Source organism: Dipodomys merriami, unplaced genomic scaffold, assembly GCF_024711535.1.
Source record: "Dipodomys merriami isolate MVZ:Mamm:240054 unplaced genomic scaffold, mDipMer1.0.p SCAF_17, whole genome shotgun sequence".
NCBI lineage: Eukaryota > Metazoa > Chordata > Mammalia > Rodentia > Heteromyidae > Dipodomys > Dipodomys merriami.
Window position 1 is genome coordinate 32442963 of NW_027203048.1, and position 144179 is coordinate 32587141.

The window sequence follows — 144179 nt, forward strand, 5'->3', positions numbered from 1 at the left end:
GCCTACCCACCTCTGAACATTCTTACTGAATAATATGGCTATATTGATATAATTTTAGAGATTTGAAAATGGAATCTCCAAATTGGCACTCAGACCATTAAAAATGAACCAAAGGAACAACAAAGTGTCATTGGTATCTTTGAATAGATGTTTAAGTTCACCTTCTTCCATGGGCTGTTATGAGACTTCCTACTGCCATTTTGTGATAGTCACAACATCACTTACTTTGTTTCCTTTTTATAATTTTATCATGGTGCTTGAAAAATCTCGGGAAAATGATGACAGTTACTGCTTGGAAAAAAAAGATGATCCATTCATCTTCTGAGGGGCATCTGGGTTGGTTCCATATCTTAGCTATGGTAAATAATGCTGCAATCACCATTGTTGTGCTGATAGCTTTAGTATGGTCTTGTTTGTGATCATTCGGGTAAATGCCCAAAAGTGGTATTGCTGGGTCATAGGGGAGCTCTATGTGGAGTCTTTTGAGAAACCTCCATACTGCTTTCCAAAGTGGTTGAACAAGTTTATACTCTAGATGCAGTTAAGTTGCAACTGCTATTCAATAGCTATGCATTAATCAATGCATACAAAAAAGTATAGTATTAACAAAATAGTATACTGTTTCTATCCATTGTTTAGTCTTGTACACTTAAATATACATTCCAATCCATAGAAATACTTACTGCACTAAATAAATTTTTTGAGGCTGGCCTCAAACTTCAGCTTTTTCTACCTCTGCTTCCTAGGTATTGGAATTACAGGCATATTCTCCATGCCCTGTTTAGGATTTGATAATATTTACATTTTATATTTAATACATCTTTGGTTATTGGATTCAAAGAAATGCATTTTGGTAATCCCAAGAAACATCATACAAAGGTTATATTTCAGTTGTAATTAGAGATTTTCACTGCTTAATGTATTATTTTTAGGTCCTTCCTGAATTCACACTAATTTTCATGGCTGCCTTAGTCTTCTCTATTACAAAATTTTCACCTCTCCCCTATGTGTCTTGCTTAGGTATGGAGTCATCTTGTTTTGGTACTAGAGTCATCTCTAGTTCCCATTGTGTGATGTTAGGGGTACTAAGAAGAAATCTTTAAACATTAAGTTAACTGATTTAAATTTTTTTTTAACTCAAGGTCTTGCTATTTCAGGCAAGTACTTTACCACTGAGCTGTATCTGTAAAGCACATAAAGCATTTAACACAATGGGAGGCTACAATGTATAATATATAGCAGGTGCTTAGTAACTTTGCTATTATTATTGAATGAATGAATGAAATAGAGGGAAAAATCCTAAAATTCACATGGAACTACAAAAGACCCATAATAGTTAAAGTGATTCTGCATAAAAGAACAATGCTTGGAGGTATTACAATAGCTAACTTCAAATTGCTCTACAGAGCCATTATAATAAAACTGGCACAGTACTGTCACAAACCAGATATACATACCAATAAAACAGAACAGATGACCCAGACATAAGCCTACATGATTATAGCCATCTCATTCTTGACAACAATGCCAAAACATACACCACAGGCATGCATGTTAGAGACAGATTTTTGTCGGATGGTGCTGGGTAAGTTGGATACCCACATGTAGAAGACTTTCTATTCACAGTTTAGAATTTTTTTTTTCATGAAGTTAAATTTCCTTTTTTTTTTCTTTTTTGTTGGTTGTGGGGCCTGAACTCTGGGCCTGGGCACTGTCCCTCAGCCCTTCAGCTCAAGGCTAGTAGTCTACCACTTGAGCCACAGCACCACTTCCAGCTTTTTCTGCTTATGTGATGCTGAGGTATCAAACCCAGGGCCTCATGCATGCAAGGCAAGCACCCTACCTTCCCAGCCACCTTCCCAGCCCCAGGAAATTGAATTTTCAAAGGCTTCTTCATCTATCAAAGTAATCTTGTAAATTTTCTCCTTTATTCAATTTTCTGTGTATGTTTATTAATTTGCATATGTTGAATCATCTTTGCATTCCTGCACAGAAACAAAATTGAGTGAGTGTGTGTTTTAATGCACTGAAGAATTCAGTGCACAAATATTCTATTGATGATTATTGTGCCGGTATTTATCAAAGAAATTGGTCCATTGTTTCTATTGGTTGGGTCCTTATCTGGTTTGAGTATAAGGGTAATACTAACTTTATAAAATGAGTTTGGTATCATGATATCTCTTTCTAGACTATGAAGTAGTTTGAGAGACTTTGATATCAGTTTTTCTTTAAAGATCTATTGAAATTCAGCAATTAGTCCAGTCCTGGATTTGTGTGGTTTTTTTTTTTTTGTTATTGTTTTGGTTGGGGGACACTTTACTGCTGCTTCAATCTCATTCCTCTTAACCAAGTTATGGAAGAGCCTATGTGCTCATCAATAGAAAGTGGATAAAGAAAATACGGTATTTATAGGTGTAGATTTATCTATGTATCTATGTATCTATCACAGTAAACACACATACATACATATATAAAGATATATGTATATATATTTATGTAAACAGAATCTGATTCAGCCACAAAGAAGAGGAGAACTAGAGATCATTATGTTAAATTAAATAAGCCAGATTTCAAAAGACAAATACCACATTTTGCTGTCATATGCAGAATCTAGGTTTGTTTTTTTAAAGAAATGAAAGTAGAAGGGTGCTATAAGGGAAAAGGAATGGAAATAGAGAGTGAGAGTGAAGTAGAGGGAAATGGGGATGAATATGAAAAATTAAATACATGTATGAAAATGTCATAATGAAATCTATTATCTTTTTCTCTTCTGCCAGTTGTGGGGAGGAGCTTTGAAGTCAGGGCCTATGAACTGTACCTGAGCATTTTGCTCAGGGCTAGCACTCTGCCATACTGCTACTTCTGGCTTTTTGATGATGAATTGGAGATAAGAGTCTCATGGATTTTTCTTCCCTGGGAAGTTACTATGACTATAGGTTTTAGCCCATATATTCTTTTACAATTAATATAATAATACACACTTTAAAAGTAAGACAAAAACAGTGAAATATTGCTACCTTGAAATACACAATTGCTATTGACAAGACTAAATAATATCTGTATGTGGTGCTGGAAGTGTAAAGCAAAGGGCCTTCTCTTATACCTTTTTCTAACTATTCAAATATTTCAGGACCTAGCTTAGGCATTTGCTATATTTTGGAAGTTGTATTATAAAACTAATATTGACATTTGGTTCCCAAAGTGTTGAGAGATCTTCAAAGTAATAGCATGAAAAAGTAATGCTATTGGGCTGGGAATGTAGCTTAGTGGTAGAAGGCTTGCCTAGCATGCATGAGGCCCTGGGTTTGATTCCTCAGTACCACAGAAAAAGAAAAGCTGGAAGTGGCTCTGTGGCTCAAGTGGTAGAGTGCTAGCCTTGAGCAAAAGAAGCTCAGGGACAGTTCCCATGCCCTGAATTCAAGTCCCAGGATTGGCAAAGAAAAGCTATTAAACGGTATTGAAAGGTAGATTTAGGAGGTAGAGCCTACTGGAAGCAATTGGATGAAGGCCATCCTTACAAAGGGAGTGATATCATTCTCACAGAATGTTGCAGAAGCAGATTTGTTCCTAAGAGAATGACTGTGCTTATAAGAGTAAAGCCAGCCCTTCCTTAGTCCCTTACTTCATCTCTGGCCATATGGTCACTTTCACAAAACTCTTGTAGTCATTCCTGTCATGATGCCATATACCATGTTATGACTGGGTCAAAAGGTCCGTATCAGAGGACAAATAGAGGGAGATACCTCAGGTGTATTGTCATAGCAACAACAAATGGACTTAAGAAAGTATCATTTTCTCATTTTCACAAAAGCACCATTGTGTATCAGCACAATGGAATCTTTGGGTTCTTATTACCAGGGATATATCTAGGCTTTGGAGATTCTCTTCAAGAGAAGCAATGCAAAATTATAAGTACAAAATTATGCACAAAATAAATTTTTATATAGACTCGCAAAAGAAATCACCATAAAGTTGATAAATATGGAACAGATTACAATGTTTGGGAACATATCTTTTGGTACAAGGGTTTGAACTCAGGTTTTTTTGACAAGCTAGGAAGAGTGCTACCCCTTTAGCCACACTCTGAAACTTTCTTTTTTAAAAATTAATATAGGCTCTTGTAGTTTTTGACTGGGGCCAGCGTTGAACACTGATTCTTCTGCTTATGCCTCCTGCATAGCTGGATATGGGGTCTTATTGACTTAAAAAAATTTAAATCTGGGCTGGCCTTGAACTGTCTTCCTTCAAGAGAAGCTGGGATTACAGGTATGTACCACTATTCTAGCCTTCCTAACACTTCCTTATGATAATTTTTTTGTCTACATTTGGCTACATACTCTGCCTAATTATAATAATCTTAAATCATTATAGATATAATAAAAATTGAGTGATTTTCCTCATATGGTTATATATTTCCATTGATGGTTTATAAAGGTTTCTTTGATGTCATAAATACTTATTATCATGTCATAAAAAGTTTTAATGTCAAATCTATTAAATTTGTGTCATGTAAAGTCTGTATGAGTTTGGATCACTCTATATTTTCTTATACAGAGGCTATTTTAATACTCTTTAAAATGAACGCACTTGTGAGGCAGTAGTTCTTAGAGGAGAAGAAAATTTTAGTAAAAGAGAGAAAGAGAGCTGGGAGCTGGTGGCTAGCTACTCAGGAGGCTGAAATCTGATGATCTCAGTTCAAAGCCAGCTCAGGCAGGAAAGTCCATGAGACCCTTATCTTGAATAAACCATCAGAAAATCGGAATTGGCACTGTGGCTCAAGTGGTAGAGTGCTAACCTTGAGCTGAAGAGCTGAGGGACAGCACACAAGGCCCAGAGTTCAAGCCCCACAACTAACAGATAAAAATGAGAGAGGGAGAGGGAAAAAAAGAGGGAAAGAGAGGGGAAAAGATGGGAGAATGAGTAGTGAAAGGTAGAGGAAGAGTTTTAGAATATGTGATAAGAAGGCAATAAGCCAGTGAGTAAAACAAACTTGAGCGGTCAGTCACCAAGCGTTGCATTCACCTCTTCCACTTTCTCTCAGCCATGGTCTACTGGGGCTACAGCAAAAGTTTCTAGCTTGTTGTAGTGTATCTAGGCCTCATCCCCTTGTCTGCTTGAGGGCTCACCCATATATAGGCAATTCTTTCAGCATGGGCAACTCTTATCAGAGGGATGGGAGTTGCTAGGTAATTAGTTTCAGCCTCTTTGGCTTCTGGTAGAATATTTACTTCTGAGTTGAGTTCCAGAGGATATTTCAGAGGATCTCAGAAAAAATGAGCTCCAGTTGCCTGTAGAGATAGCTTGCTCATTAACGCATTTCCTACGATCTCTCCTTTCCTTGACTCACTTTCCCTACTTTCTCAAGAGTGTTCAAAGTATCCAAATTTAATTCTTGCATCAAAAATTGTTTTGGGGACCATGCAAACCAAGACACCTGATTTTAACCATGTGTGAGTAATTTGCCACTTAAAGAAACATGTAAATGTTAAAACACACTACCCCCCACCATAAAATATTGTTATTAAAAGGAAATAAGCAATTTAGAGATACATAAAGAACTCATTAAAACCCATCTATTTGTGTAATAGGCATCTGTTTAAAGATAATGCTGGTTTGTAGAAACTAATTTAGTTTCTATTAGAAGATAAAAAAGAACTGAATTACTGCATTTGGGTCTTAAAATTCTCCTGAATTTATATTCCAACTCTGGCTTATTAAAGAGGTCTGTGCTCTATTAACATACACATGTGCTTACAATATAAACAGCTTAACTAGACATCTGTGTTGACTACATATAAGAGGCAGTTAACTTTTTGCCTTGTTTCTGTTCAATGATCTTGATATTTTAGTCTGTTGGCCAGATGAAACAAGATTGTTTTTTTTGTTCCAGATGTGTCACAGTTTTGAGTTTGTATTTTGCAGGTGCTCCCCCCAGCTGGGAAGATGGAAACTTGCCATGTTTTAGGGATGATGATTCAGGATAGAAATATAAGTGTGTTAAAAATAATTCGACATATTAATGGAAAGTTTGTCCCTCATCTCCTGCTTATACATAACGTGTATGAGCAAACCAGCAGCTGGTCTATATTTTAAAGGGAGAGTTAGAAAGTTAGGAGCACATATAGCTATTCAAAATATAAGCAACTGTTTGAAGTCATGGAAACAAAGTTTGACAATAAGCTTTTATTTGTGAAGCTTCTCTCAAAATAATAATCCCACTGGGCTATGTTCAGGTGGTCTTTTGATATTGAACAATCTCTTTATTCCATGATTTGGTGGTGGAAATGATTGCATTTATTATTTGTAGAGTCTGTTTTTAGCTGTTTTCTAGTCTCCTATATCTATGTGTTTAAAAAATAGCTTTTTAGTTTTGACTTATTTAAACATGCTGCAAAAGATTTAAAGACTCAAATGTTGACTGAGTTATTAATTAAATAATATATTTTACTTCAGGCCTCTAACACAAGAAAAAAAGGTAAAAATGTTTATTGTATACATTTTCTTCTTGAGTTAAAAAAAACTCGAGGAATATTACCCATGTCCACGAATGACAGTGTTCTTTACATAAACTTCATACCTTCCAGTGATTCTTATGACAGGATCTAAATGTTTCATTCAGCATTAGACCTCTCTTTCTCTTTCTCTCTCAAAATTCTCCATGCAGAAACCTTTAGTAATAGGTTTTTATTTTTTCCTTTTGATAATTGCTGTCATGACAAGTTTAGTAAGATCTGTATTATTGGTTCTTGTATTTCATTGGTAGGGCTTAGGAATATAATGTATAAAACACTTCTGTCTCTCTGGAGTTAAAGAGAAATAATGAGCTTTAGATTGAAACAGTAAATCAATATCAGGTTGGTATCTATGTTGTTTTAGTTCCATTCAAAGTACAGTGACTTCCTATCATGGGCCTTGCAAGGCTAGCTCATGATGTAGAGTAGAAGTTTGGAAGGAAAAGTGTTGCTTGATGGTGTTGAAATTTAGAATATGGTCAACGAAAAAAATCTCTAACATAAATCTCATGTAAATCTTGTGACTTGCACTTTAGGCATACTAGTCGGGCTCAACATCCTGTGACATGAGCAAGTCTTCAAAGCAAGAAGGCTTGACAAGATGATATCTAAGTTCTAGAATCCCATTATTATCATTAAAAAATAAAGTTGTATAATAGGAGAGACTTTTATATTCAGAGGGAGTGGAGATTACAGGTTATGAAAGAAACTGTTTAAGGGACAAAATCTGACAGTTGAGGGAAGTTATCTTGTTTTGGGAGGAATTAAGCAGCAACAAGCCTTTCCTAACCATTGTCAGTTTACTCCATCCAATTAGAGAGCATGGAAGTCTGAGCTCAGACTACAAGCATTGAGATGGGGAAGAGGTGCTAATAACTTGATCAGTCCTTGTTACCAAGACTCCTTGAGGAAACAAACGGTGGGAAGCCATGACTGGCATTTTTTTCTACTTGGTAAAACAGGGAGAATGACTTTTAGTTTAACATGATGAACCATATTTCAATTAGTATCAGTGGAAAAAAGGAGAAATATATAATTTAATGAAGTGAACAATAAAAGAAATATTTTATGTTGAAAATTTAAAAATTTACAGTGGATTTGGATTATTGCTTTTATTCTCATGTTATGAGCCCACGTTGTGAAAAATCTGCCTTTGAGTGGGAGCTGTTAATTTTTTCTTCCTCCAATGTTCAGTGCTTCCTAACAGCTACTACATTTGAAGAGTACTCATTGTGTGAAAGATGCGTCTTCTCTTGATGCACTCCTAATGCAGGAACTAAAGCTATAAAAACACCTTACTTAAATATCCTCATTTTATACCTATGACACTGAGATTTGAAATGACTTGTTCAAAATCTCTCCGCTGGTAAACATTAGAATGGACACTAGATTCCTGGTTCTTTTATACTACATCACTGTTAAGAGGTGGAAAGAATCACCATAGAAATGTCTCAGTAAATTTTGTTAAGATAAAAAGGATAATGATGAGTGAGAATGAATCATTTCTATAATTCCTGACTATGGGAACTGGTTGAGGTCAATGACTTTCAAGGGGCACAGAAAGATGGAGTCATGAAACAAAGTAGGGCTTTCTCTTAATGCTTGGATATGATTTTGGATGGTGTCTTTAGCTTCCATTCCAAAGTACATTAAGCTTTTAATTAAGCATGAAATTTTTGTGTGTAGTGAGGATGGTTGTACCTGTTAAAGTTCTCATGTGACAGCTTCTCAAAGCTATAATGTTTTGTTCCTATGAATTAATTTTGTTTCTATGTTTGTATACTTGCTATTTAATAGATCAGTTAAGCTGTGAAATTAGTGGATGGATAGTAGATGGAATCAGTTTCTTTTTGACAACCAAGATAAAAAGAAGTTATAGGTGGAAGCTGTCTATCAACTGATGTCCATCGACTGATGAATAAAGTATTATTCAGGCACAGAAATGAGTGAAGTACTAAAACATCCTACAATCTTGTTGAACTTTGGAAAGATTATGCTGAGTAAAAGAAGCCAGACACAAAAGACCATATCCTGTATGATCCTGTTTATATGAAATGTCCAGAACAGACAGATTTGTAGAGACAGAATATAAATTAGTGACAGCTCCACTGGGGTTTGTGACAAAGGAAAGGGAGGAGTTACTGCTAAGGGATTTGACCTTATTTTCCAGTACAGAAAATGCTATGAAGCAAAGTAGTGTCAATACTCCTACCACATTCTGGGCTGCTATGTGCCAGTGAAACACTTAAAACCATATGCACTAAAATGGTGAATTTCATGTGACATGTATTTACCAGAGTTAGAAATAAAAAAGGAGCCAGGACACCTACATCAAATACAGTGAAAACAGAGGTTATACCGTGGGAGAGGAACATATAAAGAAACAAAAAAAAATCACATGGTACATTGTAAAAACAATAGCAAGCAAGAAAAAAAACACTTGTGTCCCTATCTTGGGGTTCATTTTGCTTAACACCATCTTATCTGGTCATATGTACATAGCTTTTGATCTTTTCTGTTTGTCCCAGACATATACTAGTTATTGCAAATAAGGGAAACCTTATTGCATATGGGATCTTGTATATACACTTCTCTAATTTGGGGAGGGGAAGGGAAAAAACAAAATGCTTAAATAGGGATACAGGTTGACCCATTGCAACAATGAGATGTACAAGACACTATGTTGAAAAACGAATTTTACAATTTAGGTGGTGGGGGGAGGAGGAGGGAGTGTAGTTGTGGAGGTGGGAAGGGAAGGGATGGTAGGGGAAAAACAAAGGAGGAGGTAACAATGCTTGATAGGAAATGTACTCATTACCTTGCTCATGTAACTGTAAACCCTCTGCACAGTATTTTTACAATAAAAACATATTTTTTAAAAAAAGGAGCCAGGAACTGGTGGCTCATGCCTGTAATCCTAGCTACTCAGGAGGCTGAGATGTGAAGATTATGTTTTGAAGCCAATTCTGGTTAATAAAGTCTGGCGCTGAGGCTCAAAGTGGTAGAGTGCTAACCTTGAAAAATGCTAAGGGAGAGTGCCCAGGCTGAGTTCAAGCCCTATGACCGACAAAAAAACAACAAAACAAAACAAACCCCAAAATACAAAATAAAATAAATAGATAAGTGAATAAATAAACAAAAGAAATTGCATAAGTGGGTGTCAGCATCTCAGAACTCTTTATGTGACTTGTGATTAGGAACAGGCTTTGGGATAAATGAAAACCATCATTTTGGGAGTCAATGGTTTTTGTAGGCTCATATTATATATTCAGTGTTGGAGATGGGGTGGAGGGCCAGGTTTATGCATAAATATTTAAAAGATTTTAGTTACTTATATAGTTCCCTGGAGACTTAAGAGTAAAATACCTTCTAAGAAATTCTTAGTCTATTTTTTTTAAATGTTACCATTCTCAGCTCTCATTTGAGAGTGATATCCAAATGTAGAAAAATCACTAGACTGATTAAACATGGAGAGGCTTCAATCAAGCCCTAATTTATGTGTACTGTAGGTAACTCTGTACACAGGCAAGAGTGGTCCTGCTGCACTGGGGGCTAATTTGTTCTGACCTATTCTCTCTTTACTATTTCTGTGCCTCTGTAGCCTTGCAAAGCCCATCCCTCCTACACACAAGGACTTTTTGTTTAAAGTCTGTCTCTTGGTGAGCTTTCTGACAATTCTTGCACATTTAGTAAACTCTCCGAGAAGCTTTAACAGTGAGGTTACCTGGTGACAGAGGTTATTCAATTGTATTTTGAAATTTGATGTAGAAAAGTAATTGGCTGTACATAGTTTTAGTGGCATAACCTGAATAATTTTAACAGCCTTTCTGTGTCTTCATCGCTAGTTACACACATACACACACACACACACACACACACACACACACACACACACACACACACACACACACACACACACACGCTTTTTCCCAAGACATAAAAATTATATTGGCTGTTATTTGCTACATTAAAAAAAAGCCTCCAAAGATTGAGTGATCTTCTAAATGAATATTTATTTTTATTAAAAAATATGACACATTAAAGTGAAGCAGTTACATTTTAAACAATGAAGAAGGCATAAACTTTATTCATAGGCTTGGGAGGAACGATGTGGCTTAAGTTCATGGTCACCCTGAATGCCAGGAAGAAGAACCCTCTCTGTTTCCTTCCTCTGTGAGCAACCAATATAAAGATGAAAAATTTACTCTTAAGCTTGAGAAGTGTTATGATTTGACTCTTATTTAGAAATTAAAACTTCTCCAGTAAAATACTTTTTCTTTAGTCTTCATTTTGTAACAGTCCCAAAGTTCATGAATGTATATTTGCTGAACTTGCTGCATCAAGCTAACTCAAAAATTGTTTATAAGTTTTTTTTACTTGTTTTCTCATGTGCTATTCCCCCAATGGAATATTTTTTAGGGGTTATATGATTTATTTTGGGAATGGGGGGCAAATTTTTGCTTATTTTTTCTACTGGTAAGATTTTTGATAAAATTTAAAATAGCCTAAAGAAACCAACATATAGTGCAATAGTGTTATTACTGTGTCATAACCACTTTTAAACTGATCATGCAAATAAAAACACAAATATAGTAGATCCCCATTTTTCTAAAGAAATATATTTTATTGACTTATTTTCCATTTTGTTACAAAGTGGTTCAAAAACTCATTCTTGCCTTGCTTGCTATTCAATGTTATGACAACTGCTTCCTCTGAGATGGTTAGTGGAGCTCTCCTAGGCACCAAAGACCATCATTGCGTGGTATCATTTTTTACAGGAAAATAACCTATGCTTAGACCTCTTGAAGAAGACCAGGTTAGTGGATTAATGTCTAATTTACACATAGTCATAAAGATAAACTTTGAATCTTTACAGATTAAACGCCCACTTTATACCATGGTGTAATTGTTTGAATTATAAGTGAGTGTACAGAATAGAGATATAGATATACTAGATATATCTATAAATAAAACAATGCTTTAAGGTAATGATACTCTTTGGCTTACGTAAATGCCTGTGGTGGATTCTTAGGAAAGGCTAAAATGCAAACGGTCCAACTATTATTGTCAGTCTTAACACTGAGCTTGTGCGGAATGTCCCTATGCTGCTGACTGTCAACATCTCCAGGTTCACGATATACTCCCTCGGTCCTGACAGCGACTTCACGAGCACAAGCATGGCACTCACAGGACTTGTTTGCTATAATGAAAGAAAGAAGAAAGACTGAGAGAATAATTCTTCTTGGATTAGTGTTTCTGTTATTTGTTATTGTACGTACTGTGAGAATTAGAGCAGTAGTGGGATAAAACAGCTTCTCCTTAGTGTACTTGGTTTGAATCCTTTTTTATCATTAACCTTTGTGTCCACCTATGTCATTAGCTCAAGTTATAAGAACTTGGCTCTTCAAAATGGTTTTCTGTCTTTTTTTATTTTTTTTAAAAAACCCCACACTTCCCATTAACACATGTTAGTGTTTAACATTTCAAATTGCTTTTGATTTGTTAACGTTTCTCTACCTTATGTTGACTACTTCAGCCTTTTTAGAGAATAGTGATCAGATGGGAATCTGATCCTCTTTAAACTGGCAAACAAAGTTGTCATTTTTCATGTTAACATTGTACATCTGTTTACATCCTAATGGATGAAGAGATAGTTAAATAGTTAATTTCAATAGAGTGTGGCAAATGAAATATAGGAATACACGGAATATAAGGATAAGGATGTAAAATAGAGGGTAACACTTTCATGAGGCTTTCAGATGCTTGAGGAACATTGAAATAGTCTGAAAGACAGGAAAAAGAAGAGAGTTATCTTTCTCCTCTAATTTTCCAATAGCAAGTGGGTTATTAGATAATGTAGTTCTTTCTATATTTTCATGTATGTGTGTGTCTGTGCGTTTTAATCATAGATGACTATTTTCTCCATTTCTGTTCCTTCTCTACTCCAATCCTGTATATACACTTTGGGCAGCTATTATTTTAACATGAAAATCCAAATAATTTTTTACTTGAAAGCCTTTAGATATTCTATGAGGCGCTGTGTCATCTAAACCCTATTCATCTCTAAAGGCTCTTCTCAGGCTATTCTGCCTCTATCACATGAGTTCTAGAAAAACTGGACTTCTTTATAGTCCTTTCGTTTGTTATTCTCTAATTTATCCTGGAGCTTAAAGGTACTTCTTCAGTGGCTCCAAGACGACTACTATCTTAGTTAGATCTACTTATTTATTACACATTTGTTAACAACTCTTCTAAGCACTTGTTCATTTTACCATAAGCTTCAGTAGTGCAGGAAATGGCTTGGTTGTATTCATTGTTATGCATCCAGAATCTTCCTTTGGTAGTTTCCTCTTGTAAGTAATAATTGTAAGTAATAGTAATACTTTGAAGGTACTGATTGGATTATTTAAAGAATATGTGAGGTGCTGGTGACACACACCTGTAATCCTAGCTACTCAAGAGGCTGAGATCTGAGGGATCAAAGTTTGAAGCCATACTAGGTAGGAAAATCCATGAGACTGTCTGCATTAATCACTAAAAAGTCAAAAAGAACTGTGGCTCAAGTGGTAGAGTGCTAGCCTTGAGCAAAAAACTTCAGGGTCAGTGCCAGGTCCTGAGTTCAAGCCCAAGGAATGGCACAAACATTTTTGGGGGCTGGAGACATGACTCGAGTGGTAGAGTGCCTGTGTGTAGCATCAAGCCTTGAGTTCCATTCCTAGTAATCCAAGTAAATATGTAAAGTATTTTTGAGCATTTGCTATATGCTAGGCACTATTATATGTGCCAAGAATAGAAAAGTGAACACATGGGTTTGTTTGGTTACCATTACAGTGACACAATTAAGTGAGTAATATGCAAGGTGATGATAGGGCTTTGTGTAAAACCATGGCTCAGTAAAGAAACCCATGTACTGGGGACAGATGAGACCCTAACTCAATTTCATGTATGACTCCTTTATAATATGTTCTCCTTTTAGGAAAGATCTCAGTATCCTCCTAAAAGAAATATAAGGAGGATTCCATATCCCAAATATCCTTTAATGGTTACATCAGCTCTCATGACTACCAAGTAACTTCTTTTCTGTTAATTTTTTGATATCTTGAGACCATAAATGAAACATACTTGGCCCCTTCTTTATTCATTGATGTTAACTTTTGCTTCACAGTAATACTGAAATTTGGTGAAATCAGTACATTGAATGTCTTAATTTCTAATAGCTGCTAGTATGGAGCTGGGAATATAGTAGGTGCTTAACTAAGGTCTGCTGATAGATTATTATTTCTTTGTGTGTGTGTGTGTGTGTGTGCGCGCGTGCGCGTGCACGCTGGTATTAGAGCTTGAAAACTCAGGGCCTCTTGCTCTCATTGGCTTCTTTTACTCATGGCTAGTACTCTCTCTCTTAAGCTCTGCATTCAGTTCTGGCTGCTGGTTCAGTACAGATAAGCGTCTATTGGTTTTGTCTCTTGGTTGGCTTAGAACTGCGATCCTCAGATCTCAAGCTCTGGAGTAGCCAGGAATATAGTAATGACCCACAGATACCTAACTGTTAGCCAATTTTTGTGCCTAAATTTGTACAATATAAGTAGAATTTCAATGTGGAAATGTGATAAGATTTTTTTCAATTATTTGATAAGTAGTCTTGAAATAGAATTTTATTATTGTGAGTAGTTTTTAACCTTCAAATAATTTAAAGTTTTTTAATGCTAGAATTATTAAAATTGACAATGCCTTATATAATTCATGAAAAAAGGATTTTACTGGAGAAAAATGTGATAGTGTAAGGTCGGCTCCTGGATGGCAAGCAGACTCCACCCTCCTCGCAGCAAAGTCTCTACCCAGTACCTGCATTACCTAGGCAACTGACAAACCTGGAAGAGGTCAGATCTGCATCCCCTGAGGTCACATCTGAATTTGATATGGCCACACCTTTCTCCACCCATACCCTAGATAAGGCCTAGCCCAGGCCCACATGCCCTCTTTCCTAGCTCTCTCTCTTCTCAGCTCTTTCCCAGCTCTCTTAGCTCTTTTCCCAGCTCTCTCTTTCCCAACTCTTTCCCAGCTCTTTTTCCCAGGTCTTTCCCAGGCCTTTCCCCTCCATGTGGAGGGCCAACATGACCTGGTGCCAGCCTGAATGATGAATAAACCTAGCCCTTACCTGAATACCACGTGCGTGATGCTGTTTTCACTTGGCTACCTCTTTTTAAAAACTTAACAATTAGTATTTATAATGGAAAACAATAGACCAATAAATGCAGATGTGAATACAAAGTAACCTTCCAAGTGCTGTGTTTGCTGCAGAGGAAGAACATGCTGGGGTTCCAACAGAGCCATGTTTGGGTTGTTTATTGATTCTGCTGCTCAATGATTCTGTCAGGAAATTTTATTTTCTTAAGTCATGGCTAACAGTTCAAAATAGAAAGTTATTTCTGAAGATGATTGTTAAGATAAATCTATTTTATTACCATGAATTTACCAATAATGTCTGGATTGGAATTATTTAGTTGAGCTATGTAAATCTCATTTAGAGGAGATTTCTTCAAATATCTAAAATACCTCAAGTTTAAAACATCAAGTCTTAGAGTAGTTTATATTTTTCATTCAATAGATTATACTTGCAGTTAAGTTTTTCTCTTCAGAAGTTGGTCATGAGAAATTAACAAAAAAATTTCTAACTTACTGACAAAGAAATGGAATCATGTTACTCTTGAGTTGGAAGGGAAGAAAATATATCAAAGAACAAGAAAAATGTGTAAGCATAAAAAATGTGTAAACCTTATCACAAGAATGAATGTCCCAATGTACTTTCATATTCTCAAAATGAAATATTTACTTGAGAATTTGATTGAAAATGAAGAATGCCCAAAGGAGTTTTGAGAAAATTGTAACTGGATGACTAACATCTTTAGCATGAAACAGTTTCCGTAATCCTGCCATCACGTTCATATGAAGCGGTGAGCTATATTTAAAACGTGTCAGAATTTTAACCTAAAATGAACTTGCTGAGATTTTTGCGCAGAAAACTGAAAGGCTGAAACATTGGAGTTAGGAAGATTAATTTGTAAAACTCTGGAGGAATTGGGGAGGTAATGGGAACAACTTCAAGGCCAGGCAGTGGGAGCAAAGATAATCCAGGAGACATTGTAAAAAAGAAATGACAGAATTCAGAAATGAGATTTCACATGGCCAGTTGAAGGCAAAGAAAAGACCTGAGAGAGCTCACAATGTCTGTCTGAAGTTTGCACAAAGGGTGCAACTACTGACATAGTGCTCTGTGCAGGGCAGTGGGTCACATCTCAGAGATTGCAGGGTCTAATATGTGTGCAAATCTAAACTTTCCTGCAAATATAGCAACAAAGAATTCATGATTTTTGAAAAACTCTCCAGAAACTTAAGCAAATGTTATTAAATTAAATGTTATTGATTTGTGATACTTACTTGGGTTTTGTGTGTGTGTGTGTGTGTGTGTGTGTGTGTGTGAGTGTGTGTGTGTATGTTGGCAGTCACACACAACCCTATTAGAGTGTGCAGCTTGGAATAAGTGTGTCTTTAGGGAAGCATTTAGTCTCTTTGAGTCTCACTTTTCTTTTCTGTGAAAGGTGATCAATATTAATACCTGGAGTATTAAATGAGATAATGCTTACAACATAAAGCTCTTTAAATACTAGCTTCCCTCCCATGGGTATACTATATGACAACAAACTGCTACCTTTTTCTCAACACCTAATGCCTCCTCCAAGATACTTACTCGTAGGTAGAACTCCCCATTTTCATTTCCAGATTTAATCCGAAAAGAATTGATGGTGTTGGCATAGATGGTTGTGGCCTGTATCTGGAAGATATCTGATGGCACAGACCTATCAGATCGGATGCTCATGTACTTGTAGACTATGGACTGGGGCAGCTCTCGGCACATAGCGTTTGAGACTGGGCAAACACATCGGCTGCAGAGACAAACAAAAAGTATTCACTGGTTTGGCTTGGGAAAACCAGAAAATTCCTACTTTCAAAATTTCTAATGATTCTTACTTCTCTGATGTTAGAACATAGGGATCTTGACAAGGGTTTCGTGGGTAACAACGGAAGCCACCATGATAATTCCAGCACATTTCATCCTCTCGGCATTCATTGGTAGTCTCACACTCATTTATATCTGTAGAGACAAAGGGTTAAAAAAAACAATGGATCGGGCTGGGAAGGTGGCTCGGTGGTAGAACGCTTGCCTTGAATGCCTGAGGCCCTGGGTTCGATTCCTCAGCACACATAAGCAAAAAGAAAAAAGCCGGAAGTGGTGCTATGGCTCAAGTGGTAGAGCGCTAGACTTGAGCTGAAGAGCTGAGGGACAGTGCCCAGGCCCAGAGTTCAGGCCCCACGACCGGAACCCCCCCAAAAAAACCCAAAAAACAAAAACAACAACAACAAAAAACAATGGATATATGAAAAATTTGAGTGGCAGGTTCTTGTTTGTAGTAAGGAGGTATGCTCAACTGGGTGGGATCTGAAGTTACTTTATGACATCAGGACAGATGTAGCTGAGGCATCTTGGTCAGATTAATGTGTCAAGTCATAATATATTATCAAGAATCAATTGTTTATTTCTTTTTAAGAAATATAGTGTACTGTTTGCAGTTATTTCTTTTGTCTTTCGTTCCCCACCCGCCCTGGTTTATTCTCTGTGGTCACTATTTCTGATTTTTGGAACCCTTTGCCTTGTATATAAGTTTATCTGATTTGGGGAAGGAAAATGGAATCACAGAAATGGTGGGACAAAAGGTGAACCAAAAGTTTCCACATAGAGCTCCCCTATGACCCAGCAATCCCACTTTTGGGCATTTACCCAAATGTTCACAACAAGACCATACTAAAGCTACCAGCACAACTATGTTTATTGCAGCATTATTTACCATAGCTAAGATATGGAACCAACCCAGATGCCTCTCAGTAGATGAATGGATCAAGAAAATGTGGTATATATACACAATGGAATTCTATGCCTCCATCAGAAAGAATGACATTGGCCCATTTGTTAGGAAATGGGAAGACTTGGAAAAATTATATTAAGTGAAGTAAGCCAGGCCCAAAGAAACCTAGGTCCCATGGTTTCCCTTATTTGCAGTAACTAGTGTATATGTCTGAGACAAGCAGAAAAAGTCAGATAAGTTGATGTTAGGTGAAAGGAATCCCAAGAGAAGTATTCAAATGTTTTTTCTTTCATGCGATTGTTTCTAACATATTTATAAGATTATTTCTTTGTTGCTTTGTATGTCCCTCCCCCATGGTATAACCCCTGCTTTCACTGTATTTGATGTTGGTATAATTTGTGCAGGGGAAGGGCAAAAACAAATCGTTTAAATAGGGATACAGGTGAACCCGTTGCAACAATGAGATGTACAAGTCGTTATGTCGAAAAACGAACTTTACAACTTTTGGGGGGGAAGGAGGAAGAGGGGAAGGATATGGGGGGCGGAGGGGGAGATGGGAAGGGGGGGAGATGGGAAGGGATAGGAAGGGGAAACAAAGGAGGAGGCAACAATGCTTGGTAAGAAATGTACTCATTATCTTGCCCATGTAATTGTAACTCCTCTGTACGGTATTTTCATAATAAAAAAAAAGAAATAAAAAAAGGTGAACCAATGCAACAACAATACTCACTAGACACTATGTTGGAAATGAACTTTACAACTTGTGGGGGGGAGTGTAATGGGGTAAAGGGAAAGCAGGAGAAAACAAGGGAGGGGGAAACACTGTTAGAAAAGAAATGTACTCATTACCTTATGTAACTGTAACCCCTCTGTTCATCACCTTTACAATAAAATAAAATAAAAGAAATCCCAATTGTTCACCTGTTGTATTCAAAGCCAAATGTGAAACAGTAGGTCTTACAGAAAAGTGAAACATAAACAAACAAAAAAAACCAACAGTTCTTGGCACCAGGGAGATGCTAATTTAGTTGCAAAAATAGATGTGGCAGCATTTACTTATAAAATAAAGCTGAATTTAAAAACAGGTAGGTAAATGCATTAGAGAATTTGAAGAATTGGTTAATTCTGCTTTGAAGATTAGGAAAATCCAGTGATGGAGTAGGCTTATCAACTTGCCTTGAAGGGTGATGGCTAGATGTAATTTTCATGCGTAAGGTGGGGAAGCCTTCCAGGATAAGAAAGCAGCTAGCGAAACCCACAGAAAGGACAGCTGAAAGAAAAAGGCTAGAAATGTTTTAGTAAGCAGCATGCAAGGACAGTTGATACTCTGCGAGAAGACTGCCAGATTCAGAGGAAGCACAGTGGAACAGGAGGTATAAAGTAGAGCATTTAAGGACTCTGTGGAAGAAGGGGTTGTTGATAGTAAGAGGTACACCAGGAAAAGGCAGTACCTAAGAAGCAGAAGGGGAATGCTCTGGGAAGGAGGGCTGTAGGTAGGCCTGGGTGGATAAGGACTGATTTTAGATTTGGCTATTAGGAAATACTAGATGACATTTGGAAAGACAGTTTACTAGCAAGTCATACTTTTTTGTGTGTGCCAGTACTGGAGCTCAGGGCCTGGGTGCAATTACTTCTTTTATATAGTTGCTGCCAGGCAATTGAACTCAGGCCAGGACCTGAGCTTTTTCACTCAAAGGCTATCACTCTATCACAGCTCTGCTTTCAGCTTTTTGGTGTTTATTTGGAGATAAGAGTCACACAAACTTTCCTGCCCAGGCTGACTTTGAACTGAGATCTTCAGATCTCAGTTTCTTGAGTAGATCTAGGATTACAGGTATGAGCCACTGCAAGTCATACTTTTATAACAACAGTAACAATTAATATCTACTTCTCTACCCAAGTATGTCTTCTTTTCCATTTTATATTTATCCAGTTCAAATTCATTAATTTTCCCGTTCCACAAGTAATTTACTGAGTCATTGTTATAGGCTATGTAAAGACCAGGCACTGAAATATGCTCTCATACATGGTCTTACCTTTTAGGGCCTTTATTACTTTCTGCTTGGCATTATTAAATTCTTTGCATTAAAAATCCTATTAGATTATTCATTCTTTTGGAGTAAGGGCTTCTATCACCTCTTAATCACCACCTAGTATTAATGCACAGGAGTTTTTAGCTTTGATAAACATAAGGTAATTAAGCTGCTCCTTACATTTTAGAGATGAGCAAGAAAGATACTAGCTCCATTTTAAATGAAGGAAAAACAAGTAAGTGACCAGTTCAGGTTTGCATAGTGATAGGCATCTTAACATTGTAAGGAAATAAATAGGAAAAAAATTCTGTCTTTGATGGGAAAAAATTATTTTAGCTTCTAATTAGCAAAACTTATCTGTTATCCAGGAAGAGAATGGAAAAGCTATACACTTTCCAAGTGTCAGTTATAAGAAGTCTTTTCTTGGACTGACTACAACTGAAGGCAGAAAACCTAGATTCCTCAGAAGTCGCAACTGACCCCTTTTATATTTTCTCCCTCCCCTCCCTCCTTTAAAAAATAAAGTATTTAGCTACAGGGAAAACTGAGACTGGTTTTTATAATATGTAGTCCAACAGTGGCATAAGGAAACAATGCTGAAACTTTATTACTAAATAATTACTTACAATAATTTAGAGCCTAGCATAATTAACAGCTTGATCATTCTCAAAAGTTTTTCAGAAATTAATAGTATTAAATATTAGATGAACATATGTCTGCATGTATATTTTATCTCCTCTTTTCTTTTCCCTCCCATGCTTCCTTGCTTCTTCCTTCCCTCCACCTCTCTCTCCCTCCCCCCCCCCACACATGCACACACAGTACTCATTTTTGCAAACCTATGGAAAATAGAACAGTTATTTCATATCCAAGACAAGCTTTTTGGAGGAAGGAAAATCAAAACCTTCAATTTTACTTTCAACACAATACTTATAACCCCCATATGTGATTTCAGTGTATTTTCTACTTTAATAAGATATAAATGATTTTGTATATCCAGACTAGAAAATTCAGATCCCATTGTACACTAATTTGTTTCCTTGTTGATTATTAAATTCATTTATGATCAGAAACATAGACCATTGCTTTAAGAACTCCAGAGAAATTGGTTAAAATATCTCACTAACATTTTCCTGAATTAGGTTTAACATGTAAACCCATTGGAATGCAATGCTTTGCCATAATTAACATTTATATAACATGTATATAAATATGTTTATTATACAAATAATGACATTTTGTCCTTGATGTTTTCCTTTATTTAAACAAAAGATTTTACTGTCCTTTTATGCAATCTTTCCAATTCTGATTGGACCCTCTAGAGAAAAGTTAGTATTACTCATTTACATTGCTAAGTAGATTTCATAAAAACACTAATTGTTCAAGGTTTGCAGATTATAAATTATTTATACATGTTACTTTTCATACTTCCCTTTTTCCAAACAGAGAAAACTGATGCTTAGAAAAGTTTGATGATTTGTTCAAGACTGCGCAGAATCCTATTACTTCTCCTATGTTTTTCCTGGCTAAAACAGAACACTTCACGTGTATGAAAGCAATGAACTTACCCTGACATGTTCTACTTCTCACCACTTGATATCCCTGGGGGCACATACATGAGAATTTTCCAGGTTCATTGACACATTGATATTGACACAGGTAGCTTGATGTTCTGCATTCATCAATGTCTGTGTCATTAGACAAAAGCAAGGACACCATGTTGAAAAACTTGCATGTTACTACTTTAGAAATAAATATTTTAAGTGAGCTGAAGAGAGTAAAAAAATTACCGACTGGAAAACAGAAGAAAAACAAGGTTTTTTTAATCAGGAGCTCAAGGGCTACATCTAATACTATCAGCTCATTTTCCTCTCTTCACAACATAGATAGTTTCTCTCACATCAACTTCATGGAATCTTTGCCAACAGAGTGGCCAACCCTGGGGCTAATTATGCTAGCTGGGTACAGAGACTGAACTGGCTTATGGTGGATGCTCTTCACTTTGGCTCTGCAGAGCCAACTGGAAGCAGATTTGTGTCTGCCTTCTCAGGAATTGGGTGACTGCTGCTAAGGTTTGAACTTCAAGACCATCCCTGTGCAGGTTTCTAGAGGTGAAATCTTGACAGGATCCAGCCTTTAGGGTAAAAAAAAATGCTTTGTATTTCTGAACAGCTGTATTCCTACACCTTGCTTTGAAGGGCAGAACAAGACATCTTAAACTGCATTGCAGGCAGTATAAGAAATACTTTCCCTTTTTTTTTTTTGTAATGTTTTGACATGTCCTCGGGTCTTCTCAAACCTAAGTATGCATACCAACTACCTGACATTCTTGTTAAATACAGATTCTGACTCGGGAAGTCTGGGTTGAGGTCTCAACTTCTGAATCACGAGCTTCAAGGAGATGCCCATGCCACACCTTGAGATGCAAACCACAAGATCTTCCTTTCTAATGATTATATCCAGCCTGCCACTAATATTTCAATCTTGTTTTTTTTAATGGCTTTCAGTAGTATGTTTAAAAGCCAAGGTTATACCTGAAGAACATGAATTTTATTTTAGAATAGAATTTCCAGAATAGAATTTCTGATCATACACACGAGATAAAGCAAAACCAGTGACAAAGATGACTCTTCTTGCACATGATTTGGAAAGCCTTTTACCTTCACAGTTGATCCTGTCACTGCTCAGCTCATACCCTTGGTTGCACTGACAGATGAATGAACCAAGGACGTTGTAGCACTGCTGAGCACATTGGTTGCTGGCATCACATTCATTGATATCTGCAAGGAAAGTTTTAAAAAAATATATATCTATCTTTGAACTTATCCTCCCTTTTTTTGTACCCATATCATCTGATGATAAGTGAATAATTCCCCAGCTGAATTCTTTGCCTTGCAGAAGCTCATTGGAGAACATCCATTCAGTTTCATATTTGTTGGAACGACTTTAAAGGTCTGTCATATCCTTGTTTTAGAAATACAAGAATATTTTTTCCCTAGGAATGACAGTTAGTTTTATGTTTGATAAGTCTTCCCAAAAGAATTTAATGCTTCTAATAAATACACATTCCAGGATCTATTTTCTTTTGTTGTTTAGCTTCAAAATGCCAGGTCTATAAATAATTGTTATAAGACACTCATAGTGATATAGTCTCTCAGCATGCTGTGGTGAAGATTTATCTATGCTATTTATTACTTTTTAAATGGTTTCTGTTAAATTCCATTACAATTATAACATATGCCTTTGAGACCCATAGAGAGTTTTGCAATGCTCTAAGGCACTGAAAATATTGTGAAAAAGCATTTTTTTCCCTGCACTAGATTTTTTCCATGTCAGGCAAATTTTATAATTGTGTGCTGTGACACTGCATTCTGAAAGAGGAGAAGCAGCATGTAAAAACTCAGATGCACTTTCAGTGGAAAGTTAATGTACTTTAACGTCCAGCAACCCCTTTGGCACCTTCAGCATGTATATCATACACTGTTGACTAACTGATGAATGTATGTCCATCCATTGATCTGCACTCATAAAAGCATTTGTTTTTGATACACTCACAGTGTAAAACTAAAACTGGGGTTCAAAAAGTTTTCCATTCACATCTTGATGTGTTTTGAGAAACAGATTAGCTATTGTTTTTCAGCTTTATGATTGCTTAATGGAATGATGAAACCAGTTCACTCAGAAACAGAAAACTAGAAATACCATAGTATGCAATTAAAAAAAATTGCTGTGAATTGATCTCAGGGCCTCATGCTCAGCAAGTGCTCTGCCACTTGAGCTTTTTTGTTTTAGATTTTCTTTTTTTGGAAATAGAGTCTTACTGTTACTATTGCCTTTGCCTAAACTTCCCTTGAACTATATCAATCCTCCTGCCTCTGCCTCCTAAAGAGCTGGTGTTATAGCATGCTCTACTATGCCTGGAAGGCCTCTTTTTCTCCCTCCCATTTTCTTTTATTAGCATATAGTAATTGTACAAGGAGGTTCACTGTGATATGTCCATACATGCATATAATATGATTTGATCAAATTTACCTCTCTATTCTGATTATTTTTTCCTATTCCTCACCTTTAATAGGTTTTATTATTTTATTTTTACACATGCATGTCAAATACTTTGATCATATTCAACCCCCATTCTCTCTCTCTCTTTCTCCCTCCCTCCCTCCCTCTTTCTTTCTTTCTTTCTTTCTTTCTTTCTTTCTTTCTTTCTTTCTTTCTTTCTTTCTTTCTTTCTTTCTTTCTTTCTTTCTTTCTCTATTTCCTCCCTCCCTCCCTCCTTCCCTCTCTCCCTTCCTCCTTACCTTCCTTCCTTCCTTCCTTCCTTCCTTCCTTCCTTCCTTCCTTCCTTCCTTCCTTCCTTCCTTCCTTTCCTTTTTTGGTGCTGGTCCTGGGGTGTAAAGTCAGGGCACGGTTGCTCTCTGAGCTTCTTTTGCTCCAGGTTAGTGCTCTACTACTTGAGTCACACAACTCCATTTCTGGCTTTTTGGTAGTTTATTGGAGGTAAGTCTCATGAGCTTTCCTTCCCAGGCTGTCTTCAAACTGTAATCTTCAGATCCCAGCCTTCTGAGTAGCTAGGATTTCAAGTGTGAGCCACCAGTGCCCATTCCCCCATTCTTTTCTTACAGACAGAAATCAATCACAAAAGGCTTACCTACGCAGGTATAGTTGTTTGCTGCCAACTGAAACCCAGGATTGCACTGACAATAAAATGAGCCTGGGGTGTTCATACATCTTTGGTGGCAATATGGAGGCACTGTGCATTCATCTATATCTATGTGATCAAACACACACAGAGAACCAATTATTGACTTATCAAGTTCTCATCAGAGGTGATCTAGAAAGCATTATCTAGGGAAGACCTCATTTAAAAAAAATAATTCTTCCTTTTTTCCTCCCATCTCTATTCTTCACTCTTCCCTCTGCTCCCTGTTATTCCATTCCTCTCTCCCTTCCTGCTAAAATTAGGGTGTTTGTGTTTCAGAAATACTTTGGTCAGTATTGTGTAGGTAAGTAAGATGTTAAGAATAGAGACTGATTGCACATCCTGTTCAGTGGTAAAGAAACCTGGATAGATAGGGTGAATCTTGTTAAGACCATTTCACATACATAAGAATGTCAGTTTGGGGGCCAGGGCTTATTTAAAATGAGAAAAATTAAAAAGAGCAACTGAAGAAAGGAATGATGTATACAAGACTGAAAAGAGAAGTGGGTTGTGCTCAGCTGGTGACTATGACTAAGCCATTTAAATACTCATTCTCTTGGTGTTCTGCACAATGTGATAGGAAGGCTTGCCATGTGTATCTTTGGAAGTTTTTGTGAGGGTCAAATGAAAGAACACCATGGAAGGAAAGGATGCTAAACAAGTGACCTATTGAGAATGTCCTTTTGACATTTTGATGAAGTGTTCCACCCTGTGTCCTTCTCTGATAAATATTTCCAACCATAAAATGCTCAGCTGAGAACTTGCAGATTAGGATCATTGTTGAAGCATAATAATGTGTCATTAATTCAGACTGCACATTGTGACTACGCCAATATGGCATGTGCAATCTAAAACAATCATTATGCATCTGCAACAATGTAAACCTTTATAGTTACCCTGCCTTATAGTAAAACAAACTAAAGGAAAGCTATGCTGAGTTCTGTTGGAATTTTTAAAAAGAAAGGCAGTGTGATCAAGTGGCCTCTGGGTAAACTAAGTTTGAATCTCTGTTCTGACCAGTACAAGGTTGGTCTTCTCAAGTTTCTACTTGTCTATTCTGTAAGTGATCATGCAAGAGAATTGCATGATGTAGGTAAAGTTTCTGAAACAGAGCAGGTATATACCCTTATTCAAGGTATATACCCTTATTCAAAGGGTATATAATTGTGTGTGTGTATGAGAGAGAGAGAGGGAGGGGGGTTGAACTCAGTGCCTTGTTCCATTGCTTGGATTTGTCTGCCTGGGCTGGCTCTGAACCTTGATCCTCAGATATTAGTCCCCTGCATTGCTAGGCATGAATCACTGACACATAAAAAACTCAAGATTGTTTTTTAAGACCTCCTGCTGGGGGGCTATGTCTCCCACATATCTACAATAGATTATTCTACCCTATTCATTCTCTTAATCTGCTTCATATTTCTGTGTTAACCTTGACATCATGTGATACCCTTATTCGCTTGTCTCCCCCATAATCATTCATGTAAAATTAAGAACTGTCTCCTTTCCCTGAGTTGTAGAGATAGTAGGAGAGAGATTTTTGTCTGCTCACTTCCTAATGCTTAATTTTTGGAATAAAAGCTGCATAGTAGGTGTTCAACAAACATGATTTGAATGAATGGAAAATTAATACTAATTAAGAGCAATTTTAGTGTAGTACTTTCTCATACCACCTAGTGTCTTAGGAAGATAGCAGTATTGGATAGACCATTTGTCATTTATAATAGCCTCAAGGGAACCATGGTTTTGTGCGATATGTTCAATTCTATGGCCCAGCATATGGGTCACAGTCCTTTATATATATATGGTGAATAAATGATGCATATCTTCTCAACCAGCAGATTCTCATCAAACTTATTTGTTAGCACTGTGTTTGACACTGGAGGTTTAGCATGATAGATATAGGTCATGAGAAAGATAGGCATGAAATAAATTACTTCATGAGATGGTAAGGTCCATATTAGAAAATGATACAGAAAGAGGGGGAGAACTGTGCTACCCAAAGTGAAGCCTATTGACTGCTGCTGGCTGGTGGTGGCCTATTGGGACTAATCTACAACTAAGTACAGAAATTTAGAGTACGTGTTTAGAAGTAGAATCTGACATTGCCACAACATCTGTATTATACTTTACAGAAATATTGGTCTGAAAGATTGGAATTTAAAGAATACCTGTTTATAATTTGGTGAGGAAGAAGTAACTAATTATATTTGGAAGATTTCCTAGAGGAGGTAACCCTGAGTTGGGATTTGCTAACAGGCAATGTTCTTGTGCTGAGAATTTGTGTAGAGGCATTGAAGTAGGATGCTATATATAGGGAACTAGAATTAGAAGTAGTTGGGACTGGAGTAGGTAACACTGTGGGTCTATGGAGTTTCTGCACATTTGTATCCTAAATCACAGCTTCTGTCTGCAAATACTAGGCCTTCCTCAAGGGCATTGGGCTTCAATGCCAGCATTTAGGCACAGGCTATGGCAGGCAGAACTGGTCCAGGGCTGAAAAGGAACTCAGTGTCGACATACAAATGTTAACCGTTCACATTCTCATACAAAAATTGATCCTGGTTGCCAGTCCCCACCTTCTCTCCCTCTGTTCTTAAGAGAAAGTAATGGCTCTCCATTGGTCTGTGGTAAGAGGTGGTATGTAAATAAATGGATGGAGGGAGTCAATTATAGAGCTGTAAGCTGCCTGCTGGGCATACAGGATTATGCCAGAAATGCTTTGTTTTACTTCATTATTTGCCAGTTGGCCTCTTCATGATGCCTTCTTCTATTCATGTGGTTATGGGCACTCTTCTATACCATGTGGTTATGGGCACTCTTCTGGGACTGGGGGAGTTAAGAGCGGCACAAGCCAACCTGGCTCCTGCCCTCAGGGAGCTGATACTCTCGGGCCCTCAAGTCAAGCATGCATTGTTATGGGCCTGAAGGCATTCTAAGCATAGCCATATATGAACTCCTGAGATTGGTATTTGTATTATCCACAGGATCTATGTGCAAGGCAACAAGACAGAGAGAATTTAAGAGAGTTAACCAAGTCCTTAAAATAATTAGGGGTGGGGCTATGATTCTACCTCACTATTTACCTTATGATCTATGCTTTGTGGCAGTGAATTATGTCCAAGCAGCAAGTATGTTAATGCTACACTCACTCATACAAAATTATTTCTATTGCCTTTTGATCCCATTTTCATATGCCAGATTTCTGTTTCAGTTTAATCTGTAACTTTTAAATTTAAGATTAGCTCAATTTTAAAGGTTTCTTGGTTGTTGGAAAATAGATTATTAGTATTTCAATAAAAGAGAAAGAGAAAGCAGTTTTAGCTATCATTTTGTGTATATGAATGCTTTGTTTTGAATGTCTGAAGATACTCAGGATAGGACATTGCTTTGCAGTGCTGAGACTTACCTACACACTGTTCTCCTCGCTTCTGATACCCAGTAGGGCACTGACATGTGAAAGAGCCTCTTAAGTTGATGCAAACTTGGTCGGCTCTACAGTTGTGCGTCCCCGCAGTACACTCGTCGATGTCTGCCAAAGACACCCAGCACAGAATTTCAGTTCCTTGTGAACACATAGATTGTTCTCTCTGTTTTAATTGTTTTTATGGTTTTGAAATAAGGCCTTGCTATGTAACCCAGGTCTCAAACTGATGATCCTCCTAACCTCAGTCTCCATGAGCTGGTATTATAAGGGATATAACCACCATGTCCAACATGATCATATTTTTTCTTAAGCTGAATTTTAACCTTAAAAACATTCTAATATTGGTAATATTGGAAATGTTTAAAATTATTACAAGTGCTCATAAAATAATTTCAGAGATGCCACTGTATGCATCAATGATAATATACTTAGCTCAGCTTCTGTGGTTTTGTTAAGACATGAAACATTTCCAATGTGACTAACTACTTCTCTGAGATGGTTTTGTATTAATTCAAATCTTCTACATCATGACATTAAGTTAAACAAATAAAAGCATTACACAATTTTGGTGTTCTCTAACAAGTGAAGACTAAACTTCATTGAAAAATATCACAAAACCTATATTCCTGGACAGCAAATTTTTCATAAAACCAAGACAGATTTAGAAGGTCTTCAGTATCATTGTGGCAGACCCAGGATGGTACTTCGGAAGAAAGAGATTAAAAGATTAAAAAAAGAGCTATCATCAATTAGATCACTCAATTCCTTCCTTCCCTTTTAGAAGCTAAGAAAGCCAATGCTGGTGGCTCATACCTATAATTCTAGGTACTCAGGAGGCTGAGATCTGAGGATCATGGTTGAAAACCAGCTTGGGCAGGAACGTTGTGAGATTCTTGTCTCCAATTAACCACAAGAGAACCAGAAGTGGAGCTGTGATTCAAAGTGGTAGAGCACTTGCCTTGAGCAAAAGAGCTCAGGGACAGCACCCACGCCCTGCATTTAAGTGCCACAACTCACACACACACACACACACACACACACACACACACACACACACACACACACAAAACTCAGAGAATCATCTTTACTATTGTTTGGTTATTCTTTTTTTTTGTTTGGTTATTCTTTTTCCCCCATTTTTTGAAAGAGAATTGTTACTATTCAATGTTTTAGTGTGAGAAGTTTAGGTTATAAATACCTAAGGAAGTTGTCTTGAGATAGCAATTTTACTAAACCAAGTATGGAAGTGATAAGATTCTACCAGACAAAGGGAGAAGAGGTGAAAATTACTTCCTATGACTATAAGGTGGTAAAGCACCTTCTTCCATACTTCTTTGAACTTGGCTCTAAAGTTTTAGCTAAGTCTTTGATATAGTTTTTGCTTTGTTTTGAAAATTATTAGTATCATCACTGGTATTTTCAAGTCAGCAATCACAATCTAGGTACAGTGCAATGGTGCAACAATTTTGCTGTGAAATATCTGCCCCCTTTTGTCTTTTATTATTTTCTCTTGTGCACTTGATGAAAACCTTTCTACTGGGGTTTCTTCAGAGCTTTTTATAACTCGCTAATGCAGAAATGACAGCAGAATTCCTATTGTTTTATGTCAAGAACATTTGCCAGCACTTGCAGTGATAACAGCCCTGAGAGATATGGCCATGTTAGACTCAGATGTGGCAAATTTTCTCTGTCCCTGCTGGCAGAAGATCAAAGGTTTGGGTTGGCTGCTACGTTTCTAAAGAGGTCTCCCTTGTAACTGAGGCTTTTCTTCTTGAGATATCTCTTTACAAACTGCTTATTGATGTCCTGCAATTTCCTTTCTATTTTTCATCATTTATTTGAAGTCTGTTTTGATAAATAAGCTATTTCCAGTGGGATAATAAGTAGGTTTTAAACATGCAGATCTATGCAATTTTTTTATTTTTTTAGTGGAGGGAGCGCTGGTACTGGGACTTGAACTCAGGACTTTAAATTCTTGCTTGACTTTTTCACTCAAATCTGGGACTTTACTGCTTGAGCCACAATTCAACTTCTAGCTTTTTGCTATTAACTAGAGATATGAATCTCTTGGATTTGTATGATATGGCTGGTATTGAACTTTTTTCTCCTTTTTGGACAGTCCTGGGGCTTGAACTCAGGGCCTGGGCACTGTCCCTGAGCTCCTTTTGCTCAAGGCTAGTGTCCTACCCCTTGAACCACAGCACTACTTCTGGCCTTTTCTGTTTAAGTGGTACTGAGGAACTGCCCCAGGGCTTCATGCATACTAGGCAATCATTCTACCACTAAGCCACATTCTTAACCCCGGTTTTGTACTTTGATGCTCCGATCTGATCTTCAGCCTCCTGAGTAGTTAGAATTACAGGTAAGAGCCACCATTACCTGGCTGCATCTTTCTTCTTCAGGATCAGATCTACTTAGCTTTTAATAAGGATTACTTTTATTATTGTTGAGTTAAAGTAATTTAATAAAAAACAAACAAAAATCCAAAATACTACTCCCTCCATTGCCATAATATTTTTTTTCTTTACTCAAAACCAAGAAAGCTGCAATAGGACTTGCTTCATGAAGCACTGACTGATGGTTTCTCTGGGATGACAGGCATACACCACCCCACCCAGCTTTTTTCATTGGAGATGAAAGCTTGTGAACTTTTTTGTCCCCACCACACCCAACTTCTTTCTATGGAGATGAAATCTTGTGAACTTTTTTTGTCTCAGCTGGCCTGGAACAGCTATTTTCCCAATCTAAACCTGCCATGCAGCAATGGGGATGCCAATAATACGCCATTGTGTTCAGCTCTTGATTGGCAAAGGGTCTTGTGTGTGTCCTTGAACTTCCTTCCAATCTCAGCCTCCCAAGGAGCCAAGCTTATAGACAGGAAACACCAGCATCTTTCTAGGCTTACTTTTTTTTTCTTTCTCTCTAACTAACATATGCTCTGTGCTGTAGACTTAAGCTTTTTGAGGGTGAATATAATTTTTGAAAATATATTTCTAGTGTCTAGTATAGTACATGAATATGGTGGATTTTAATAAATATTTGTTTTAATAAATTGATGGACAAGTCATTACTCCTTTGCTGAGAACTGATGAGTTTATGGAAAGTAGAATCAGTGTTTTATGAAACTAAAAGAAGGCAGAATAATGAGCAAGATCTGATAAACACAGTGAAATGGGCAAGAAATTAGTCCATGGGAATAATGTAAAGCAATTGAGGATAGAAAGTATAGAACTTAAGACAGATGAAGCAGTATCAAAAGTAAACAGCTATGGAAGTTTGCCAGAGGAAGAAGGTTCTGAGGCACAATTTGAAGGAGAGATATGTGGATTGGCAGGAGGTAGGCAGCAGTAAGAAGGAAGGTCACATTAGAAAACATTGACCCAGCTGCTTTGCAGGAGAGAAATGGCAGAGAGCCTTAAAGAGAGATTAGAAAAGTCAAAAGGAATACCACAGCACGCAGCTTAGATTTATGCTGTCATGGCCTACTGTTAACACAAGCAAATAAAAGAATAGAATGTGCTTCCTAAAATGTCATAATACATTTCATCATTCAAATATATTAAGAATAGCTAATGGCAATATTTAGCCATTTTCTCATTCTTCAAAAATGTGCCCACAGACTACCTTTTTTTGATTTATACTATTGTGGGTACCCTTTTGCTGACTTTGGCAACCTCAGTTGCTTTAAATAATCCTGTTTGGTCTCTGCTTAATTCTCACTTCTAGTCTCTTTATCACACTGACCCCCTGGTGATGGAACCACATATTTGATTTTCTCTCAAGCTTAATAGAGGAGATGATGTCCACATGATTGGACACTATAATGTCCATTGAGTCTCTGCTTAGGCCTAGTTCTCTATGTTTTTGGCTCCTTCCTTTTAATCTGACTCATATTTCCCAAACCCCTGACTCATGCTGCTTTCTCTCTCTTATGCAACATTTTAATCTTTGCAATGTTCTTTCCATAATTTGATAAGTTACCACAACATGGAGTCGTGTTTTTATGGGCAAAAATTATCTGCAACTTGAATTCTGTACAACTTAGACTATTCTGCTTTCTGCTGTATTAAGTTTACAAATATTTCAGAACTTTTGAATAAGCCAACAAATATAAGTAAAGGCAATTCACTGATAAAGGGGAATGAGACAGAAATTAGTTTGATTCTGTCACTTCCTATGTGCTCTAAGACCATGATATCAATGAAACCTTTTAAGTACAAATGACCCATTGCCTGGAGATCTGATCAGTTTGAAATATTGATCTTATTTTTCAAAATAATCCTGGAAGGTAAAGACTATCTGTATAAGAGCTGAGGTCATTTTTATTTTACTATGATTTATTAGTTATGGCTATTCTAATTATGATCACAGTAATATAATTATCTTGATGGCAATCTTATTAAGAAGATCTGTATAATACAGTATTTTATATAGGTAGTTTTATATACAAATTTGTTAAAATTCTGAAATAAATTGGTATAAAATAGATAAATGCACAGCAATGTTAAAAGATCTATTATTTGATTAGGAAGTCAGACCAAGAAATATCTCATTTAATCCTAATAATAGCACTTTGCAATAAGTGATCATATTATCCACAATTTATAGATGAGGAAGGAGAATGTTACCAATGTTTAGATCAGTAAGGTAACAGAATTTCAAATCCAGGGTTTCAACTTTGTTTCTGCAGTTTAGGTAGGCACAAAGACTTATTTACTAAGAGCTCGGATAGCAGATATTTTGCCTTATATATTTATTTTTTCCCCTTAGCATTAAACCTCCTAGCACCTTGATTCTTCCCTTGAGTCTTTCTTTGACTTAGAATAACATTCATGGCCCTCCAAGTTTTCTGTTTCTCTTCCTCATCTTTAGCCAATTATCAACAATTTTTGTCAAAGACTTTCTAGTTCCCTTGCTGCTCCCTTCATAGTACTGGAATCAGATTTATCTGGGCCAAATGCCCAGTTCTAGTTAGCTTTTCACCCTTCTGAAATTATCAGCTAGAATTCACCCAAGCTAAGCAATTTTAGTGGAGAAAAATAAATCTGATATTAAGTAACAGAGGAGAATTGTCATCATAGATGGCTAGCAGTAGATTTATAGTCCTAGATCCTTATCATTTCTGGAAAAACACATTGTTAATGATTTGGTATGCTTTAAATGATAAACAAAAATATTACCAAAAAGAGTGATGCATCAAGTGTCCTGGAAGTCTTTAATAGATATTGTACTGTGTTCTGTCACAATCTTTTATTTTTTTTTCTTCTTTCTTTTTTCTTTTTTTGTCAGTTGTGGGCCTGAACTCTGGGCCTGGGTGCTGTCCCTCAGCTCTTCAACTCAAGGCTAGAGCTCTACCACTTGAGCCACAGCACTACTTCCGGCTTTTTTTTTCTGCTTATGTGGTGCTGAGGAATCGAACCCAGGGCCTCATGCATGCAAGGCAAGCACTCTACCACTGAGCCACCTTCCCAGCCCCTCTGTCACAATCTTGCATGCTGCATATGCTTTTGCTTTTCAAAAACGATGATGGATTTGTATTGAAAATGAATACTTGGCTCACCTAGTTTCCTAAGTAGGTAATAGTACTCATTTTCAAGGTGGCTGGATAAGTTAAAGCATGTCCTTCATGAAGGTGGGAAGAAAACCAACTGGTGTGAATATATGAATGATCAATGTGTAACTCATCTGTGCTACACATAAACCAAATGAACCAATCGGTTATAGCTGAAACAAATCTTTCACATTAATTCTTAGAATGTTTTTTAAAAAAATAGTTGTGAAGTGTCTTCAGAGCCATAAGAAAATATGTTTTCTATGGTCAATGGTTATTTCTTGTCATAGGTATTTTTTGGCATATCTATGAATATATTATACCCAGCTAAACTCTCTTATTTCTTTCTTAAACTTAATTGGGAAGCTGTATGTTGGTGGCTCATGCCTGTAATCCTAGCTACTCAGGAGGCTGAGATCTGAGAATGGCAGTTTGAAGCCAACCTGAGCAGGAAAGTCCATGAGACTCTTATCTTCAATTAGCCACCAGAATCTGGGACCTTACAACCAATCATCAATCTGTAATATGTGGGGTAGGATTGTGTATTTTACCTATCAGTACCATTTGTCTTTGTTTCAGTGTGGCTCAGCACCAGGAATTAAAGACCCTTTATGGGAAGGTTCAGAATTTATACAATACAGCCTGTGGATCTGTTTCAAAGTTTATGGCCTTTTGAGGAATTTTGTTCCTGCCTACTAGGGTATACTTCTGTACTGATATCTCAGTTGTATTTTCTTGGTGTCTCACCACATTACTTTTCTTATCCCCCATCCCCTACAAACTTCCTGGCTCCAAATCAAACCCTGGAGAGTGATGAACTGAATGGACAACAACTACATTTGACTAAATCCACCAAGCTCTGCAGGAGCACTGTGATTTGATTCTTGGCTTCCCTCCCTGTGGACTTACAGCCAGATTAGTCAGTCTCCCTAGCCCAAAGCTTACTCCTTCAAGCAAATCATCACTTGAAGTCACAAAAGTCCTTGGCTATAACAATACCAATCACAAGTATGGCTTGGTGACCTCCTAATTATATGAGACCAATTACATTATACTCATTATACATTCAACAATAAGCAGTTTTTATGCCCACTAAGTTGAGGCTTTCTGAATTTGGTGAGTGTAACTTGGCAAGACTTCTCTAACACATTAACTGCCTGAAGCTTTTTCAGTAAAGTACCTTTGTGCCTTTTGCCGTTAGCATAGCTACCTCTTCATGTGTAGTTTCCTGCCCATTTTATCTTATCTTAATTGTGATATTTTTACACAAAGTTCTCCATATGTTTTTCTGAATTTCAAGTGGACCAGAGGGATTAACAGATGGATGCTAATGGATTCAGTAAAAGAATTTTACTAAATTATTTTTTCTCTTCTCTTTTTTGGTGCAAAATTGCAATGAGATACACTTCTGGGTAATTACAAAGGCTTACCTATTGTAAGACAATAATACTAAGGTTTGGGGGATTTATATAATATTTATAATGTAAATACAAGAGAATAATGGTATATAGGTTGGTAAGAGGGTAAACTGAGTTTGCATTTTTTTAAGGTCATTGTTTGGTCCAGAAAGTGATAAAATTCTAATTTCCTCTTTTTTTTAAATTTTAAATAATTCACTGATGCACATTCAAGTAAGGATTAGGAAAAATACTTAGGGAATAGAACATAAAACTAGAAAGTTAATAGAAAAGTAGAATCCAACAAAACACTTAATCAATTTAGAATGGAGGCAAGAAAAGGAAGAGAAGGAATCTAAAATTTGTAGCCTACATGGAGGCAAATAGTAAAATGGTAGTTTTGAGCCTAAACATACCAATAGTGATATTAAATATGAATGAGCTATATGTTCTTACTAAACAAAACAAGTTGTCAGATTGATTAAAAAGCAAAACTTGTACTATTTCAAGTGACTTAATTTAAATATAATATAAAAATTATAAGAATACTGATGGGAAGTATTCCATGCAAATAGTAACCAGAAGCAAGTTAGATTTGCAATTTTAACATTGGACAAAATAACTTTTAAGTATAAAAGATATTAGAGACAAAAAGGAATCCTAATTTATAGCAACAAATGCCAGCCCATAGAAAGTCTAGAGTCCCTCCCTTTCTCTTCGCATCATTCTTACCTTTCAGCCTGTACTCTTCTACAAGAATCATGGTCAATATGGGAATGGACTTTGAAGTGGTTTTGAAGGGTTTTGAAAGAATAGTGGTAGAAGCTTAATGAAGTTACATTTTAGGTAAATGTAAGAAAAGATGTTATGGTCATTTGATTTTTTTTCTTGTGTGTGTGTATGTGTGTGTGTGTGTGTGTGTGTGCGCGCGCGCGCGTGTGTTTGTGTGTGTGTGTGTATGTGTGTGTATGCCAGTACTGGGACTTGAACTCATTGTCTGGGGGCTATGTCTGAACTTTTGTCTCAAGGCTAGCACTCTACTACTTGAGCCACAGCTCCATTTCTGGCTTTTTTTTTTGCTGGTTAATAAGATTCTTACAGGGCTGGGAAGGTGGCTCAGTGGTAGAGTGCTTGCCTTGCATGCATGAGGCCCTGGTTCGATTCTTAGTACCACATAAGCAGAAAAAGTCAGAAGTGGCACTGTGGCTCAAGTGGTAGAGTGCTCGCCTTGAGCTGAAGAGCTGAGGGACAGCGCCCAGGCCCAAAGTTCAAGCCCCACGACTGGCAAAAAAAAAAAAAAAAAGAGTCTTACAAACTTTTCTGTTCCTGCTGGATTTGAGCTGAGATCCTTAGATTTCATTTTCCTAAATACAGATGTGAGCCACTGGAGCTTGGCACGACTATTAGAGTTTTAATGTGTCAGGGATCAATGAGCTTCCAGTCACTGGGAATATGCGAATGGTGCACCTTGGATCTCATCAGTGGGTGGGAATTGGGCTACTTATCTATGTTTAAAAAGGATGTTAAAGGTGATGCATGCAAATGTGTCACAGTGAGAATGATTTTTTAAATCTGGATATTGCATGTCAAATGTCATTTTATTTGACAATTACTTTTTCTCTAGCTTGATAGTCTGGGCAATAGATGAAATACAGACACTGCACCCATCCTAATATAGAAGATTGTGAAGATTCAACAAAATTGAACATCTGTACATTTTCTCATTAGGCATACAATATACACAATATATCTTTGTTTAGTTTTTGTGAAGTTAATTTTTATAATTTATTTTCTAACATCTGACAAACTCATTTGGTGATAGAGTAACAAGGAAACATGTCATCCTAAATTGCTATTTATTCCCTCCCTTCTCCTTGAGCAGAGAAGTGGATAAAAAATAATCTGACTTATTGCTCATTGCAATGTATAAGTATCTTTCAAGAAGGAAGACGTTTCACTCCTTTAGAAGGTTGAGGCATAATGTTATCTAGTGACTAAAACATTAAATATGGACAACCATCACATTGTATGTGAGTCTTTCACAAGGTATCATTAAACCCAAAGCGATTAGATTTCTTGTTTTTATGTCAAATACATGCCATCATTAGCATTTTCCCAAATTATTCATAAATTATCCTATAAACTTAAATGTTATTTTCTGTTAAATTGTGTTGATATAAACTGTGGGACTCCTCCCCTTTCTGGTTTTTTTTTTTTAACTTTCAGTGTTGTAAAGAAGAGTAATCATGAGTATTCAATTAACTTGTATTAGTTGGATGAGTGCTTATAGGGGATAATGGAAGTCCTGTTTAATAAAACTATTGACCACATGAGTGTGTCAAGTCTAAAGATTTCTGAAAGCTAGCATGTAGACTATTATCTTTATACTTTTGAGCAAGTGTGTGTGTGTGTGTGTGTGTGTGTGTGTGAGAGAGAGAGAGAGAGAGAGAGAGAGAGAGAGAGAGAGAGAGAGAGAGAGAGAGAGAGAGAGAGAGAGAGAGAGAACAAGTCCTAGGACTACAACTCAGAGTTTAGGCGCTGTTGACTATGAGTTTCTTTTGCTCAAGGCTAGTACTCTACCACTTGAGCCACAGCATCATTTCTGGCTTTTTCAGAGTAGTTTATTGGAGATAAGGGCCAGCCTGGGCTGGCTTCCAACACCCATCCTCAGATCTCAGCCTCCTGAGTATCTTGGATTACAGATATGAGCCACCAACACCCGCTGTTTTTGGATTTATAATGAACCTAGGGCATTTTAAGTATTACATTTCCTTCATGGGATTATAAATTTGGACTGTGTATTCTCTGAGATGTCTTTTGGTTTCAAGGATCTGAAATAATTACTTTGATGATTTCCTGAGTGCTGTTGGAAAAAAGTATTCCTTTAATGAATTGAATCTCTTTTTTCTTCATGGTGTAATGAGCTTCCTATGGAAATATGAAAATAGTATACCATAAATCATCATTGGTTCCTGTAAAATCTAAATAATCTACTTTCCTTTTCTTGGGTCCAGCATCACAACTCCCTATTTCATCCTCTGTTCTATTTCATTTTTTAAGTAATCTTCTTTCCTCTAATCAGTAGGATCAAAGGATAGTCTAAAAAATGAATTTATCTTTCTGGACAGGATTAAAAGGCTCTGTTAAGTAGAGTAGGATGAATAGAAAGTTCTCCTCAACATTTAAATGCACTGCTGTTCCTTTAAAGTTACATACTTGTTAGGAACTTAGAGTAGCTTAAAGTCTGTTTGGTAATGTAAAATGAAAAAAATCTCTAAGGGAAACATATCTTATAAATGGTTTCTGGTTTTGTACAGAAAAAGGGAAGTTGGACCTATGCCAGTTATGCAGTTGATGTGTTAAAGGTAGATGCCAAACTAATCCAATTTTCAAGAGAATTTCTTAAGATGAATAAACACAGATAAAGAAAACCCTCTATATTTTTAGATCTCTTAATATATACTCTAAATGGTTACTGCATACAGTACATCCAAGGCAGTCTATTGTATTTCAAATTTTCATTTTGGGAGAAAAGTGAAAAGATTGAGCAATTCATATTGTTAACTTTAACATCAGCTTGGATTATTTGCTCTGGAAATATAATGATTTGTTCATAGAAACCTTTAAATGTTAGTGTTGAATTTCTGGCATATATTGGTTAAATGGATGATGCATGAGGCTGCCAGATAGGTGTTAAGAAGTCCCCTGTCAGTGACCTTTAATTTCTGAGTTCATTTTATTTTCAGAAGTAGCTAGGTTATTTTCTCACTGCTAGTATTTTAAAGTTATTAATTATTTTGAGATTGTATTTTGTATTTTGTATTGTATTTTGAGATTGTGGGGCCTGAACTCTGGGCCTGGGCACTGTCCCTCAGCTCTTCAGCTCAAGGCTAGTGCTCTACCACTTGAGCCACAGCACTACTTCTGGCTTTTTTCTTTTTGCTTATGTGGTGCTGAGGAATCGAACCCAGGGCCTCAGGCATGCAAGGCAAGTGCTCTACCACTGAGCCACCTTCCCAGCCCCTAGATTGTATTTTTGAGCCACCTTCCCAGCCCCTAGATTGTATTTTTCTATAGTTGCTTATGCTAGCTTTTATTCTAATCTTGTTATAAAATAATAAATGTTTATCTGTAACTTATTATAGCCTAAATGAGAGTTAAGGGAGGACTTGATCTTTTCAGCAAGTATAAGAACTAGAGAGTAATTTTTTTCTTATGCAGCTTACTAATGTAATTATACATAAATATGACAGGGACAGAAAAGTGGATAAGACCCTGTGATTTAGAGTTAAAAGGGTCTCTGTTCAAATCAAAACAACATCATGCTTTAGTTATGTGTCCTGGGAAAGTTTCTTTGCCTTTCAAAATTTTACTGCTGTATCTATCAAATAGAAAATACCAATTTCATAATGTTATTGTGAGAGGTAACTGAAATAATATACAACGAAAACGGTATTGGTATAAGTACTCAATAAAAAGTACTTGGTAGAAAAGTTTGTCAGTTGGTAGTGTGATATTTCTGTTGATACAGATGAAAGAAAGACATAATTTGTGGTTTAATTTTCATATGCATTTACATATAGCTAGACATTTTATTATTATTTTTTGCATAAGATCATGTTTTGAATATGGTCCATCATGACTGAAATCTAGTCAGGAGGAACATTATAGCATTGCATGACCTTCCTTTCCTTTGACATATTCCAGATGAATGGATGGATACAGAAACAGGCAAAGTCAGCCTTTCTTTCCTAGTTATTTCTCACTGGGGAAAGTGGAAACATTCAAACAAAGCGATCTGGTAAAGCAAAAGAAATCTAGCATCTTTTGTGTTTCATAATGTTTTGTTTTAGGAAAGGACTATTCATGGCCATGGAGTATTAATATTTATAACAGTGTTTAGCAAACAAAGCCTTAACTCGAGCTCTGATTAGAGTCTAAATATAATTCCAAGTGAAAACTATTGTGTGGATGAATTCTAGCTATTAAAAATTATAAAACTGTAAATTTAAGCAGCAATTTTTATGTCCTGTACCAAGGACATTATAATCACTGTCTTTCAAGACAGTAATGAAATAAAGCTCAGAGCTAGAGAAAACTGGGGAATATTTTCAAATATCATCAAAATAACACATAAGGGCAGAGCAAGGTTTGCTGGGCCTTTATTCTATGTACCAGGCTCAGAGATACAACTTAAGATAAATGGATTGGATTCATTAGATGCTTGACTTCTCAAATGAGTAGGTCCAAAACACACCTGTGGACCTGTTCTTAAAGAGAATTCATAAAGTTATATCATATAGGAATTTGATTGGGAAATAGTTTTTATTTTTTTAAATGCTTTGCTAGTAATCATAGTTATAAAAATTGCTTTGCTAATAATAGAGGAAAATCATGGCATATTAGAAAAGTAGTCTTTAAATTTAGCATCAATTAGATGTACAAGGAGATTTCATTTTAACATGTCCATTTATGTATGTAATACATCTTGATCAAAATCACCTCTAACATTATTCTCCCTTTTCCCTCTACCCCCTTCTTCCCATCATCCCATACAAGACATGTATTAACCTTCTAATATTCTTTTTAAAGTGTATGTTAAGTGTTCAAGGGTGTTAAAACATATTCTATTGGGAAGATATTTTAGTTTGTTTGAATGCTAAAAGATCCTCTCTTAATGCTATAGATAAGTTATATGTATATATAAAATCACATGTGCACATATGCACATATTATTGTCTCTTATTTGCTACTACAATGTACAAGAGAATTAACAAACAAATGAAATAATTTAGATCCTGGAGAAAAGTGCCTGGTGTATGGTGATAGTGTGACAAATTAGCCAGTAGCTAGACTGACTTTCCCAGTTGTCTTTCTATCCTATCTGTCCTGCATTTCTCACTTTTGTTCTTCCTCCTGTTGAATACTCAGTTTTGTGTCACCCTTCAGACAACTCTTTTAACTGAATATTTCTGACTGTCACATTTCAAGTGGTGTGAGGACTGGAGATTTGTAGGTGCTTCTGTTCTGGCCTGGGCATATCACCCCCATAAGCTCCTCAGGAGTTTGGCAGGGCTGACCCTTCTTTCTACCTTCACATTCTTAGTGATGCTGAACTGTTGCCAGGCCCTCAGTGGTGCCTCATGACACTTTTGATGGCAAAAGGCCTTATGCAAGCTTGCTCTGACCAACAAATTCTAGCAAGCTCCATTAGGAAACCAGCAGCTGTATAACTCTAGGCACAGAACAGCTCGTAATAACTTTATAGCCTTAACTAGTTGAAGGTAGCAATTGAACTCTCCATTACATTTGATATTTTAACACTGTTATATTACAAAGAAGCAAAAAATTCTTAAATAATATTTGATGTTTCCATAGGACTTTACTATTAAATTATCACTGTCAATTAGAGAATGTTATGCTAAGTGAGGTGAAGATATAGCATTTCTTTGTAACCTATGCAAATCACAAATTCTAATTTTGTTTTTGAACCAGTATTCCAATAAATTTTAGTGCAAGCTCTAAAATAGAACAGACATCAAAGAGAAAAAAAATCCTTGAAGCCTTACAGTTAGTGTCTGTGTGGAGAAAATTAGTAGGGGCCTGAAACCACACAGTAAAAGCTGAGTAGATTTATTTTTTTAAGGCTGGGTTGGTTTCTACAGTTTTCCTTTAACTAAAATATTTTCGTCATTATTTGATAAAATATTAGGCTTACAAACAGACATGCTGTTTTTTCCCCGTGAAATCCATATTTAATACGTCTAGTTCCTGCATTATAAGTATAAAATAAGACCAGTCTTGTTACAAGAAAATTATGAAATCATTAATAAATTATAATTGTGAAACAAAGAAAAAGTAAGCATTGTATTTCATGGATTTAATTCTTTTGTGAGCCAATAGGATGACTTCATTTGAATTTGTATTTGTAAGTTTCATTGACACAAGGCATCCTTGTGTCATGTCTTACCATCTTCAGGATGAAACCCAGTGTTTTTTGGTTTTTATTTTTAACATGACACACAAGGCCCTTCATGTTTCCATTTCTGCCTACTGTCACATACTGCACATTGCAGTCACACAAAGCAACAGGCCTATTCCCTTCTAATGCCCTCTACTTAGCAATTTTAGCAAGTGTTTCTCATTCTACCTGGAACATTCTTTGTCTTTTCCTCTTCTTCCAATTGTCTGAAGTCTAATACTCACAATCCTCTATAACTGAGACCTCAATGTTACCTTCTCTAGAAAGTCCCCAAAACAGGACTCAAAATGCCACATTCTAATAATTCCTGTCTGCTTCCTCAGACTGTGAACTCTGATGAGGGTAGGTCCCACAAGCTTTCACCCTCACTCTCTCAAGCACCTACTGTGTTTTGTACACAGTACTTACTCAATTCAGGCTTATTGAATAATCTCACATTTTGAAATTATGACTGAGCATCTAGCAATAGATCTTTGTTGTTTTGGGCTCTCTCCATCTGTAACAAAATCTTTTCCTCATCAGATTCAAAAATAAAATAGTAAATCCAGACAACTAACACATCATCTCCAGTAGACCCTGGTCCCTGTGAGGGAAAGTACAGGCCTATTTACGACATTTTTCTGAATGGAAACTCAAACAGGTCAATAAATGGATAAACCATGTGTGTCTACCTTTGTGAACTAGCTACAGGTTGGTCTTTAAAGGAAAAAAAAAACAGTCAGTCCAGCTTTATTGAAGTGAGATTTAAATTCAGCTAAAATTCCTTGGGATTATTCTTTGAATGAAAGTGTATATTCTTATCTTCTTCAATTCTTCAATAGTTCAGCAGTCCAGTCTTTTATCTCTAATTCCCAAAACATAGTTCCTCTTCCCTACCTCTTTTTTTTTTTTTTTTTTTTTTTTTAATGTTGGCCCTGGAGTTTGAACTTAGGGTCCGGGCACTGTCACTAAGCTTTTTCTGCTCAAGGCTAGTGCTTTACCGTTTGAATCAGAGTTCCATATCCAGCTCATTTTTTGAAGTTCATTGGAGATAAGAGTCTCATGGACTTTCCTGCCTGGGCTGGCTTCGAGCCACAATCCTCAGATCTCAGCCTGCTAAGTAGCTGAAATTATAGGAATGAACCACAGGCATTGGGTAATTGTCTTATTTTTAAGTGAAATTAATTTTTGACTGGAAAATGTATTTGCCCTAGGTATGCCAAGAGAAGATTATTAGGATTATTCCTGATTCATGCTTATTTACAAATGAAGGTGGTGATGGGAGAAAGACGGGCTTTTGGATAATTGCCTCTTGATATAATTTCTGATAATGGTAAAAGCCCAATAATTAAGAAATGACTCTTCTTACACTGAGTTCATTGCACTTTGAAGGGTCATAGCCTTAATATTAAAGTGAGAGTAATTATTCTTAACAGTATATGTTTAGGCATGGTTTATAGTTGGAGATTTGCTTCATATTCCCATAATCATACATTACAGCAAATGAATACTTTAAGAATATGCAATAAAGGCTTATTGTTTAAAAGATCACTTAAGGGCTTGCTTATTTACCTCTTAATTAATTATTTCATGAGGTGTGGGGGCTGAAATCACACCATTGTATTAATTTATAATTAATGCCCACCTTGATAATGTCTGTGAATATATTGCTAAGGAATATCATGACCTTTTCTGACCTACTTGGAGTTGAACTGGTTTAGAATCACTCTTTGATTCAGGAGAAACACTCACATGTAAAATAATGAATGTGCTTATCAGAAATAGTTATAAATGAAATATTATGGACCTGAAAACAACCATTGCTACATTTTATGCCTCTTACTAGCATTGTTACTATATGTACAATCTTGAAATGGATGCATTTTTTGAGAAATTCACTTCTCTAAATAAATCAAATAGATATTCACATTCTCATTGACACCCCACTCTAGTTCTATTAGCTGACAACACATTTAACTCTATGTATTTACTTATTTTCCTGCTCACATGACAACCATCTACAGGTAGTGTTTATATTATGTCACTCCTTAATCAAGACCTTTCTTTACATCAATACTAAATTTGAAGGTTTTAACCAAGAATTAAAAGTCCATCATCTAATGACTTTTTCACTCATATTTCATGTTGTACCCACAGGGGCCTCATTTCCCCTAACCCTAGCTGTATAACACTCTCACCATTACAGTGTAGCCAGGATGTCCACAAGCAAACCCTGCGCTTCTCTTGTTAGGATTCTTTACATCCAGTTTATCAGTCATGACATCTGCTTTCTTTGAAAAGTCTGAACTGGCTACTGGGTTTCAGCAGCCGATTTCTCTTCTGTGTCCTTCATTTTGTTGGATAACAACTCTACTACATATCTCAACTATGTTTGTTGACTCACTGAGCTGAATTACTCATATCATTTGATTTTAAAAGAACTGTTTTGAATCTTTGTGTGCTGGTTTATAAAATAATGTATGTAATCCTTGTTGCTTTCCTGATACCAGATTTTTTGATGGTTGGTTAGAATATATTCTATTTTGATGTTTATATTGGCATGTTTAGATGTCAGGTTTAGTCTTCTGAAGACAAAGTTCAGCCATTTTTTTTCTTTTTCTTTTTTTTTTGGTCATGGGGCTTGAACTCTGGGCCTGGGCGCTGTCCCTCAGTTCTTCAGCTCAAGGTGAGCACTCTACCACTTGAGCTACAGCGCCACTTCCAGTTCAGCCATTTTGTATCAAACAGCACAACCAGTGTCTGTCACTTTCCATACATAAAGTTCAGTGGAGAAGTTATATGCAAGATTTGATTTGCTAGTTCTTCCTTGTAGAGTTATAATGGAACGATTACACAATCTGATTAATAGTAATATCTTATTTTCTCAGATAGGCTGAGAAGTCATCACAAAAAAAAAGGTATGTGCTGAAGCATCTAGCACAGTTTGAATATACATTAACTGGATGAATCAGTGAGTGAGTTCATGAATAAAGGTCTACAAATTGAACAAATGTGTGCATAGCTGGTATAGACTTGAGGGTATTCATGGAAAAATATAGCCTAAATTTACACTAGTAATATTGGGTTCTAGCAGAGAAAGAGGCCTTTCTTAAAAACGAAATCATTCAATATTTAATTTATCCTTAAGTAATGATCCAGCAAAGAAAGGGCCAGAAGCAGGTTCTTTTGGTTCTATCATGCCTCAGTTGAACCCTGCATGATTATGAACTGAAGGGGACACAGTGTCCCCTTCTTTCTACCGTAAGAGAGATCAAGATCTCATGCTTTGGGAAAAGAGCTCTTTAATGCTTTTGTAGACTGCCTCTCTGAAGGACTAAATGAAATGCAGAAGGGGAGATAAAAACAGAACAAGCCTTATTTAGAGAACATGTATGAGTTCTGAGGGGAAAGTCATTGCTGAGTTTCATATTTTTTTTTCCTCCTCAACCTTTGAAAAGATCAACTCTGGTTTCAGTTTAGTTTTTCTTTTTTTTTGCTTCATCTTTTTTCTCCCCAAAGAAACCTACATGACCACTTCTTCAAATTTGTTCCAGATGGATTTAGTCATAGGATGATTGATTATCCATTCAGTTGTGAGCTATGTGGTTAAGCTCAGAAACCTACAACAAACTGGTTTGGAGCTGTGTTTCATGGTAAGTGGTAGAAAAGATAATCCTTAACCTGTCATTTTAGAGTTAGTGATGAGGAAAGAGAAATTTAGTGGGGCTAGAGTGTATTAGAAAATGAATAGCTGAATATAAGGAAATTTTAAGTACATAACAATGCCCTTCCCCTCAAGGTAAAGGGAACCAGATCTGACCAGGAATAGCCCTGAGGAATGCCCCAAGTCTGTTGTATGGACTAAACCAGCCTCCTCAGGATGCTCTAGGCCTGAGGCTCAAGTGGCCTCTACCTGGTTGTGAAAGCCATTCATCCCCACCCCAACAGGCCCTTAGACATCAGAGACACCTGGACACATTTGGAAAATAATCTAGGGGAGATTGATGTAAGGGGAAACCGTATTGCATATCACATAGGGCTGTATTATGTACTTTTTTTTTTTTTACTTTTAAAAGCAACTTACAAATTTTTGGTCCATTTAATTTTTTTACCAAAAACAAACAAACAAACAAAACAAAAAACAGACAAACTCCTTTCCTTTAGATTTTCATTACTATTTATAATAACTGGGTTTTCTTTGGGAGGGGGGCTATTTCACATCATGCTACTAGACTTCTGCTAGAAGAGAAATTCACTCTTCATGTTTTTTCTTCTTTTGACTCTTTAGTCGTATTCTTTTTCCCCTCAAGTATTATTTAACTCTATTAGTGCCTGCTTGTTGACAATGAGTCCACTATTTTGCCTTTGAGATTTTGGAATCTCAAAAAAATTGTGGTAGACTGTTCTATATGAATTTTTAACTCTATCTATTTATTGTTATCTTAGGTTATATTCAGTACATATCTCCTAGTAAATTTCTGAGGCAACAGAAAAATGTTAGTGCAGCTAAATTAAGATGATGATTTTAAGAACAGGCTATAAGAAGAAAATGTGACCAAAGCAGTATTTCTATTGGGGAGTTGTACATTTTTCCATGATTTTCTTAGAAACACGTAAATACCCCATTGTCTAGAATAAAACTCATAAAGAACAGTGTCTATTATATTTCTTCTGTGTTATAGGCATGCGAGAACATGTTAATCTGAAAAACCAAAGGACATTTTTGTGCTTATTCATAGAGCTTTTGTCTCAGGGATATTGTTTGTAGAATGCTAGAGTAAAAATATGATAAAAAGTTTTAAAATCAAGGGAAATAAGAATTTTTTTTGCAGGGTGAATTTGGAGGAAATTGATAGCATTTGTCCCCTCCCTTACACTGATAAAAGGAAACTGCCCATTTGGGAATTTTTTTTTTTTTTTACTTCCACTTTCTGCATGGGGAGCAGAAAATGTTTCTCTCTTTGACCCCATTTCTCTCTCTTTTATCCTACAAAAAAAAATCCTTACAAACACTTTTTCTTTAAAAAAAAAAAAAAAAGGAAGCTGCCTTTGGGGAAGGTTCTTTATGGAGAAGAGTTTGGTAAGGAACTGTAGATGGAAGAATTCAGGAGGAGGCAAGGCAGGAAGGGCGTCTTGCCAACTGTCATTAGTGAGAGAATAAGGAAGTAGATTCTTTCCAGTTTAGCCTTGAGGGGACCAAGTCTTTGTGAAAAAACCAAAGCTAGAGAGCTCAGGTCAGTCACATATCAAATCCAAACCCAGAGAAACTGTGAGGCAAATATTTTAAGTTGCTAAGTTTTGGGATAATTTGCTATGTAGTAACAGATAAACTGACACCTCACCTTCCTTAGGGTTCCTATGTGATAACTAATAATGAAGCATCATGTTTTGGTTGTGAGTTGGTTTAAGTACAAGCCTGCAAAAAAATCCAAAATGTGAAATGAATATACTTATAGACTTTAAATAAAAAGTTCTTTGCTGAAAAACATGTTCTGCAATGAAATCTTGACTCAAAAATAAATAGATAGATGATATAGATAGATAACAGGCTGGGTGTGGTAGATCACACATGTAATCCAAACTATTTTGGAGGCATAGATTGGGGGGATTGTAGTTCAATGCCAACCAGGCAAAAATTGCCCAGGGACCCCATTTGAGATAATAAAAAGCTGAGTGTGGTGGCTTGTTCCAGTTATGTAGGAAGTGTAAATAGAAAGATCATTGTCCAGGGCAGCCTAGTCATAAGTGAGAGACACGATCGGAAATGGAACCATGGGGAGGGCCTTAGGTGGTTAGAGCAGCTGTCTAAGGTATAAGGCCCTGAGTTCAAACTCCCATATTACTCATAAACAAATAAATGAATATCAAGAAAGCAACAGAAGATTGGTCACAGTGCTATTAACTGTATATTTTAAAGGAGTTTATATCAATAAATGTGAATGTAAGTTTACTATGCACAAAATGAAAATAACTCCTTTCTGGACTAGGATCAAAATGGGCTGTGACATACACCATAGTAATTACCCATGCCCCTGCCTGGGGTAAGACCACAGGGATCTATCTTTTAAAGCTTCAGTGATTTTGTACAGACTTTCAGTAAACAACCAGTACTAGGAGAGAACTGTTTTGTCAATAAAGCTTTCAGGTCATTAGAACTGTCTAGTTGTCTGTTTCTGAGTCATTAATACTATTATAATCACAGAATGTACCTGCATTCCTTTCAGGGCAGATTTTAACTTGTTCTGGTATGTTCTCTTGATAAAATGCCATCCAAGAGGCAAAGAACAACTAAGAACAACAGTTTAAATGCTAGCAACGGATCAATCAAGAACCACATCCCTACCACACTTCCCTAAGGGGCATAAGCTAGACAAAATTATATTTCTCTTCCCTACCTTAATTATTTTGAATAAGAGCTGGAAAAAAAAGACAACTCAATTTAACATCTGAGAAAATTAAAACCTCAGGGAGGTTAATACATTTAATACAATCCACAAATCACGTAGAGAAAGACCCAATGGAAACCTTTGTCTCTTGCTTAGTTCCATGAACTTTTCTAACACTCGTTCCTGCCAAAGACTATTTTCTGGAATCCTCCTGGGCATTCAAGCATAAAAATATTCCACTAAAGGAGAAAATTCTATTAATTAGTAGGTGGAGGAAATAGTATTTTACAGTTGTAGTGGTGATAATATAACTTACATTGGAGAAAACGAGTATCTAACCCAGAGAGAAAACTACCCTTTTGAAAAATTCCCACACATAAACTTGATTCTATCCAGATTATAACATGATACTTACACTATAGTTTGTTACTGCAGAAACAAAGCATAAAAGTCATTAACCAGACAGGGCACCAGTGGTTCATGCCCAAAGTCCTAGCTACCCTGCTCAGTAGGCTGAGATCTGAGGATCATAGTTTGAAGCCAACCTTTAGGTCCAATTAACTACAAAAAGAAAAAAAGAGAACAAAACCAAAAAGAGCTAGAAGTAGAGCTGTGGCTCAAGTGGAAGAGTGCTAGCCTTGAGCAAAAAAGCTCAGGGACAGCACCCTGAGTTCAAGTGCCAGGACCAACACACACACACACACACACACACACACACACACACACACACACACACACACACACACACACACACACACACACACACACACACACACACACACACACACACACACACACACACCATATCACTTTCTTGGTGGGAAGCACATGGTCACTTATAGGAGGATGTACTCTTATGTAAAATCTGTTTTGTTCTCATAACTCAATGTTGCTTCCATGGCATGGCCCACTGATTACCCTCCTCTAGGGGGACCTTTCTGAAATTCTCCAGCCCCCCCTTTTCAGCTCAGAATCCTAATCTAAGTGTGAAAGCCCACTTCTCCACCCCCACCCCTCAGGTGTCCATGTAGGCCACACCAGGCCAAGGCTTTAACCCATGCAATAGGTTCTCAGAACCAGGCCATTTCAGGCCATTACTCCAAACTCAAGGCACTTCTTGTTGCTTCCTGAAGTTCCTTGCAATTCTCCAGCTACCTTTGACCCTGCCTCCAACTAGGACCTTGCTAAAGTCCGTCCACACCTAACCCCATTATGCCTCATGTCTCCTGACTCTCCTCAGTTCACCACAGTGTCTCTCTTCAACTTTCCACTAAAGTTGATTTAGTGGGTTGAGTTCACTTTCTGCTCTTTCTTTATTCTAACACCATTATGACTCAGTTTTCTAACATACTCTGCATACATCAACAAAATTGAGTGGATTGTTTTAAATGTTCAGTATAAAGTCCCAACCCAGATACTCATCTAAGCCAGAATTGTGATTTTTAAGAAGATCTTCAGGTATGTGGCCAAAAGGGAACCCTACTACATTGTTGGGCTTGTAAACTTGTTCAATCACTTTGGAAAGCAGTATGGGTTCCTCAAAAGACTACACATAGAGTTCCTCTATGACCCAACAATCCCATTTTTGGGCATTTACCCAAACAGTCACAAACAAGGCAATACTAAAACTACCAGCACAACTATATTTATCACAGCATTATTTACCATAGCTAAGCTATGGAAACAACCCAGATGCTCCTCAGTAGATGAATGGGTCAAGGAAAAAATATACATATATAAAATGGAAGTCTATGCCTCCATCAGAAAGAATGACACTGTTCCATTAGGAAATGCAAAGACTTGGAAAAAAATCGTGTTAAGTGAAGTAAGCCAGGCCCAAAGAAACAAAGGTCCCATGTTTTCCTATATCTGCAATAACTAGTGTATGTCTAGGACAAGCAGAAAAGTTCAAAAGCTATTTACATGTGACCATATAAGAAGATGCTAATCGAAATGAACACCAAGATAGGGACACAAGAGGTTTTATCTTTGTTGCTGTTGCTTTTAATGTACTTATAATGTACTGTGTGAATTTTTTTTTGTTTCTTTGTATGTTCTTCCCCCATGGTATAACTCGTTTTCACTGTATTTGAGTCCTGTGTTCTGCATCTTGTATATACATTTTTCTTATTTGGGGAGGGGAAGGGAAATAACAAAATGCTGAAACAAGGATACAGGTTGACCCATGTAACAATGAGATGTACAAGACACTATGTTGAAAATGAACTTTACAGCTTGGGGGTGGGGGGAAGTTGTGGAGGTGGGGAGGGAAGGGATAGTAGGGGAAAATCAAAGGAAGGGGTAACAATGCTCGATAGGAAATGTACTCATTACCTTACTCATTTAACTGTAACCTCTTTGTACAGTATCTTTACAATAAAAATATATATTAAAAAAAGAAGATCCCCAGGTAATTTGTACATTAATTAAAGTTTAAGAGGCATAAGCCAAACCTATCATGTACAACATACAGGAAATTTAAAAGATGTATTAAGCTGAATATTCTGCACTTAAGAATTCTTCTAGCAGATGTTATGAAAACAACAAAACTGATTCATTTAGGTGTCTGAGTCACCTCAGCAGAAGAGCCAGGAAGTCCCAAGCTCTGCCTCACCATTTCCTCACAAAAATGTATGGTAAATATTTTTTTGAATTGATGAATGGGCTTCAAGTTGTTCTTTTTCAACTTCATGGTGACTATAGTTACCCAGGTGTGAGGGTTGTGGCTAAGAGATGGTGAGAGTTATTTTTATGTGTCAATTTGACCAGATGTGTCAATTTGCTCAGATAGGTAGTGAAATATTATTTCTCAGTATGTCTGATTGTGTTTCTGGAGAGATTTTCAATTGGTTGACTGAGTAAAGCAGATGGATTATATCTACTTATACTAGATGTGATCGAATCCACTCAGGGCCCAAATAAAACAAAAGCTAGAGGAAAGGTGAATTTGCTATTTCTCTTCTTGCGCTGTAACATTTATCTTGCCTTGCTTTGAGACATCATAGCTCTGGCTTTGGTTTTTAGGTAGGTGAAGTAAGGATATCTAGGATGGATTACATCTAGCCACACTATGTTTGGTCTAATCCAACTAGGACCCAAATAAAAGCTAGAGGAAAGGTGAATTTGGCCTCTCTTTTCTTGAGTTAGAACATTCATCTTGCCTTGCTTTGAGACATCATAGCTCTGGCTTTTGCTGAGGCCTTTGAACTCTAAGACTTACGCTAATGGCTCCGTACCTCCCAGACCCTTCTCAGATCTTTAGACTGGACTGGATTACCCCCCTGGCTTTCCTGTTCTTCACCTTACTGATGGTATATTGTGGGACTTCTTAGCCTTCTAAATCACATGAAACTATTCCCACAATTAATCTCTCATGTTTCTCTCTCTCTCTTTCTCTCTCTTTTTTTTTGTTATCCTGTTGGTTCTATTTCTCCAGAGAGCCTTGACTAGTAGAGAGGTTTACACAACTGTGACAGAGAAGAAAAAAACAACAAGCAAACAATCATTTCTTTTCCTCTAAGAGAACATGGCATTTTTTTTCCTGCTGAGTAATGGCTTTGACATAACAGTGATGTGTCATTTATTAGAATACTTTTTTTTTAATGGTAAATTTAGATTCATCAAATCTGTGAAAGGTTTGTCTGAGTTTGAATCTGCCCTGATTGGTCTCCTAATTCAAGATTCACATTGAAAATGATTGCCCTATTGCTAGCAGTAGCTCTATCCATTCCTTGGAATTTGACTTTCAGCTCTGAAGAATATTTCAAATATTATTTACATTAAACCAAATCTATATAGTATTCCTTATTGAAGTCTTCTTTATTTTCTTGTCAATAAAATTTGTATCCTTATACTTATAAATCTGAGGCCAGAAATGCTATTTTATAAAGAAAAATACTAAGCTAAAACAATTTTGTGGTAGATTCATGATACTTTTGGTAATGTGCATGTCTTTTTGTTCCCGATTTTAATATCATAACTAGGTTTTCCAATAGTAGTTCTTTAAACCTCTCTACCAAATCTAATTATTACAACTCTTCTACTATTTATGGCCAGGTTTTAAAATGGCAACTAATACTCTTGGCTGTTTTTCTAACAGAGTGATAGTCTGAGATTCTATTTGAGGTATTAAGCATTCATTATAGTTGGTTCATTGGAAACTGGCATACCCTGGTATGCTGACACAACTCATTCTTCTGCTTAAATTTAAAAATCATTGAGAAGTTCTTTTTTCCTTTAGCTTACTCAGAGTTAAAATCTAATTTACATGCTTTATCTATTTAACAATTTCTTTTTTGAATGAGTTACTACCAAGCCACTACTTGGTTTTTTAGGACTACCATTAACAGTTTAATTTGTTCCACAACTAAATTTCCATTTTTCACTTAGCTTCTTTTTCTTGTTAGTCTCTTTTCAGCACCTCCAAACACCAAAGGAAGAGGCCTTAAAATTGTAGTTCAGAAGAAAGCTCTGTATCTTTACCAACCAGTCTGGGAGGACATTTTTCCTCAGCTTCCTCCTTGGATTAGGGTTCATATGATACATGAGGTCATGAACTGTTTTAACAAAAAAGGCCTAAAGCTTTTACTGCAAAGTTTAATTCATCATGAATGACTGGAATTTTCTGCTTGCTGGTTGAGTGGAGTTTTATTCCAAACTTCCAACTTCTAATCACTATTGTCTAAAGAATGAAAGAAAGAGCTTGGGGATTCAGTGCTAGGCACTGATAAATTATTATTTTCTAATCTACTTCATGATGGTTTCCCCCTAAAAAAAAGCCAATGTAAACAACAGCTAATTTTGCTAAAACTTTAGTATAAAATACAAAATTGGGTTAGGTTAAATCTAGGTATTAGTGAAGAAATAACTGCAGTGCTTCAAAAAGAAGCCTCTGCTGGACAAAACTTCAGAAATGAAACCTATTTCAACATTTTCTATATATTATGTTTTACAAGAGAAAATAGGATGTAGTAGCTGTCCTATTCTCTTGGCAATGGTAAACCACTTACATCTCAAAAAGAGTTGTTTCAGAAGCAACATCAGCTTTTTTCAGTGTAATGTTGGTACATGCTACTTTCCTAGCATATGTATATGTGTTTGTGCACAGGGATGTGCATTGATATGTGCTTGAATAGGCATGAGTATGTGTGGGTATAAACAGCTTGACCACACTAATTCTAGGCAAAAAAGCAGACACAGGATTCTAGTTGGTCTTTTAGCAATCTCTCCAGGACTGTGTCTTCTTTTTAGAGGAAGTATCTGCTATCACAGACTACTTAGGAAAGTGCTGAGATATGGAGAGAAAGCCATTTTATACATAATTTATACATCATTTTATACAAATTTGAATGATATCAGAGATGCAAATTGTTCACCTATCTTACTTAGAAGAATGATTAAAGCTGAGCCAATTCTGTAAGAAGCCTTTTCACATCAACTATTATAAGGATTCAACTCAATTCTGAAAAACTGGAAGCTGAAATAATGGGATCCTTAAATCTTCAATGCAGAGGATGCATTCGTATGAATATATACAGTAGGAAGACTTCACTGCAAAATGTTTCACAAGTGAAATCTAATCATCATTCCCTAATCCAGGCTCCCATGGACCTACTTTCTAGGGAGAGCACCGATAGGACTCCTTGAGTTATTTCCTATTTTAGATTGTGTTCTTTGGTTCCACTCAAAGGAGATTCTTTATAGCACACAGCTGTTGGGAGTAAAAACGTATTTTACCACTCTCTCCAGAGCATTTTAAAGATTTAACCATATGTACAAAGGCAATTCTAACTCTTGTTATGATTCCCATATTAGGTAGGCAAATATAAGCTACTTACACAGTTTCCTCCCTTTCTTCCTTCCATCTTCTTTTTGTACTAGGGTTTGTACTCAGTGCTTCCTGCTTGTTAAGAAGGCACTCTACCATCAGAGCTATACCTCAAGTGCTTTCTGGCTTTATTTTTTGGACAGGGTCTTATATTTTGGCAGAGGCTGGCCTTGGACAATAATCCTCCTGCCAAACTACCACCCCTGGTTTATGGAGATGTCCCTAACATTTTGCTTGGGACAGCGTTGAGCTATGATCCCCGGGGTCTCCACTTCTGAGTAGCTAGGATTACAGGCAAAAAGCCACCTTACCAACACAGTTTTTATGAATCTTTAATTCCATTTTCTACTTCACTTTAATTTCAGCTATAGTTCAAGTATAAGCTAGTTTTTTATTCTCGGGGGGAGAAGTCAGATTTTTTTTCTTCCTGGGCCCTTGAGATATGTTGCTTTCCTTTTCACATCTCTAGCAATTCAGTTCTTCCTATTCTGGGTCCAGATCAGCAATGATCTTCCTTGACTCACCTACACTCAACCAAGTGACTTTCCTGGACCCTAAAAGCAGACTTAAAAGAGGGTAATTCTGGCCTCTAGTCAAAGGGAATGTCCAAGTAAGACAATTGCTTTCACCTGTCTTCCTTTTGTTTTATTTCATAGACCTTCACCAAAAACCTTCAGCTTCTTCAATACTCAAGAAAACTCACATCAGAATTTTCAAGTCTTATAAAAAGAAAATACTGCATAATCTCACTAATATGTGGAATCTAAAAATCTAGACTCATAAAAGCATAGAGAAGAATGTGGTTATCAGAGTTTAGGGATTGGGTGAGGACAATGGGTAAACATTAGAGTGTATAAAGTTCCAGATAGAATGGAAGAACATATATATGTACATACACATTTATATATACATACACATACATAAATTATTTTATGCTGGTTAAGTGGCTTTTAAAGAACTTCATAGTTTTCAGTTCAAAGTTCCTAGGAATAATATTACCAGTATTAAAAGAATTTTTTTTTATTATTTTTAATCTAGAATGTAAAGAGTAGGTTTATGGATCTTTCTTTGAAGTAGTTTAAGATTAAAATTGGAACAAAGTATCTAAAACCTCCATTATTAAAGGGATGGTCTGTTTCAATAACTATTCATTGACTTCACTGAAAGTTTGTACCACACACTGTATTGGCTCATTTTCAAAAATGGTTAAGTATGGATGCTTCTATAATTAAAAATGATTTATTCCTAAAAACAACCAGAAGCAGTTTTTAAGTATCTTTTCAATACTGAGATAACACAGTTCTGGAAGACGTTTAGTCAGGGCTAAAATCCTGGGGAGAGTTAGAGAGAGTTACTGAGGATGGAACCAGGTACAGATGTGTGCTGCACATCACTTGTCCTTTTTGACTTCATTGTGTCTTCACCTGGACTTTGCTGCATTCCTATCAGAAGCAATTTCACCTGGGACTTTTGGGAGACTGTTCTGGGACAGAAGGGACATACACACAATGCTCCTCACTTGCTTTGCTTGGCAATAGCATAGTTATTCCTGCTGATGTTTACATCTTTATTCCAAATCTTCTTAACATCTCATCATTCTTTCCTAAATACTCCATTCCAGGGAGAAAACACAGACTTTGGTGCTTAATCACATTTCTATGGCTTCGTCTCTTTTTCTGTCTATATATATATATATATATATATATATATATATATATATATATATATATATATATGTATGTATGTATATGAAATTGAGGGACTACCCAGTCACAAATTAGACTTCTACTTTTGATCTTTTGATAACTTATCAAATACTTCTTGTGATATTCCATGGATTACTTTACTGGATGGTTTATTTTATTGATAACTCATAGGTTAATCATGCCAAGTTCCTCAAAGACTATGACCATTCTTTCCATTTACTTTCACCCTCACCGAGTTCCTTCCATCGACTTTGATTTTATTGATCACATGAAAAAGTAGTTATTAAGCTTGATTAAATTTGTTGAACATTAAATAGATGGTTTTGAGTTCTGTCTGATCAACTTTACCCTTGGCAGATTGCCTATTTTATCTGGACTAGTATAAATATATATTTGGAAGGCAGTTGATATTTTATAATTTGACCCAGTTAAGGAAAAAAAATCTCAAAATTTCAAGTTAGTTATGTAATACTGTTTCCCTGTCTCTCCTTCCTTTTATGAAATTGACATCAATAAGCTACCCATGCTGCTGTCAGTCCCTTGGCACTCAGCCTTCCTTTCTTCACTTCACCATACTAAGTGTTTACACATCATTTACCTTTAAACAACACACCTGCAATTGCTTCTAAATTCTTTTTGTTGTTGTTGTTTTGCCAGTTCCAGGGCTTGAACTCAGGGCCTGGCACTGTCCCTGAAAATCTTTTGCTCAAGGTTAGCACTCTACCACTTCAGCTACAGTGACATTTCCAGCTTTTTCTGTATATGTGGTACTGAGGAATCGAACCCAGGGCCTCATGCATTCTAGGCAAGCACTCTATCACTAAGCCACATTCCCAGTCCCATGTCTAAAGTCTTGTAACGACAGTGTGTTCTTCTGCCAGTGTTTGAATGCAGCTTTCTCGATCAGTTTTATCTGAGTGTGCAGTTTTCAGTCCCTCCAGAATAAAGCAGCAGCTGATGAAATTCAGATGTGGCATGAATAACTTACTTGTACGTTCGTGCAAAAATCAAACACAGTTGGAACACATTTTGTTTGTTCTTTGGTTTCAAAGAATAAAATTGTGCCAGTAATTCAGCAAGTGAAAACATAGTTCTATCAAAAGGGGAACTTGTTGATTTCAGAGAATACATCTTGAGATTTTCTGTTGGACAGGGAAATAAAGAGCCAGTACCAGCTCACATTCCTGAAGTTACCCAGGCTTGCAATTCTACTCTAATCTGTTTCTTTGTGTTTGCTTGGGGAGAGGGGCATTCATTCCACAGATTAAGTGTTAACTAGTCTTAACAAGAATCCTCTCATCTTTGATGGCAAGTAAATCTTTGATTAAGCTTAAATTGAACAGAAGACATGAACGTGAATACTCTTCAAATATCAGAGGACTCACACAGTCTGAATGGAATGAGATGGGCATCTGAGCATTTGCTACTGGAAAGATTCCCATATGCTTTAGTGAATCAAAGATGCTTCAAGGTTAAAGTTAGAGTCAGTTTCCTATACTCTTGTGGCTCTACACAAAGTGATCCTCAGAAGAGCAATCCAACTGGGGCACTGGCCCACCAGTCATCCCTATAATCATAGCTACTCAGGAGGCTGAGATCGGAGGATCATGGGTTGAATCCATAAAGTCCACGGAACCCTTATATCCAATTAACCACCAAAAAAGCCCAAAATGGACCCGTGGCTTGGTAGAGAGCTAGCCTCCAGTTGACAAGCTCAGAGACAGCATTCAGGCCCTGCATTCAAGTCTCAAGAAGGGCACACACACACACACACACACACACACACACACACACACACACACACACACACACACACACACACACACACACACACACACACACACACACACACACACACACACACACACACACATACAAACCAAAAGCAAAATCAACAACAACAAAACCCAGCATTAATTCATGTCACAAGTTTGTACCATGGGCTTGAGCTTAGTAGTAGAGATCCTTATGGTAAACACAGGTATTACTTGGACTAATCATTATCGTGTCCAGAACACAACTTAGACTTTCACCTACCGGAAATGTAAGGATAATTTCACTTTTGCAGATTTTATAGAGTGATGCAAGGATCTCCTATCCTTGTCTTTCCTTTTTTTCTTTAGGTTGTTCTGGGAAGTTGAACTCTGGACCTTTTACTTGCCAGGCAGGTGCTCTACCACTTAAGCCATGTCTCCTAGCTCTTCCTGCTTATTTATTTTTGAGATAAGGACTTGCCTTTTTACCTATGCTGACATAAACTGCTATCCTCTTATTTACATTTTCCACATAGCTTGATGACAGGGGTATGCCACCACAGACAGTTATTGAGACAAAGTCTTGTTAACTTTTTGCCCAAGCAGGCCTCAATCCATAACACTTCTAACCTTCTGAGTAGCTAGGATTAGGGCATGAATCACTGAGCCTACTAAGGTTCTCTTACAATCTTAATAAGCCCTCTTTCCTCAAGATTGCACATGTGATGTTTTTGGTTCAGGGTTACAATCCTTACCAGGACTCATGATCACATATTTAGGAGTCATCTCTATCACCTCTATTGGTGATAAAAGTAAGGAAGGTAAAAGAAGGAAAATAATATATTATTTTAGCTTACAAAAGAACACATGATTTTTATGCTTTGTCTCTGCTAATGACTGTATTGCAGGGAAAGCATTTTCAGTCAGCTTGCTACTTTACAAAGCTGCTTCTTAAAAAAATCATTATGATCTTTCAGTAGTTGTACAAAGTGGTTTTGATTCAACATGTCAGTTTATGAGTATAGTATTTCTTAAAGTTAAGACTAGGTTACAGTATCAGTTCTCAGAACCCAAAAGGCATCAAAATCAAGGGATTATTAAAACATAGGTTGTTAGATTCCATCCCCAGGGTTTCTGGTTCAATAAGTGTATGATGAGCCCTGAAATCTGCATTCCTAGTAAGTTGCCTAATGGTGTTGATGCTTCTGGCCTAGGAATCCCCACCACTGATTTTTTTTTCAAAAAGTTTTATAGCATAGCATACTGCTGTAGTGAGGTGATCATACTGATCTCTTTTATCTTTTTACCTCAAACAGTTGTCATTCAAGGTTTCAGAGGAATTTTAAGGACATTTTTTGTGTATGAATCATATATTTACACATGTATTCTTCAAACATGCATATTGAACTGTCTTAAACTGATGAACAATTCAAGGACCATGGTATTTTGAATAGTAAATTATGGAATAATAGGTTATTCAGGAGGAAGTCAATCACTTCTATCACTTTGCATCATCTTTCTTAAAATTTTTCTAGTAATCAGAACTCCTATCCATTTATATAGCTTCAGAGAATTTGAAGACACTCAAAGGCAATTAACAACTAAAAATAATGAAGAAATAAGCAGGCTAAATGCCCATTTTACTTCCTTGTGAAGTAAATTTTTTAGGTTAATATCTTAATTTACTCAATTACAGTCCTGCATTAACAAAGTATCTATTTTTTTAGATCAAAGCTTTTCACTGGGCTGTGTAATTATGTGCAACAAAAATTAGGCATTCCCTCACAAGCAACCAGAGACCCTAATAGCATTAGTCCCAGCAACAAAGGGGCAGTGTTTGAAAGCCATTTGTTAAGGACAATGCTAGGTATGCTGAACCACTTGATTACACTATAATTTATAAATCTTCTTTGAATATGAGATCACTTAACTTTAAAAATGAAAGAAGTCAAAGAAAGAACCCTTAGCATTTGGGAAGCTGAGCATGTTAGTTCAAGTTTCTCTTTTTCAAAGTACACATATAGAAATTACTTCTTTCCTTTTCAAAATAGTGTTTTACTTATCCTTCTGTTTATGAAGAAGTATACAGAAGGTAATAGATGGTTCCCAAGAGAGTAGAGTTATTTTATGAAGTTGTTCTTTTAGACTTTATAAATCTTTGTTCGAGGTTAAAAAAATCTTTAAGATTTTGGTCATGTATCACAGGTAACTATAACAAAAATCAAAATAAAACCACTGAACTTACCATTGAAAGTTGAACGAAATAACTTTTGTAAACTGAAAGTTTATAACTGAAGCATTGTTACTTAATTTGGCCATGTGAAAATCTGAGAAGGTGCACTAATAATGGTATGAAGTGTTTCTAAGAATGTGGATGTGAATGCCTGGGTCTACTGTATAAGCTAAGTTTAAAACAATGTAAACTATACACTAGCAAACCAGTCAGTGAATCCCAACAATTACAAAAGAAGACTTTAAAAATCAATGAAGTATACACAAGATATAATTTGGGGAAGGGAAGGGAAATAACAAAATGCTTAAATAATTATACAGATTGACTCATTGTAATAATGAGATGTACAAGACACTATATTGAAAACAAACTTTACAACTTTGGGGGAGTGGGGGAGGAAGAGTTGGGGAAGTGGAGAGGGAAGGGATAATAGTGGAAAAACAAAGGAGGAGGTAGCAATGCTACTCATTACCTTACTCAAGTAACTGTAACCCCTCTGTCCACTATTTTTACAATAAAAACCACATTAAAAATCAATGAAGTTTGGCTTTTGAAAGATGAAAACAAAATTATAGAAAAAGTCTCAGTGCCGTGCTCATGTAATTGTAACTCCTCTGTACGGTATTTTCACAATTAAAAAAAAACCTATTAATTAAAAAAAAAAAAAAGAAAAAGTCTCACTGAGCTGATTACTAGTGGTTCATACCTCTACTCGTAGTACTTAGGAAGCTGATATTTGGAGGACTGTAGTTCAAAGTCAGCCTAGGCAGAAAAGTGTTCAAGACTCAAATAGCCACCAGAAGCCATGCTGGAGATTATGGCTCAAATGATAGAATACCACTTGAGCAAGTACAAGGTCCTGAGCTCAGTGCCTTAACTTGAACAAATGGTTCTAACACTAAGAATCCGTCATTCTCCACTGTGAGTTTACATGAGAATAGTTTATAAATGTTTGTCAGGTTGGTCAAACATTCTACTTGTCTTAGTGTGAGGCATTTCCAATGAAATCAGGATAGTGCTGGCTGATGGAGATGGTTAGACCCTAAGGTATGTTTTCATATCTCTCATTCATAATGTATATAATCAAGAGGCAATGCGCTCTAGACTTGGCTCTAAATTAGCTTCATTAAGCATTTGTACTCTTTATTTCTTGAAGCATACTTGTTTCTTTTTCCAAGTTATCTTGATTTAGTTAATAACAGCTTACTTGCCAGCTATGCAAAATGTTATACGTTTAATTTTTTGAAACTTCAATTAAGGAAATGAATGCCTTCAAACTGGGCAATAGATAGATACCTTTTATCTTTCCTATTCCCAAATGATTTTTATTTTTTAACAAAATGGGGCTCACACCTGTAATCTTAGCCACTCAGGAAGCTGAGGTCTGAGAATTGACAGTTCAAAGCCAGCCTGGGCAGTAAGTCTGTGAGACTTATCTCTAACTACCAAAAAGCCAGAAGTAGAGCTGTGGCTCAAGTGGTAGTTTTGAGCACAAGAGCTCAAGAACAGCATTCAGGCCCTGAGTTCAAGCACCTAGGATCAGCATGTGCTCACACACACACACATACACACACACATAAGTTATACATATGCATTTATATGTATATATGTATAGTGATTTCTAATTTCCTTTCAGGGAAATCACCTAGAGACTACATAGCAACCATATAGAAAATTAAATATGAGCCACCAGTAGGTTATATAATATACCTTATATTCATCCAAGTTCTTTTTTGGGGGGGGGTCCAGTCGTGGGGCCTGAACTCTGGGCCTGGGCACTGTCCCTCAGCAATTCATCTCAAGGCTAGCGCTCTACCACTTGAGCCACAGAGCCACTTCCGGCTTTTTCTTTTTGCTTATGTGGTGCTGAGGAATCGAACCCAGGGCCTCAGGCATGCAAGGCAAGTGCTCTACCACTGAGCCACCTTCCAGCCCCTCATCCAAATTCTTTTGGCACATATGAGTATGTCTTTGAGGTAGATGTTATCTCATGGAAATAATTTCTAAAACTTATCTATACATGACTCCAGGTATGTAAGTAACACTAAAATGATTTTCATGTAATTTAATAGCTGCCAAAGATAACACCAGTCATGTGAAACTCTCAGTGTGACCGGCTCTTTCACTCTCATTCTCATTTTGCAAAAGTTACCTGCTGATTATGATTTGATCTTAGGATACTATGTTATTATTTCAAACCTTTTGTTTGTGCCCAAAGCTGAAATGCCTTGGAAAATATATGTAAAAGAATAAAGCTATCATGTTTTCATTAAACTATTAAGACATAGACAGTTGGCTACAAGACATCTTTAGAGAAAAAAAGTATGCTTTAAAAAATCCAATGATTTTTAAATCATTAGGGGCTGTCTGTGATTTGTATAGTACATTCAAAAGCAGTTTGCTTGAAGATTGAAGCAAATTGCTCTCAGTTTTAGGTTATGTAATAATAAACTGTACCTGCTGAAAAATATACATGGAAAATAGAAATAATTTTTATACAAATATGACTCATATGTAGACATTCATTTATTCTAATCCAGCCAGCCATGATAAATGTGTTTGGCTTACTAGGCATAAGTGTGCAACATTTAAAAGGGAGTGGAGCTCTTTATTAAAACAGAAGTCTCCTCAAACTGTATGATGACGTCAGGAATATAGGTCCTTGGAGCACATTATTGTTTTAAACAGAGGTCCCCACAACTTTCACATTGGTTATAAAACATTATTTTGTGCTGCTGGCCTGGAATGAGAATGTCATACATCTGTAGGCAATTAGAAGAAGCTAAGACTGCATGTTTGATTAGCTCAATAATAAACGGGCACAAGTGTGACATGACTTATGTTAGTCAGATTCCCTGGACAGATTATACTGTTATCATATGAAATAACCCCCTTTTATCAACAATTAAGTAAATCCACATTTATGGGCACTTTGCAAAATTGTGAAGTGGGAAGAAATCCAACTTAAGCCTTAAGTCATCCAAAAATCTTTTAACTCTGCTTTCAATGGTACAGACCACAATCACAAATTTTAGAAATTGGCTGAATTATACAGAACAGTTTGGATTAGAACCACCCTATGTGCACCCAATAAACTAATATGTATTTACATCTTCCATAAGCAAGGTACATGATAGTTTAAGTTTATAACTAAAAGAAATTCTCAAGGAAGTAGGAATGATAATATTTCAATATGTGAAAAGTAACTTAATAAGGAAGTCTAAATATTTTCAAGAAATATCAAAAAAAGGTTTTATTTTCATTATTCATGGTTCAGTTTTTACTGTAACTAAAGTGTGTTGTAAGTCTTAAACATGTTTTGTCCTACAACTTCTTTATCTGTTTTAGGCATTGTTTTGAATTCAGCTATAAACTACTTTGGATAATGAGCCAATGAGTTATTTGTTTCTTTTACTTCCAAGTATCATTAAATATACAAAATCTGAAGGGCCAATAATAATTCAAAAAATAGAAGTCAATACTTAAAGAGATTCTAATAAAATTGTTTGATTTCAGAACATATCAGGTCTTCCAATTGAATTATAATTTTACATAACACAATTAAAAATTTGTATCTTTTAAATAAAATCAAGGCATTTTTATCAATATTCACCCAAATGTATATGTAAGAATAACCTCATCAGTTTATCTCCTTGACATAATCCTTAAATTGAGTATTAGAAAATCAAGCAGATGCTGAAACATGCATCATCAATATCGGAATTCTGACTCATGACAGTAACACAAAACAGATGCTCATCTCATGCTTCCTCTGAGAAGTGACACCATCACTTATTTAAAGAAAAAGTGCATGGATTAGCTCTTGATATGGGGTCATTAACACTGCACATGGAATATGAAATAAAAGCGAAAACACTACTTCACTTTTAAGTGAAGTAGTATCTAGTGGAATCGTGTAGAATCTAGTATCACTTATACAGAAGATAAAATGAAGCACTGGTGAATAGGGATGTCATCCCAGAACACAGGAAGGCGTGTCTTCCACTATTGCAGCTGCTTGAAGGTCCCAACTGTGTGAGGATCCTGCTCTTTTCTTCACTCACAACTGATTAGAAAGACAAAGTTCCTGGGACCTATCTGTTCTTTTGACAAGAAGCCCATCTTATAAAAGGAGGAGGGCTGGGCTTCTCTGACTCCCTATTTCAGTAGCATAATCTTTATACCAGGTGGTTCTGAAAAGGTTTGCTAAGAAGGAAAAGGGAAACAAGAATTCCTTAACACAGTCCAGTTAGCTAATATCTGAACATGTCTTGAAAGCCTGAGATTCTTACTACTTTGCTAACATGAGTCTACAGCTGTTTCTAGAATACACAGTGATGTGTACTCCTTATGAAAATAAACAGAAAAGCCAAGCCATGGTGCAAATGATAGAAGCACAATGTGCTCTAATGAGAGCTTTAAAAAAAGATCTAAATGTGAGCAGTTCAACCTCCTCCAAAATAAAGATAAAGAGAAACCTCATTTCTTTGTTGCCATATGAGGAAAAGAAGTAGTGGCAAGTTCAATGCCCATAGCACAATTTTGGATTCCCAGCGAATAACCTGACAGTTGTAAATCTGGCACCCTCCTGCCTGGGTTTGAAAGCCAGCTCCGCACTAGCCACCTGGGTGACCTCTGATCCGCAAACTTGGCTGCGTGGTAGAACCACGCTGGGAGCTTTAAATTACTGATGCTTGGAATTCACCCCCAGGGGCTGTTATTTAATTGTGCTAGGGTGTGGCTTGGCCACTGAGAAGTTTTAAGGGCTCCTTAGTGACTGTAAATAAGGAGAGCTAAGGTTGGGAACCACTGCTGAACTTTCTGAACCACAGTTTCCTCATTTGTAAAGTAATATGACACTCAAGTAACTACTTTTAGGATTATTGCAATGATTACCTATGCTAATTCAGACAAAGAACTGAGTACATTATCCATGGGAAACTGTGGATAAAAACCAACTATTACCATTCTTACCAGGAGCAAGAACTTTCTTGTTAGCATAAGTATATACTTACCTTGGCACAGGTTATGTTCACTCTGCTCATAGCCAGCTGCACACTGAATCCGGTGGGAAGGATTGGAGGGTATACGCAGAGGGTCAGCTGGGTTCCGGCGGATGACAAAATTATTTCGGCCAGTCTGCACTTCAGGGCCAGCAACTGCGGCAGCACTGGCCACAAAACCACCCCCGGGCATTACACCACTGGCTGCTACACTACTGGCAGACACACTCCCAGTGGTGGCACCTGAGGATGCTTCTGCTCCTGCTGGTATTTCTTGCTGAGGTTGTTCGTTGTTCACAATAATCTGGGCTGTTTTAGGAAGGCACAGGTATCCTCCATAGTGATTGACACATTTCATCCCACCTTTGCAGGCATCTGGGACAATGTCACATTCATCAATATCTGTGGTCAGTAATAAGAGAAGTCAGCAGTCTTCTTAGAGAGAAAATAAAACACGTAAATATAGGCTCACACCTTTTTGGTATAAAACAAACAGGTCAGGGAGAACACAGGAGATGAAGACAGAAAGCTATGTTTGGATAAGAAATCTTGGAAGCAGGCTCACCTTTGCACTGCTGTCTTACAGGGTCCCATTCATATCCATCAGTGCATTGCTGTAAAGAAAACATCAGAGATGGAGCAGGAGGCAACTGAATGTTTGCCTTAGAAGTTACTCTAAAAGTTCTTTCTTTCTTTCTTTCTTTTTTTGTTTTTGTTTTTGTTGTCAGTCATAGGGCTTGAACTCTGGGCATGGGCCCAGTCCCTGCACTCTTCAGCTCAAGGCGAGCACTCTACCACTTGAGCCACAGCACCAGTTCTGGTTTTCTAGTGGTTTGTTGGAGATAAGAGTCCCACGGAGTATCCTGCCCAGCTGGCTTTGAACTGTGATCCTCAGCCTCCTGGGTAGCTAGGATTACAGGTGTGAGCCACAGGCACCTGGCTCTAAAAGTTATTTCTATACCAACCATTCTTTTGCTAGAGTCTTAGCTAGATGATGGGATGGGAAGTCCCTTCCTCTATCAGGTTTGGTACAGTTGCCTATTAACCTTTTCTTGGATTCCCCTCCCCCCCCTTACTTTCTGTCTTGAGACTAATCTTTTCAACCTCTCTGGCTGTTCTTTTTTATCCCCTCCCCCCTCTCCCCCCCCCCCCCAGCCTTTTCCATACCACACATTTTACGGAAAAAGAAAATTCCATCAAGATATATTTTTTCTAACCCTGAACTCTTCCCCTCTCTCTAATCTGCTTGAGCATCTAACCACTTAATTGTTCTTAACTATCCTGACCTCCCTTTCATATACTAGCCTGTCAGCTAGCTTTAGTTCCTGTAGATCTTCTTCAGTTCACTCACTAAACAAGTCATCTGTCACGCACTTTCTCACACCAGGCATTATTCCAAGCCTGGTGAAGGTAAAGATAACAAGGAGCTTATTTCTGTCCTCAAGCAGTTCTTCATGGGCCAAAAGAGGAGATAGACGAGTCAACAAGTTGCAGCAAAATGTGAAAGTATGACACAGTGTGTGTGTATGTGTGTGTGTGTGTGTGTGTGTGTGTGTGTGTGTGTGCAAATTAAGTGGTTCTGCCTGATGTTGGTGTGAGGGCAAAAAAAAGGCTTTATTGGGAAAGTGTCAAAATCAATTGGATCCTACAGGATGAACAGAATTTTTCCCTGGAAGGGTGGGAAGTCTAGAAAGGAGGACTATTATGAGCAAAGGCACTACACTGTTCAAGAAGGAAGAAGCTACAAGTAGTTATAGGTGGGAGATGATGTTAACAAGGTTGACAGGGTCAGAACCAGGAAACCTTTCCTTGAGGTAGGGAGGAACTAGATTCTACCCCAAACATCAGTGATTCCCAAGCTTTATTATGCCTTAGAATGATCCAGCGTGGTTGTTAAAATGTAGATGCTTGTGCTTACCCACAGAATCTGATTCTCTGTATCTGGATAGGAGGCCTGGAACTTGAATTTCTTAATAAGCATCCTAATGATTACCATACAGGTTGTCTATGGGTTACATCTTAAGAAACATTGCTACGGTGATTTTTAAAAAAAGTTCCTGCAGACTTATTAGACTCAGGAAATAATTTGATCAGTTACTTATTTGAGAAAAGACTGGGAGAAAGTTGCTTCAGGAAGGACTATACCTAAGTAGAGTAAAAATAATCTAACTAGAGCTGAAAATTGTGCAACACAACTGGTGGTTAGCAGGCAACTAGCTGAAGGGAGGCAGAGAGAACACTATTTTGCTGATGGCTAAAATTTAGCAGGGTAACTAAACTCATGTTATCTCCCAGACTAATTGTCTTTTAGAGTCTCCAACACTGTCCAAGGTGCTACCACCTTTCTCATGATCCTGGAACATAACCTCTGATGTCTCCAGTCATTTTCCTTCAAGCTCTACCTACTTGTGATTGTTTTTCTCTATCATATTGGTATGAACCTTTTTGACCTGAGAAGAGGCAAGGTTCTTTATCTTCTGTGCACAGCACCCATGACAGGCATTTTTGCTTTTGGTTAAGTTGCTCCTCCATCTAAAATTTATGTAGCCACAAGCTTCTCATCTGGTATTATCATCATTTCTAGGTTCTTTCCACAATCCAATTCTATCTAATCTGATATGATCTGATCACCTGTTGGACTTTTCTTGATTATTTTCACTCCTAGCATTTTATTATGCCTCTTTTTTTTTTTTTTTTTTTTATACTGTATGCCTCTTTTTGACTCAGATGTCTCTTTGGACTTTCGAGATCAATCTGAGGCCATAACCTCCTTCAAGAACCAGCAAGGGATGCTATTTTCTCTAACAGGTTAGCACCAAAAATAATCACCTCTTTGCTTTTCTATTCTTTAGCAATTTGTACAATGTATGCAATAATATTATTGTGCTTGTTTATGAACTTTCAGTGTTCAGCAATGTCTTTCCAGAGTGAATAGCCTAAGGTAGAAGACTGAGTTTTCTCAGGAAACAAATTTAAATTCTTTTGATAACAGTGGGCAGTTGCTTATTCAGATACCTGTCTAGTAAGTAGCTAAATGAACCCTAGTTTTAACATGGAAAGGGAATCCGACATTTTTAATTTTTGTTTTTGTTTTTTTAATAAACACAAATCCATCCTTCCAAACAGGGTCTTTTAAACCATGCAAAAATGGCAGTTCATTTGAACAATTTTATGATAAATTGAGAAGACTTAGTGTTTGTCTAAGTGTTTCATTCATTACGTTAGCATATACAAATGTTGGTTGACTATTAAATTAGCCTAGACTGAACTTAGCTGTTGGCAAGGTCCACCTCCTTCCCCCTTTTTGTTTAGTTATATCATTAGCAGGAGGTTGAGGCCACTTAACCTCATCCTTTCCTGTAGGGATGAAAAGAATGTTGCCACTATGGGGTAATCAAGGGCTCAGGAGGCAGCTCAGTGGTAGAGTGCTTGCCTTGTATGTATGAGGCCCTGGGTTCAATTCCTCAGCACCACATAAGCAGAAAAAGCCAGAAGTGGTGCTGTGACTCAAGTGGTAGAGTGCTAGCCTTGAGCTTAAGAGCTGAGGGACAGTGCCCAGGCCCAGAGTTCAGGCCCCACTACTGACAAAAAATAAAAAAAGAATAATACACCAAGTCTACTAACTATGAATTATAAGGTATACACAATTCAAGAGAGAAAAGACTTAATCTTAGTACAAAAAAAGAGCATCATAGCTAGGAAAACCCTAGTTCTTAAAGCTATAGTGACTAATGTACAGGGAACTTTTCTGCTAAAAATGAATTAAAACTTAAGTAATTAGAAAAAAAACAGAGTATAGGATGAGCAATTGTAAAGACAATAAAACCTTTTATTAAATGTTTATAAAAGCAAATAGCAATCTAACTTTAGCTCCCTGAAAAGGTAGTGTGGCCTAAAGAACATAACATCTTCATTTAAGGTAAATGGCACATGTATCCATTTCTCTTGCTTTATTTATCTTCATCAGCAGAAATTACTGCATTCAACATTAAGAAAATATTTATATTATACTATTTTATTTATAGTTGGACAGAACAACAGGAAAGAATACTTGCCAGAGGAATACTAATGTTCTAGAGATAACATGGTACCAAAAAGTGAGATAATGTTTATTATCAGTAGTTGACATTAGCTCACTTTTAAGAGTTTTTCTTTCAAAAATTTTTCACATTCTTTGGAGTAAGATTAATTTTTAACATTGAGAGCAAGAAGAAAAATGTGTTTTTCATAGTCTAATCCAGGACAAATGTCATTCATTTCACAACTCTGAATGAGAATCAGAAAACACAAAATAGAGGTGCAAATAAACACACCCCCTATTGGAATAAGCTTTGCTCTGTTCTTGACACAACTATTCTTGGCAGTAGGAGGGAGTCAGACAATATTGTAAATATTATTAAATACTGGTTATGCTCAAGCAATTGTTAATTCATCATATACTACTTGGAAATATTAGCAAGGCTAACAGGAAATTCAAGATTGAGTTGTATGCATTGCATTTTAAATCCATTTTAGCAAATATTGCACCTGGTAATATACAAGCTATATCTGAAGGATCCTTCAATGAGTTATACTATAAATGAACAGTAGCCTTTATGAAAGGTCACTTCAAGAAGAATATATCACATGCACAAATGGAGGGTTGTGTTTATATGATGTTTAACATTTCATTTGGTTTGAATATATAATCCTGAACATGTATAAATCCAGGCTTCCCACTCCTTACACCCATTAATTTATTGAATTTGTTGAAAACATGTATGTTACTTTGATTTCAGTTTTAAAATCCTCATCTCAATTGATGATCTACAATGAACTTTTAAAGGATCAAAGGCTTAAATGTCAACTATGCTGAAGTGTTGTTGAATTTATGACCCTTCACATATACATTGGCAGGGGTGGATAAAGTCATTCTGTGTCCCACAATCCCGCTGAATGTACTTATCACAAATTCCATCACCCCTTACCGTGTATGTGATGGTTTCTTCAGTGTCCTGTGACTTGACCAGTGCCACAGTCAGCATAGTTAGGAAAAGGACTTTCAACATGGTGAATCTCAAAAGAAAATAGGACGAATGGATCTTTAGCATCTGCTGCAGGCAAATCACAAATTTTTCAATGACAAGCAAGAAAGGGAGGGAGGGTGGGGAAGCTTTGGACTCCAAGATACCCAATTTTTAATCCCTGTTCAACTTTCCTGGTCCAACAAACCATGCACAGAAGACCAAAAACCCTATGCACAATGACATTTCACTTTATACCATCGAGACATATACAAAGGACACTTGAAGTGCATTATATATACTGCATAGACACAAAGGTTAAAAAAATTGTTTAAGGGGAAAAATAACATAATTAATTTCAAATATCCCCCCACCTCACCCCCTGCAGTGTAAGGACTGTGCAAATCTCCATTCTCTTGAACATGAAGGATTTCTGTGTGCTCACCTCCAGCTGGTGAAATTCCTTGTACAGTTCAGCAAAAATACCTGCGAGCCAATATGAATATATAGCCTCAAACTATTTTGGAAAAAAGGAGAGAGGCACAGAAATGGAGGGACAAAGGGTGAACAAATGCAGCAGTGTTATTCACCAAATCCTGAAAATGGACTATAAAATTTGTGGGTGGGGATTTGAGGGAAAAACTGGGAGAGAGCAAGGGAAGGGGTTACTGTTCAAAAAGAGATGCACTCTTTACCTGATTTGTACATCACCTTAACAATAACAATAAATATTTTTTAAAATCCTCTTAAAGTGCCATTTCTACTCTGTTCTCTGTGCACAAGGAGCACCCCCCCACACACACACACAGGTCTGATTCCCTTGTGTCTTATTCATGCTTGGGTGCCTAACAGGTTACCTTCAAGATCGAGGCTGCCTAGTGCCAGAAGAGCAGACCGGGCTGTACCAGGTGGTACCAGTTTGAGGTCGGCCTGGTGCCAGCAGGGAGGACCCTTTCCTAACTGTAAACTAAACAGACGGAGCAGTCTGTCCTCCAGAACTGCCCGGCGCTTTGGTTTCTAACCAGAATCCAGGTGCAGCTTAAATTCGCACCTCTTTCGCTGGAAACCTTCAAACCCACGTTTACGCGCAAAACCTTGCCAGTTGCTGGTCTGCGCGGCGTGCACATAACGCACGTCACCCAAATACTCACAAGCTGACAGCTCGCATTCGCAGACCGCACACCTCCACCGCCCTCTCCCTCCGAGAGCCCTGCGCGGTCGCCAGCAGCTCTCCCGCGCTCCGCACTCTTCAGGTCACCCCACCTTGCTCCTGGGCTCACGGGGCTCCCACGGGCTCTGGGCATGCGCTGTGCCACCTGGGGTCTGGGGCTCCTACCTGTGCGGCCGCGCTGTGCGCTCTGGCCCCGGGCAGCAAGAGGATTGCGCAGGAGAGGGCAGCGCTGGAGGGTCGGAACTGGCGAGGTTGGGCAGCTGCAGAAGAAGCGGGAGGTGGTGGTGGTGGTAGTGGTGGAGGAGGGGGAGGAGGAAGAGGAGGAGGAGTAGGTGGAGGAGGAGGAGGAGGAGGAGGAAGGAGGAGGAGGAGGAGGAGGAGAAAGGGAGTGAAAGGGAGAGGGGGGAGGGGGGAGGGGGAAGGGGGAGGGGGGCGGAGGAGAGAGCGGAGGGAAGTGCGTGCTATAAACCCAGACTACAAGCCAGATTGCCTGAGAACTGCTGGGTCCGCACCCCCTGAGCTAGGGGCCATCCACACTGCCCTGGGCCCGCCCTCCTGTGGCCAGCCCCTGGGCTCCAAGGCTCACAGACACCCCAGGCGGCTTGGGATGTTAGACCCTGGGTTTGAATCAGCCTTAGTGTTCTTTAGGCTACTTTCCTGTCCCAGGAGAGGCAGACATCTCTCCGAAGGAGCTTCTGAGACTCTCAGAAATTGCTTTAGCAAAATTTCCCCAGTGACTCTCCTAAGAGAGTAAATTGACTTAGCTCATAGAGCTAGTCTTTTTGCTTTTGCTTTCAGAGCATTATTATTATTATTTTATTATTATTTGAGGCAGAGTTATGCTTCCTCGGCATGGAGAAAAAGGAGATTTCAATACATTTTTGTGGCTATGTGCTAGGTGTTGGAAATGGGCCACACACTAACAGAATTGCTTTTTTTAATTGAATATTTTGTTATTATAAAGGTGATATACAAAGGGGTTACCATTTCATGGAGTTGTTTTTAGTCTTCAACCATCCTTTCTTTTTCACGGACTTTTTTTATTCTCACCTACAATTTCTCTTTTTTTCTGTTGGCTCAACCTTCTGGAGAGTTATTCAAAATTGGGCATTTCACTTCTACCTTTCAGGAATTTCAAGAATCTGGGGGGGGGGGCAGAGGGAATCAACAGAACTTTTTCCCTTTCTGTCAAATCATATACTCCCCAGACTGTAATTGTCTCTGAAAGCTCCATCTCTAAAGCCAGATAAATAATTTGCTTTTTGAGAGCCAACCTGCTACATGCAATTTCACTAGTGAGACATGCTGCAAACAGAGCTTAATGGCTGTCCAGGATCAGGAGGGAGAGCTGTGAACAAAGGTGAGAAAGACTGCTACAGAGGTTAATAGTGTAAGCCACCCTCCTTATCATTGGTTTATTCCCCCTTGGGTTACTCAGGTTTTGCCAAAGGGTGGTAATAGGCCACAGGGTACTGATCAAGATCAGTGGAGTTCCAAAATCATTCGGGAATCTTATTTGAGTACACAGAGTTTTACTAACTGCATAGCAGATGTACAATCTCATGCTATCTGGTGCCAATGCCCCTACTCTGAATGGCTCTTTGCATTACTCTTTTCCAGCTACCAAATTCAATTTAGTATTGTAGGGATGTAAAGAGGCATAGGTAACTTCTTCAATGTAATGTAAGTACACAGATGAAATCTAGATGCACAAGACTGAACAGGATGTAGTTGGAGATTAAAGTAACTTCACTTTGATAAATTGCTCTTTTAGAGGAAGCTCAGATTTTCAGGATTTTTAGATGGTTGGTAAAAAAAAAATCACAATTATTTCATAAGAGATTCATAGATGCTATTGACCATGCATTTTTCAGTGTGCTTGAAGCCTCTGTGTCCTTTAAGGATGTACTAGAATCAGTGTATCCTATAAATGTGGTGCATTTCTCATAGAGGGATATACTAAATATTTCCAAAAGGACCCATAGTTTTAATCCCTGGAGTACTAGAGACATGAATCACTGAATTAGCCTGTAATTTCTGGACATGTAGCTAACACAAATAATGTTTGGGTCTACTGAGTTTGTAAAAGTTAATTCTTTTATAAAGGTGCTGAAGGAGAAGCCATAGCTATTGCCAGATATGGTTGAATCAGTCTCTTTATTTTATAGAAATAGTTCATTGTTAAATACTTATATTATTAGTGATAAAAAAAGTGATTACTGACAACCAATAGCCTTGTTATGCACCTTTGTAAGAATAATGCCATTTAAATTACTTATTTTCTTGGCCTGCTTTCATATTGATACTTTAAAAATTCAGTACTCACTTCATGGGGCTTGAACTCAGGACCTGGGCACTGTCTCTGAGCTCTTTTGCTCAAGGCTAGTGCTCTACCACTTTCAGCTGCAGGTTCATGTCAGGTTTTTGAGTGGTTAATTGGAGATCAGAGTTGTATAGGGACTGCTTGGGCTGGCTTTGAACAGAGAACCTCAGATCTCAGCCTCCTGAGTAACTAGGATTGCAGGTGTGAGACAGTGGCACCCTGCTGCTGCAGCATTTTTGAATAGCTAAATTGACCATTATTATCCATAAAAATATTCTCATGATAAGCACACATATGGGCTTCTGGTATATTTCTGCCATAATTGAAACAAGTTCTGGGAAATGATTCTTAGGATTAATCATTTTAGTGATAAGATTTGATTCTGTGTTGTCTTTTGTCATGGAAACGGAATCTATCTAAAGTGAAGAGAAAGGACAAATTTAAATGAGCTTTTTAACAGATTTTAAGTCTTCCTTTTCTTTAAGACAAAAACACAAAACATTAATGTAGCAGGGTATGGTGACACATGCCTGTATTCCCAGCATGCAAATCTAAGGCAGGAGAACGTAAATTTCAGACCAATGTGGGCAACATAATTAGATCTTGTGTCAAAAACAGAACAAATATATATTGACATTTACTACAGGTAACTAAATGAATTTTTGAAATCTCTTTTAAAGTTTATAGTATATATTATATATATATATGGTATATATTATAAACTTTTGCATAGAAAATAATGTATATGCTGGGTGCTAGTGGCTCACGCCTGTAATCCTAGCTACTCAGGAGGCTGAGATCTGAGGATCACAGTTCAAAGCCAGCCCAGGCAGGAAAGTCCGTGAAACTCTTATCTCCAATAAACCACTAGAAAACTGGAAGTGGCGCTGTGGCTCAAGTGGTAGAGTGCTTGCCTTGAGCTGAAGAGCTGAGGGATAGCGCCCAAGCCCAGAGTTCAAGCCCTACAACCGACAAAAAAAAAAAAAAAAGTATATGTACTTAGTTGATTGCTAAAATGTCCTCCAGTCATGGACCCATGTGACTAGTGGCTCATGTGTTAAAAGATTTACTGTAATGTGTGGTAGTTGTATTGAAGCTTGAGCCTCAAAGAAAATTGACAAATTTGTATTTATGCAATATTAATTGGCTTCAAGTGTGTCATTGGTGAGTTCTTTGTTTTAGTGACTGCCAGATGTATTATTCTTCAGAATGTATTCAGCAAATCTCTCTTCCTGGATGCCAAGTGGACATGAGAAAACTTTCAGTCATCTGGAGCTTGTAAATTGTTCTGAAATAGTTGGAATTTTATTAGACGCTTGATTTCATCATAGAGCAAAGAATACCTTGGATGAATAAAAGTCAAATCAATCAGAAATGATTGGAACCAGTAATTAGAATTTCCTTGGAGAGATAAAAATGTATGATGTAAATCCACTGCCTTGCAAAGAAGATTGCTTTCTAACAAGTTATCAGAGATGAGAGCGCAACCTCAGATGCTGACACAGATGGGAAGTTCCTCCTTCCCTCCCTCCTTGCAAGCATAGCTTTTTCAGAATCTTCATTTGGCTCATCAAGTTTGGTGGGGTTTTATGCTGATTGTATTATACAGCATTAAATTAGAAATAAAACCCTCTGAAAATCAGTTCTTTTATTGTAATATGCAATTTAAAGAACTGGACCATCACTCTTCTACTTTTGCCAGTTTGGAACCTTTCCATAATATTTTGTTGATTTTTAGAATTCTCATTGCTTTGCTTTATGACTTTATTTTACCTTATTTGCATTATTTTTTTACCTTCACTTTGTGGATTCTTATTACAACAGAGATGCTTCGCATATGTTCTCCTAGTGAATATTTAATCTTATATGTAGGTAACTAAATGAGATTTTGAAATCTTTGAAAAATTCTAAATGAATTTTAGAAATTGGTAGTTCAAATAAAGTCATAAAGACTTTGTGTATGCTAACATCTATCATTTTGAAGTGTGTAATAGCATTAATAAGATAGATTTATAGTTTTATTCTTGGAGTGTGTCATATATATGATACCAATGGACCTCCTGAGACCAAAGCCTAAAAACGGACATGATTATTTTTTTCTTTGCTTCTTCAGGAATTTTAAAACATAAATTATTTTGATAAACTAGTTCTAACTTCTTTCTTACAGCAGAATGTGGAGAGGCCAAATGAAACTCTTTCTACTTAGAATTTATAGTATGATGCTGATAGATAAAATACAAGGAATGACATATATGACTTTTATTGCTGATTAAATAGAGCAAATATGGAAACTCTAGTCAAGGTAAGAGGTTAAAAGTTTATATATTCACAAGAGAGAGATTATTTGGATTTAAGGTTTTTTTTTCCTTTTTCTTTATGACTGCTTTTTAAGCAAATGCTTCTTTTTAAAAAAACAATTTTTTATTATCTCTAAGTAGTGGTACAAAAGGTTTTCAACAAAATTAGTTTATAATTACAATGCATCTTGAGATATGTCATCCCTTTCATTATTCTTCCTCGTCTCTCCCAACTCAGCCCCTAACCTCAATTTTCCTAGTTTCATAAGATATACATTGACCATTATGACTGCATTCTCCTCCCCTTCTCTTCGTTCATCTATCACCCTCCCCTTGACATTCTTCCCACACCTTTTAAATGCCAGTAACTCCCTACATTCTGTCTTCCATTTTCAAATTGTTTAGTAAGTTTCATTATGCAGTGCATATGTAGATACATATGTAATGTACTTAGATCCTTGTTATGTCCCCCTTTCCCAGTATCCTTCCCCTGTTCCTCCTTACTCTCTTGTTGACACCACCCTTCTCCTGAGATAGTCTTACTTTTGCCTCAGGTCTTATCATTATCAGCACCATCATTTTATCTTACTTTTGCCTCAAGTCTTACCATTATCATCATCATCATTGTTTTATGAGTGAAAACATGGGATATTTGTGGCTGTTTGGGTTCATCTCCATCAACACAGCTCCTAGAATTCTAAGAGATAAATTTCTTTTCTTTATAAAGTATCCAGTCTTAGGCATGTTAATATAAGCAACAGAAAACCAAAATATCCTTTGTCATACACTTTTAGATAATTAGTTTAAATATGTGGTAAGTCATATGAATAGCTGCAATATTTTTCCTCCTCAGTATATTGTGAAGACTGTATTTCCTCTTCAATGTATTGGCTGAGCTTCTGTGGAGATGAAGGTGTATGTATCTCACATCAAATTATACTTTAACCTGTAAGGTTAATCCATTGGTTGTTGGTAAACATAGAGAGAGGATTTCTGAGCTTTTTTTTGTAAAGTGAAGATCTTTGCTAATCCTGTACTTCATTTTAGATTTCCTATTGAAAAAAATTCTATTCTTGCTATGGGTGCTGGCTGTTTTGGCTGTGATTAAACACTAGTTCCTTCCTCCTGTTCACCATACCATCTAGCTTTCCTTCCTTTCATCTTTTTTTTTTGTCCCTCATTTATTTTTCTACCTAGCTACTGAGGAAAGTTAGACTTCTTAAACCAATATTATTTGCATGGGATAGGTAGCTTCTGAGGCACAGAGCTAAAGGAGCCTTTGTTCCTACCCTTTTCTTTTTCTTTTTTAAAAATTTTTATTGTGGAAATACTGTACAGAGGAATTACAATTACATGGGCAAGATAATGAGTACATTTCTTATCAAGCATTGTAGCCTCCTCCTGTTTCCCCTTCCCATCCCTTCCCATCCTCCCCTCGCCCCCGCAATCCTTCCCGACCCCCTTCCCACCAAAGTTGTAAAGTTCATTTTCAACATAACGACTTGTACTTCTCATCGTTGCAATGGGTCCACCTGTATCCCTATTTAAACGACTTGTTTTTCCCCTTCCCCTCCACAAATTATAACAACATCAAATACAGTGAAAGCAGGGGTTATACTGTGGGGAAGGGACATACAAAGTAACAAAGAAATAATCTTATAAATGTGTTAGAAACAATCACATGAAAGAAAAAAAAACATTTGAATACATATCTTAGGGTTCATGTCCCTAACATCACCTTATCTGGCCTTTTCTGCTTGACTCAGACATATACTAGATATTGCAAATAAGGGAAACCATGGGACCTATGTTTCTTTGGGCCTGGCTTACTTCACTTAATATAATTTTTTCCAAGCCTTTCCATTTCCCAACAAATGGGCAATGTTATTCTTTCTGATGGAGGCATATAATTCCATTGTGTACATATACCACATTTTCTTGCTCCATTCATCTACTGAGGGGCATCTGGGTTGGTTCCAGATCTTAGCTATAGTAAATAATGCTGCAATAAACATGGTCGTGCTGGTAGCTTCAGTGTGGTCTTGTTTGTAATCATTAGGGTAAATGCCCAAAAGTGGGATTGCTGGGTCTTAGGGGAGCTCTATGTGGAGTCTTTTGAGGAACTGCCATACTTCTTTCCAAAGTCCTACCCTTTTCTTTTGACATCTCCTTGAAAATGGAGCTGAACAAGTTATGAACTATTTTAAATGAAATAAAACATTTCTTATCTTTTTATAATCCAGCCTGATGATCATTTTTCAGAAATTTATATTCCCATATCCTCATACTTATCAAAGGCACTACAACATGAAATCTTACGTGTACTTAAATCTCAGATCTTTCATGATCATTTTTGGTGTGCTGGTCCTGGAGCTTGAACTCAGGGCCTGGGCACTGTTCCTGAGCTCCTTTGCTGAAGACTAGCACTTTACTACTTGAGCCACAGCTCCATTTCAGTATTTTTGGTGTTTAATTGGGGGTAGCAGTCTCACAACTTTCCTGCCTAGGCTGGCTTTGAATTGCAGTTCTCAGATCTCAGCCTCCTGAGTAGCTAGGATTATAGGCATAAATCACTTGGCAAATATTAAATCTTAATGTACTTTTTATGATTATATTTCAAAGCTGAAGACTAATCCTACTGTCTATCTTATAGAAATTTACCTGAAACATATTGAATGCATCAAACAATCAGAGGAAGCAGTATATACAAGTCACAAAGGCATCAGATTTTTATTTATTTTATTTAGGGAGCTCATTAACACTCAAATTTTGTTTAAATATAGATGCAAAGTGGGGTGGATGGTGGGATGAAGTTAGAGATCTAGGAATGTTTGATGTTGTGGATGCTAAGAAGTGTTGGGACTTGTCCTGTGGTTAATGAGTACTGGTAAATATTTTAGGAAGGAGATTGATGACTCAGACTTGAATGTTATAAATATGACATTGGTGATGTGATAGAAGGGATAGTGGGTTAATTTTTAACGGGAAGTATGAGGTTTAAGGCAATTGGAAACCTGTTTGAATGTTGTAGGTCATGGATGGAGAAAACAGGGCAGAGACAAAGTGTGTTCAGGAAGCAGGTATTGGTTCATGGTGATAGTGGGAAGAAGAAAGCTCTTGGGTTTGTTTCTTGGTCATCAGATGGGTAATAGTTATTAGTAGAGGAAGAAACAAAAGACAAAGAATAAGGGATGAGGGTACAGAACAGGAGAGAGAGAAGGTGAAGAAGTTTCTTGAGTGTTGAGGACTTTTTATTCTCCCAAATAGAAATGAATCTGAAACACTGGCTATTTTTCTTTCCAGACACAGATAGTTATCTAGGCCTAGGGAATAGTTTATAGTAACAGAATTTAGAGGCATATTATTGGGGTAAGTGTCAAAAGCGATTTAGCTTGTTTGTTAGTTTATTGAGTCACAGCAATAAACTGTCAAACATTTTTTACATCTGACTGAGTCACAAAGAAGAGGCTATCGTTTTTATGTCAATGCTTGTCATGGCAGACTTTCTCAATGAAAGTGTGTTGGGTGAATCACTGAATGAATAGTTAAGTTTTTCTTGAAAACTGTGATTTAGTTGTGGAGTCTCACAGAACCACACCATGAGAATATTGTCAAAGAAGACTGCTCCCTCTCTTCAATCCCCTTGTCAACAGTGATTAGTTTCAATAAATACTCAGCAGCTTTTTTTTTGTGAGTCCATTTTGCTTGCATTTGGTCCTTCCAATTATCTTTTCCCCTCTAGATGATGATGATGATGATGATAATGATGATGATGGTGATGATTATTTTACCAATTGCATTTCCCTCTCCTCCTCCTTTCTTCTCTCCCTTTTTTCTTCCCTCCCTCCCTCTCTTCCAGCCCTTTCCTCCTCTACTTTTGGCAGTAGTGAGGTATGAAGTGAGAATCTTGTGTTTGCTAGGCAGACACTCACCATGTTAGTGCCATATCCCCAGATCTTTTTTGCCTTTAGTTAATTTTCAATAGAGCCTTATATTTTTTACTTAGGGGTGGTGTTAGACCACCATCTTCTTCCTTGAGCTTCCCATGAAGCTGAAATCACAGATTCATTCCCATCTTGGTGATTTAGATGGGGGTCTCACCTTTTTTGCACAGGCTGGCCTCGAATCTTGATCATCCCAATCTCACCTGCCAAGTAGCAGGAATTACAGATGTGAACCAATGTGTTAGGCACTGCTTACATTTCTTCAAGTGAACTTTTATAAATATGTCTTATTTATTTTGAATCTCTATTTTATTTGGTATGATTTTTAAAACATATGACATGTTTCAGATTCAGTCAAACACAGAAGTTCTAAGGTAAATTTGCATTTCTAATAGTAATTGTGCTTATATTGAGTTATACTAGCCTCTGTTTCATGGAAATAACATTTAAATAAGAAAGCTCTTAGTTATATATTTGAAACTGAGTGTTCCTAAATTACAAAATATGAAAGCCTATTAATATATGGTCTTCAAGAAGCCCATTAAGTTAGTAAATTCTGTGAAAAATAGAACTTAACCAATTATTTATGAGCAGTAGTATACACTAAATCATTGGTTTTATTACTATACCGAGATACTAGTGCTTAATTTGATAATTAGATTTAATTAGAAGATTATGTATTGGCTAACTGCTAATCTATTTTATTTGAAATTATTCAATACATTTTGATTGTTGTAATTGAGCTTTATAAATAGAAAGGAAAACTTTGCCAAATCTATATATATACTAATATGAATGATGTATGTTATTTACAGAATATTAAAAATTAATAAACATATAATATACACACTTATAGACAATGTAAACATTCTAATACATATAATGTGTAACAATCATATTAGGGTAATTGCCTTATCTTTGTCTCAAATATTTATCATTTCTTTGGGTTGGGAATATGCAAAGTCTTCTCTATTAGCCATTTTGAATGTTACTTATTTATATTTTAAATTGCTCATTTCTTTTAATAAAAATGTTATTAGTCCCTCTGTTTTTTTTTTTTCCTTCTTTTTTTTGGTTGGTCGTGGGGCTTGAACTCTGGCCTTAGGCGCTGTCCATGCACTCTTCAGCTCAAGGCGAGTGCTCTACCGCTTGAGCCTCAGCGCCACTTTCGGTTTTCAAGTGTTTTTTTTTTAAATTGGAGATAAGAGTCTCACAGACTTTCCTGCCTGGGCTGGCTAGGATTACAGGCGTGAGCCACTGGCGCCCGACTGTCCTTCAGTTTTTCTACACATATTTGTAGAATGCATTCTATGTAGTGAGCATTGGGTTTATCACCTTAGCTTTAAGAATATTACATTCTGGAGGGAGGTTCAAACATCAATTTAAACAGGCAATTATGATACGATGTATTTGACAAGCAACTAATAATGATACCAAGCAACTAATAAAATTGGAAGGTCAAAGGATGCCTGTTTCCCAGGAGGAGGGAGGTCTAATGTGAGTCCTGGAGTGTGAATTATCCGGGACAAGGGAGAAAATAGCTTCAAAAAGACTCATGGAACCTCAGGGCAGCCATGTTCAGTTCACTCTATGAATAGAGTAAAGAGATCTAACAGAGGAGGAAAGTGGACTAAGGCTGAAGTAATAATCCAGGACCAGATTATGAAAACCCTTGTTTGTCACAGTAGACAGCATATGCTGCATGATACTTAATGGGTTTTGAGTAGATTTACTTTTGGTCAAAAACTGTTGACTAGCTTTAGAAACAAAAGTATATTTAGAGCCAAGTGTTAGTGGCTCAGGCTTTTAATCCTAGCTACTCAGAACAGAGATCTGAGGATCACAGTTCAAAGCCAGCCCAGGTAGAAAAGTCACTGTGAGACTCTGATCTCCAATTAACCACTCAAAAACCAGAATTGGAGCTCTGGCTCAAAGTGGTAGAGCATTAGCCTTGAGCATAAGAGCTCAGGGACAGTACCGAGGCCCTGACTTCAAGCCCCACAACAAACATGACAAAAGAAAAAAATATTTATCTTCTTATTTAAGAAACAGGGTCTTATTGTGTAGCCCCGGCTGGTCTTGAACATGTGAAACTCAGACTGGCCATAAACTTCAGACTTCCTGAGTGCTAGGGTTATGGGTATGTACCACCACAAAGGTAACTTTTGACTTTAAATAGTTGTGTGTGTATAGGGAAGAAGGTGGAAAGCAACAGCTGTAGGATGAAAAGTAAAAGAAATGATGGAATGTAAGTGATTTTAAGAAATGATTTGTTTTATGAAATAATTAAAGTTTATACAGAAAATTATATGAAATTATAGAGTTACTTATAATAAATGGAGCCTATCATCATGTAGGATAGTGTTCATTTCTTGTCATGTATTAATTTTAATTTTCTAACTGCATGAGAATGAAGAATGCTACTCTGGAGTGACTATGTATCAGGCTTATTGCCTGCTGCAGAATATGTTAATGTTTCTCTTAACACAGATTTTGTTTTCCAAGAATATTATAAAGAAAACAATTATACTAGGACATACAAATGTTTCCTCCATAAAAAAGTATCTTCTTATGATCTTACACAAGGAATTACAGTGCATATATATTATATATAAAGTATGGTATGTTCCTAAAAAGTTCTGACTCACAGTGACCATCAAAAGAATTTACAAGATTATACTTATTGCTATAAGTATAATAAAAACAGGTCACAGAAAAAAATGTTTAAAATGGATTCTATTCATAAGAATTATTGACTTTTTTGGGGGGGGAGAATTGGGTGGGGGACGGGGGGGGGAGGCTGGGAGGGGATGTGAAGGGTAAACAAAGGAGGAGGCTGAAATGCTTGATAAGAAATGTACTCATTATCTTGCTCATGTAATTGTAACCCCTCTGTACAGTATGTTCACAAAAAATAAAAAAGAAAAAAGAATTATTGACTTTTTAAAAAGGTGTTGAGAGGCCACTTTATTTTATTTTATTCTTTTTTTTTTTTTTTTTTTGGTCGGTCATGGGGGCCTGAACTCTGGACCTGGGTACTGTCCCTCAGCTCTTCAGCTCAAGGCTAGCGCTCTACCACTTGAGCCATAGTTCCACTTCAGGCTCTTTCTGCTTATGTGATGCTGAGGAATTGAATCCAGGGCCTCAAGCATGCAAGGCAAGCACTCTATCACTGAGCCACCTTCCCAGCCCAAGAATTATTGACTTTATAACAAATACTGGCTGTAGAATTTCTTTGGCTCATCTATAGATGAAAATTATTTAATTAATATTGTTCTGTAAATATTATGATAATGTGCAATAATATACAAAATATCCAATTTCTATACTATATTATAGTATAGTACACTATACTATATAGTTTACTTTTTAACACAAATTATCTTTTTGAACAATAAATATTAAAAATGAAATATAGGACTTGATTCTGGGGTTAAAACTGCTACCATTACATGAAAGGCACTTCAAGTCTCCTTCTTTGTACAACCTTCCTACCTAATTTTGTATTTTGAATTTCTAAGCCCTGTACTTAAGTTTGTACTTATAGTATCATTTTTTTAAATGACCTCTGAATTGCATAAGTTTGAAACTTAAAAAAATTTGGGGCCATCTGTGATTTCTCTATAACAGATAATTCTTAAAAGAATCTCAATGTAATTATTTAAAGCTTCAATTTTGTACTTTATAAAGAAAACAGAAACAAACTACTGAAGTAAGAAACACTTAAATTTTAAATAAGTGTCAATTAGTAGAAAAAATATATACATATTTTGGTCGGTCGTGGGTCTTGAACTCTGAGCTTGGGCTCAGTCCCTGAGCTCTTCAGCTCAAGTCTAGTGCTCTACCACTTGAACCACAGTGCCACTTCTGCTTTTATGAGTGGTTTATTGGAGATAAGAATCTCATGGACTTTCCTGCCTGGGCTGGCTTTGAACTGTGATCATAGATCTTAGCCTCCTGGGTAGCTAGGAAAACTACCAAATTAAGAAATGGCTAAACCTTTTATTTTATCATCATGTTGCCTTGTTTCCTCTGTGTGTGTGTGTGTGTGTGTGTGTGTGTGTCTGTGTGTGTGTGTGTGTGCACACACGCTGGGACTTGAAGGCCTGGGCAGAGTCCTGTACCTTTTATGCTCAAGGGTAGCATTCTACTACATGAGCCATACCTCCACTTCTTGCTTTTTGGTGTTTAGTTAGAGATAAGAGTCTCATCAACTTTACTGCCTAGGCTGCTTTTTAAAAAATATGGTTTTTTTATTGTAAAAATACTGTACAGAGGGGTTACAGTTACATGAGTAACGTAATGAGTACATTTCCTATCCAGCATTGTTTCCTCCTCTTTTGGTTTTCTCCTACCATCCCCTCCCTCCCCACCTCCCTAACTCCTCCCTCCCTCCCTCCCCCCAAGTTGTAAAGTTTGTTTTCAACATAGTGTCTTGTACATCTCATTGTTACAATGGGTCAACCTGTATCCTTGTATCAGCATTTTGTTATTTCCCTTCCCCTCCCCAAATTAGAAAAATGTGTATACAAGATGCAGGGCACTGACATCAAATACAGTGAAAACAGGGAAAATGTGGTATATTTATACAATGGAATTCTATGCCTCCATCAGAAAGAATGACATTGCCCCATTTGTTAAGAAATGGAAAAACTTGGAAAAATTATATTAAGTGAAATAAGCCAGGCCCAAAGAAACATAGGTCCCATGGTTTCCCTTATTTGCAATAACTAGTAAGTCTAGGACAAGCAGAAAAGGTCAAAAGCTATGTACATATGACCAGAGAAGATAATGTTAGGTGAAATGAATCCCAAGATAGGGATTTTTTTTCTTTCTTGCTATTGTTTTTAACGTATTTAAAATGTACTATGTGATTTTTTTTGTTTCTCTTGTACGTGCTTCTCCTATGGTATAACCCGTTTTCACTGTATTTGACCTACCAACGTTTTGAAACTTGATCCTCAGATCACAGCCTCCTGAGTAGCTAGGATTACAGGTGTGAGCCCCCAATGCCTAGTAGTTTCCTAGGAAATTTTAAGTTTTCCTGTGAGCTAGGCTTCTATTAAGTACTGCAATGCTTTGCAGGGGAACCTACTACTGTATGTGTTGTATAGATGAGTCAGCCCAGGGGTGAAGTGCTGAGACAGATCTGGGCCTGCCAAGCTTATGTTTAACTTTGCTTTGTGTTGTCTCAGTGGTCAACACATACTGTTAAAGTAGTCAGGGTTGTCTGTTGGATTCCTAAACAAACTTAAGTCTTCACAGGAGAATAGATATGAATTCCCTGGCCATAAGAAATTGTTTGAGGCCACAGTTGGCTCTGAATGAACTCATGTCTGCATAGGAAATGCGGTGATACTAGCTTATTTTAGATCTTGCCATGTTTTAGACAATTGTTTTACTACCTAATTGTTTTTCACTCAAGAAGAGTACCAAACTATTTTGAAATAAATCAACATCCCCCCCACCACTGGTTGACAAAGAATCAGAATCTTGTTATTACATCAGAAAACTTTTCTTTTCTTTTTTTAGAGAGATAAAGGGTAGAACTGAACACTGACAAAGTAGGAGGAAAGAAATGGATTCCTTCCATTTTTCTTTTACTGAAAATGATATACATACCTATTGTCATATTCCCTCCATTTTGCTTTTATTTAATATGATACAGATATCTATTGTCATACAAATAGACCAAGATTTATTTTGTCATTTATGAGTATACACAGGACTTGAGATAGATAGAGCTTACTCAAATTGGCAACCTCATTCTTCATTCTTAAAAGTGCTTTGGCAGTAAAGGGAACTCTACTGCAGAGTTGGTGGGAGTGTAAACTTGTTCAACCACTCTGGAAAGCAGTATGGAGGTTCCTCAAAGACTACATATAGTGCTCCCCTATGACCCAGCAATCCCACTTCTGGGAATTTATCCAAATGATCACAAACAAGGCCATACTAAAGCTACCAGCACAACTATGTTTATCATAGCATTATTCACCATAGCTAAGATATGGAACCATCCAGACGTCCCTCAGTAGATGAATGGATCAAGAAAATGTGATATATATATATATATATATATATATATATATATATGCACAATGGAATTTTATGCCTCCGTCAGAAAGAATGACACCACCCCATTTGTTAGGAAATGGAAAGATTTGGAAAAAAGTATTATTATTATGCATAATGGAATTTTATGCCTCCATCAGAAAAAATGGCACCACCCCATTTGTTATGAAATGGAAAGACTTGGAAAAAAATTATTATTGTTTTTTTGGAAAAAATTATTTTAAGTGAAGTAAGCCAGAACCAAAGAAACATAGGTCCATGGTTTCCCTTATTTTCAGTAACTAGCAAACATCTAGGATAATCTTACCACACAAGCAGAAAAGGTCAAAAGCTATGTACATACGACCATATAAGATGATGATAAGCAAAATGAGCCCCAAGATATGTACGCAAGAGGTTTTTTTTGTTGCTGTTGTTTTTAATGTACTATGTGATTTTTTTTTATTTCTTTTGTATGTTCTTCCCCCTACGGTATTATCCCTATTGTCACTGTATTTGATTCTGGTGCCTTGCATCTTGTATATACATTTGGACAATTTGAGGAGGGGAAGGGAAATAACAAAATGCTGAAACAAGGATACAGGTTGACCCACTGTAACAATGAGATATACAAGACACTATGTTTACACTATGTTGAAAATAAACTTTATAACTTGGTGGGGGGAGGGAGGAATTGAGGAGGTGGGGAAGGAAGGGATGGTAGGGGAAAAACAAAGGAAGGGGTAACAATGCTCGATAGCAAATGTACTCATTACCTTACTCATGTCACTGTAACCCTCTGTACAGTATCTTTACAATAAAAATATTAAAAAATGCTTTGGCAGTACTAAGGTTTGAATCAGGGTTTTGCAGTTGGTAAGCAAGTACTCTACCACTTGATCTATGCCTCCAGCCCTTTTTGTCACAAGCTGTTTTTCACATAGGGTCTCATGCTTTTTGCCTGGGACTGTCCTTGGACCTTGATTCTACTACTGCTGTCTTCCATGTAGTTGGGATTGCAGGTGTCTAACCATTGTAACCTGGCTTGTTTGCTAGATACGCTTTCACTAACTTTTTGCTGAGGTCGTCGTTAAACATTCATCACGTCTCCTATCTTCTCTTGGAAGTAGCAGGGATTACTGGAATGAGCACTATGCCCAGCATCATTTATTCTTAAAGCCATTCATGAGTAACAGAAAAGTTTCTCTCTTTTTTCTTTTTTTTTTTTTTTGGCCCAACTGTCAAAGCATTTCTATTACTCAAATGAAATTGTGTTATTCTACAGAACCAAGAGGATATCTAATTGAATCCTTCTGTGGTGATTGTGTTTTTAGACTAGTCCCTGGTTTTGAGAATTCTACTAGAAGCTTGGAAAGGGTTTAGTTGTTTATTGCAGGCCTTTTTCCAATCTATCAGTTCCCCACTACTTTATTTCCCTCAGCAATGTTTGCTTTTACTTTTTTTTAAAGCACCTGGTACTGTAAGCGTGGTTTATTTCCATTTCAAATCTGAGCTCTAATTTTGAGAAAAAATGTGAAGACTATATCTTGGGTTAGGTAGAATCTACTTAAGTGTAATAACATCTTTCTTTTAAGTAGCTTTAGTTGTTTTTTTCCCCTTACTGTTTTCTGATTAATATTTTTTCTTGAGAAGTTTGGTAAGGAAAAAAAAACTTGAAACAAGGAGATTTTTTTAAAGGCTTCTTGTCATTCTATAATATCATTGCATTATGCTTTTTTTAGGCCTTTGTATTCTGTAAATTACCAGAAAAAAGTCTCCAGTTAGAAATGAACCAAATTTTATAGCTGTCAGAACTACTGAATATTACATTTACCCTAAAAAACTGACGGATTTATCCTTCCAATAACCTCTCCATTCTTTCCCCTTAGCCCCTTGCTTACTAACTTCATCTTATTTAGTCACAAATAAAAGTTTGTGATGACTCTTGGGAATTATGAGATGCTCTCAACTGGAATTTGAATTTCTATAAGCCATCATCTCAATTAGTCAGATTTTGGGATTCTGGCCATGTATACTTAGTATTATTCAATCTCTATTCAAAGTCCTGTCTTTAGGAAAGAACAGACCTCTGAACGAAAGCCAGTATGAGTCAAACAGATACAACTGAGTCTTCACCCTAACAAACTGTAAGGAATGTTTGTTACCAAGTTGCAGCATAATTGTTCACTATCTAATAGTAAAACGTTTAACTCAAATGGGAATGCATTTTCCTGTGAAAACACAAAATATATCAGGGGGAAAACCTTATTGGAAAGTACTCATGGAGAAGGTTAACCCATGCTTTAAATGTAAGAGAAAGCTTGATGATGATGATGATGATTATTATTTTACCCTACTGCATCAAACTTGAATTGACATTTAAAATATCTTGGGTCTGGTCAAGTTTGCATTCTAACTCTGGCATGATTTAGCATGTTTAATGAAAACTTACCAGCACTTGTGTGAAAGGTTACAGCTGAATGATAGGACTTGCAGTTTAAGCCACCTGCAATGCTTAATTTTTCACTCTCCCATTCCCTCTTTTCATACATGTACAGTTGTTAAGAAAAGAGATAAAAGTCAGGACTGACCTTTCAGCTCTACAGTATTTGTTCTGGTAGAAGTATCACCTTGGTAGGTTACTCTTTGGATTGAGTATTTTTCCTGGAGGCGAAGGGATCATGCAACTGCTGGGAATGCAGTGTAGGTTATAATTCTTAGTCATTGTTGATCTAGGCTAAATTCCAAACAATGAACTAGTGGTGAAAGTCCCTAGGTTCTATTACTAATCTCCATGGCCTCTTAGGTCTCTTTTGTTTTTCTTCTCATTACATTATTAACTGTGTATTGTCAGGGGATAATTCAAACTCTCACAGTGGAAGTTTAACAATGTATAAACGATTTATAGCTTACTTGTGAAGGTTGCTTAATATATGCTATCATTGAACTTTAGATAACTTTTTATTAATTTGTTAAATTTTTGAAGATTTTCCCCTCATACTGACTTTTAAAGTTATAACTTTATGACTCTTTTATATTAAATTCATGGCCACATTTCATTAGGACAATTAAAAATCAATTTACCAATCTCTTCCCTCTCCCATGGTTAAATATTCTTGTGTTGGGCTCTACATTTCTTGAGCCTTAAGCTATTCTTCTTTTTTGTTTAATTCTGATCAGTTTATTCTCATATCATTGCTGTGTTCAACCAGTTTGACTTGTACAGATATCAGGTAATAGTAAATATTGGAAGGTGCACATTCCCACTGTGAAAGAAGACATTGCACACATGTGTACATTCAGTACATTACATGCACATTCAGTGCATATTAAGGGATATTGGATCTTGTGACACTTCAGACATAACATATTTACAGGAAAAGTGTGAGTTTTAAAATAGTTAAAAGATTTCCATAGTTATACAAGAATTAAGATAAATATTAAGAGACCCTGACACTCACAAGAACATTTTTCTATGCTATTAAATAAGGGTAGTTCCTTCTAAAGTTCCAAAATAAAGCCAGAATTTTGCCACCATGAAATATATCAAATTACCAATATCAGAATATGCTAGTATGGGAAGCAATGTGGAAGTTGTACCAAAGAAAAGACTATGACGTTCTTAGGTAATACAAAGGGTCTACAGAAGATTTCTTAGATGCGTTCATGAAAAAGGAATTTTCAAAAGAGCAATTACAATGGCTATGTCAGCAGAAAAAGTGGTAACTACCTATGCCTTTTCATTCTACCTTTTAAATGTAGGTGCAAAACAGAAAAGTCTAAATATAGCTTAAAAATTAGTTTACAAATGACAAAATTGAGTGGGCATTCTTATGCATATGTACTTTTAAACCAATAGATACTGTGTAAGTCTAGTATATGGACCTTATGCTCTTCTAATTGAAATATTTTTCCATAAAGAAAAATATGAAGTTGATAAAAGCTGTATCATCTCATGGGATTTACATATAATATTATTTAAATATTAGATTTAATTTTTAAAAACTGATTTATTGTAATGATTATTGTGGAAAAAATAACAAGATTCAAGGATAAAAAGTAAAAGATTAAAAATATATAGTCATATGTATATATATCCTTTAATCTTTCTATTTATACATACATTCATTGTAAAGAGCATTATACTATGTCTATTTGCAATTGTTTTTTTTGACTTAACATTATTAAAAACATATATCCCTTCTGTAATCTGTGTTATCATTTCATGTTTTTATAATGTAGTGATGTATAGATTTCTGTAATTTTTGAACAAATCCATAATTACTGATCATTCAAATTGCCTTCAATTTTTTATTGTTCTAGTTTTCTAAGCACTATCCTACTCATAAATTTTGTTCATGTATTTTTTAGAATGCATATCTAGTAGTATAATTCCTAGGTTATTACACATATGTTAAGGCTTTTTTTATTGTGAAAATACTGTACAGAGGGGTTACAATTACATGGGCAAGATAATAAGTACATTTCTTATCAAGCATTGTAGCCTCCTCTTTTGTTTCCCCTTCCCATCCCTTCCCATCCGTCCCCCGCCCCCCCAATCCTCCCCGCTACCCCCCCACCAAAGTTGTAAAGTTCAATTTTCGACATAACAACTTGTACATCTCATTGTTGCAATTGGTCCACCTGTATGGCCATACCACCCTGTACGGCCGTACTACCCTGAACGCGCCCGATCTCGTCTGTATCCCTATTTAAACGATTTGTTTTTTTCCCTTCCCCTCCACAAATTATACCAACATCAAATACAGTGAAAGCAGGGGTTATACAGTGGGGGAGGGACATACAATGCAACAAAGAAATAATCTTATAAATGTGTTAGAAACAATCGCATGAAAGAAAAAAGAAACATTTGAATACATATCTTAGGGTTCATTTCCCAAACATCAACTTATCTGACCTTTTCTGCTTGACTCAGACATATTTTTAAGGCTTTTTGATACCTGTTGTCAAATAGCTCCCCAGAAGTATTGCACTAATAAACAATTCTTCCTAATGAATATGAGTGGCCTTATACTACATGCTCCTTTCCTTTTTTATTGTTATTATAAAGGTGATGTACAGAGGGATTAAAATTATACAGGTCAGGGGCTGGAAAGGGGCCTCAGTGGTAGAGCGCTTGCCTTGCATGCCTGAGGCCCTGGGTTCGATTCCTCAGCACCACAAAAGCAAAAAGCAAAAAGCCGGAAGTGGCACTATGGCTCAAGTGGTAGAGCGCTAACCTTGAGCTGAAGAGCTGAGGGACAGCGCCCAGGCCCAGAGTTCAGGCCCCACGACCGGACCCCCCCCCCAAAAAAAATTATACAGGTCAGGTAAAGAGTACATTTCTTTTTGGACAATGTCACACTTTTTTTTTTGCTCTCTCCCAGTTTTTCCCTCCCATCCCACCCACAAGTTCTATTTCTTTATAAACTTTGATATTCTCGCAGTTGGAAAGGGCATCATGTTGTTGTCCTTATCCGTTCCTGGTTAAAGCCTAGTGAGGTGAATGCAGTTCTATGTATTATTTGTACATCTATAATTTTTAATAGATTGTGCTTTTAGTGTTTAGCCTATTTTTGTATTAAATGTACTTTTAGGACATAAAAAATATAACTCTTTTTTAGTGAGATATGATATAATGTTTCTACCCCCACCCCCTTTTTGGTCAGTTGGTAGTAGAGCTTGAACTCAGGGCGTGGGAGCTGTCCCGTGAGCTCTTTTGCTCAAGGCTAGTGCTCTACCACTTTGAGCCACAGCTCCACTTCCAGCTTTCTAGTGGGTAATTGGAGATAAGAGTATCAGGACTGGAAGTGGCGCTGTGGCTCAAGCGGTAGAGCCCTTCCTCGCCTTGGGCTGAAGAGCGCAGAGACAGCGCCCAGGCCCAGAGTTCAGGCCCCATGCCTGATAAAAAAAAAAAAAAAAAACAAAGAGTATCAGGACTTTCCTGCCCTGGCTGGCTTTGACCCTGGATCCTCAGACCTCACCCTTCTGAATATCTAGTGTAACAGGTGTGAGCCACCAGCACCCAGCTACAATTGCCTTTTAATGTTTTCAACACTTTTATTTTTATAGTTTGAATATTTAACATTAACCATTATGCACCAAATAATACTCTAGTCAATGATAAATCACAAATGCAACAGTGTTTTCATAAGATTATAATAAAGCTGAAAAATACCTATCAGCTAATATTTTTATTATACCTATTGCCATAGTTAGATACACAAAGTCTTATAGTTGTGTTCTAATTTCCTACAGCATTCAGCATAGTAAGATGTTGCACAGAAGAAGTAACAGACTAGGTTGGTGGACATATACTCTGTGATGTTTTCATAAGGGCAAAATTGTCTAAAATACACTTCTTGGCACATGGTCCCGTGTATAAATAAGACATGGAAGCATTTAAAAAAGGAAATGTATCATTTGCACAAAAGACTGTGTAACTAACATAAACATATTATTTGAATAAGAGCAAAACAAGTAAACCTGCACTTGCATCTAATTTTCAAAATGTTTGAAGCAAGTAGTGCTCTAATTACATTTCCCCTCTCCTTCAAAGATAACTGATTTCCTGAGTTTTGTTTCTATTTTCTTAAAATCTCATATGGAAAATTCCTGAACAATGTGGTTAATGTTGCATTATCAGACTTTATGAATTCTCTTTTGACGTTCTGTTTTGAAAATTCAACATGATCCACATTGGTTTTAATGCATGAGTGTTATTACACTATAGGATCATCATTAATTTATTCATATTTTCTACTTGTTTCTGGTTTTCACTACTACAGAATTCTTTTTCAGATGTAGCTCCAGGCTCATATGTGTGAATGATGTATTCCTGAGATTTGTATTGCTTGGTCATAGGGTATGCATATTTTCCATTTATGAAAAAGGTCAAATGTTTTCTAAAGGGCTTATATCATTTTGCATGCGTATATTGACAGAGCTTATGCATTATTGGTTCCATATTATTATTAACATGTGATGTTCTCAGATTTTAAATTTGGTGATGCTATCTTATGTGGCTTAATTTAGTATTTTTCTGTTTACTACTAAGATGTAAATTTTCCCCATCTAGACGCATGAGAATGGTACTCTGAGGAAAACCACTTTTTGTCTTTGACCATCTTTCTATTTGGTTCTCTTATCTTTTCTTATTTGATTGAAGGCATTCTTTATATAATCTGGATACTAATTTTAAATCAGTTTTAGGTATGAACATACCTTCTCTTGAGCTTGTGATTGTCCTTTTTGTTCACAATTTTATTAAGCTTTACTTCATTATTTATGCTTTTAGTTTCTAGTTTAAAGTCTTTTTCTCCCATGAAGTTATACATATTCTTTTTCTGAAAATCATAAAATTTTGTTTTTCCTCTTTGTGGGTTTTATACAAATAGCATTTTGCAAATAGTTTTCTGTGTCATATTAATTGCATTATCAATTCCAATTTTCCACCCCGCCCTGTATACATATCAGTTGGCCTGTGGCTTTTAGCTCTTTCTATAAAATCGGATAATATTTCCTCATCTGTTGCTCTGGGATCTATCGTATGGATTGTTTTGGACACCAAAATGAGCAGGAGAGACATCCGTTGATGTAAGAATCAGCATTTCCTCCACAGTGCTGAGATGCAAAGAGAAAAGTATGTCTGACCTAGTCTACCAGTCTCAACAGGAGAGCTGCCCCAGTCATACAGCTTAAAGTGACCTCAGTTGGATTCCAGATGATGTATATATTTTTCATTTGTAATAAACTATTGATGGCTTAAAGGACTGAGGTTGAGGTGGTTTGTTTTGTAAGAGTAAATAATTAACTAAGAAAGATACTGCAATTTCATATTTTTTTCTGTATGAAAACTAGTTATTTTTCTTATCAACATTTTAGAGTATCTGTAAACATTTGGTATTTGCCTGGCATGTCCTTTGAAGTACACAGTTGATTTTTAATTTATGCTCATAACTTTCATTTTCCGCTTGCCTTAATTTGCCTTTAAGAGCTTTATAGTATATTTTTTCAAGTTATGTAGCTGATTTGATTTCTGTTACCAAAGCAAAATAACAGTTTCCCTGACTTTATGAGTTCTCAGGCATTTTCCCCCTAATTTTCCTTTATCTAGAATTCAGGACTCAACCAAAGTTTTTGTGTTATGGAGTAGGGATAGTTTCCTTTTTTATATTTGCCTTTTTCACTGAGAATATCCCCTTTCAAGATTTCAGCTTTGGGAAAATATGTCAGCTTAAATTTCTGTTGAAACTATCTCTTGTTCCACATTAAAATTAAAATCCCCCAAATGCCAGAAATCAGCAAACTTTAAAATGTACATTTGAGTAACTGCACATTTGAGTGCTTAGTTATTTTTTCTGGATTCTAGCTTTTCAGTCTTTTGTGCTTCTGAAGAATTTTTATTTTCTTGATATCTAAGCTTTGCTTCTAAAAGTTTTTTTTAAGTCTTATTCAGAAATTTTGGGTCTCTTATATAGCAACCTTCCTAAGACTGTATCATATTGTTGGAATTATAAATCTAGAAATATAAGCATTTGATGTAGTCAAATCTATTAACAGTTTCTCTTATACATGTAATTTAATGCTAAGCTTAAGAAGTCTTCCTCTACTTCAAGAACATTTTAATATTCACATAAATTTTGTTTTTGTCATTTATGGTTTCATGTTTTAAATGTTTAAATATTAATTTGGAATGTATCTTGATAAAACATGAGAAGTAGGAATCTAATATCTATTTCTCAGATGGGTAGCTTGTCTCAGTGACTAATAATTTTTCAAAAATGAAAATATGAAATAATAAAGCTAACACCATTGCTAATAAGAAGCATTGTGTTAGAATAGAAGTTAAAATCATATTCATTACTTGCCTAATATGGGAAATGAATTATGAAAACGAATGGCTTTTAGTGGCTTTTTTTGTGTGTATGTGTGCTGGTTTGGGGGCTTGAACACTCAGAACCTGGCACTGATCTTGAGCGACTTTTGCTCAAGGCTAGTGCTCTGCCACTTCTGCCACTATTTTTTTTTTGGTGGGAGAGCGGGGTAGTTTTATTGGAGATAAAAGACTCACAGACTTTCCTGCCTAGGCTGGCTTTGAATCATAATCCTAGGATTTCAGCTTCCTGAATAGTTAAGATTACAGGTGTGAGCCACTAACACCAGGTTGGATTTTGCACTTAAAAACACACACACACACACACACACACACACACACACACACACACACACACACACACACACACACACACACACAAACCATTTGTTTTTATTTTTCTTCTTTGAAAGAAGATAGACATTGAATTCCTTGGATTTATGTTCTAGCATCTATTGTGGAAAATTATTATTATTTTTTTGCTCTACAAAAATCTCCAGGATGTTATAAAGTAGTACTTTAAGATAGGAGACTCTGTGAAGCTAAAGATTTTTCTCATCTCATGATCTCTCTCTCTCTCTCTCTCTCTCTCTCTCTCTCTCTCTCTCTCTCTCTCTCTCTCTCTCTTTCTCTCTCTCTATCCATCATCTATCTATCTATCTGTATATATAATTTGTTTTCCTGTTTTCTGTATTGAATTTCCCCCTTGTGACATAATTATCAGTGGCCTAGTGGAGAATTAGAAACAGACACACATTAATTTGAAAGAGGGACATTGGACTTTGATGGGGTTGGGGTACAAATATAACCCTTATGGAAGAGTATAAGGCTCTTCATAGATTAAATTTGTGCTTGGTAATCCAGATCTTTTTTTGTCTATGGAATTATTTCTATGAAAAGTAGAAATTCACCAAACTAAGAAGCAATATTAAACTTCCAGTTGAAACTTGTAGCTTACATGACCACAGATTTATGTGGGAATAACCTAGGTTTTGCTTTATGGAAACAAACTGAATCATTCAGTAATTATTTGTTGACTCTTTGAAATTCCATGCTGAGCCTTGCATTGGATAAAAAGAGAATTCAGTCTTTATTTATTTATACTATGAAGGAATAAGTTAGGTTGTGATTTATTAATAGAACATATGAAATTTTAGCCATATTTAAAAGGGTAAAAAATAGAATACCCATATTTTTGAAATGTAAAAAAATAGAAATACATCTGAAACTAAAAAGTATATGGAAGAAACTTGACCTTCTCTGGCACTTCTGGATTTTACAGTGATTTTAACTTAGAGTTGAACTCTGTTGCCCAGACCTCTAGCTATATATAAAATCATAATTGTGACATCAGTTCATATGCCCACCATTGCCAAGACTGTTAGGAACACAGTAGGCATTCAATAAACACCTGTGTTTTAGGGAAAGAAGAATATAGAAAAATATCACTCTTTTACTTAACTTTCTGGCTGATTCCATTCTAGATAAATGACAGTTGCTTGTAGAGAGCAGTGGAATCTAGGAAAGAGATGGCAAAGGGAGTTTGTCTAAATAAGTCAGGAAATTTGAACTTCTTGTCAAACATTTTGAATATCTTTTTTGTTCAGCATTACAAGGTGTTTAACCCATCATTCATTTTAGTTTGTTTTTCTGTGAGCTTAAACTCTGAATGATTTCTTGACTAGTGCTTTTTTTATTTCACATCAGGCTCTTTAAAATGTGATTTGCATTTTGTTTTATAACAGCTGCCCAAAACACCTTGAGAAAGAAGTGCTGTGTTCACTTTTAATACTTAAAAAAAATCACTTGGAGGCACTTGAGTATGTGTTTGCAAGAAAGTAAAACATAACAAGAATGAGGAACCTCTGTTCTTGGAGCCTCATTGCATATCATTTATGCTTGAAAAAACAGAGTGAATTTATTTGTTTTAATGTCCAAAAACTTTGACCCATGAGTTGAAAGGAGCTAGCTGACCAATAAAGTAAAAATAGCAGCAAACTTGCTTTTTAACTGGGATGATATTTGACCTTGCATCTCTTCATGGCAGAGCATGTTGAAACAGTTTGAAGTAATTTTCGAGTGTCAGAACCACATTAGGATGTCTTCTCTTGTGATGCCAAGTGCAGGTTGGCCTAATGATTGGAATAACCCACCTCCCTAGGCCCACCCGGAAGACAAAGGGGAGTTATTATTATTCTTTTTAGTTTAAATTATCCAAATAGCTGATCTTTATAATTCCATGACACCCACTAATTTCTCAATCTTCATCTGACCTTTTGTTGCCTGGTAGATTGAGTTAAATAAATGAAATAAAAGGAATTACAGGAATGTGTGTTAAGAATCATCAGTGAAAGGCTCATTTTACTTTAAAAATGTTGTTTTTTAACATTAGACCTGATACATGATAATTTAACTAAACATGAAGAAATCCTGATTAATTTCCTCATATCTATATTTTGTTGATTAATCTGTGGAGATTTTGCTCTCATATTTTCTATTTTCTCTAGAGGAGAAGGTTGATCTCTGCTTGATATGATGTTCTCTCCCAGGCCTGTGATAAAGCCAGACCTCTATCCAAAATGGCTTTTTATTATCTTTGTAGAAAAATGTTGATGATAATTTTTTATTACTCTTTAAACCAAACCTCTCTATCCCTTCTCCATTGAATGTCACACTCAATTTTTTAATATTTAATGAATAATTTGGGGTCAAACAAAAGCCTCTCTCTTCTGTCCAGTTATTTTACAACAGTAAATATATCCAAGAAAGACTAATAGATTTATGAGACGCACACATTTAACAGAAGTCACAAATCTCACTTGAGATGATTTGCTTATGGAGACAGTGACAGTGTTGAGATAGTGAGAAGATAATAGCGAGTGGGTAAGCTCTTTTGTTTTGTCCTAGGCACTGTGACATATACACCAAGAGGTATAAATGCTTGGGATATTGCTGCTGCCACTGACTTAATAATCTACATGAGAGGATCATATTTACATGTGAATCTCTAGCAACTGAAGAACATTGGAAGAAAATTTATGACTAAATGCCAAAATTAAGCAGTGAAATAACAAGTACCACAAGAGTTCCTTATAAGGATTGTGTCTCTAGAGGATGTTTAAACTGGACAGTAGAGTCACATCTTACTAAGTGGGGTTAGATATTGTAAACAATTCTTGGTATACAAATTGGATGGTGCCAATATCCTTGAAATTGTTCATATACTTCAGTATATGAAGACACACATATGTGCTACATTGTATAGACACATATCATCTTGTTGTTAGCAATGTCTGTACCTTCAGTGTTTTCCTAACTGTAGAAACAGCTCCCTGGCAAAATAAGTTTGAATTTATTTTTAAATATGAAAATCAGCTTCAGGAACTGCTTACTCTGTAAGGGGAGAGTAGGAAGTGAATGATCTTTCAATGGAATAGAGGGCAAAATTGCCTACATTTTACACCATTACACACACACACACACACACACACACACACAAACACACACAAACACACATTCATGGAAAGCACATGAGAAGATTGAGGCAGATATTTGAGTGATGTTTGCATACTCTAAGGAACATGAGAGATTGTCAGGAAGTACCAGAGGGTAGAAAGAGGATAGGAAATAACCTTTCTTCTAACCTTCCGAGGGAACATAGTCTTGTAAATATCTTCATTTTTAACCTTCAGCCACCTGATTACTTTAATATTGCAGCCATCAGAAACAAATACAAGGACCATGGAGGGACCTTGGAGCCTACAGTTAAGGGGAGCAGAGTTGGGGGAAGGGAGAAAGGGGACGAGAAGAAAAATACAGAGAGAAAAGAGGTGAGTGAAGGTGTGGAATAGTGCAAGCACTGTTTGATTAGAAGAGGCACTTCTGAGGATCCCAGCTCAAATCCAGCCAGGGTGGGAAAATCTGTGAGACTATTATCTCTAATTAAAACACCAAAAATCCAGAAGCAGAGCTGCAGCTCAGTGGTAGACTACTATCATGAGCACAGTTCAGAGACAGCACCCAAGCACTTGAGTTCAAGCCCCAGGACCTGGCCCCCCCCCCCAACACACACAGACACACACAGACACACACACAGACAGACAGACAGACAGACAGACACACACACACACACACACACACACACACACACACACACACACACACACACACACACACACACACACACACACACACACACACACACACACACACACACACACACACCCCAAGAGGCAAGTGAATAGTTGAGGGCAAGTTTAGAGATAAGATCTCAAATGTACTTGGCTCCATTTAAAGTGAGCTTCTGTGCCAGACACAGGTTGATGTCTTCTGATTCTTACCTACAAAAGAACACTCCACATTTGTTTTGTTTTGGGTCCGGTCATGGGACCTGAACTCTGGGCCTGGGCACTGTCCCTCAGCTCTTCTGCTCAAGGCTAGCACTCTACCACTTGAGCCACAGCACCACTTCTGGCTTTTTTCTTTTCGCTTACATGGTGCCGAGGAATCGAACCCAGGGCCTCAGGCATGCAAGGGAAGCGCTCTACCACTGAGCCACCTTCCTAGCCCAACACTCCACATTTTGTAAAGGCTCTGGGTCTAACCCGAAGCTTTCTCTCCCATTGTGCTCCACCTCCATTTCCCCCACCACTCGCGTTTCTCAACCTTTGGCTTGTTCAATCTTGTACCTTTTTGTCTCTCCTTGTTTTCCTCAACCTCACAGCAGTAACGTTCTGATCTCTGCTTTTGTTAAAAGTTTCTTTTCCTATGGGTTCTTCATTGCTATATTATTCTAGTTTTGAAATTACACCTTAGGCACCTGAGGTTTATGCTGCTGCATAATGTGCTCGAGATGTCTTCCTTGATCTTCCTGTTACTTTTATGATTTTCTTTCTCTTTACATGGTTTTATAATTATCAATTGGATGAGTTAATTCCAAATTAACTCAACAAGTATCAAATCCTTTTTTTCACATTGGAGCTTCCCCAAGCCTAATCTAATTTTGGTCAATATTGAACTTTTATTCTAATGCATGCCTGTTTAGAATCACTTTAATTTTTATTTTAAATGTTACTTTAAGAAGCTCCCTGAAGAAAATTCAGAACATACAGAAAGAGAGAGAAAAATTATCCAATAGTTCCTTTTATCTTTAATATGGAGAAATATTTCAGTTTTATAATCATAGTTCTATAAGCAAATATTTTCTATATGTATATGTTTATTTTTTCTAAAGTATTTTCTTCAGTATATGTTTATTTTTTTCTAAAGTAAGATTATAAGCATTTTCATGTTATTACCTATGTTGGTAGTTTTTCATGACTATATAGTAGTAGATTGAAAGGTTATATCATTTTTTCTTAAAATTTTTCTGATTTTTCAAAGTAAAAATTATTTGTTTTTCTATTCTAATTAACTTGCAATTAATAATTTGCACACACAGGTTTTTGCTAATCCAGTTCATTTAATATTTCAGTGGTAAATCCTCTAAGTAGACTTTTTGGATCTAAGGCATAAACATTAAAAATTTTAATATATAGTGTCAAGTGATGTATAACTGTCTGCTTTACCACAGACATGCTAAAATATTCAAATACTAAATACTTTTTCCCTTAAAACAACATTGATAGCTGTATGATTTAGGTACTTTTGTGATATATGAATATTAAGGACTGACAGCGGAAACTAAGTTGATAACAGGAGTCTGCCTTTTGCTAACAAAAGCATCTTCATTTGGAAATAGAATGTCAGAAAAGAATTTGATACAGTCTCAGAGAATCTGAGATTCTTTGAATGCATTAGACAGGATTTTTTGTTATGCATTTCTCTCTAATTCCTCTGTAGAATTAAAAAAACAGTCTTAATTTCTTAATTTTAGGTAGGAAAACAAAGTTCTGGCAGAGAGGACAGTTTTATTACTTGCAGACAAGAGATTTACATGTTCTTATAGTCAATGTTTTCTCAGACCATGTACAGATGAACATTGTTGGGTGTGCTGACCAAATGAAGTGACGGTTTATCAGAGCTTATGGGAGAGAAGTATAAAGAATGACAATTAAATCCTTCCTGCTAGCATATACAGGACATACTGTCAGTTAAAAGGAGAGTGTTTATGTGTTTGTAGAGTCCTACAAAGAATATGAGATAGGATATTTTACAGAAAACAATCCAGGTATTAATTTGCAAGTCTGATTTCTGAAATCACTTTCTTGTATCTTCCTGGGTTCCAGGTCAGTAATACTTGAATAAAGATTAGAGAACATGCTAATGCTTGAGAATATGTCACTGGTATATCCTGAGTTTTTGAAAAATCAAACCACTAGTGATATGTTAAAAGCTCAATTTTGTAAGATGTTAAACATTCATGAAAGGAATAATGAAAGAAAGGCTCGTTTCCTGCCAGCCTTGCGGTCAGCAGCGGTGCTCTGGCCTGATTACTTAAGCCGATGTTTTTCCTGAATCAGTCATGAATCAGTAATTATCAAGTTTTGCAATACTAGGATATTCTCTTGAGAACAGCAAACGATTTGTAATGTTAAGAGGATAGATTTTTTTTAAAAAAGAAACCATGTGACTTCTTTTGGTGGGTTTCCCTGGGCACTGGGCAGGGCCTCTGTTGCTTTAATGGGGCTCCGAGTATGGCAAATTGGTAGGTTTATCTTTCCTGAATGATCAAATCGCACATATTTACTTTTTTCCCCCATTAAAAGTAAAAATGCTGCTGGTGTGAGGTGTATTTGTTTCACTTCCATTCATTTAGCTTAACTACTTAAACCCACTTTAGTCTTCAAAAAAGGATAAAAGGGGGAAGTTAGAGATGAGAATTTAAGAATATATATGTATATATAATTTATATTTATATATGTATTATAAATATGTATACACATATTCTTTAGTTTCTTCCAGAATGCTTATAGATGACCTATTAATAAATATTTTTTCAAATAAGATATTCTTCATGCACTGGGATTGTAGGTCTTTGAATTGGAAAGGACTTGTGAAAATTTTATAATTCAGTCTCCTGCTTTATGAGGTTCATAGGAGTTAAAACACACATGTGCGCATGCTCACACAGACAGGTGCAGCAAAAAAATTTGTTTCAGTTATGGTACTCTTCTAGTGATACATCTTTGCCAACACCTTAGCTGCATATTTTCCCTGAGGTAACGTCCATGAAGGCCCTTCAACTTGGAGACTAGAGGTCTAGACATCAGAGAAGCCTTTCAATATTGTTTTTTTTTTTTTTTGCAGGAAAGAAATTATTTATATTTATTTATTTACTTATTATTTTTATTTGAAAATGCTTTAAAAAAAACCAGAAGGGTTACAATGGCATAAGTCATGGTATTTCAAGATATTTTTGAATCCTACAGCTTTTCTTCAAAAGTCTACACTTTTTTGTTGGGTCTTTCTCTTTTATGCTCCTTGTCTAATGACCACAGTTGCCTTTGAGTACTAAGGAGTTTTGTCATTGTGGAGCTTGTCTCAGAAACTTGAATGCCCTACAAGGCTGGCCACACTTTTGGAAGAAGTTATATCTTTCCATCCTTTGTTTGTTACCACCATGGAGAGCGGGATCTGGTACCTTGAAATGAACCTAACCCATGGCTAATCTTCAGCCTTGTGCCAGTCCTGTGGTGTGGCTTCCTAGATTTATCTTTTGTGCTTTCAAAGGGAAGCTGCAGAAGTTGACACAATCACAGAATTGGAAGGGGGCCTACTGGCCATTGAATGCTTGCATCACTCCTACAAAATCATTGCCAACTATCTAGCCTGACGGGAACGTATTACCTCCCAAGGAGGTTCCCTGTAATTGGGACAGCTCCGACTGATGGGAAATTCTTTCTCATCCCTATTTAGTGTTGATCTGTTTCCCGTATTGAGGAAATTGCAATTTCTAGTAATTAGTCCCTCTCCTCCAGCCTTTCTGAGTTGACTTAATCTAATATATTTTAGAGGAGGAAAATTTATTTGCATGTTCAGAATTTGATTGACACTGCCTTGTAAGATGCAGAGTGGGCATTTAAGGTAAAACAACAGACCCATAGTGGGCATTTAATGTAAAACACTTGTTGAGTGAAACTGTGTTGTTCTCTGAAGAAAGCAGTGGCTAGGAGTATAGTTCTTATAGCATGTGTCATTCTTTTGGCAGTTACTTCCTTGTGCTCTTATTATTTTATAGGCACAAGCCTTGCCTACAGAGCTAGTTGTTAAGCTCCTTGGGGTGGGGACCTGTCTTGTATGTGCAGTCCTTAACAAGCTTTACTCATGACCTTGCACTCCCAGGATCAACAAGTGCTTTGCAAGAAAGTGAAAGCACAGAACCATTCTTCCTAAGGCTGACTTGCTTTTGCCCTAGATGATGAGTGGTGGTAGTGTGTGTGTGTGTGTGTGTGTGTGTGTGTGTGTGTGTGTGTGTGTGTGTGTGTGTGTGTGTTGGCATGAGCCCAGGGCCAACCATGTCATATAGAAGGTCTTAGAGTAATATCTGAAGGCAAGTTTTCCCAGGCTGGCCTATTTTAAAAAACCGATTAAAAATAAATAAATAAAAAAGCTATTCTGTTTCTGTATCTGACTGGTAGAGCTTAAGTAGGGGTTAAATTAACACTTGGGTGTTGGCCTGGCAGCCTGACAACCACATACCAGGAACACCCTTCTCCACTCATCTTCTTACTGTCTGCTTCCTCATTCTTCAAGCCTCAGCAGGAATGTCTCTTTGTGGAACCTTTCTGATCCCACCAGGCAGAAGGATCGTCTTTTCTGTCTTGTTCGTATAGCATTGTAGACAGTCTTCTTACTTTACAGGTGCCACATCATATAGGTACTATCTGCTTCTACCTCTGTCTCCTTTGCTTTTCTGGAAAAAAGAAACCGAGTTTAATTTCTCTTTACCTCTACTGTGCCCAAAACTGGGCAAAGTAGGGAGATGCTCAGTGAAATTTTTTCAAATAATTATCGAAGCACATGGATTGTTTCCTAGAGAAATGTATTCCCAAATGCTACAAAACCTATTTTACAAACAGACTTCAGAAACAACAATTTTTGAAGTTGGAGATTACTTATACTGTTTTGTATGGTCCCAGAGCTTTGCCAATGGTAGGCATGACTAAACAGCATGCTTTCATTTAACCACAATGAAGGTCCTGTGGTCTGGATCAGCCATGTGCTGGAATAAGAACAAAGTAAAGCAGGCCCTGAGGACATAAAATCACTGTAGATGTCTTAAGAAAATGTAGAATGGCAAGTAAAACATGATATTCACTTGCTATGGCAACCAAGCACAGGTCAGGCAAGCAGTTGGCTTAAAGAGTCTTGTAGAATAAATGAGAAATTCAAAATGTGGCAGAACATATCAGCAGAAATCAGGGAAAATGTCTTGCACTTCTGACCCTTACAAGTGTGGGCTTCTGCTTGGTTAGCCAGCATCAGGGAAGTCTGTTAGCAGTAAGAAGTGAGCGTGTGAAGGACATTCTGACAAGGGCCTGGCAGGGTTCTATACCTAGGGAGATACTGACATAAAGCCCTTTTATCATCCATTCATTCATTCATTCTGCAAATATTTATTGAGTGCCTGCTATAAAAATGCTTTTAAGAGCAGGGGAATTATTGACCTGATTATCTCAGAAAAAGAGAGATGCTCAGTTTCCAGTACTGAGGACATACTATGTTGGACTAGCTACTATAATGTGGTTTTAACAAATCATCCTTATGAGCATAGGGCTTCTTTCCATGGTTTTTTTTTTATTCCAGTCAGGATTTAACCTAGAGATAGGATTTTGGCAGATCTTCAAGTGTCAGACCTGACTTTGGAAGGTCTAGAGATTGGGGTATTAAGAAAAACCTGAAATATCTCTTGACTGATAGAATTGTACTCAACTTAGGAATATCCATTAAAAATGTGTGATTGCCCATACCAAGTGAAGGCACTTATAGCAGAGAACAGGAAACATTGATTTTTAATAACATCTTACACTTAAAATACTTTATACTTTCTAAAATACTTTCTCATTTCACGAGAGTCCAACATTCTTTTGATATGGCAGGGTATACTGTGATACCAATTTTTGGATGAGGACATTAAGTCACTGATAATTTAGGTGGATGGTCTAGCTCCTAGGAGCAGAATGGTGGCATCTAGTTATGTTAGTCACTACTCTTTTTCTTGTGCCAATAGTTTGCTTGTGTGGTGCTATGCAAACTCTTGGAGGACCATCCTCTGATTGGCTTCTGGGAACTAGAACCCAGCTGGGTTTGAAGCATTCCATAAGATGTTCTCAGCAATGGAAAACTCAAGGATTATTTTAGACACTTGCTTTAAGAAACATTCTGAATAAGTGGATTATGATTGATTGTAAAGAGGTCTCCTTAAATGTAATAAAGTAAATTGGCAATCTCAGATATTGGAAGTTTGGCAATTGGCAATATCAGTTTATGGTAGAAATGCTTTTATTTGGTGCTTTTTACCATATCGTTGAAATAATGAGTTTCTATAATGTGTCAGACATAATTCTAAACTGTGAAAATATAGCATTTAACAGAACAAATTCTATCATAGGGCTTTTCTTCTAATTGGGTAAGGGGCCTTTATGTCTGTTACTAACAGAAACCAGGTGGTGCTTAGTGCTCTAGAGAAAAATGTAGCAGGGAATGGGGTCAGGATATGTGAATGTGGGAAGGTGTTTCAGTTAAAAGTAGGAAGGTAAGGGGAAAGCCAAATGTAAAAGACTGACTTTTCTATTTTCATGTTCCAAAACTATAAAACTTAATAAATATACAAACTATAAATAATTTTAGCAACTATATGTGCCCACCATCACCCTCAAATATTCGCACATGTGCACGTGCATGTGCGCTCACACACACACACACACACACACACACACACACACACACACACACACACACACACACAACCTATGCTTTATGTGCCTAAAAGATGAAATAAGCTGAAATTATATTTGAGTAGAACTTGTAAAGATGTGGAATTTAGCTATTACTAATCTCTGCCCTTTTATTGTTTGTAGACCTCCCACTGTTTCAGCTCAGTGATAAAATTCCACAATAAATTCTGACTTGAAAGATTTCAGGATATCACCAAAATGGGGATGACGAATGAAGGCTGAGATGAGGCAAGTATCTGGCAAACCCTGAAGCACTTAGACTAAGCTTTATTAACTGTGGCAGAATCAGATGATCATTACTGTTTTTATTTTTATCTGGAGGTCAAACGTAATTAAAATAAAACATTTTCTGTGGGTTTCCAAATTAGTCTAAAGATTTATTGGTCTCCAAAGAACTTTGTAGATGGTCATCTTGGCATAGAGTTCTAAAACCAAGGGCTCTCTAGAATTGGAAAAGAGTTGGAAAATAATTTGTTTAAAAACAAAACAAGTCCCAGGAAACACCGTGAGAGAATGTTTTGTGAGAACTCAGCTGAAAGGTGATAGAGATTCCGGGGTAAGCTGAGCTCCAGAATGCCCAGATCCTCTGAGTATTTAAAACTGTGCAGATCTAAAGGAGGAAATGTTGTAGCTGCCTTCTTGTGCCCTCTTGTGGCCTTGGTTTCATTACCTACAGAAAAACAATGTGGGTTGTTCTTTTTTTTTGGGGGGGGGGGAGCTGGTATCATTCATAAAACAATCTAAGAGTAATAAAACACTTCAATTTTTAAAGTAGGTTGAAAAGATATCCACCCCAAGCAAGACTTTCAGATTAGTCAATACATACTTTTCAGTTGAGGAAACCCCGAGCTATTTATTGGTATACTGTATTAAAATTGTAACCCCTTCCACCATAGCTCAAGGGAAGTCATATGAAGTTTATGGTAGTGGAATGTGTGTGTGTGTGTGTGTGTGTGTGTGTGTGTGTGTGTGTGTGTGTGTGTGTGTGTGTGTGTAGCAGTGTATGGATGAAATCCACAAGTCTATCAATACTTATTTTGGGTAGAATAACAGGGTTGTGTAGGAAATAACAAGAGAAGGACTTTGGTATCTCTTAGTTGGATGATCAAAACTTCACATGAAAACTTAGACTTTTGCTTCCTCATGTATAAAAATGAGATCAACTAGTACATGTGTAGGACAAGCAGAAAAGGCTAAACGCTATGTACATATGACCATATAAGATGATATTAAGAGAAATGAACCCCATGATAGGGACACAAATATCTTTTTTCTTTCTTACTATTGTTTTTAACGGATTTATAATGTACCATGTGATTTTTTTTTGTTGTTGTTGCTTTAGATGTTCCTTCCCCACGGTATAACCCCTATTTTCACTGTATTTGATGTTGGTGCCCTGCATCTTCTATATACACTTCTCTAATTCGGGGAGAGGAAAGAAAAAAACAAAATGCTTAAATAAGGATACAGGTTAACCCATGTAATAATGAGATGTACAAGACACTATGTTGACTAACAAACTTTACAACCTCGGGGGGAGAGGGGGGTAGTTGTGGTGGGAGGGAAAGGATGGTAGGGGGGAAAAAAAGGAGGAGGCAACAATTCTCAATAGGAAATGTACTCATTACCTTGCTCACTTAACTGTAACCCCTCTGTACAGCATTTTTACAATAAAAAAGTACAAAAAATGAGATCATTTCAAAGTAAAATTTCTAATATCCCTTTTAGCCCCCAAACTATAAATGTGAGTTGATGGACAGGGAAAAACTACTTTTTTGTCTCTGAAATTGTATTTTTTTTAAGTTTTGTGGCTTTATAATTAGTGAATAAAGAGCTATTTTGGACATTGTGTTATGAATCCTTTGCAATCATAGGACCTAATGGAGATAAACTTTTAAAAAGTTTATTCCTACAAGTATTGAATTTATTAAGTATCTACTATGTACTAAATGTTATTTTAGGTGCTAGTAATACCATTTTTTGGTGAAATATTCAAGATGTTTACTATTTGTTGAGAAAAATTAAAACCAATAAATTCTGTATGGCCTTATACAGTTTGTTTACACATATAAATTATTAATATATTAAAAGGAACTTACTTAAACTTCAAGTGTCCACAAAGATCTTTGAGATCTTTATCTTGAAGTGTAGTGAAACTCCCAGGTGACTTTGGCAAGAGATTAATATAAAGTCAGGTTCCCCAGTTCAAGGAAATGTGCCCTTTGGTAAAGTTTCTGGAGAGGAGGAACTTGGTGGTCACTCTGAAAACTGCATTTTTATGGGCCATTAAATTTTTTAAAATCCTGGTAGGTCCTACATATTTTTTTAAGAAAAAGCCTTTTCTCTGTTCTGTCTTCACATTTATGATTTACCATGCAAACCTTCATTCAAAAATGCGTGAATTTCATTTTAAATGATATTATTTCATTAACTTTTTATGAAATCAGGACAGGATTATTTTCCTTCATCTGTTTTTTTCAAGTCCTTTGTGTGCCCTGATATTAAGTAGAGGAACATTTTTAATTTGTCAGTATTATTTTAAATGTAAGAAAACCTAAGTGTCCAATATTAAAAATGATAGTTGACTTATTGGCTTTATGTAGATATACATGGCACATCATGATTAGGTAATGGGAGCTTGCAAAATTTTTTTTATCCCAGATTGTAAGACATTTAGGGAAGACCTGTTTTTGACACAGATTTTTTCCGTTGCCTTGGTATTTTCAGAATATCTTACACATCATCTACTATATATGGCTTTGTTTTAAGTTAGAGAATTTGGTTAGATGGAACATTTGAGCTCTATTCAACTTGGCAACATGAAGAGCCTGGAGTCCAATGATTTGTCTTTTGGGCGGTGTTTGGGGAATAACAAAATATTTCAGAATCATTAAGGGTATTCCAGAAGGGAATTTGGGAGTGGTTGAAATGCTTTGTGTACTTCTAAGAAGGCAGTATGAGAGAGATTAGTGGAGGAAAATTGTTTAAAATTTTTCACTTAGAGATTTGTAAACATAACTAGCATTACTGCATATTCATAATAAAATAAAATGATGATAAAAATAAAAAACTAATTAGCTAAACAAAAATGATGGCTTTTTTCTGGTCTCAGTTTAGTAAAAACTGAATCTAATGAAACTGAAAAGGTAAAACAAAGAAAATTCAAATATTACAAAAGCAGGACCATTAATGAGTGGTACTAGAGCTCTCTCCTGGCCAAAGATATATCTGTTAGAAAAAAATTTAAATATAGGTATGTGATATTACTTTGGTGCAAATGGTGATATGGTAAATTGCCTCTTTAATAGTCTTTTATGTATGAAGAAGGCAGTATGGAGTTTGGGGTTCAGAACACGTTGTCAGTCATTGTTGTCTGTTAGGTCTTGGGTAAATTCTTTGGTCTGTAATTCTTCCTCTCCTTCCTTTCTCATAGATTTGCCACATTTTCTGGGTTTCTAGAATTTTGCTACATATTTACTTGACTGTTCTTCCAAGCCATGGCAATCAGCTAAGCTTAAAGAGCTAAAAGAAGAAAACAAATTGGAAAAAAAATTGGACATTACTGTTGGGTTTAAACAGTATATGAAAAGTTAGACTCTTCTAGCTATGCCAAAGTTCACTTTTAACACTGAATGGAATTGGGTCTTTGTCTTTTTTTTCTTTTTGTTTAGGTGTAGGCATGTGGAGAGGCTGTAAGAGTTTAGAGGTTCTTCACATCTTACTCAAGGCTCATCTAGCCATTTTCTCTTGTAGTTGTGCTTTGAACTTAAGTTTTGATTACTTTTCATGCAGATGGCTTTCCTGTATTCATTTGCGCTTCTGTGTTATTCAAGTGTTTCAACCATTGAGTGCACATTACTGAACACAGCTCTTTATGGCCAAGACCATTTTTTCAGTTTAAGTGTGCATGCAGATTAAAAATGAGTCTGGTGAACTGGAGACCTTGGCCCAGAGGTTGGTCGTAGCTTACTGCTGTGTGTAGTACAGCTTATTACTTACTGCTGTACAGTATGTGAGCTGAGTAAGTACTGATCTTCCAATTTTTCTGAGACTTAAAATATATACTCTTTCCTTTTCCTGAATTTTAAAATGGTATGAAAATCACCAGTGAAAGAGACTTTATTACTTTACTAGCTCCCTGACCTTGATAAAGACTTGACTTCTCATCAAAGTGGAGATGATGATAGCACTCACAGAATCTGGTGAATAATCAAATAGGTTAAACTCTGAAGTTCTTAAAATTATGTCTGGGGTGTACTAGGTGCTTTTGAAGTATTTCATATTGTTAGGGTCTGTTTCATGTTCACTCATTAAGGGATCACACCCATCTTGCTGTGAGGTCTGGAGAGAGAAAAGGTTAGGGATTGGATCTTTTCTCTATCCAAAGCTCCGAGCATAGCCCACAAACGAGAACATGAACAAAGGAATGAACAAGAGATTCATGATAAGTGGCTCAGACAGTTTTGGAGAGATCAGTTAAGGCATGTGATGATAGGTCTACTGCACCAATTATATCTGCTGTAATTACGGAACTACACATTTCCAAAAAATTACAAAACTTTGCTTCTCTTCCTAAAGGTATTCCTTATGGAATCCATGACTAAACTCAGAGCAAATGGGAGCTAAGTGAAAAGAAAAGAAAAGAAGAGATGAAGGACAGAAAGACAGTGGGAGACATGTCTATAGAGTTAGAAGGAGTGGCACATGAAAGGCAAAAGCCATTGAGCACAATAGGAAGTGTACTCGTTACCTTGCTCATGTAACTGTAACACTCTGTATAGTATCTTTACAATAAAAAATTTTAAAAAAAGCCATTGAGCAAACTTCCTGTCAAATATGCAAAGTGACCTTTGGCTCAGATGAACTTCCCAAATCAGGACATGCAACACCAGATTCTTTTCAACATTCACCCAAGGTACCACACTTGGTGATGAGGCCCTCTGCATGCCAAGCTCTGGATGGCTTGGAGATGAAGGACAGGCACACAGAGTTCATGGAGCAGAGGGATCTCTGCATACATGATGTTTTCACTAAATGATTATTTTTTTCTTTTTTTTGTTGTTATTATAATCGTGATATTAAAATTATTCTTCCTAGATAAAAGGATAGATTTCTTGGCAAACTGAATGCTTTTAAAGATCAAATGTAAAGCAAACTGGTAAAAGACAACCAAGGTACTCTGTCTCTTACCATTTTGCTCTGTCTTTCACTAAATAGATACTATCAGAGCTGCTCAGTCACCAGCTTGTGGATTGAGGACTGAGGCAGGGAGAGTCACATTGTCTTATCTGAGGCAGGCAGGCTCACAGATGGATCTCTGGAATAAGCCACAAGCACAGTGATGTTGAGCCCATCCCTCCAAAGCCAAAGGTAAGCATGCGAATGGCTGTGTGGCACATGTTCTTTGCAAGGCCAGATCTAGTGTCCTGAGCTTCCAGGCTAAAGGAGCTGAGGGCATGTTATTTAACATATGTAATTCTTGATTTTCTTATCTGTGAAATAGGAATCATTCATTATATATGAATATAATACATATTATATATTTATATATTATTTATATGTTTATATATTATTTATATGATTATATAAATATTGTTAATATAGTATATATTGTATAAATATATATTTATATGTAGTTATATAATATTTATTATGTAGCTAATAAACTATCATATCATATAAATATCTATATAACATAATGGTGTTAACATAAGTATATAATGAATTGCTTATACAATTAATTATAGGATTAATATACAATTATAGTGTGTAATATATAATAATATTATATTATATTATATAGTTCAATTGATCTATGTAAATATATTCTTCTCTGAAGTTAGTCAGCCCTGTATTCAAGTTAAAATTGTGTTGACTGATGAAAGAATGATCTGTTTTGACTTATTTAATTTCTTGAAGCATCTGTTATTTGTATCATGGATGTTATAGACAGAATTATGTCCCCTACTCAATGTATATGTGGAATTCCTACCCTCATGAGCTCGTATTTGGAGATGGTGTATTTGGAAGACAGATTAGGGCCAGATGAGGTCATAGGGGCAGAGCCTTCACGATGCTTTTAGAAGAGGAGGGACCTATGACTTGTCTTCCTTTGCCTTTGTCCACCTTCCCAATCTCTCCTCTTACTCCTCTTCCTACAATGTGTTTATGATTAAAACATGCAAGTCAGGAAAAAGGGACTCTCTAGGAATCAAACAGCTTGTACTTCTGTCTCCTACCTTCTAGCTTTCAAATGTGAGAAATAAATTTCTGCTATTTAAGACACCCAGTCTACTATTTTAGTAGGGCAGCTCTAGCTGACTAATAACAGTGGAGATGATCTCTACACTATAAATTAAGGATTTAATGAAATATTGTATTATAGCACTTGGAATAGTACTGGCTATCTGTAGTAAAGGATAGGTAATAATGAGTGCTCATATTATAAGAACAATCATCACTCTCCTATCCAGTTCCTTTGCAGGATTTTTCCTCATGCCATTTTCACTAAAGACTCTCCAAAACTGATTGTCAATTAATTGTTGGGCAGGTTGACAAGTAGTGGGAACTAATTCAAATGACTGCCCTTCAACTTTGTTATCACAAATTGATTTCTCTAGCTCATTTTTGGACCCACTTGTTTCAGGGCAAAAATGTCATTGACAGGTCAGGGGCTAGTGGCTCAGTCTTTAATCCTAGCTATTCAGCATGTCAAGATCTGAGGATTCAGATTTGAGGCAGCCTGGGCAGGAAAGTCTGTGAGACTCATCTCCAGTTAATCAAATTGGAGCTTTTAATGGAAAAGTCAGAAGTGGAGCTGTGGATCAAGTGGTAGAGTGCTACCCTTTGCTGAAGGATCTAAGAGACAGTGCCCAGGCCCTGAGTTCAAACCTCAGTACACACATTCCCAAAATGGCATTGTATTATTGTATTTCTTTTTGGGTTTGCTTGTCCAAAAAGAAAAAAAAAAGCCATTCTGTTTAATATTCTCCCCCCCTCGCTCGCTCTTTCTCTCCCCTCTGTCTGTCTCTATCTCTGTCTCTGTCTGTCTGCCTGTCTGTCTCTCTTTCTCTCTCTCTGTTTCTCTCTCTCTGAAGTTCCTGTTTGCAGAGAATCCAGGTCAGTGGCTTCTGGGCAGATTGTATACATGTGTTTTCCATTAAAGTAGCAACTAGAGTAGCAACTGTCAATCTTTCTGGCTGGTGCTCAGGTTCCATTTTTTTCTATAATTAGCTCTGGGTAGATATTTTTGGAGGAAAGGAGGACTTGCTTATGAATTGAAAATTGGACTTAATGAATATGACATTAGGTTAAATGGCTTAAACCAGCTGGGGTGAAATTTTTCTTCAGATTTTCTCCCTCATTAAATTTTCCTATTTACAAGTAGATTCTTCAAGGCCTTATGTTTCTGCGACTACCAAACATCTAATTTTGCTTTAAAAATCACGTTAAAATTTTAGAGTTAACTGATACTTTAGAAGGAGAAAGGAAAAAATGAGGTCTCTGATTATTTTAGGGACAATATTTTACTGCTGTGAATAGAGTTTTGGAATCATTTAATCAAATAAGTGAGCTGTGAGAGGGCTACTCTTAATAGTAATTACAGTCTTGCTTATGAAAAAGACAAGATGTATAACTGTTCTGAGGAAAGGCTGACAGTTTCTTATAAAAGTAAACATATGAGCCATGCTGTTCAGAAATCCTACTTATGAGTATTTACCCAAGAGAAATTAAAACTGACATTCAAAACAAAGCTGAATTACAAGTGTTCAGAACAGCTTCCTTCATAATTAACAAAAAAGGAAATAACCCAAGAGTAGAGAGTGGTATTGTAAAATGGATAGATTACAGTATAAATGGACAGATTATAGGCTATTAAAATATACAGCAATTTAGATGAGTCTCAAATGCATTTTCTGAGTGAAAAGTTATGTAACAAAGGATATATGACATCTTTAAAAGATAAGGACCTAAGGAAAGATAAGAGCCTGAAATAATATCATAGAGAATTTTGTGGGTGATAGAGTTGGTTTGAGGGCTAGAGAGTATGGCCCACGTTGTAGAGCCCCTGTCCAACAAGCATGAGACCTTCTGAGTTCAAACTGCAGCACGGCCCTCCTGCCAACCATGCCCCGCCCCTGCAAAAAACCCACTCCAGCAAAACAAAGAACTGTTTTGTATTTGATTTCAGTATTGTTTTTATAAGTTCATACATTAAGTAAAATTCTTAGAACTGTCCACCAACAGTAGTCAATTTTAAGATTTGTTTAGGGATGAATAGGGAAAGGTGTTATGTCTCTTCCAGGAATATAATTGTCCCAGTGTGTTACACAAAGAAGGTTTAAATGTGCACTAACTTGTGCTTATTATGGGATGTCTGTATAGGTAGGAAATGCCAGAAAGAGACTTAACTTTGCTTTGTATGATGGACTGGAGGAAGGATGAGCCCAGTTTTACCTGTGTTTTGTGACTAGCAATGGGAAATCACAGGATAATATAATGAGTTAACAACCGTCATAAATTGCCTTTTGAAATCTCAAATCTTCATCACTTATTAACTTTCTGATCTTCCCTACATTAAAAAATGAACTGCATCTGGATCCTGAGTCTGTTGTGCCCAAGAGGGGAAGTGGTCGGGTCAAAAGTGGGAGTTCACCTTCCTTTATACTGCACATCAGCTATTCGTATCCTACCATCTGAAACTAATTTGTTGTGCGTAATTTATTCCATAACGTTGCTGGAATAAACAATACATAAAAGCCCCTTAGATGTGTATTCATCAGGGACTTGTTCAGCTGTGTGTGATTTTCAGCTCTCTCAGTATTTGCAGATGCTATGCAACACTTGGGATGTCATGTGGATTCTCAGAAGGCTTATTATTTATAAACAAGGTACTCATGTGGTTTGTTATCTGTGACTGACATGACATGGGCAACGGCCTCCATTCCTAATTTATTCCTAAATCCAGTTCAGTGGTCTAGTAACGGGAAATAGACATGCCCCTCTGTGCCTCTGGCCCAAATAAGCATAACAAGATGAGGGATTGTTTGGTCAAACATGTGACAGGTTACAACATCGTGATCTGTCACTTGCCTCCCCAGAAATGAATAGTATCTAAAATGGTGCATTTTCCATAATGGCAGTTATTTGCAAGCATAGCCCAGCTTCACTTCTGTGACAAGGATGCTAAAGTATTTCCTGTACTTCTTCAAGCCTTGCCATCTTACAATCTTATTGCTAGAAGTCTTGTGAGGTGATAGATAATATAGAGAAATAACACAGGCCCCTCACAAACTTTACAATTTTTTTTACAGTCCTTAAGTTATGCACTCCAAACTTTACTTCTTTTAGACAGTGTTATAACATGGCCGGCGCAAATTGCTTCGGGGGCTTTTCTCACTTTATTTTCATTTTGTCTCAATAATAGCTTAAAACAGTAGACTTAAAAATTCCCCCACTGAATCCCTAAACCTCAGTATCACTTTGAGATAGAGAGTAACAATATAGGATGTAGTATATTTAGAATATTTATCAATTCTAGAACTAGGTTTGAGTCTTGTAGTAAAGGATTGTCCCCTCTGCAGCAGTCTTTCTGGCTCATACTTGAACTGTTTCTCTTTTTTGTTACATTCCTGGAAGCTACCAGTCCTCACATTATTCAGACATATTTTCAGAGCATCTTCTAGGTACCAGGAACTGTTCTAGGTACTACATAAATAAGACAAAGTCATAAAATTCATAGAATTGAAATAAAGTATAATGGGGAGGGGAACAGAAAATAATTTCAGAGCATGTGAAATTCTGAGAAGGAAAGTAAACATACTATAAACACACTATAAATAGTCATTGGGGGTTGGAGAATACATTACTTTAGACAGTGATCATTGGAAGACTGCATAATTAGGAGGAGAAATTTGAGCTGAGTCAGAAATAAGCCAGTTTTGTAAAGATAGAGCCAAGAACCTATGATTGATTTTCTACTAGATGCTACCAGCACATATTTGAAAAGTGGGGAAAAAAATCTGTTTCCTTTCCCTAAAATCTTAGATAATGTAGGTTTGGAGGTCTTGATATCTAAAATAGGGCTTCTCTTTAAGTCATAATTCTGTGAAATTGGTGTGTAGTTCTGCTTTTGTAGCTAGTCATAATGCCGCTGTGGATAAAGTCACAACATAGTCTATGTTTGACTTGTTCCATGTCTTCTTGCTCCTTGTCAGATCTATGGTTGGTGAGAACTTTTTACATTTATGCTATCAAGAAACAAGTCAACAGGGTCTTGTTTTTTTTTTACCAGATTGTCATAGTTTCTTGCTGATTTGTGTTTGAGAAAGAGCAGAGCTATGTGGAAGAACCGATCTGGATCCTACCAAACTCCTCCTGTTTCAGAGATATTCTTCTTTGCCCCAATGCTGTTACAGCACAGCAATCCAATTTCCCCTTGATAACTGAGCCAATTGTTTTGTCTAGTATAGGGAAATTCATGATAGCTATGGTCTGAGGAGCCCCAAGGAGTCTGGGTGGCCCCCAATGTAAGAAAAACCATAGATATTGTTTACTTCCCCTTCTCTGCTACCTTATTTGAAAGGCATTGGTGATGAGTAACTTGGGTTCAAAGTGGTGTGTCATTCAACTGATATTACACCCAGGGTCAAAATCATAGGATTTTCCCCTGGGTTTGGTTCATGAGTTTTCATCTACTGAAGCATGAAAGAACAGTTGAAGGACAAGAGTGATGAATTGTATACTGGTCATTTTCTGTTTGACCCCTATGGCTCTTTCTGCCTCCCCTTTACCATACATCAATAAGTTTACCTTCCATCTGTATTACCAGGACACCGTTGCCTTTTGCTTCTAAGTGTTTTTCCAATGAGAGGTACTGGCTGGAGTTCAAAGGGCAAGAAGAGAAAGGAAGTCAGAGTATTTATACCTGTCTCTCAAATCCTGCAGGCTAAGGTTTGGTGGTGGTTCCTTCCCTTTATCTAAAGGTATACACACACAGAAGGTGTATGACTGGCCTCATTCCTATTCTGGCAACTACTCCCTCTGCTGTTGTCTCTCCAGGATTAGAGTGGTAAAGTCTTTCTACTAGTGTTACATTTAAAAGTTCTTGGGGTTTTTCAAAGTCCCTGGTCTTTCAACTATACCTTCACCTCTGTAAAGTCTCTTTAATCCACTTTTGGAATGGATTAGTAGGTTCCTTCTGCAACAATGACTAATACAGAAACGAAGCAGTATGGCATAAAATTGAGAAGGGTAGACATTAATTAAAATATTAATTAATTGAAAAGCTTTTATCGCATATTTCTAGAGAAGCTGAGAATTTTCATTCAGGGAAAGTTATAACCTTTATCCCACTTTTAGAAGATGATTGTGGCTGTCTGGGAAGAGCATAGATCTAAGGAACATGCACACACATACATGAATAATTATGTTAACAATTAAATTTGAATATTTGTTTTATTCTGGATATTGTTTGAAACATTTAACATATTTTCACCTGTAATACTCATAACTTCTCAATGAAGTTGCTATGTCTATTTTTTTGAGGTGGAGAAACTGAGGCACAAAGGTCAAGCTACTTGTCCAAAGACATATTCAATTTAATTTTGAGCAATTAGTCTTCTGTTGGCCATTGTCCCAGTCCTTCAAGGTTCTTGCACTATGACTGTTTTCCAAAGGCTGTTCTACCATTGTATCCAGACAGCTTCTTTAGGCTAATAGGAAACATGGTCTGGTCAGTGAATTTTTTTAAGCAAAAGCCTACTGATGCACTGTGGGGACACCATGATAGTGGATAAAGTATCATATAAGTTCATGGATTATAGTTTTGATAGGAGCAATTTATACAAGGGAGAAAAATTTATATCCATGGTAAGTGTTTATTACAGAAGAACAAATAGTGATTTTCCATGATGGAAAACTTTCCATGTAATCAAGCAGCCATCAGGCTGCTGGTTGATCACTTAAGGAATGGCATCACTTGGAGACCCAGTGATAATCTCTGCTGCTGGTAAACTTGACATTCAGCAATGATCACAGTTAGGTGGACCTTATTAAGTAGGCCAAGAGTAATCTCCATTCATGCCAGCATAGCCACTTTGTTTCTGAGCTCACTGGACAAAGAAGTGGTTGTGGGGGAAGAGACTGATTGCTATTCCTAAATCATGTCATTTTATCCACTTAGTTATTAAAATCTTCCTCTACTGCCACTCATTGGTGTGCATTTGCATGTACATGTGAAAGCACACATATATTTACCTTTTTTCCATATTCAAAGAGTTCTGCTCTCATATATCTTCTCCAGATTGCTTTGTCATCAATCCACCCAGCCAAACCATTGGTGATAACCATTAATTGATATATGATCACATATCTGGTCATTTCTCCTTCTAGGCAAAGTACTCAACAGAAGCACTGTCTAAATCTCTACCAAATGGATATTTCAGAAAGGCACTAGGTAAATGTGCTACAGAGTCTCATGCAAATGAGTAATATGTGAACTCTAAAATCCAAAGAGGCTCGCTAAGTATTGTGCTTCTTTTTCTGTTTCAAGAGGGGACAGATGTAAGAACTTAAACTTTATCTTAGAAGCATATCTCACTTTTGTCCTACAGCACTTTCTAGAAATTTCACAAGGTCTTTGAATTGTCACATTTATTTTCCACTTTTTGACATATAAATGTCTTATAGTTACAGTATTTGCCACTTATTACGCACTAGCAGTATATCATCAATGTAATGGTCAAATATCAAATCCTATGGGAGCAATAGGTAATTAAAGTCCTTGCAGATTAAATTATGACATAGGAATGAAGGGTTGATGCATCTTTGAGACAGGATAGGGAAGATAGATTGCTAATCTTGCCAACTAAAATCAACTGCTTTTGGTGATTTATACAATATTGAGGGAAGAAAATACAACTAATGTCATATCCCAGATAATCAGGAAAAATATTAATTTGCTCAAGCAATGAAGCTACATCTGAAACATGTAGCTGCAAGTGGCCCTGGTGATCCACAGTTGTCACCTGGTCATTTATAATAATCCACTGACATGATTGTGGATTTGTAGGTCAAATAGATGCTGAACGTGAACATGGAATCACTACTTCTTTTGTTTGTTTGTTTGTTTTTGGGTCCGGTCATGGGGCCTGAACTCTGGGCCTGGGCGCTGTCCCTCAGCTCTTCAGCTCAAGGCTAGCGCTCTACCACTTGAGCCACAGCGCCACTTCTGGCTTTTTTCTTTTTGCTTATGTGGTGCTGAGGAATCAAACCCAGGGCCTCAGGCATGCAAGGCAAGCGCTCTACCACTGAGCCACCTTCCCAGCCCCTGGAATCACTACTTCTGTATCTTTCAAAGTCTCAATAATAGCATTAATCTATGAAATCCTTCTAGGGATTGCTTTTGTTTTGTTCCTTTTCTAGGTAGAGGCAGTTCTAATTAGCTTCAATGTGGCCTTTCCTGAAAAAAAAAAAAGTTCTCACTCCACAGGACTAAAATAGGGTTTCTGTCAGCTGCCAAGTATGTCTATTCTCATTATAATCCTGGAACTGGAGGAATAATCAGTTTCTTTTGACTCACTGGGCCCATTGTGAGATGTACCTGAGATAAAACTCTGTTATCTCCTGACCTTCTACAAACCCTTAAATGGATTGGTGGGCCACAGTGAACTTTGGCTCTGATTTTGTAAGAGGAAAGAGGGTCGTGTGAAAGAAAACCAGAGAAATAGTAGGGAAGGAGTTAAAACAGATAAATTAAATAGGATGGGACTTTTACAATTGGTAAGAGCTTGAACATTGCACTGAGAAATTCAGGAATAACTATAGAGCATTAAGAACAAGAAAGAGTCTTGAAAAGTATTGCTTGAGGTTATGAATTGGTTTTCATTTAATGTTCTTTGTCATGTATAAATATGAGTGGGATTATTTTAAAATTATTATGGTCATTGGACTGAGTTTCTTTTTAAATGTAATACTTCGAAACTGGGGCATATGGTTCATATTTGGGTACATTTAATAAGCATAAAATTTATGTCTCAAATTACCTGTAGGGAAGACTACATAGTAGTCTTTCTCTCCCTCCAGGTAATATGATCAGCTATACCTTCAGAAAGTATGTATAACATATGTATGTTATAGTCATAGTAAGACCCTGCAAAAGTTACATAAATGATTGCTTACAAGAATTTCCAATCCATGTTAAACTATACTATTTCGAGATGGCTATTGCTTTGAAAACTCTTCACTTAATAGAAAAAGTTATAGTTTGAGTTTTTAGTCTTCTTCCTTCAGTTATTTCCATTAAGAAAATAAATTTCTTTTGTTCATTACTCAATTGCAAGTGTCTAAATGTTACTTTGTATTCATAGGTGTTCAATAAAAGGTTATCAATGAGTTATTTAAGTAAAATAAAATGAATGATTAAACCACGTTGACCCAAAAGGTTAGAAATGCAAATAAATTTATCATATTGAAAGTAGGATTTAACTAGTATATTATTTTTATAGTAATTGCTTTATTTGTTTCTAATAATAATATTTATTTATTTTTGTGGTTCTAGTGGGAAATAATTCCTATATAAATAGAAATACCTACATAAGCCCTATAAACTTGTAAGTTAAAAAATAAGCTAAGGAAAAAAAAATCTACTGATTTTTCTCTTAAGATAACATCAGCAGCTTTTAGTTTGTTCATTAGAAATATATTTAGCAAGGAAGGTACAAATACATTATAGAGATAAATGTGGAACTAGATTAACTTCTCCAGTTAATTGCTGAATATATAAGAATGATAAGCTAATGTATGTGTATAGCACCTTGGGGTCAGTTACCTCTTCTGTAGAAATACTTCTTTTCATAGTTAAATTGAGACTTCTTATTTCATCAGATGACCATAAACACATCACATCTAACTTGAGGTGTTTACTGGTGCTTGTTTAGATGCTGAAGGCAATGCATTAGGAACTGATGGTGACCGATTCTTATCCAATCAGTTCCTGATGCAGTATCTGCGACATCAAAAACTGTAATGACTGTATTGTTTCATGTATTACCAAATATGGCAACTTACTGTCTTTTATTCCTTCATATAAAATTTTGCAGTTAAACTCTTTATACTATCACATAATAAAGCATTCCAAAGTCATACCAATGTATAAATTCCCCGGACTGCCAAGACATTATAACTATAGTTAGCATGATCATTTATTTCATGGATAACTAATGTGAATAGTTTTTAAAAAGGGTATTTTTAAAAGTAGCTTTCCTTAGGTCACTCATTCTAATTTTGTCATGATAGTTTATGAAATATTAAAATCATAAAGTAGATTTGAATTAGTAATTCCAAATGATTTAATTCTAGATTCATTGATTAAGTTTTTTATTTTATTTTCAAAATTAGTTTATGGTATTTCTCTCTACCCTCAATTTTTTGAGAAATAATTGGTATATAAAATTAGTATACATATAAAATTAATATAAATAAGTTTAGCAGTTTGACATATATATACACACATACACACATACATATACATATGCCATATGTATACATATACATGCACATATATAACCAAAATTGTGCTACCATCACCTAAACTAAGATAATTATAACTTCCCAAAGGTTCCTTGTTTATCATGTTATTTTTACTATACAGAATTTCATTTCATTGAAAAGAAGGGTAGATTTAGAATTTGTAAATATGGAAGGCACATGGCACCAAGAAGAATGAATGTAGTGGCTAGTCATTACAACCTCAAGATGTATCTGGTTTTCTACTTTATTGATGATTTTGCATGTTGGGTTTGGGGATCTCTCATTAGAAAATTATAATTGCCTCTCTAGAGTTTCCCCAATTATAGAGTGAAAGAAGGACTCTACCTAGTATTTCTTAGAAAATTCATCATTCTGCTTAAAGAAATTTCTGGTTTTCATGGGTGATTTGGGGCATCAAAGGTAGGAATGGGTAGGAAATAAATGGGTTAGCGGAGCCTAGAAGTAGAAATCATAGGCATCCAATTATTACTTTCTGCTTTTATCTAGATTCCAGATAGTGAAAACATGCAAGTACTTTTAAATATTAAAATTAATATTTTTCAACTCTTATTTTCTCTCTCCCCACCTTAAACTCTTATCTATGATTATCTCAATTGTTTACCAGAGTTTTACTTAAGGTTTTTTTTGTTTGTTTGTTTGAGATGGGGCTCAGTACTTAAGTTTGAATTCAAGGTCTCCTGCTTAGTAAGCAGGCATTCAATTACTGAGCCATGGTGCCAATACCAACGGAATTTTTCACAGACTTTTCTGCCTAGGCTGACCTGGAACTACAATCATCCTGATCTCAACTTCCCATTTACTTCAGATGTTAGTTAGCCACTAGCACCCAGTTTATGCAATTTTATAGAGGGTATTTAAGGAAAGCCAAAGGATTTATAGAAGAGGTAGAGACAAGACCCCCTTGTCAGAGAAGGAATCCCAGATCAAGGGATCTAGCTTGTACAGGCTCTCTAGGTATAATTTTTTTTTCTAGGTAGATTGGGCAGATTAGGAAACTGAATTAACAACTGTAGCAGGGAAATCAATTGTCATTGTATCATTTATGCTCTAAAATGGAATATGATTAGAAAATTAAAGGCAGGGTCCCTTCAGATTTGGCTGTGAAAATTTGCTCCATGTGATTTTCTCCACAAGGTATCTTTTTATTAAAAACAATAACAACAGTAACAACAATAGGGTAAGTTGGGGACCAGTAGCTTACACCTGTAATCCTAGCTACTCAAGAAGCTGAGAATTGAGGATTGTGGGTTGAAGCCAGCCTGGGCAGGAAAGTCCATGAGACTCTTATCTCCAATTAACTACCTAAAAGTTGGAAGTGGGAGCTGTGGCTCAAGTAGTAGAGCAGTAACCTTGAGTAACCTCAGGGACAGTGCCCAGGCCCTGAGTTCAATCCCCAGGTCTGGTACTCCCCAAAAGTAAAAAGAAACCCAAACCATAAAACCAAAATCAAGCCAAAAGAAAAAACACAATAAGAACATCATCTCCATCACCACAAGATTCTAAGCTTCTTTAGCTAGCTGGAGTGGTCAGTATAAGACTACAACACATTTTCAAAGCCCTAGGATTAAAATATGGTGGCTAGTATGGAAGGATATGGTAATGTCATCTTTCAGGTGGGGAAAGAGGGAGTCAAGGAGATGGGTGCAAAGGTCCTATGGATCAGTGGTTCTCAAGGCTGAGCACTCAGCCTGAACAAGAGCTTGTTAAAATGTAAGTTACCCACATTTACAGCTTTCAAATAAGAAGATGTGGGAGGGGCCGGAGACATTGGCATTTAAAAAAAAGTTGCCTGGTGTGGTCTAGGGACCATAATTTGAGAATCATTACCTTAAGCTAGTCAGGGACAATCTGGATTATTGGACCAGGTGATTTACACAGGACTTTGACAAATGAGTATGACAATCTGGAGGGAAAAAATGGCAAAAATGTATCACCTGTAGAGGTTTAAGACCTCATAATTATCATAGTTAATGAATGTTGCTTGTTGCGTTTTTGTTGTTGTTGTTGGTTGTGGGGCTTGAATTCTGGGCCTGAGCACTGTCCCTGAGCTCTTCAGCTCAAGGCAAGCACTCTACCACTTGAGCCATAGCACCACTTTCTTTTGGAGATAAGAGTCTCATGGACTTTACTGCCCAGGCTGGCTTTGAACTGTGATCTTCAGATATCAGCCTCCTGAGTAGCTAGGCTTACAGGTGTGAGCCATTGGTGCCCGGCTCTGCTTGTTGCACTTCTTTGTGTTATTTTAAGTACATTTGCAAGTCCTTGTTTTCTTTTCTTTTTACCCCAGAATAATCATAAAAAAAGAAACCCTGCTATTCTCTGGACAACAAATAATGATTCTTGAGTTTGAAAATATAGCAAGTGTACTTATAGATGGTGCAAAAAGATAGTAAGGGAGAAAACTCAGATACTTGGCACTATAAAACAAATTCTAGTATTCACTAGATAGTATGTTAAAAATGAACTATATAACTTGTTGGGGAGGGGGGTCCGGAGGGAAAAACTGGGAGAAAATAAGGAAAGAAGTAACACTCTTCAGAAGGAAATATACTCATTACCTGGCTTATATAACTGTAACTCCTCTGTACATCACCTTTGCCATAACAATAAAAATATATTAAAAGAAAACAAAATTCTAAAATCTAGGCCATTTTTTTGGACAATCTTTTGGAGCACTATGTAAACCCTTCAGAAATTGAAGGGTTTACAAAGAATTAAAAAAATAGAGGGCCATCCTTTCCATAGTTTTTCTTGTGATTTTCTAGAACAATCTTTCTGGCATGAGCATGCTAGGTGACAGGCCTATCAGACAATAGGGCATCCTTATTCATTCTAGAGATGACTAAAGTTCTTTTTTTCTCCAAAATTCCTTGCCAGTCTTCAAATAGTACAGCACTCTCAGTCTAAGGGCTCTCTCTTCTTTGCTCACAGCAGTGAGCAATTTATAATTACAATGGTGATATTTACATGGTTATTTTAACCAACTCTTCCACCATACTAAGGGCAGAGATGGTTGATTCAGGTTGCTTCCCAATAGAGAGCATTGTACCTCATTAGCATTAAATGCTGGTTGAATGTAAATGGAAAAGCAGCCATATTTCATGTGGAGAAGAAATTTCAAGCTAGGGTTTCTACTTGATCAGGCATCTTAGCTGAACTCTGCATCTCCCTCATCCTTACTTTCTCTAGATCACATTCCATTGTTAATACACAGGTTTCTGAGAATGAAAATTAAATAATGTCATAACATGTGGTTATGTAGGTCTGAGCTTCAAGGGTAATCCTTGTTCAAGGGTAATGATTGTTTCAGTTTTGATTATGAGGGGTATTGCCAGAGGATAATCAAGTTAAGACTTAATGAGTATTCAGGAACTGTTCATCTTCTAGTAGCACAGCATGGAAGAAAGCCACAATTTTGATCTAGATTTACACAGATCACAGTGTGGCTACTTTGCTGCTACTAGGGTATCTCTGGCTGCTTTGACTCAGTCAATGACTTCATAGGCTTTATTGGTGGCAGACGGAATCCATATTGGCCTGATATAAATCTCTCTGTATTCTTTATTAAATCTATTCACATGCAGAAGAAAATGAAGTCCTTCGAAGGCAGAAAGAGTAGGCATCTCACTATCTTGTTCTCATGACCAATAGTCTACTAAATGTAAATTTAACTCTCAGTCATTTTACTTTAGTAGAATTTCCTTACATTATAAGGTTCCCTGCAACAACTGAAGGGCAGTATCCCCTTCAGAGCCATCTAAGATTTTAACACTAGATATTTAATGTAGTTGGAAGCCTTATTGGTGTTTATAGGCTAGGAATGAAATTTTCATTTCTGGCATTAAGGAAGTTCTGGCAGAATATATATATATATATATATATATATATATATATATATATATATATATATATATATATATATTCATGGGAATGAGCTCAGGAAACTCAGTGAAGAATATATATATATATATATATATATATATATATATATATATTCATGGGAATGAGCTCAGGAAACTCAGTGAAGGAACTGTCGGAAAGTATGGAAAATAAGATCAGGGGAAATTATTGCCCTCTGTTTTTCTGCCGCTCTGATGGTGGGTCTGCAAGTTTCTACCTAGGGAGGAGGCCAGGGGTACTTAGAGACCATTCAGTTTGAGTTTTGGCCCCTCAGGTTTGATGGACAGTAGATACCAAGACACCAGATCGGGGCACATGCAACATCTAAGGGGGTAGTCTTGGCATACCCATTGCACAGGACCCCAGATAGCCAAGGGCACAAGTGGAGAAGGCTAGTACTGTTCTGTATGACCGGTGATTGAGTGGTGTGCATTGCCAGAACTCAAGTTTTCAGGTACTGAACAAAATGCTAGGGACTCCTCAGAGAGGACTGGCATAGTCAACTAAATCTTACAATGTTTTAAATATTTCATGAACAGAGATGCTAAAATCCTACATGTATTTTGATGTTAGTTCCTTCCAAGATGCAACTCAATATGTTAAGCTTTAACAAAAAATATGTAAAATTTGGAATCAATCTGATTGAAAAGTAGAGTTTCAGCTATCTAGTCAACTAAAGAGTTAGGGATCCTAATTCTGAAGCTCCTAATTCCTATTAACCTCTTTTGGTTAGGTTCTGTCTATTCTGTAAAGTAAAGTCTATCCTGTAAGTAAAATTGTGGAAGTTATTTCAAATCTGCCACAAATAACTAAGTTCTAAGAAAAGTCGTTTGGATCAAACTATTCATCAGCCATGCTACTTCTCTGGTGACAGTTATGCAATTGCTTTTCAAGTCACCCATCTTAAAACCTTCAATTCGTGGCGTTGTCCCTGGTCCTCAGCTCTCTCCTTTAAACCTATTTCCTATCACTTTTCCCCCTTCAGCCTCTTTGTTGGGCTCAAACAGAGTGAATCTTACTTAGAAGTAAGAATCTACACAGTAGATTCTTAAATCTCTTAAATAGTGATTCCCAGCCCTACCTGCAGGCATTCTGATTTTAATTCATCTGTAGTGAAGCCTTAGACACCGGCATTTCCAAAAGCTCCCCTAGAGCTTCAATGTGCCAAGGGCACTGTTGGCATCTAAAGAAAGAACAGCACATGCACAGCATGAAAGAACTGGCGGCAACTATAGTTCTGACACACCGGATGCAAGCCTCTATTTTAAAAATATTTCTTACTCTGTTGAATTCGGTTCATTGTTTTCTGTGGAAAACCTGTTACCAAGACTTGGATCTGGAATTTTTTTCAACATTAAAAAAAAAAAAGAGTTATTTCAACTAGTAGGATCAGAGAAAGTTTTAGAACTTCAAAGGGCCCAGTGAACCCTGCAGAAGAAGATGAGACCCTTTCTTTGCCAGTGGTGAGTTATTTCTTCACTTTATAGTTCAGTATTTGTTCTCTTCTCCTGAGAATAACTAGTTTCCACACTAGTTCTCACACTAGTTCTCACACAAACTTCCTTCTACTCAATCTTAATTTCTGGCAAGAAAACTTAATGGGTCACACAAATCTGACTTGGTGACTTGATATAAGAAATATAATTTAATCAAGTTGAGATACTGAATTTTCTTCCTGAGGGTATTTAGATCTATGCCACCAGTCAAGCCCTTAAAATAGCATCTTTAATAATTTTTATTACACAAGTTTATCATATGTTTCATTAGAAATTCGGTTCATTTGTTTGCTTTGTAGTACTGGATGAATGAGGAAGAGAATTGTCATTGATCTATTTTACTCTAAGCAATTACATACATTTCTTCTCATTCTTTTTGTTCAGGAGGGCTTTATTCCTATTTCCAGGATCACTAAGAATGAGAGTTGGGTATGGCTCAATAGTCTTGTGGCAACTTCAGCCTGAGTCACAGTTAACTCTAAATTTCAATATTAATTAGGACAGTTGAATTTGGAATACCCACAGAAGGAACCAGGTAGGAATGTGATAGTCTGGGGGAGTTGAAGTTTGAAGAGGGCCTGGCAGGAAATCATCTCCTTTTGGATCGATTGCTTAGAATCTGATGGAGTAGTACCCACAAAGAAACTGAGAGGTGCTTTTACAGGGGAAAAATGTTTGGGGTTCAGCATCTAAAACTCAAACTCCTTTGGCTGCAAAATAATTTTGGTTAAAAAATAACCAAAACACAATGCAAGAGCACCATAAGTAGCAAGTAAATTTAACTAAGGCAGGATAATTCCCAAGGCTGCTTCCCTTTTCAGTACAGCAGCACTTTAGAAAGACTTCAGTAAGATTATGAGACTGAGCATGAAACAGTAACAATTACAGACTTTTTTCTCCCTTGGTCATAATAGAAATTTGGTACTCTAATTTTGATTCTTATACACATCTTTGGATCCACAAGGACAAGGAAATTGCTCTGTTTAGCACAACCCCAGAGACCACTGTGAGGGATTATGTGAACATCTCACAGTTGCCAGCTGAGATTAAGCCAATTCACAGCCATCTACGTCAGACCTGCAAGAAAATTCATGTGAGCAGAGGCATCTGAATGCCTTAGATAAAAGCAGTAACAATTGCTTGAATTAGAAAAATGGTTTTCACTTAAAAAAAAGATTAGATAAACACAAAGTAAAAAACAAGAAGGGGCTGGGAAGGTAGCTCAGTGGTAGAGTGCTCGCCTTGCATGCATGAGGCCTGGGTTCAATTCCTCAGCACCACATAAGCAGAAAAAACCAGAAGTTGAGCTGTGGCTCAAGTAGTAGAGTGCTAGCCTTGAGCTGAAGAGCTGAGGGACAGCACCCAGGCCCACAGTATAGGCCCCACAACCAACCAAAAAAAAAAAAAAAACCCAAACAAACAAGGAGAAAAGGATATGTGAATATGATCTTGTTCTTCATATGAAATCTTAAGTAAAATCATAATTTTAGAGACCACTGAGGACATGATTAAAATATAGATTAAAGTTTGATCTAATTTTAGAGACTACTGAGGACATGATTAAAATATAGATTAAAGTTTGATCAAAATGCATTGTACTCACAAACTCACAAACTGATATTTTGAATTGAAACTCCTTTGTACAACTACTTAAGGAATAAAAAAATATAGTTTAAAGGTTGTTATTTTTGGTTTTGTTTTATTTGCCAATCCTAGGGCTTGAACTCAGGGCCTGAGCACTGTCCTTGAGGTTCTTTTGCTCAAGGCTAGCACTCAACTACTTGAGCCACAGCCCCACTTCCAGCTTTTTTTTTTTTTTTGTAATCTGAAAAAAGAGTCTTAATGGATTTTCCTGCCTGGTGTGGCTTTGAACCACAATCCTCAGATTTTAGCCTTCTGAGTAGTTAAGATTACAGGCATGAGCCATCGGTGCCTGGCTAAAGTTTATTTTTATACTCAATACATAGCCTTAAGTTTACAGTTAAAATGTAGTTTAGATTTATTTTTAACAGTTAAGTTACTCAAGATCAAAAATAAGATCTAACTATTCTAATTAAAAAGCAAAAAATAAAAATAAAAAAACACCCACTGTTCTTTTTTTTTTAATTGTGAAAATACTGTACAGAGGGGTTACAATTACATGGGCAAGATAATGAGTACATTTCGTATCAAGCATTGTAGCCTCCTCCTTTGTTTCCCTTCCCATCCTCCCCCCAACCCCCACCCAATCTTCCCCCCCCCCAAAGTTGTAAAGTTCCTTTTCGACATAACGATATGTACATCTCATTGCTGCAGTGGGTCCACCTGTATCCCTATTTAAACGATTTGTTTGTCCCCTTCCCCTCCACAAATTATACTGACATCAAATACAGTGAAAGTAGGGGTTATACCATGGGGAGGGACATACAAAACAACAAAGAAATAATCTTATAAATGTGTTAGAAACAATTGCATGAAAGAAAAAAAAACATTTGAATACATATCTTAGGGTTCATTTCCCTAACATCCACATATCTGATCTTTTCTGCTTGACTCAGACATATACTAGATATTGCAAATAAGGGAAACCATGGGACCCATGTTTCTTTGGGCCTGGCTTACTTCACTTAATATAATTTTTTCCAAGTCTTTCCATTTCCTAACAAATGGGGCAATGTCATTCTTTCTGATGGAGGCATAGAATTCCATTGCCACTGTTCTTTCTTATTCCTTTATTCTTTCAAATAGGAAGGATAACTCAAATCCAACCTCAAAACAACATGAATGATAATACCTTACATTTCATTTTTCTCTTCTCTCTAGGAAGATTAATACTGTAAAGTGAATGAAAAGATATAGTTCCTCCTGCTACTGGAAAACATTATAGAAAAGATCATAAAGGAAAAAACTGATTTTGTGTTGATGAGGGAGAAAAGTCACATAGGTCATGTTTATGTCCGAAAGTGCTCAGGGAGGTCACTGAAATGAAGCAGAGGCTGTCTTGCCTACCTTATTGGCTTGCTTTTATGGCTGTTTAAAGAAAAAGGAGGAAACTGACACAAAGTGTTTTTGATAACTGCTATACCAATATAGATGGATATGGATAGATAGATGCAGGCCAGATAAACTGAAAAGCAGCAGAAGAGCAAAAGATAAAGGTGAAGCTATTTCTAATATTGCTTATATATTCTGTTCAAGTATTTGAGGATGTTATCAAATTCATCGAACAATGTTTCTATAAATACCTTTGGGAAGGGGGCTTTGAAATGTATTCAAGTGCACATTTTGCAATATCCTATGCTATGTAAGTGTTTTGATATGCATCTGAGTTTTTCTGAAGACTTTCTGTAGATTTCTAGCCATTGGGTTGGCTCAGATGGTGGAAATATTCATATGTTCTAAAGACTGGTACTAGCTTTGCAAAGCTGGAATTATTTGACCATCTTCTAAAAATATGGAAGGGTTATTCTTCCTGCTATTCACTTGGTTCAGAGATGGAGCACAGGGTGTTAGGAAGCACATGGATAAAGTTGTGATTTCTGGTTCTACCACCTACCACTTGTAAGCTTTAAGGAACATTTTTTTACTTCTTGTTTATATTTTGGCAGGAGATTGTGGAAGTGTGATATGTGAAAGTGCCTAATGCAGAATCTGATACACAAGCCCTTAATAAACACTACATTTAAAAAATTTTGATTCCAGATGCTTTTGTTACTTTTTCTCCTGCTGCTTCTAATTTTCAAATTATAGATTTTAGAAAAGCCATCCTAATTATTCTCTTATTTCTAGTGTTTGTTGTAGTTTTCCTCCTGTGTAAGTTATGTCATCCATGACTGTACCTTGCTTTGGTAACTAGTCTAGTATTAGTATATTAGTGTATATGGGGTATAAATTAAGAGGTATCCCTAACTCTGAATTGAGGGGCTTCTGAATGTGTGGCATTTTTATGGTTTCTCACGAGATAGTTTTGTCTAGAGCCAATATAAGCTATATTTATAATTTAGATGTTTTCTTCTTTATGGACCCGAGCACTCCATCATCTGAAACTGCTACTGTTTGGCAGTTTAGCCTGCCCATAGGCTTCAGATCCTCAAGATACCCAAACACATGTTAGTGCTGGAGTTGTACTAATTTTGTCACATTTACCTTTCTTTTGCCTCTTTTTTTTTTGGAAATTAACTTTAAAATGCTGAAAATCTATGAGAAAAACAATTGAAGAGAGCTGGTGAATAAGAAGACTTACATGACTCCAATCAACATGACTTTCTTCTGTATCTCAATTTCCTAACACGTGTAGAGATCATCTAAAGGTTCTCCAATGAACTTTGATTTCTGCTTGGGGGTAATTACCCAAGCAATGACCTTTTCCAAGTCCATTTCCTTTTACCCTGACTTCTTATTCTTTCTGTGATCAAGACTCTGAATCCTCCAAGGTTTAACAGAAAGTCAAACATTATTTATTGTTTTTGTAGCCTTGTAGGCATTCAGAAAATGTTTGGTTTCAATAAAATAGTTGGCTGGAATTAAAAATGAGCATTTTGGCTGGAATTTTGTTACATACCAGTTTAATGCTGGATTTTTGGTAAAGCTACCCTGCATATATCTATCTTTGTCAATGAATCTGTTTGTTTATTAAATGCATACTTTCTAGATTTTTGTGGGAAGAGAAGGTCAGACAGAAGTGATTATGAATAGAGAAAGGGATTCATGGGAATAATGTCTAGAGATAAGATAGTACAAGAAGGGAGTTTGAGTCTGTGACCAGACCAAGGCCAAAGCCAGAACTGCCATTGAGCTGAGCTCCCTCTTGTTCTGTTTTCCACATTCTGAATGGTGGAGACATTCTTGGGTAGGAAGTTACAAATAACAACAGAGCACAAAGTGTTATTGATACAATTGATTTTCCCCATATACAGGCTTTTTCCTTATGTATGTTCAGCTTCTACAAAGACACAAAAGGTAGTATTCTCCAAAACTGGGTACTAAGAAAAAGAATACACAATATCTACCAGACAAGCTATTATCAGTTTGGATAATAATGGCTCAAGTAATTAGAGAGAGAAGTAAAGTAGCTGCTTGTAGAACAGCCATTAGGGATTGCCTAGTTATAAATAGATACAACCCTGAGGACTTGGCTTCTACCACTTCTAATTTCCTAAAGAAAGAAAAGAAAAGATAAGATGAAAGTATTTTAGTTGGTCATTTTCTAGACAGAAGAGAGCATCAGTGACATTATTCATTAATTTGTCTCAATGGGTTTGTAGTAACAGTAGACAAATAAACCAACTAAGTATACCCATAGTAACAGAAGGAAGGAAGTTAATCCTGGAAACTTTTTAGGAGAGACTGTTTAGAATCCAGACCTCTGAAGATGGTGGCAACAAGACATTTCGTCTTTTTTAGTTTTTGTTTGTTTTGGCAGTACTGAGGTTTGAACTCAGAGTTGTTGTTGTTTTTTTCCCTTGCTAAGCCGGGGCTCTGCCACCTGAGCCACAGGCCATCCCTTCAGAGAAGACATTTCTGTTTTTAAGTTTTTTCAAGTTTTCTAAGAACATACTTGGTTTGGGAGGACAGAAGAGATGGTAAAGCAACAAACACAAGAGAGAGCAAGCACTTAAGTACTTGAAGCTAATGAACCCTTAAGTCTCAATGACAAAATGTTGGATAAGGTTGCAAGAGGATTGACTTACCCATTGTCAGCTCCTTGGAGCAAGGCCAAGGTTTGAGATGTCTTCTGATATTCTCATCATACCTTGGTTGGTACCCAATAACTTCTCATTGAGGGGTTGAGTGCCATGCCATGAGTTAGCAGGATTCAGGTCCTGCAAGAAGAGGCTTATTTAGAAGCAAATGCCTCCCATGATCAACTTAACTGGCTTGGGACCCAGTAAGAAGGTTTAACTCCCTACAAAGGCTCAGTTTTTGGCAATACTAAGGGAAATTCAAGACCTATCACTGAAGACAGGGGCTCTACCTATAGAAGCAAGCCCATGATCTGTGTTGAAGAGGCTAAGTGAAGATCTGCTGTCTAAGGCTCTAAAGCATCTATCCTGACTGTGAGGATAGATTGGGGAGGACTGTCAGGATTCTTCAGAAATACATATTTTAAAATTATTTTTATTATTGAGATATAGACACTGAAGAGAAAAAATGGAGAAATGGTTAAGGGCACAGTTAGATGAATTATCACCAAGTAAACATACCCTAGAAACCACCACCCAGGTCAAGTAAGAGAACGTTACTCTCTTCTTAAATATTGAGTACTCATAATTTTCAGCGTCTCAGTTTTCTTAAATGAAATATCTTTAGTTAGGATATTTTAGGCATAAATAGTGAGAAAAGATTGTTCTGAAACATGACTTACAGAACACACTTAAAATCCATAAAAGCAAAGTATCAAAGTTTGGTGGGTTTTTCACAACATAGTGGTGTCTAGAACTGATATAAGCCATATTTATAATTCAGATGTTTTCTTACAGGCTTATGTCTGACTAACAGCACCTTTTCCTTCCTTCCTTCCTTCCTTCCTTCCTTCCTTCCTTCCTTCCTTCCTTCCTTCCTTCCTTCCTTCTTTACTTCGTTTCTCTTTTTTTATTATAAAGGATGTACAGTTACATGTAATAGTTATATGTCAGATATTGAGCATATTAATTTTTGAATCATGTCACCTCGTCCTTTGTTTGTTCCTAGCTTTTCCCCTCCCGATCCCCCTCCTCTTCAAGTTTTATAATTCATTTTTTGGGGGGGTCTGGTCGTGGGCCTGAACTCTGGGCCTGGGCACTGTTCCTCAGCTCTTCAGCTCAAGGCTAGCACTCTACCACTTGAGCCACAGCGCCACTTCCGGCTTTTTTCTTTTTGTTTATGTGGTGCTGAGGAATCGAACCCAGGGCCTCATGCATGCAAGGCAAGCGCTCTACCCCTGAGCCATCTTCCTAGCCCCTTATAATTCATTTTTAACATAGTGTCTAGTGAGTATCACTGAAGAATTAGTTCACCATTTGTCCCACCATTTCTGTGTTTCCCCTTCTCCTCCCCAAATCAGATACACTTATATACAACACAAAAGGTACAGAAGTAAAAAACAGTGACAAAAGTGTCACTGAAAAAAAGCCACAAAAAGTAAAATAAAAAAATCTCTTGTTAGCCAGGCGCTGGTGGCTCACGCCTGTAATCCTAGCTACTCAGGAGGCTGAGATCTGAGGATCGCGGTTCAAAGCCAGCCCGGGCAGGAGAGACCGTGAGACTCTTATCTCCAATAAACCACCAGAAAACCGGAAGTGGCGCTGTAGCTCAAGTGGTTGAGCGCTCACCTTGAGCTGAAGAGCTGAGGGACAGCGCTCAGGCCCAGAGTTCAAGCCCCATGACCGACCAAAAAAAAAAAAAATCTCTTGTTTCCATTTCACATGAGTTCACTTCAATAAGCATCATTTTACATGATCATATGCACATAGCTATTGAACCTTTGTGATCCCCTCCCAAGAATATCCTCCTTACCGTGTGAACGTTTAGAATCCTGTGTATCATGTCCAAGTGTAATTTTTAGTCTTTTCCTATCCATTGGGTTCCCTTGTAGATGTATAGGCACATTCTAATTATTACAAATGAGGGGAAACATGCAACCTATGTTTCTAGCTTTCTTCACTTAGTATGACTTTTTCCAAGTCTTTCCACTTCCTCATGAATGGACAATGTCATTCTTTCTGATGGGAGCAGAGAGTCCCATTGACAACCACATTCTTATTAGACAGATTTCACCACATGTATTCTTTAATTTGGTGAACAGTCATTTGTAAGCTGAGGAAGGTTCTACATGGAAGCTATGGGTGGTAGGTAAGATAGAAAAGAACATCTATTTTTTAAAAAATAGTTCAAGAGGACCCTTTAAGAACATTAATATGGAAAGGGAAGACAACAAAATGTGTTAAAAGAGTGTTAATTTCTTCTGAAACAGGAAGGATCAGGATTGCCACAGAGGAGCTGGAACTCATAGCTTCTTCTGATCCTCAGGAAGAAGACTACTTTCATGTTATACTACTATTTGATTAAATAGCTATCATGTGTCTATTTGCTCTGTGTTTTGAGTGTTGGTCTAAAATATACCTTATAAATGGGGACTATTAAAGATGTGGAAGGGGGAAAGAGAGAAAGGATAAGATAGAGGGGGTGAATATCATCAGATGTTATAATGAAACCTATTTGTACAATTAAAGCATGAAGACATGGAATAAAATATTTTGTATTTAAAAAAAAAGTTCATTCTGCTGGGTGCTAGCAGCTCAAGCCTGTACTAGCTACTCAGGAGGCTGAGATCTGAGGATCACGGTTCAAAGCCAGCCAAGGCAGGAAAATCTGTGAGACTCCTATCTCCAATTAACCACCAGAAAACCGGAAGTGGCGCTGTGGCTCAAGCGGTAGAGTGCTCGCCTTGAGCTGAAGAGCTGAGGGACAGTGCCCAAGCCCAGAGTTCAAGCCTCACGACCGACCAAAAAAAAAAAAAAAAGTTCATTCATGGGGTGCCTGTGGCTCATCCTTGTAATCCCAGCTACCCAGGAGCTGAGCTCTAAGGATTATAGCTTGAAGCTAGAGGGGTAGGAAAGTCTGTGAGACTTTATCTCTAACTAACTACCAAAATTAAAATCCAGAAGTGGAGCTGTGGTTCAAGTGGTAGATCCCAAAAGCTAGTAAAGCTAGAAAAGAAAATTGCCAAATGAAAGATTATAGATTTTTTAATTTTTTTTTTGGTTGGTCGTGGGGTTTGAACTCTGGGTTTGGGCGCTATCCCTCAGCTCTTCAGCTCAAGGCGAGCGCTCTACCGCTTGAACCACAGTGCCACTTCCAGATTATAGATCTTTTTAACAAATTGTAATAGCTTTATTGAATCCTTTAGTTGAAATTTTACAGAAGACAAAGCTGGTGTGTGTGATATTTAAACTTAATATTGAATACTTAATATGGTACATTTATTTACCTGCTTATGAGTGCTAAGCTAAGTTTGCTCTATGAATGCCTTAAGTTATCTCAATAGTGTTACAAATGTATTAATGATTGTTTTGTTTTGATTTTTAAGTTGTCATCAACATTAGGATGGGATGAAACATCTATTATATGGATTTGTGAGTTTTATGGGTTTTGGTAGAAAATCATGATTTTAGCATTTTACTTATTGGGGTTAAAGTATAAATTGAATTCATAATAAATTTATCAGATGTAAATTTTATCCAGTTTATTATAATTTAACAGCTTTACTTTTGTCTCAGTTGTTGTTGTTGTTATTATTATTATTTTGTTCTGGTCCAGGGGCTTGAACTTAGGGCCTGGGCACTTACCCTGAGCTTTTGGGCACTAAGCCTGAGCTTTTGGCTCTACCACTTGAGCCACAGCTCCACTTCTGGATTTTAATTTTGGTAGTTAGTTAGAGATAAAGTCTCACAGACTTTCCTGCCCATCTAGCTTCAAGCTATAATCCTTACAGCTCAGCTCCTGGGTAGCTAGGATTACAAGCATGAGCTACAGGCATCCAGTGAATCAACTATTTTTAAAAGTATACACACACACACACACACACACACACACAGAGTGTGTCAAGGTGATATACAGAGAGGTTGCAGTTACATAAGTAGGTTAATAAGTACATTTCTTGTCAAAATTGTTACACCTTCCTTCATTTTCTCCTACACTCACTCACCCCACCCCACCTCAAGTTGTAGAGATCATTTCCAACATATTGTCTTGTATTGGTTGCATTGGTTTCCCTCTTGTAGTTATTATTTAACATGTCAGTTTATAAATGCATCATGATCTATATTGCTCCTTTCATCATTGAATTAACTTTATTTGGGCATGCTAGACTGAATAATTCTTTAGAGCACCTTGTATAAGAATATGAGAAATTCAAGTAAATTTTTTTTGGCAGTATTGGGGTTTGAAGTCAAGGCCTTGAGCCTGCCAGGTGCAAGCTTTACCACATGATCCATGCCCCTAGTTAATTTTGTTCTCATTAGTTTTAGAATAGGTTCTCCCATTTTTGCTCAGGCTGACTTGTACCACAATGATCTTGGTTCTACATGGTTGGGAGTGACAGGCATGTGGAAGACTTTTGTTTTTTATAATTGTGAAAATACTGTACAGAGGGGTTACAATTACATGAACAAGGTAATGAGTACATTTCTTATCAAGCATTGTTGCGTCCTCCTTTGTTTCCCCTTACCATCCCTACCCATTTCCCCGCCCCCACCCCAAAGTTGTTAAGTTTGTTTCCGACATAATGTCTTGTACATCTCATTGTTGCAATGGGTCCACCTGTATCCCTATTTAAACAATTTGTTTTTTCCCTTCCCCTTCCCAAATTAAACCAACATCAAATACAGTGAAAACAAGGGTTATACCGTGGGGGAGGGACACACAAAGCAACAAAGAAATCATTTATAAATATGTTAGAAACAATAGCAAGAAAGAAAAACCATTTGAGGCCTCATGTTCATTTCCCCTAACATCAACTTATCTGACCGTTTCTGCTTGTCTCAGACATATACTAGTTATTGCAAATAATGGAAACCATGGGACCTATGTTTCTTTGGGCCTGGCTTACTTCACTTAATAAGTGGGCTAAAGACTTACAGAGAAACTTCTCTGAAGAGGAAAGAAGGATGGCCAATAGACACATGAAGAAATGCTCAACCTCCCTAGCCATAAAAGAAATGCAAATCAAAACAACATTGAGATACCACCTCACCTCAGTTAGAATGGCTATAATCAAGAACTCTAACAACAACAGATGCTGGAGGGGATGTGGACAGAAGGGAACCCTACTGCATTGTTGGTGGGAGTGTAAACTTGCTCAACCACTTTGGAAAGTAGTATGGAGGTTCCTCAAAAGACTCCACATAGAGCTCCCCTATGACCCAGCAATCCCACTTTTGGGCATTTACCCGAATGATCACAAACAAGACCATACTAAAGCTACCAGCACAACTATGTTTATTGCAACATTATTTACCATAGCTAAGATATGGAACCAACCCAGATGCCCCTCAGTAGATGAATGGATCAAGAAAATGTGGTTCATATACACAATGGAATTCTATGCCTCCATCAGAAAGAATGACATTGCCCTATTTGTTAGGAAATGCTAGACTTTTTATTGGTATAAATAAGCTCTCCCCAAATTTTGACTGGGCTGGCCTAGAACACTAACCCTCTCACTTTTTGCCTTCCAAGTAGCTATGATTTCAAGTATGAGCCACCATACCTGGCAGACTGAATAATTCCTTAGAGAAAATTTTACAAGAATTATAGGCAATTTAGTAATTTTTTTGAGGTGGGTGATGATTCTGGGCTTGAATTCAGTGGCTTGTACTGTTGTGCAGCTTTCTTGCTCACAGTTCATACTCTACCAGTTGAGCCATATCTCTACATGGCATTTTTGATAATTGTAGATGTTTAGCAGACTTTCTTGCAAAATGTGGCTTCAAACAATAGTCCCCAGATATCTACCCCCCCCCAGTAGCCAGAATTCTAGACATGAGACACCAATTTTTAGCAACAATGTCATAAATTCTTTAAGAATAAGTGTCTTATACAAAAAAATTGAAGTCTGCTTTTAGGTTTGCTACTAAGTAGCTATATGACGGGTATATTTTACCTCTGGGTCTTAAAGCCCAGTAGGGGTAAAGATTATGGGATTTGGGGTAATTATGCCTGGCTCAAGGCCCTAATTAAACCTTTAGAAACTTTTCTCACCTGCAAAATGGGAACATTAACAGTCAAACTCTATAGAGGTTTTTATGAGGACTAAATGAGTCTGTGTATATGAGTTACATATAGTCAGAACTCAATAAAAGATTGAGTTGAAGTAAATGGCCACTATCTTTTTTTTCCTAGAATGGAATGTTCTGTGTGTGATTAAGTTTCTAAAGTGCTTGCCAAGACTGTATCTAGCAAAACCTTTCTGGTTCTTAAGGGGTGTCAATGAGTAAGCCAACCTTTCTTATTGCATGTTTATAGAAAACATTGACATTCCTAGAAAGAAGAAGAAGAAAAGTGTCAGCCAGTGAGAAAAGGAAAGACTCTGTGGATTCCTGTGGCACAGTCCTGCAAGAGCAGCTGTGCACTTTCCCTAAGATTAGTGTTCTTGAGACCACTGGGACTAGGACAAAGGAGAATGATCTGACAAGGAGATTGATCAAAGATTGAAGGCCAGTGTCCTTAAGAGAAACTGAAAGAGGAACATCAACTCTGAATCAGCATCATCTCTTTAACAGTGTCCACAACTACAGATGCACTTTGAGGTGGTGAGAAGTAGGTACTAAAGAACAGGCCACCACCAAAGCTTACCCAGTTCATTTCAGTCTTAATAACAACATCCTACATTATTACACTTTTCTTTTTGTCATTGACAAGAATTTTCTTTAGCACATAATATAAAGAAGAAAAACAATATATGTTAAAAGGACGCATTTTATGGTAGGTAAAATTTTGTTTTTCTGAACTTTGGGTTTTTTTTCTTGGTTATAAAATAAGACTTATCAGTGATATCTTCATGTAGTGCAAGACAACAAAATTAGATAGCGTGTGTGGAGAGCTTCATACAATAGTAGCAATTCGTTGTTGCTTTCAGGGTTATAATTCCCCTATTGCCTGCTGGGATGCAAAATTCCTACTATTGGTTTTTATTGTTTTGTCCTACGGAATCCTAAGGTTTTGAAAGGTTCTATATATCTATCTGCATATATTGTTAATAATTGCTTTCTTTTATTATCAGAAGTACTTAAAACTAGCAATTAGAAATTCTGATAAGCAGTGCAGTAAGATTTCAGTGACTTAATTCCCATGAAAGTAAAGAACTTAGAGATCCTCTTTATACTCAGTAAATATACTCCCTCCTGGTCAAAGTTTTTGAAATATCTTGCTTACTCCAAGCTCTGTCTTTGCAGATTCTGGATATGGTTGGGCTCCTAACTTTCAATGAATGAGCCAAATTCCATTATTATAATCTGAATAAAGTGATGTTTTGCATGTGATCTAATTCAACTTTTGAATGTTACAAGTTTTTCCATAACATCATGGGAAATTGGTGTGGTCCAGAAATAATCAAAATGGATTTGTTAAGAATAAAGCTGACTTTTTAATATTTCATCAGATGTTATTGGTTAACAAGCATCCAAATCTTTAAGATACTACATAATCCAATTATATAGTGTATTCATCATCATTAAAGATTGAGTTCAATAATAATTTTTAATATTTTTATACTTTTTTATAATATCAAAAGTGAAATGAAAATATTTTACTTAGTATACAGAAATTAGATCATTTACAGCTATATTTAACTGTTTGGGGGCCAAATTAGAAAGAAAGTTGAAAGACAAATTTATATAGACTCATCACTTATTTTGCCAAGATATATTACATAGAGAATATTATTGGGCCAGGCTAAAATAATTTTATTGTGAGAACATTTTCCTTCTCTGTGTGCAATCTAAGTGCATATTTTGAGCTCTTAGGAATAACTTTCTAAAGCTTTGTGAAGAATGTAGCAATAAAATCTAATATGAATTATGGCTTATGTCTTGAATGATGTCAGTATCCTTTTAATCCTTTCAAACATGAAAATGTTTTCTCCTCTTAAATAAGATTTCTCAACTCCTTATTTCAAAGGAAAAAAGTAGAGCTTTACAATCTTATTGGCAAAGTAAGAGTTAAAGAAAGATGTTCATTTTTCATGCTTATGTTTATTATTAAGATCATCACTTTTGAAAAGCAATGCATGAATAATATGAATACATAGTACATTGTCTGATTTTCATGTATTATTCAACATCAGAAGACCTCTTTGAGTTTAGTGATTCCAGATATAATCTTTTATTTTCTTTAAGCCAGTGGTCACAGACTTGACTATCAATCAACTTTACACAGAATTCTTAGCCTGAGAGCAAGAAAACTGACTTTTCTTTTTTTTTCCTCTTCCCTTCCTTCCTTCCTTCCTTCCTTCCTTCCTTCCTTCCTTCCTTCCTTCCTTCCTTCCTTCCTTCCTTCCTTCCTTCCTTCCTTCCTTCCTTCTGTACTTGAACTCAGGGCCTTGTTCTTTCACTCATTCACTCACACCTGGTGTTCTACCACTTGAGCCATGCCTCTAGTTCTGCATTTTCTGGTTAATTGTAGACAGAGTCTTGCAGACTTTTTACTCAGGATGGCTTTGAACCTTGATCCTCCAATCGTTCAGGTCTGAGCCTCCCCTTTGTAAGGATTACAAACATGAGCCACCAAGTTCTTGGCTAATAAGTTGCATCTCCAATGGATTCGAATAGATTCTTGGATAATGCCCATATTACTAGTTCAGAGGTCACACTTGGATAGCAATTTGCTTTAAGCTATGTTAAAGACTTATTTTACAATTTAACTTGGTGAACTGGCACCATTATGAGGCATGTACTCACCATAGTTTAGAAGAAGCTTGAGTTCAATGAACTATCACTTAATTATTCTGGTAGATATATTTCAAGCCAAAGAATTATATACAGAAAAGAACAGATGATAAAATGGATCGATGCTTAAAGCTGCCAGACTGAAGAATCTCTGTGGGTAAGTGTGTGATTTCTTCAGTGACATCACATTTGCCTGCAGAGATTTTCCAGTCTGCCACTCTGAAATTACACTTAAGATGTAAAGAGTTGTTTTTCTTTTATGTTGGTCTTTCTTGTCCTGCTGGATTTTAAAACTACTTTTTTTCTGTAAGACTGAAATTAGATAGGAAGTAGGAGTTATAGTTGGGATTTTAATAAAAGAGTAAATGAAGCTGGGAATGGTAGCTCATGACTGGAATCCTAGTCACTTGAGATCAAGGTTTGAGGCCAATCCAGCCAAAAACTTCATGAGACTGTCTTAACGAAAAAGCTTGGTGTGGTGACATCCACCTGTCATCCCAGCTACATCAGGTAGTATAAAATGAGATGATCTTGTTCTACATATGGGCCTGGGAAAGCCTGACACACTGTCTCAACCAGTGCAAAAAAGGGCTTGAGAAGTGTACTCTAATTCTGCCACACATCTCCAAGGAGAGGGAAAGGTATACCATTATCAGTATCATTTGTAACAGAGTTTTAATTATGCTGTATATTTTCTGGTTAGTCCATATCCTTAAGTTTGAGAAGTTTTACCTGCAGTTTAGGCTTAAATTTAGATTTTACCATCTTTCTCAATTTACAATTGTATATAAGTAATCTTAAGAAATGAATAGAATTTGAGGTGTGTTTCCACTTCTGTTTTCCTCTCTTCTGCCTAGTAGTTGTCTTGTGGTAACTGCACTTTGATCACATGCTGCTACTTTTTAAGTGCTGAAATAATGCACACTATAAAATACTTGCTTGAAGAACACCAACTAGTTTTATACCTGCACTATGTTTTATGAATTATTATAGAATATATTTTCCCTAATGTTATTTCAATATTTAACCCAAATAGGAACTTGGTGTATATTGTTCCCTATTATATCCCTGCCCATGGAATAGTCCAGGCTTATGGTAAATGCTCAGGCTCAGTGAACATTGGCTGCTGAATAATAATTTGATATAATGAAGATTTTTTTATAAATGTTTACCATTTTTATTGATAGAGTGAACATATTTCATTTAGACAAGATAAGAGAGTATCTAAATATACAAAATCTTGCTAATAAAAATAGTCCTGTAGTAAATGACATTATAATGGACTTTAGGGTAGAATTTATCATTTATTTTTAAATTTTTATTTTATTGCAAATATGCTGTACAGAGGGGTGACAGTTACATGAGTAAGATTATGAGTACATTTATTGTCGAGCATTGTTACCCCCTCCTTTGTTGAATTTATAATTTTTAAGAGCCCAATACTGTTATGTTATGCTTCTCAATCATATAGTTCTACTTAAGATGAGGTTTTTTTCATCCTAGATGATATCCCAATGTATGTAATAACCACTCACAAAATCTGATTTGATTATGCTTACACAACCCTGTCTAGCTTATCCATGAGTCTATTCTATACACATCTTGGACCTCAAGATGATTTTAAAAGCACCCTCTCAATTGCATTCTGACTTTTCTAAATAAATCATAAATACAAACTTCCCATTAAATCTCTCGTAAGTGTGCCGAGGATATAACAGGTGGCCCCGATCTGATGTGAGTGGAGCTGAAATCATGTGTTGAAATAATTACAGCTTGGAAAGATAGAAAACATCTGGGCTTCGGGGATAGCGTTTCCACCCTTTTAAAAATAGTGAGCTACATCCGCCTGGGTTATGTCGAAAGAAGGAGCTTGTGCTGGGAACTCCATGATCCTGTCTGGTTCTTCAAACTAAAAAAGATTGGGACGAGTACAGCTCAGCTGTGAGAGAAGACAAGACTGCTTCTGCCACGATTCACTTTCTCAAAGCATGGTTTTTATTTCAAATATACTTGCAGGAACTATTTCACAGTGTTGCTTATCTCTTGGCAGAAAATTGAATTTGGAACCATAGTTGCCATGTTCCTGAGGGTTGATTTCTTGTTTGTTTCTTTGCTTCTTGCAAAGGCATGATGGAACAGAACTTTAGGACAGCCTCATCATTTCATTTCTTTTTCTTTTTTCGGTACCAGTCAGTCCTGGGGTTTGAACTCAGGGCCTGGTTATTGTCCCTTAGCTTTTTTGCTCATTGTTCAATACTAGCACTCTACCACTTAAGCCACACCTCCATGTCTGGTAGTTAATTGGAGAGAAGAGTCTCAGACTTTCCTGACTGTGCTGGCTTTGAACCACTACCCTCAGATCTCAGCCTCCTGAGTAGCTAGCTTTATAAGTGTGAGCCACCAGTGCTTGGCCCAGCCTCATCATTTTAGTTGCCTCTATGTCGGGGCTACTGAGAAATGGACAGACTATAGCATAGACTATTGGTTTACACCTTTACAAAAAGAACTGTCCTGCTATAGATGCAAATCTTAGGTGTATAAGCTCTATTTACTATTGAGATGTTAATATGCATGAATATTTAAGGCTGATCTTAGCTGAGACTAAAGGTTGGGGAAAAATATTCTAAAAATACACACACACACACACACACACACACACACACACACACACACACACACACACACACACACACACACACACACACACATTGAAAGATGAAGCCAGGATCTATCCAATGATCTCAATCCCAGATGCACATCAGAAATATCACAGATTATGAAGAGAAGAAAAGGAGAGAACATAGTTAATTTTCAATGTATATCATACAAAATTAAGAAACGTGAGGGCAGAGGTGGGACTGGGAGGAATGAGGGCTGACATTGATCAAGATACATTGTATGCATAAACTGCTTTGTTGAATGGCAATTTCTTTGTACAACTGCTTAAAGATAATACAAATATTTTTAAAAAGAAGTATCTTAGATTTATGGGATAGATTTCCAAACCCCTACCAAGATCTTCTGAGTTGCAAGTTCCAAAATATGGATTTAAATAATCTCTTTTTAAAATTATCTTTTAGAGAGTTGGGATATGGTTCAGTGGCAAAGTGTTTGTCTAGCAAGTGCAATGTCCTGGGTTTGATTCCCAGTACCAAAAAAGAAAAAACAAAAAATTTATCTTTCAGAGAAATTACAGGTTTATACCAAATGGCCTGACAAGCACAGAGAATTCCTATATAGACTGTTTCCCTTCACATGTACATCTTCTTCCAACGAAGGACATTCACATGATGTATTTGTTACATGAATTCTTCCCTGCCCCCTCTCTAACTCCTGGCAACCATTGATCTTATTACTATGTTTCATTTTATTGGAATATGTATATATATATATATATATATCTTTTATAGATTGAATTTGTTCATTTAGTAATATACACTGAAGCTTCTTCTACATCTTTTCAGGGCTTGGTAGCTCATTTAGTTTTAGTGGTCAGTAATATTCTTTGAGTATACCACAGCTCACCCATTTATCTTCTCAATGACATTGTGGTTGTTCCCAAGTTTTGGCAAATAGGAATAAAACTGCTGTAAACATCTGAATGCAAGCTTTTGTGGGGTTTTACTTCCAACTCATTTGGGTAAATATCAAGGAAAGTGATTGTGGTATTACATACTAATAACATCTTTAGCTTTACAAGACCCTGCCAGAGTCTCTTCAAAAGTTGTATGAGTTTATTTTTCCATCAGCAATGAATATGAGTTCCTGTTGCTCCAAATCCCTGCCAACATTTTTTTGTTGCCAGTGTTCTGGATTTGTGCCATTCTTGTAGGAGTGTTGTTTTAATTTGCAGTATCAT

General features: G+C 36.7%; 1 protein-coding gene across 3 annotated transcripts; it reads right to left on the reverse strand.

Annotated features, from left to right (window-relative positions):
- Positions 1–10500: 10500 nt before the first annotated feature.
- Efemp1 (EGF containing fibulin extracellular matrix protein 1) lies at positions 10501–70907 on the reverse strand. 3 transcript variants are annotated; one of them, XM_070025667.1, is made up of 11 exons: positions 70748–70907; positions 69376–69463; positions 64974–65022; positions 64421–64810; positions 27573–27695; positions 24116–24235; positions 22125–22244; positions 21033–21152; positions 16539–16662; positions 16258–16453; positions 10501–11712 (listed from the first exon to the last, which is right to left on the reverse strand). In XM_070025667.1, the coding sequence occupies exons 2-11, from the start codon at positions 69454–69456 to the stop codon at positions 11551–11553; spliced, it is 1485 nt and encodes a 494-aa protein (XP_069881768.1). In that variant the 5' UTR covers positions 69457–69463; positions 70748–70907; the 3' UTR covers positions 10501–11550. The 3 variants fall into 3 exon arrangements, with proteins under 3 accessions (XP_069881768.1, XP_069881767.1, XP_069881769.1); XM_070025666.1 differs by lacking the exon at positions 70748–70907 and adding an exon at positions 70563–70659; XM_070025668.1 differs by lacking the exons at positions 24116–24235; positions 70748–70907 and adding an exon at positions 70563–70660.
- Positions 70908–144179: the final 73272 nt, after the last annotated feature.

Excerpts from the sequence above, each read along its gene's own strand:
- Efemp1 (XM_070025666.1), bottom strand. Across the intron at positions 64,811-64,973 it reads TGTAAGACAGCAGTGCAAAG|ATATTGATGAATGTGACATT; the intron begins GTGAGCCTGCTT and ends TACTGACCACAG. Across the intron at positions 21,153-22,124 it reads TGACAGGATCAACTGTGAAG|ACATTGATGAATGCAGAACA; the intron begins GTAAAAGGCTTT and ends CTAATGACACAG.